Source organism: Thermobia domestica, chromosome 6 (genome assembly GCF_964235325.1).
Source record: "Thermobia domestica chromosome 6, izTheDome1.hap1.1, whole genome shotgun sequence".
Lineage (NCBI taxonomy): Eukaryota > Metazoa > Arthropoda > Insecta > Zygentoma > Lepismatidae > Thermobia > Thermobia domestica.
The window spans coordinates 105,851,750-105,995,928 of NC_137459.1; the positions used below are offsets into that span (position 1 = coordinate 105,851,750).

A 144,179-nucleotide genomic window follows, 5' to 3' on the forward strand; every position below is an offset into this window, starting at 1 on the left:
AAAAAGGTCTTGTGTCCATCTTAAACACAAATTAAACATACGTTTCTTACAAGGCTGTTTATATTCCTTATGATGAAGCACGTAGATGAAACAGGCCACGAAATAAACTGGGAAGGAGCAAAAATATTGGAATATGAAGGGGGACATCTGGTTAGGAAGTGGAAAGAAGCGAAGAGGATAAAAGAAGTGTATGTTAAAGCTATGAACTTGAATAGTGGTTTGAGTATTAATGAAGAATGGGAAGACATTTTGAAAAGAGAAGAAAAAAGAAAGAAGAAAAGTAGAATATAAGGACAATATAGAGTTAAATTTTATTTATATGTTTTTCAATATTCACGTAGTTAATTAGTAATCAATATTCGGGTAGAAAAGTTAGTATTCAATATTAGGTAGAAAATTTCTATATTTAGATAGTTAATTGGTATTTAATTTAGTTAATATATATTAAAAGAAATATAAAGATTAGTTAACAATGTATTATTTATGTTAAGAGTTTAAAATTGTCACAACAATGGGCATATATTTTGAATTTTAATGAAAAATGAAAAAAATGATTCTTGATTAATAGAGATAACAAATTATGTTATGTTATCTATGATTTCAGTTGAATTAGTAGTCTGAAGAAGGAAGTGATATACTTCCGAAACTGTAACAATTCTCGTTAATTTATAATAATAAAGAATATAAACAGCCTTGTAAGAAATTTATGTTTAATTTGTGTTTAATCATTTCTTTTTGAATAAATAATGGAAAATCTTAATAGAGTAGAAAATGCCTTTGTTACCCTCCTTAGAAGCCATATTTTCGTAGATTTTTATTTATTTATTATGATCACGCAGTGATACATAAAAATAGCATAAATTAAAGTGACTGTCTCACCGAGTTAATTAATGGAACCAATCCGTTAATATATTGACGGATAACTTCGACTTTAACAGTGACTATGTTTAGCCCATTTCCCATACATGTAAGCGCATTTTTGAATTGTCTTTTCCTGCAATATAGAGCTAGATCGATTATGTCGACCGAGTTCGATATTCAAGTGTATATGTTCACATCTTAATGGGTAACGGATACATTAATGATGATTATCTATAACCCGTATCCCATAAATATAAGCAAATTTAATTTTTAAATTAGGTCTTTTGAAACATAAAGCTAAATCGATTATCTTGACCGAGCTCGCTAAGGAGTCAATCTGTTAACATTTTTATAAGTAACTGTGACGGACAGTGTCCATGCATATCCCACACATGGAAATATTTCGTGTTATATTCACTGAGAAAAAATCGTATGTTTTGTACGTAAAAACGTATGTTACATGCATAAATCCTGTAGTTTTTTGCACTTAACGTACAACCAACGCTTAACTGAAAAAGTATATTTTGTATGTACTTGCCGCACGAACGAAAAAAAAATAAACTGTAGAACATATAGGCGGTCAGGATCTCACATACAGATGGGCGTATGTAACATAGAGCTGAGGTATGTAACATACATATAAGTATGCAGTATCCGGAAGACTGTTAGATGTGAGAACGGCAACGGCCTCCAGCAACGGTGTGGTGCAACATCTAAGGGCACTACATATGGAGGATATGAATTCCGTATGTTCCGTACTGATTTCTCTAGTAAACATAAGGATACCGTATATTTGCACAATATAGCGCTGTCCAGAAAACATATTTTTCTCAGTGTTATCTGCTATGTTCAGCATGTTTATTTTTATTTAACGAGCTTGCACACCTAATTTGACGTCTCTAGCTTAAATTAATCTCCACACGTGTCACTTTCTCAATAAACAAAGGGAAGTTCCATTATTATAAACAATGACAATCGTTACTCCCTATAAGTTTGTTTGCAGTATGCTGCTGATATTTATTCACTTCAAACAGCAAACATAAACATAACAGCCGCTTTCGTTCTGGGAATTTTGATCTCCGAGATGATTATCGCAGTGGGCAACAAATAACAGAAAAAACAGCATGATATTGTGACAAGAGTTGAGAAAGATAGGCATGCAAATATTCATGACATCACCAATGACCTTACCACCCATCAACATCTTTAAATCATTCGGATTAGAGAAAGCAGATTGACAAGTGTTCCCCTTGATTTACGCAACCCTACTTACATTGTTAAATTGATGGTTGCAACATGCTCTATGATATAGATTTCTCAAGCATTGGGGGAATTATTTGATTTTTAGAAAAGTATTATTATTATTATTATTATTATTATTATTATTATTATTATTATTATTATTATTATTATTATTATTATTATTATTATTTAAGTTTTGTATATGCATAAACTTTTCTTGGAAAACTACCTCGAGATATGATCAATGTTCCTCGAGACAGCCGTACATACAAGCATACCAACATACACAACCTCTTTCTTTTCTGAAGTCCATTTAGGAAAGGACAATAACCCAAGTTTTTTAGCTATTATATTCATATCAAAGCTTCGTAATATAGTGTGCAAATAATACAACTATAAATCTTAATGCAGTAGCGACTTTAGGATACTCAGAAAGCTAGATTGTCTTTATTTTCATTATTTTTTTGTTAATATTCTTTTGAACTCATCACCTGATGTATCATTCTATTTACCTAAGTTCATGGAAATGAAATGAAATATTTGAGTTTTACGTCCCACGGTTATGCCGGTTAGGCTAAAGGAGACGGTGATGATGAGTAATGAATGAAATGGTGGAATGAAGAAAGTGGGAGGAAACGGGAGAACCCCGAGGAAACCCACGCACACGGTTCGCTTGGCGGGGGCTGGGATCGAACCCGGGACCCCAAGCACCATAGGCGAACGCTCTACCACGTTATGCGGCCCCCCCTAAGTTCATGGCTATCTTTCAATATTTCGTAAGCAAGGATTGGCCGATGCTACATTTATGACAGATTTGGGTTATGGTATGTCGATTTACTAATTTGCAATACCTTGTCAAAAATCTACACAGCAACTTCATTGTAGTCAGTTCAACACACTGACCACCATCAACATAAAAGTCAACATTTTGGCAACAACAAAAAATGTGCTCCTCGTACAATATCATTAATCAGTAACTTAACAAAAGGAAAGAAAAACAAATTGATATGTTGTAGGTTTTATAATTGAAACTCTCCTGCATTTGGATAATTCGAATTATCATATTAAAGTGTTACGTAATGTTTATAGTTTAACGTCCCACATTTATTTATAGACGCTAAGGGAGACGGTGGCAATGGGATGGATTACAATAGAGAAGAAAGTGGGAGGAACCTGGAAAACTTCGAGCAAACTCACACACATGCTGTTTATCGATAACGTAGCCCACAAAGGCAGGGATAGAACCAGGAACCTCACACACCAAAGGTGAAAGCTGTATCATTGAACCACCTATCCTCCATATAGATATGCGTAGTATTGCTTATTAAGTGATTTTACAATTTTAGTGTCCAACCTGGTTGTATTGTGCACTATCAAGACCAAACGTAAGGGAGTGGAACGATGTTGGTCAGTCTATAGTACCATCCCGATAGTAGCATGATGGAACTGAGAAGTTATACTGGATGTGAATCCGAGACCACCTGATTGCCAAACAAGAATATTAATCACACCTCTAAATATTGATTTACCCGTGATAAAAGTTCCATTGCGCAATTTACATAAGACATGCTCCTACATTTATTCCAAATCATTACGAGAAATCCCAAAGAGCAGTGCTTATCCAACGAAGAAAAAGTCAAGTCACTGTGTAGATTAAATTATACACTGATGTATATTGTTTCTAGTAAATATTTTTACATATTACTAAACACAGAAACACTACCCATCGGGGTATTGTTAAAACTTGTAGAAAATTAAATGTAATTTGTTCTAGCAAATGAGGAGGGATAGACCATGCTGATTTTATGCAAGTTTTACAAACTGAAATATGTCGTTAAAAATATAAATTAATTGTTAACTTCAAAGTAGAAATCAATTGAAATAACGTACAACTATGTGTTTTGGACTAGTGGCGTGCGTAGAAATTTGTCTAGGAGGGGTTCAAGCTCTAAAGTTCATGCGTTTGTATGTATATCTTAATATGGAAAACATTTATTTTTGCACACTGTCTTATTCAAGAGGGAGGTTTGAAACTCTGAACCCATCTTGAGTACGCCAAAGTTTTGGACTTTCCCACTTTTGATTTCATATTTTATGGTCGTATTGGATTTTACCCTGTATGTCTTAATATAAGTAGATTCATACTTAAGAAATACTGCCACATTTAACATCTAGAAAATATTAACCTATTATTCTCTTTCTTTTCATTTTGCATACTGAAATTTATGGTAACGACTACAATAATATTATTTTCCTTACGCTCACTTTCAGTAACGAGAGTTTTATTTTACACACTACGCCTTATCGCAGCTCTCCCTGAAGCAGCATTTTATTTACTTGGCGAAGAATTCTAAATTGTGCATCAATCATAAGCCTACGACAACCGTTAAGATGAGTCTGAAGTCTCGACACTGGTTTCCTTTCCGGAGAACCTAGAGTCTCAACCCATAATTTAGTCCCACTCCTCTCTCTATCTGTTTTCCCCAACGTGGGAGAATCTCATAAAGTTCCTCATTTTGATATGAAGCACACACCCAGAAAATCTATTTTGACTTCAAATGACGCCACGGAGAAAACCTTGTCGGGTAAAATTTAACTCATCGCTTAGTGAACATCTTCCACGATACTGCGTTAAGTACAAAACAATTTATGACTGCACTCTTAAACTCCTGAGGTTCCTAAAAAAAAGAAAAAAAGAAGTTAAGAAATACACTTTTGGATATATTAATTACTCTATAAGAAATATGAAACATGACCACTGTTGATGTTAGAATAATCTCAAAATTCAATACTCTAGTTACTAGTATCATTGTAACCTTATCGTGAATACAAAGAAGGTACGATACAAAAAAAAAAATGTTAATAATAAAATATTAATTTTCAAATTATGTTAACATTCTTAAGGTTTCATCAATAATAGAATGTGAAGAATCTATCATTTTCAATTGGCATATATAATGCATTTGTCGCTTTATTCTTCGCTCTTCTCTATTGACACCACTATTGATAAATATTGATAAACATTATTGTCGCATACTCGCAATAGCAAGATGAATAAGGTATATGCTTTCAGTGTTTTGTCATCAACTTGGACTCAAATTGAATCGATGAGTGAAAAGAGGAGAGGGTACACTAAAACTAAACGAGAACATCCTTGGAGGGTAATTTCTACATAACTAAATATCCAACCTTTTTAATATTTGTAGTACGGCATTTTGGAAATCGAAAGGTATTAACTAACACGACAAATTTCCAATGTATGCTATGTATATGATTTTGTTCGGAGGGAGTTTTGCTAACTTTCGTCTTGGAAATGTGAAAATATGCTAGATATTTCATTTCGTATAGAATTTCTTCCTTTTTCCACTCATCAATTCAATTGTTGGCTCTTTGCTGAAACTACAGTGCTGAAGCACCTACGGGTTTGCTTTCAACACTGAGGCTATACGAGACATAGAATTACAGGTTAAGATGGAATCTAAACCACCACAATACATTTTAAAGTTCCTCCAATGGGAACGAACACGATACTAAGTGCATGAAAGGCGTGAGCAGTAACCAATAGATGAGGAGAAGAGTAAAACTAATCGTGTTAATTACGTTGATGGATGGTTGTTAATTACTCATGGCTAAGTTGTTAGCGTACATGCCTGCAGCCTGGAAGAACCGGGTTCGATTCCTGGAAGGACTTATGTGGTTAGGTAAGATGTAGGTCTACAAGCACGTTAAACTTAAAAAATCGAATAAAATAAAATCAACCAAATTACGAGGGTGGTTCCGAAAGCAATGCCTCATTTTTTCATGGAAACTAATGGGGATACATAAACAAGAACAGCACAGTTAAACAGAGCAATATTTCAGCTACAGACTGTCATTTTCCCACATTCTTCCCCCCATTCGTTATGCACTTTTGTCAACGATGAATCAGAGCCTGTATGCCGCGTTTTTAGAAATCGCAACCAGCTGAGGCTAACCACTGCCTTACAGCTTTGACAACAGCTTCCGTGTCTTGAAAATGTTCGCCGCATTCAGCTTTATACACAATTCTCTGGTCGTTATGCGGCGATCAGCACGGATGAGTTGATCAAGACGCTCTTCATTGCGAGGGATGACAGCTGTGCAAGTTCGACCGCGCGTGGATTGTCATGAACACTCTATACACCACCTTGAAAATGCCGTACCCATCGCCTCACGTTCCTCACGTCTATTGTATCGTCTTCATAAACCTTTACCAAGCGTCGATGGATTTCAAACAGCTTAGTTCCTTCAGCAGTGAGGAATTCAATCACACATCGTTGTTTTATATGCACGTCCATATCAGACTCCGTTTTGCAACACTCCAATGCTGGCACCAACTTCCGCAGAACAACGGGAACAGCTGCAAATTAAAAAAGGAAGGTTCAAGAATTAGAACTACACCAACGGCATCTGGCAATTACATACAAAGTCAACACAGAAACATAGGAGGCATTAAATTAGGAATGACCCGAGTACATTGGTATTCATTCATCATGTATCATCATGTATCAACATAACGTGCGAAATTGACTACAGAGAATATATAAAGGTAACCAAGGAAGTTATGTAGCTTTTTCAAAGACCACCACCTTCGAATAGCGATATGACACCTAAAACTATCTCGAAGATCAAAAATAGTCGCCATCAGCATCGACTATCTTCTGCCAGCTCTCTGGAAGACCATAGATTCCATCACGGCAGAACTTGGTGGGCCGTGAAGCGAAGAATGTATCAACAGCATTTTGCACCTCTACTAGAAATTTGAACTGGCGTCCTCGAAGGTGGTTGTCCAAGGAATAGAACAAGTGATAATGTCCGGGGAGTAATATCCGGGGAGTATGGCGGTTGCAACGTTGTTTCCCATCCAAGACCCATAATATTTCCTGGGTCATCCTACCCACGTAGGGCTTAGAGTTTCACTGTAACAGGAGGACCCCTTTGAAATTCAAAGAGCTGACAGCAGAGTTTTAAGTTTTTTTTTTCCTGAACACGGCTCAACTGCTGAGAGTACTCAGTTGCATTGATGTTCCCACCAGCACCAGTTCCCGATGCACGATGCCATTATCAGTCCAACAAAATAAACAGGATGACCTGCTTTTGATGTGGTGCTGATTTCGGCTCTTTTGGAACCGGTTCCTGGGATGCTAGCCAATGATGACGACTCGTGGAGCTTCATACAGGACTCACTTCTCATCACATGTCAACACCCTGTTCAGAAATGGTTCCTTCATCAGAGAAACACAGGTGTCTGCTCGGGTTGCCTTCTGGCCCGGAGTCAAATCACGTAGGACCCATTCACCCAACTTGTAGTGCTTCCCGAGTTGATAGGGACGATGCCGATTTTTTTCACTCACATTGAATTGCAGTAAAAGTTCATTACATGTCCGATCACTTTTCCCCTCAATTGCTGTTTGAAGATCTACATTTTTTACATGTGTTGGTATTTCGGCATATGGTGCACCTTCGAGTTTTTAGTCACTGTCCCTAAACTTGTTAAACCATCGCTGTACTTCCCGTGTAATCTCGACACCTTCACCAAAGTTCTGGCATACCTTCCGCCACGCTGCAGCGGCGTTTGACTCGAGTTTGAACTCGTACAGCATACACGACCTTCATGACAACATACATGACGCTTTGTGGAGGTCTCATGTTCACTCTGTCCTTACGCAAGTTCAAGGTGTAAGTGAACTGCTACAACTAGGCAGTATGTTGAATATATCCGCACCAACAACTGACCTTCGCCTTATCTCTATTAGCATTCAACTTGTCTGTGGAACACATACAAGAGCGTTCAAAAAGTTCTGCACAGTGGTATCTTTTTTTTTATTTGTTGCAGGAGGAGAATGAAATATTTTGTGAACATACTTGGAATATTTAACTATATACAGAGCCCACTCAATGTAGCCTCCATCAGCTGTGATGCATTTGGTCCAACGTTCCTTCCATGATGTAAATGCACTTTGGTAAAATTCTAGGGATTGACTTTTACACCATCGCTTGACACAGGAAATAAGGTCTTTCTCACTATCAAATGTTTTACCGCGCAGGTGGGCCTTCAGACATGTTTTGCTCTCAGGTTCGGGTATAAATAACCATGTTTCATCATGGGTAATGACGCCGTCTAAACACTGTTTCCACTCTTCAGTAAAGGTCGTCATGAGACCCTCGTACACATCCTTCCTATTTTTTTTTTTTCATTTCTCTTGTCACTGATCTAGGCACCCAACGTGCACAGATTCTTCTGTACCCTAGTGACTGTACCACTGATATCACACTAGCCAATGACAAACCAGTCATTTGAGCAAGCTGTCGTATCGTCACACAACTGTCATTTTGGATGATTTGATTAATGGTCTCCTTATTCACATCACTCACTACCGTCGATGGTCTACCGCATCGTGGATTGTCCAGTAGAGAGAAATCACCTTATTTAAACCTCTGCAACCAGCGCTGGATACTGCTGCGATCCAATGTCCCCCCATAAACAGGGAGCAACTTCCTGTGAATCGACGTGTCAGAGTCATCGCCAGTCTTGAAAAGGAACTCCATCACCGACCGTTCTCGCAACCTGACATCTACTTCACGGTCTGTTGTGGCTCACCTGTAAATAAAAGAAAATACTTTTATATATCAACTTATAGCTAAATGTTCCAAATATGTTCACAAAATATTCATTCTCCTCCTGCAATAAACAAACAAAATAGAGACCACTGTGCAAAACTTTTTGAAAACCCTTTTATTGTACCTCCACAAAAAGCTACAGAACTTTGTTGGTTGCTCTTATACAAAGTAAGCATTATCGGAAAATAATGACGTAAATGTGATTCGAATGACATGTCCGCAAGGCATCATCTGGAATAATTTTATGCAATAAAACAATATAAAGTACTACGAAAATCATAAATCAATACTCAAGCACACGCTCCTATTTTCTGCCGTAACCACACGCGGTGCAGCGTTCCCTCACCTCGAAAATCACTGCCCTTAGATTTTAAATTTAAACCTATTTTATTTGGAAATTTTTACTACAGTATAACCTATTTGTTGATTTGTTCAAAACATCAAGAAAGTTTCGTAACTATTTCTGTGCTAGCGCTAAGATATATATATATATATATATATATTTTTTTTTTTGCAAATATGTTGAAATCGAAAAGAAAAAAAAAAAACTTCCAATGCAGGGAATCCCCTCTAACGCTTGTGCTTAAGTGTTAAAGATGTATATTGCATTCTAATTAAAGGCTTTTACTATAGAATCGTGGGTAAAAAAATCTCATTAGCATCCAGAGAATTTCACGGAGAAGCATGATTAAAAGTTGTTGTATTTCCCGAGAAGTTCTTGACTTATCTCTGTAAACATTTCTTAAAAACAGTTTTATTTTTTTTTTTAATCTGAGACTTTCTTTCCCAGGTGGTCAGTCTAAAGACTCTTTTCAGCAAAGAAGCAATGTAAGGTTTAAATTTAAATCTATTGTTTAGCATGTAATTGAGGAGTTTGATGTAGTAAGGGCGTCCGTGTAACGTGGGTTCCTGTCACCACGGCATGGCGCGTCCTCAGGTTGCGGATCGAGGAGAAGGCCTCTAGATATAGAGGTTAGCTGCGAATACACTGAATAAGCAGTCGCGGACAGACGACTAGGAGTGGTCCTCCAGCTTGGGGGTTTGGGTAAGGCTAACACCCTCATCCTGTAAAAAAAAAGGTACTTGTTCAGAAACATTCACAAAAGCCTCGGACAAGGACTGATAACTTGGCACGACATCAGCAAAAGAAAATGGACATGAGATTTGGAATATTGAATATTAGGAGTCTTTATAGGGCAGGCGCTTTAAAATCCGTAACGAGGGAGTTAGAGAAATACAGGATGGACGTAGTAGGAGTTCAGGAAGTTAGGTGGGAAGGAAATGGATCTGAGAATTCCGGAAATTTTACGTTCTTTTACGGGTAAGGAAATAAAAATCACCAGTTAGGAACAGGGTTTTTCGTTCACAAACTAATATTACCAGCAATTAAACGGGTTGAATTTGTTACTGACAGACTTTCTTTTATTACTCTTAAGGGACGGTGGTGTGATATTATTGTTTTAAATGTACATGCTCCAACTGAAGATAAGGGTGACGATATAAAAGATAGTTTTTACGAAGAAGTGGAACGGATATTTGACCAACTCCCGCGATGAAGATTCTATTAGGGGATTTCAATGCGAATGTAGGACGAGAGGATATTTTCAAACCAATTATAGGGAACGAAAGTTTGCATAAGGAAAGTAATGCTAACGGTGTTAGACTCGTGAACTTTGCAACATCCAAAAAGCCTAATCGTGGAGAGTACAAAATTCCCACATCGCGACGTTCATAAATACACTTGGACATCACCAGACGAAAAAACACATAATCAAATTGATCACGTTTTAGTAGATAGAAGAAGACAATCTAGCATAATTGACGTACGGTCGTTTAGAGGGGCTGATTGTGACACTGATCACTACCTGGTAGCAGCGATAATACGAGAGAGATTATCGTTGAATAAAGGTAATACTCAATGTCCGAAAACGGAGAGATTTAATTTAAAGAAATTAGAAGAGAGCCAGGTAAGAGAGGAATACCAGATTGAAGTTTCGAATAGCTTCTCGGTTTTAGAAGACTCGGAGTGCACTAGTGTTGAGGATACTTGGATTGAAATTAGAGATAGCATTAAAAGTTCAGCAATAGAAAAATTGGGACACGCGGAAATACGTAGGAACAAACCATGGTTCGACCAAGAATGCATTAAACTAGCAGAGAACAGAAAACCGGCAAAATTACGGTGGCTACAAAATCCGAATGAAATGACTACACAAAATTTCGCAGATATCAGGCGGGAAACTTCCAAAACTTTTAGAACAAAGAAACGGGATTTTTTGAAAGCTAAAATTAAGGAACTTGAAGATAATAGTAAAAATAAAAATATTCGGGACATGTATAAGGGGATCAGCGAATTTAAGAAATGCTATCAACCTCGTGCTTATATATTAAAGAAATCTGACGGGACAGTTCTTACTGATACGGATAGCCTCTTAAATAGATGGAAAGATTTCTTTGACGATTTGCTGAACACGCAGCCAAAAACTAATGTGCGTGGAGAAAAGGAGATACACACCGCAGAACCGTATATTCCAGAACCCAATCGAATAGAAGTGGAAGCCGCTATAAAGAAATTAAAGAAACACAAATCTCCGGGTGTAGATGAAATTCCGGCTGAGTTAATTTTAGCTGGAGGCGAAAAATTGTGGAACAAGATACACAAACTCATTCTCCTTATCTGGAACAAGGAAGAATTGCCACAAGAGTGGAAAGAGTCAATCATTGTTCCAATTCACAAGAAAGGCGACAAAACTGACTGTAATAATTATCGAGGCATTTCTCTTCTGTCAACATCCTATAAAATCCTTTCAAATATTCTGTTAGCAAGATTGACCCCATACGCAGATGAAATTATTGGAGATTATCAGTGCGGATTTAGACGAAATCGATCAACTATCGACCAAATATTTACCATTCGCCAAATACTCGAAAAGAAGTGGGAATACAATACCCCGGTACGTCAACTATTTATTGATTTTAGAAAGGCTTACAACTTGGTTAGGAGAGAAACATTATACAACGTTCTTACAGAGCTTGGAATACCGAGAAAGCTAATTAGATTAATTAAGATATGTTTAAGTGAATCCCAAAGTAAAGTCCGGGTAGGAAAATTTTTGTCCACGAGCTTCCACGTCGAAAATGGCCTGAAACAAGGAGATGCGTTGTCGCCATTATTATTTAACTTTGTGCTGGTATACGCCATAAGGAAAATCAAAGATAGCAACCAGGGCCTAGAGTTGAACGGCATTCACCAGGTTATGGCATATGCCGATGGTGTAAATTTGATAGGGGATGATAGGAGAACAGTAGAAATAAATGCAGAGATATTATTAAACGCTTGCAGGGACATGGGTTTAGAAGTAAATGCAGAGAAAACTAAATATATGGAAGTGCGTCGGGACCGTAATACGGCAAATTGTGGAGGCGTTAAAATATTAAATAATACTTTTGATAAAGTGGAGGGGGCGCGGTGGCTCAGTGGTAGAGCGTTCACCTCTGGTGCTTGGGATCCCGGGTTTGATCCCAGCCCCCGCCAAGTGAACTTTGTGGTGGACAAACACCGTGCTCGTGGGTTTTCTCGGGGTTCTCCCGTTTCCTCCCACTTTCTTCATTCTACCCTTTCACTCATATCTCATAATCACCGTCTCCTTTAGCCTAGCCGGCATAACCGTGGGACGTAAAACTCAAAGATTTCATTTCATTTCATTTTTGATAAAGTGGATACTTTCAAATATTTAGGATTAATATTAACAGAGGAAAATCATATTCACGAAGAAATTAAATGTCGACTAAAAGCAGGGAATTTGTGTTACTATTCGGTTCAAAATCTCTTGTCGTCGCGAATTCTGTCGAGAAATTTGAAGCTTAAAATATATAAAACGATAATCATGCCTGTTGTTCTGTATGGTTGCGAAACATGGTCGCTTACTCTGAGGGAAGAACATAGACTGAAAGTATTTGAGAACAGGATCCTGAGAAGAATATTCGGACCCAAGAGGAACGAGAATGGGGAATGGCGAAAGCTTCATAACGAGGAACTACATAGTTTATACGGTTTACCCAACATTGTTAGGGTCGTCAATTCTAGGAGGCTTAGGTGGGCAGGTCATGTAGCTAGAATGGAAGAAAGTAGAAACGCTTTCAAAGTCTTGAGTGGTAGACCCATAGGAAAACGACTATTAGGAAGACCTAGACGCAGATGGGAGGATAATATTAAGATGGATCTCGCAGAGAGAGGAATACAAAGTAGAAACTGGATCCAATGAGCTAAGGATAGAAGTCAGTGGAGAGCTTTTGTGAACGCGGCACTGAACCTCCGGGTTCCATAGGCCATAGAGTTAGTTAGTTAGTGTTAGTTAGATGTAGTAAGGGCGTAAGCGAATTGACGCCCTTTTTGCATCAAATTCATTTGTGGCTTTTGCCATGCTTGTTTAGCCTCCTGGTAACGTTTTAATTCAATATCGGCATTGAATGCTGCATATTACATTGTTTTATGTAAGAAAAAAAAAAAAACACTACTTAAACTTTCAACATCGTTTTTCTCTAACTGCGTGTTTTAGACATACACCCTTATTGTATCAAACTCGTGAATTAACCAAAATTAACCCGAACAGGAAATCGAGTCTGTGTTCCTTGTATCAAATTGAGTCTTCTAGTTTCCCCTACTCAAGATTCTCCTAATGCCTTATAACTATGAAAATGTCAATAAAAATGATGACAAAGAGTTACTATTCGCAATAGGTGAAAGATTAATTTGAAACTAAAAAAAAAAAAAAAAAACTTATTTTAGCTCCTATATGTTGATAGTCCTGAGTCACGTTAAATAGAATTTAATGAATGGGAGTTTGAACATGGTCTTATAGAGTTTTACAGTTATACACAATGCATGGTGAATATTTATAAAAGTCTTTTTCCCTTATTTGCTGTGCTCTTCCTTTAAAGAGAGAATCAACTTACCATTATAAAAAATCTCCGTAATTCAAGACGTCATTAGTGAAAAATAAATTGTAATGAAATTCGCGAAAGGTTAGAATGGATTTTTTTTTTTTAAATGAGCTGTCAATTGTATTACATTTTCTTCTCAATGCAAGAAATCAAAGGATGCTCCTTTCACTATTTTCATAGTCTTTGTAGAAAGGTTCAGGGAATAGGATTAGTTCAACAACTTTGTGCATAAAGAAGATAGAAACGTCAGGAAACAGATCAAAAGAGCTGCAGCATTTTTTTTAATGTTTTAGAAGACAGAGTATACGATATTTTCTTTCATGCTATGGAAAACACACTGAACGTACCAAAGGCTATAGACCTGCATGACTATATGATTCTACTGGACGAGAATGAGGTAAATGGCATTACGTAAATATAATATTCTCTATTTTATTCCAGAAGTGCGATACTTAAAAAAGAGATCAGTGAAGAAACTTTGTATAATATTGCATTTCTATGTACTGAGTACAAAAAGTAAGATTACTTAGTCCAATCTTATATACATAATTTAGCATTATAATATCGAATATATACTGAAATGAATATGAGACTCCCGATTAAGGAACAAACAATCTTTCGTTTTGATGTTAACAAATCTTTATTATAACAGCATAATACATGTATAAAATTAACGTTTAATTATGTTTATTTTGTGTATTTCATTTGATTCTTATTCTAAGTAGATATGATTATTATTTTGTAAAAAAAAAAAAAAAAATACTAAGAAAAGTCCAACATTGATGGCTCATTACTCGGTAACCAAAAGTCTACTACCTTAATGAAAAAATTGATCAGGATTGAATGGGTCATGTGGATCACCTATGATATATACTATCCTTCTAATTATTTTCTTTAGGGAGAAAAATGAAGGATGATACGAGGATATTGAGAAAATTTTCTGGCCTAACGCTGAACGCGTCACTGGTAATAAGTCATTTATATGACATATAGTGTTATGTATGAAAATAATAACGCATCAGCTTAAACTGTCGAGCTGCATCAGTTTGTTGGAGGCATCCTTTGAGTCAGTCGCTGTGACAAAGCTGAGTCGTGGCGTTTTCATACTGTCTGAAAATGGTCCAGTCTATACGCCTGTTACTGCCAAAGACAGAGTGAAAGACTGTGGCTCCGAGGAGATTCAGCAGCCATTCTACAACTCAGATGTAACACCAAGTGATCGCAAAACTGAAGAAAGATCATCGAGGATTTTTTGTTTGTTTTTTGGACGACAATGAACTGAAAGACACAGTTATAAGCTATTTTGCAAACAGGAGTTATACATACGGGAATACACATGGCAATCAAAAGGTGCGAAAATTGTATTGAAGTCATGTGATATATTGAAGAGTGACTCTATTCTTTCCTTTATATCATTCCTTGAAGTTGGTTGGGCCAGAAACTTTTAGAAACCCTATCGTAGGTATGTAGGGCCTAGTATACTTCATATGTAGCAAAACTTCATCGTCCCCAAATTATGAATAGTGGTATTACCCTTGCATCTAGCATTGAGGTATTGTGATGGAAATAGCATAGCAGAACACCAACTTGTAATTTTGAAGTTCGAAAAATAAAACGGAATGAAATCTTTTAGTTTAACGTCCAATGGTTATGCCGGCTAGGCCAAAGGAGACGGTGATGATGAGAAACGAATACAATTGCGGAATGAATAAAGTGGGATGAAATGGAAGAAACCCGAGAAGGCCCACGTACGCAGCATTTGTCCACCACAAAGTCCACTTGGCGAGAGCTGGGATACAATCAGAAACTCCACGTACCAGAGGTGAATGCTGAGCCACCGCTGCAACTATTTTAAGGTTCGACTAGAACTATATTGGAATATTCATAAACCATTATAACATCCCAATGTGTTATTTTTGAACCATTATCTGAATAAATAAATAAATAAATAATCCATCAATTTATCGAAGATGATAATTTTTACATATGAATAGTAAATTTATTCCAGTGATTTTAAAAACACCATTACACAGTTTACAATGTTGAAAAATTGTGTATATGCTATGTTCCATCAGACTAATTATTCAATTATCACAATCGAGAGTGTAATCGTATCGTATATTCCGCAAGATAATGTAGCATGTATAAATAAAGTTCGATCAATACTGCTTGGTTTGGTAATTACTCTGTTCAGTTTTTAACAATACGTACGTGTATATTTTGTAATTGTTTTCACCTTTGATATTTTCTTATTGCTTGAAAATGCCTACTTTTTTAAAAGCTGCTCAACATTTGTTTCTTATATTTTACTTCTCTATTTCTTGTGTGTTTTACTCTAATTAAATTATAAACTCATCGCTGAGCAAAGCCAACTAATTTTATTTCTTTTTAAATAGTATATTGTGATACTTTCACTGACTAAACATGTGCTTTCCTCATACTCTATCAGTCCGATGAAGTGATAGTGTATATGGTAATATCAATGATAATGTCTATAGAGACCGCGACGACTCGTGAAGCCTGAACTGTACACAAATCATAGAACTGCTTTCCCTCATGTGCGATCCATCGGAATAATTCGGGACGATTCGTGGAGGTGCCTTCCGAACTCACAGTTGAGAAAAAAGTGAAACAGCAGAAGTGTACCAACGATGTTGCCAAACTTAAAATACATGGCAAACGAGCGGGAAAAAATAAAGAACTATAACATCGACCCTAACAATTATTCGAATTAAATGCTAGCAATACTAAAAACAAAAATACAACAATAACAACAATAACAACAATTACAACAATAACAACAAAAACAAACTTAGCGGCAATCCGACAACATTGTACCCTCAGGAGATGTTCTACATAAAGCGCGAGATAAAACACGACAAATTTAATGGGTCTTCGTTGACGACTGCGACATTCCCTCGGGTTCTATTGGGTGGTTAGATTGGTAAATCTACGTCAAGCTTCACTAGTCCTCGCAATGCCAAACATTTAGTAGGCGAAAATATCACATCATATTAGTTTTATCATAAAATAGATTTGCTTCGCTCAGTTATTAGTTTATTGTTTAATTGTAGTATATAATAGTCAAAGCTCCTATAATGTAAAATACTACAATTTTTTGCTACAGATTTTATTTGCAAGTGGTATTTATGTCACCTTTAGAAGACAAGTATCAAATAAAACAAATATGCAGCTTAACAGTTTATGTTTAAGACATACTGTACGCAAGTAAATATTGTTCCAGCAGACTGAAAAGAAAACTTTCAATTAGTATTAGTAATGAATTACATGCTCTCTTGGGTCTTAAAACATCAGTTTTTTTATAGATTTTCTCGAAAATCGCACATGGAGATTTACTCTCAACCATAAATATTTGTTTAATTCGATATGCTCTATTGATTGGTGATGTTCTGTCATTTATAGTGTTGATCTATGTCTCAATAAGTATGCTGTGTGCTGTCCACCTGCTATTATAATGAAAATTTTGAAGAAAGTAAACCACAGTATTAGTTGCAACTTAATATATGATGTGAGTATCATACAGCATACTTTTTACCCAAAAAAAAAAAAAAAAAAAAAAAAAAACGTATATTTTCAATTTTCTCGAAAACTATGCATGAAAATTTACTCATATCATTTTCTACAAGTAAATAATATTTAACGATTAGTAGGTTCATCATATATATATATATATATATATATATATATATATATATATATATGTGTGTGTGTGTGTGTGTGTGTGGTCGCGTAAGTATGCATGCGTGCGTGTGTATGTATAAATGCAATTGAAAAGTTTAGGAATTCCAGCAATTCAAAAGTGTCAATCTCACCTTGAATCAGCCAAGCAGACACAAACACATTTACTCAAATCTCGCTATTTAATCGAGTTGTAGAATAAAAGTCACCTTGACTAATGTTCAGGAACAAGTTCATTTTCAGGTTTGTTATTTGACACAAATATTGATTCCCTCTCCTTTTTTTCTTTCTTTTCTCCCCACCTTATCGTTCCGATCATTGGATATCAAAATTTTACACATATATGCTACTCTGTCAGCCTTCAACTTTTGCTCACATGAGCAATTTTTGCATGCGACCTCAAATAACTGGAATCTCCCCAGCCCAACCAATGGCGAGGGTAGAGAAGTGCGGGGAGTACTATGTTCCAGACTGTACAGCGTCTGCTCAAAGATGGATTGAATGCGGTATCGCTTCATCATTGAAGCCGCACGGCCACCAACTGCCAGTTTAAACGAGGTAATTAAAAAATAATGCTACCTATTCTAGCCACACGTGGAATTGAAAATGGATTCAGTTAACGAAAGTTCAAGAGTCTCTCAGCCGCGAAATAGGATTGTTGATGTGGTAGCAACTAAAAGCAAAATATATGTTATGATTCTGATTAATTGACAAAAATATTTCCAGCATAATTGGGCAACAATTACACGTCTGCTAATATACTGTACAATTGCATCGTAATGGAGACCACTAATTGTTTAATTCCAGACCTGGTCCAATTCCTCTGCATGTTTTCTTGTTGTAGGTTGTCAAATTCTCTGAATTACATTCAATAAGTTGTTCAACTCTGCAAGCATTACATTCAATAACAAAGTTTCAGTTATGATTAATATATAAAATAATACAGATTTTAATTTTAATATGTTAAACAAATTATTACACAATGTTATCAATACATTTTTTTTATTTTCATTTAAGTCAAGCATTTCAAAATAGGAAAGTTTTTTTTTTTTTTTTTTACGTTAATAAGTGAAAAGAAAGTTAAGTAAGTAAGTGTTTTCGTTTACACATGGTTACTTCGATTTTTGTGGTTATGTATGTCACTAAACACTGCAGTAATCGAATCCGTGGATATTGGTACAAAGTCATTGATCATCGCCAATCAACTTTTAAATCTACTAATTTAATGTATATGCTAATTTAATGTATAATTTAATATGTATCGTCGCTTCCATGACTGAGGGGCATAAGTTACATTTTTTTTTTGAAAATCCATTTTTTTTTCTCTAACTGAATCACTTGCGTTACATTCTTGCACCTGGCAAATTGATTTACGTTAATTCCCCCCCCCCCAAAAAAAAAACAGATTACAGTGCAAAGTTTCTAAAACACTAACATTATTTAAATTAAATAAAAAAAAATGTTATGTATGAAAATGTGCCTGACAAAATGCATAATAAATAACCTTTGACCTCGAAATATCAAAAAATAACTTTAGTTTGCTTATAATATGAGAGAGTAACGATAAATTCAAATCAAGCAAAATATTTTTGTCCACTCTCCTGTAAAATGTGCAAATGTAACTTACGCCCCTTTGTCATGGAAGCGACAATATATCTATATATCTATCTATCTATCTACCTACTGCCAGGTACTCATTATCAGCGACCTCAGTAGTCATTAGACGTCGTGAGGAAGCAGAATGGGGTGCTCCGCGGAACTCACGGACTTCGTACGTGGCCAGATGATTGGATGTCACTTGTGTCAGAAGTCTGTACGCGAGATTTCCACACTCCTAAACATCTCTAGGTCCACTGTGTTTGATGTGATAGTGAAGTGGAAACGTGATGGGACACATACAGCACAAAAGCCTACAGGCCGACCTCGTCTGTTGACTGACAGAGACCGCCGACAGTTGAAGAGAGCCGTAAAGTGTAATAGGCAGACATCTATCCAGACCATCACACAGAAATTACACACTACATCAGGATCCACTCCAAGTACTGTGACAATTAGGCGTGAGGTGAGAAAACTTGGATTTCATAGTCGAGTGGCTGCTCGTAAGCCACACATCACGCAGGAAAATGCTAAACAACGCCTCGCTTGGTGTAAGGAGCGTAAACATTGGACGACTGAACAGTGAAGAAAACGTTGTGTGGAGTGACGAATCACGGTACACAACGTGACGATCCGATGGCAGGGTGCGGGTATGGCGAATACCCGGTGAACGTCATCTGTCAGTGTGTGTAGTGCCAACAGTAAAATTTAGAGGTGGTGTTGTTTTGGTGTGGTCGTGTTTTTCTTGGAGAGGGCTTGAACCCCTTGATGTTTTTCGTGACACTCTCACAGCGCAGGCCTACATTGATGTTTGAAGCAACTTCGGGGATGTCGGGGATGGCGATTGCATCTTTCAACACGATCGCGCATTCTGCACGGCCTGTGGCGGAGTATTTACACGACCGTAATATCCCTGTAATGGACTGGCCTGCACAGAGTCCTGACCAGAATCCTATAAAACAACTTTGGGATGCTTTGAAACGCCGACTTCGTGCCAGGCCTCACCGACCTACATCGATACCTCTCCTCAGTTCAGCACTCCGTGAAGAATGGGCTGCCATTCCCCAAGAAACCTTCTAGTACCTTATTGAAAGTATGCCTGTGGGAGTGGAAGCTGTCATCAAAGCCAAGGGTGGGCCAACATCATATTGAATTCCAGCAGTACCGATGGAGGGCGCCACGAACTTGTAAGTCATTTTCAGCCAGGTGTCCGGATACTTTTGATCACATAGTATATATATATATATATATATATATATATATATATATATATATGACTTTATGGCCTATGCCGCGTTCAATACCGCGTTCACAAAAGTTCTCCACTGACTTCTGTCCTTAGCCAATTTCATCCAGTTTCTACTTTGTATTCCTATCTATGCGAGATCCATGCAAATATTGTCCTCCCATCTGCGCCTAGGTCTTCCTAATGGTCGTTTTCCGATTGGTCTTCCAGTCAAGACTTTGAAAGCGTTTCTACTTTCTTCCATTCTAGCTACATGAGCTGCTCACCTAAGCCTCCTAGACTTGATGGCCCTAACAATGTTAGGTAAACCTTATAAATTGTGTACTTCCTCGTTATAGCAAGTATATATATACCAAATACAATTTGTATATAGGAAGTAAAAACGGAAACGCGTTGAACGTATTAAGTATGCAAGTTTTAACGTAATGTAAAAATCGTTGGGAGGTTATTCCTGACACCGAGATAAGCAAAAAAGGTACTCTGAACATATAGCATATTTGACATATTGGCAGACTTAGTGAAGGCAGAAAGATTGGAACAGTAAATTCGAAGCTGTAGATATCGAAAACCAATAAGCTTAGAGGTGGCGGTCTAGAATAGCTAGATATGGGGGTTGTGTTTATTGCATAGTTCTCAGTTCACACACAGGTTGTGCTTGTATTCAAGATGCTACAGTACAGGAGTGCAGTAATTGCGCTGTAAGTGTTGAATAGGACAAACATCAGTGCTCGACCTAAACATTGTACGTTATATACTATAAACCGCGAATATATGCCCTCATGCTATTCATGTACGGTCGTGCAGGTGGCAGCACGGTTCAATCCGGAGCAGTTCGTAACAAACATCAACAATCATACAGCATTTATAGCAATTTATCGGAGTGTGTGTGAAACATGGACAGTATTACCTGTGCATATGATGCTGGTCAGCCCCGTCGTATACGAACACCTGTTAGAAACTATGGACAATGAGCCAGATACTAGCACGAGCGAACTAAGCATGAAATGCATGTTAGCAGCATGACTGCGTGGCTTGCGTTACATGAAAATGCCTTGTACTCCTACCATTTGCAAAGGGTACAAGGTTTGAAAGAAACGAATTTTCAACCACCTGATGTATTCTGTCAGTGGTTCAACAGATCACTACCACCATGCTGTTTCTGGTATCAATACTATTCACTGACGAGACCACATTTGGAAGAGATGATATCGTCAACACGTATAACACACACGTGCGCAGGGGCACATCCCCATGGTGCATTCGTCACTCATCGTTATCACCAACTCCAATTTGGACTAAATGTATGGTGTGATATTGTGTATGATCAACTGGTCGGCCCATACATGTTGTCCCGAAGACTGAATGGAGCACAGTACTTGAACCTCCTGCAGGATATACACTGCCAACATTACCGAAAAATTCCCCCTGCCGACTCTCCACAAGATGAGGTACATTAATGATGCCCCCTGTACTTTAGTGTGAATGTCCGGCGGCGCACAGTGGAGTATTTGACCCTAAAACCTGAGCAAAAGTCGAAGAAATAAAATTTTAAAAATGCCTGAAAGAAAGTTTATTTCTTATTCTTCGATAACTGGGGATTTTGTAAACATAAATTCCATTATTTAAATATGAAAGGAACGTAAATAATTATTGATAAAGTCATTCATTTTTTTCTGGCCATGCGAATATAAATTAGTGTGCCCGCGCGTACGATTATGGATGTATTAATTTTAGTAATTGTATTAAGGTCATTATCAACTAAAACTGTATCGTTCTTAAGGACATTGATAGAAGTCTTAATTATATGATATGTTAATATTTTAGCTCTCAGTCTTGGTGGTTAAATATGTAATGAGATGTCAAGAGCTTTTTGCAAGAAAACATATAAAGTTTTCAAGTTAAGAAGCGTTTCTGTTTATGTTCTGAATCTAGTTGATCAATGATTCTATTTGCATTCAAAAGTTCAATCTTTTGTTAACTTAGTTCAAGAATAAAATTTTGCCCAAAATTGCCCCATTAAGATAAACAAAAAATATATTTATAAATTCTATATAATTTGTTTTTTACGTGAGTTCAGGCGGCCTTACAGCAGTTTTCTGACATAAACCTATGAGTTCAATCTTTAGTTGGTTAAGTTTATGCAGAATAGTAGAATTAATTTATTCAAGTATGGTTTCATGCAATTAATTCTATAATAAATAACGTTTATTGAAACTTTTAAGTTCATAAACTGCACCATGAATTATGAAGCCTGAAATTTGTTGTCTGTCCTTGTTTGGATTGTCTGTCCTTCATAAAAACATTTTTTTTTTTGAATCAATATTACACTTAGCCTTCAAAATATATATTAAACAATGATAAGGGAAAACAAAAGAAGAGAGAACCATAGTTAAAGATGCGAAATAAATAAATGCAAACCAGTATCAGAGAAGAGATGGGTTTGTTAGTGGACAGACCCTAAGCAAGGCCATGGCAACAGGAACGATGAGAACAATTCAAGGAGGGTTTTTTTTCTGACCATGAAACTGCTGCCCGAATAACTGGTGTGGATTTAAACTTGATAAAAAAAAAAAATCAAGATTATTCTGTAGGCAATTTCTAGTCCCTGAAATATACGTGTAGAAATTTCAGAACTTCGCTACTGCCACTACCAAATTTTATGCAAAACTATATGATTGGTATCCGATGACTCCAGCCCTACATAAAGTTTTAATTCATGGCTTAGCAATCATAAAACATGCCATTTTGTTCATTAAGCAACTCTGAAAAGGGGACAGCTGAGGGTAGAAACAAACATTTTCGACTTAGAGGACACAGTTCAGCAATAATACCAGCCGTCTTCAATGCACGACATCCTAATCGTGTCCTGCAGCCTAAAAGATAATTTTGATTCTTTCCTATCGAGTTAAAATTCCATCCTACCTACAAGAGAGAAACAGAGACAGTCAGTTTCCGTTCATACAATGCTCCACACATAACAAAATTTAAGTCTGAAAGATAGCATAACCTATCTTGATGCATTTACAATTTCGAAACCGTTCAGATTTTGAAAAAAAAAATAATGTTACCGTTGGATTTCTCTTTGAACGAGGATGTTGTTTAATGTATCACATGACCATATTGCCGTTTAAAATAAACAAGCAGATTTCAATATGGCGGTCACAAAAATGACGGACGACAACCTCAATCAAGTCATAATGCTTCTTCATACCACCAGCATTGGCACCATTGACTTCGGATCGACTGCAGTTACAATTTCTTAAATATTTAACCCGTTCAAGACTTTTGGCCACACCCTGTACAGAATATATTAAAAAGTGTATTGCTGTTTCTATTTAATGTTTATGTTATTTTTTTTCGTTATTTGATGTAGCAAATGTTAATTAATTGCAAAACTAAAAATTTTCTCTTAAAATGTTTCAAAGTATTTACCGTAGACAGTTTAAAGCAATAATAATAATAATAATAATAATAATAATAATAATAATAATAATAATAATAATAATAATGCACAAGATAATATAATTTCTCTGATTTTCCTGACTGTTCAAAACTGCAGGACCAGGTTTGGGCTATAATGTATATTTAAAACTGTAGGTAAAAAAAAATAATAATAATAATAATATAATTTAATCGATTATTTTGTGATACAAAATGGTAAATATTTTTGTCTGGGTTTTAAGACTAAATACTCCACTGTGCGGCAGTTGAACAACTTCTCAAGTCATCGAATCGATCGTGGCGGTCCAGTGCATTGGCTTACCTGATCTCCGGACCTGAATTCACTGTATTTTTATCTGTGGGGACACATTAAAAGTGTAGTGTATGATATTCCTGTCAACGATGTCAATGACTTGGAACAGTGTATACGTAACACCAGTCCAACTGTTTGAAATGATCCAGATATCTTCGAATGCTATCTCCAATCCATGTTAAGACATTGTTATGTATGCGTTGCTGTCCATGGCAGACATTTTGAACATCTCCTCCTATGTGTCCGATGAATGTACGTTTGTGTCCCTTGGCACGTCTATATCTACCACTTTGACCTTACTGTTACATGCTTTTGTCCCTCACTAACTCTACCAATATTTTCAATGTCATATACGTTCATGTTTTTTTTTCTTTTGCTTTTCTCGGTGTCAGGAATCAGCTCACCACGTTTCTTACATTAATTATGTCACGCATACACTCATATATATATAAGTTTATGTTCGTCTCCAATCCTTTCGACGATGAGATCTCGAAAACCACAAGTGCTAGAAACGTGCCGTCGATTCCAAATTTTGTGCAAATTGTCCAGTTTTAATTGAATATTAAAAAAAAAGCATGGCCGTTATTTCTTTATTGCATTTTAAGGGGTACACTTGAAGTGTTGAAATTTTTAACAAGTGAAACCTATCCTATGAGTTATACACTCAAACACCACATATGTATATATAGGTATTGTATATCTCTCAGACGTTTGTATCATGGCCAAATGATAATGAAAAACGAAGGATAACTATTTCTCCAGTCTAAGATGAATCCTTCTTGTTTGGAGTGTTTTGCTCAAAGAACACCATACCTAGGTATAACACTGGCGTTATAATTAATTTTGTGTGTAATGTATTTGCTTAATACATATAACATGCAAGAAGAAAAAAAAAACACTGGTTATACATGAATTAGAAACTCCAATTGGAAGTAGCCTCAATCTTGCAAACGGTGCAAGAAGTTGAAAAATAATCGAATAAATCTCCCCTTTATGGTATCCCTTGTCGAATTTTATCAAGCAATCTTTCACTTGTGTCTGTAAAGAGACATGTACAAATGTTGTGAGGAATGGCAAGGAGATTCATGCTCATATGTGAATGATGCGTTATGTAGAGAGCACAGATTCAGCTAGTGTAACAATTAAAAGTATGTAGTTGTAAAACTTCCTTAAATTAGTCCCAGAAACATCAGCTAAAAATATAAAATACGGATGAAACACCGAAAGTTTAATTTACTGAATTTCAACAATATATTTCAATGCTTATTTTAGGGCCTAAAATATATGTATTCTTATATATTTATTTCCTAGCAGATTACTGGAAGACGTAAGTAAAAGCCACTTCGCAAGACAACAACTAATAGTGTTGTGAAAAGTAACAGCTGCAGTTTTTATACGTTTTCGTATTTACTGGTGCTAGTTGAAAATATGTGGCACTAACATATATAATAAAATTATTTTCAGGACTATTGAAACATTCTCAAATACGTTGATTTGATGTTGCACACCCGTGTTGAAAGAAAATCAACCCTGAATCAACCGTTCATTACTTATTGCTAATTGAAAAGTTCAGAAATTGTAATTTGAAATCTTTGCATTGTCTACCAGCTTCCTTCTGGTTGGAGGGAATCATTGTTATCTTTTCATATTTAAGGATTAAATCTTGGTCTCTCACTGATGCCAACGTCCAATTATAAACTACGCACAAAAGTTTCATTAGGAAGTTTTCTGCAACATGCATCCATGACATTATTTATTGTGTCTAATAAAGTATGCTCAAGACTTTTAAAAATAGTCTTAACTACCACCATAACAGAGTCATTAAAAGAACTAAATTACATTTAAATGCACAACAATAAATTAACAAAATTAACCTTAAAAGACAAAGATGAGAAAAGAAATTTCGTAATTTTTGTCACTTAAACGTAGCATCGGAGAAGAATATCGTTCTGACGTGACCTTTGTTCTCTGTTCAAATTTTAAAGAATTTCCGCGCGGCGAGAGAAGTGCATGGATTAATCATCTCCAGTGTAGCGGGGGCCATTAAGGCTTTAACCTCATTCAGAACTGTGGAAGCCTTATTTTTCGGTTGCCAGTTAAGTAGGAAATTCCTATACAAACGTTCTTTTCAACTCCAACCTTCCACTTCGCACAATGATCTCTTTTAAAATTGCATGTTGCCGGTGTAAAACAGAACCAAGGGATACCAGAAGTAACAGGAGATTATTTTGACATGCACGACCACATCAAAAAAAGATATAAGCAAACAAAATGATTTCGTAGAATTTGCCAAATGCTTATTTTGCATATTAGTTCTATTTATTTATTATTATTTTTTTTTTGTCAAGTTAGTAGTCTAAACCAAACACCTTGAGTCACTTCCGAAATGAATTTTATTACGTATTTAGATAATAAAAAAAGAAAACTAGTTAAATGCATGATGCAATATGTCAATTTCTTTTATACGTACTGTGGACACGAATATGATTTATGCACATTATTATTATTATTATTATTATTATTATTATTATTATTATTATTATTATTATTATTATTATTATTATTAATATTAATAATAATAACTTAATAATAATAACTTTATTTTAAGTGCTATGAACAGCTCACAAGCAAAAATACAGCACTATGTTAAAATCATTATATAATCATTTTAAACAGACCAGAAATTATGTAACATAAAATTACTATTAGAGCAGGATAAAGCCTTTGTCAGAAGAGTAATATATTAAAATTATAAGGTTCAAACTGATATATAAAACAAAAAATAAAAGAAAGCTGTCAGCCTCAAAATATACGATTAAAAGAACTATGCAAATTAAAGTCTCATTTAACTACCATTTAAAATAATGAAACGACCTTACTTAAAATTTGACCTTGACATGCAGAAATCTCTTTCACTTATTGTCATATTTTAACGTAAAAGACTGGTTCTTTGAGTAAAAGATTATAACATAAAAATACACTGAATATACACAATAACAATAAAATAAAGATAAGCAGCTAGAACCCTTGTCATATAGAACCCTTGTCATAAAGTTAAAACTGTTTAATTTTGTAAGAAATGCTCTGATATTTCTCCTAACATTTGTTCATTTTAAATTATAGGACATTGTCATCCTTCTTAGTATTTCACGTTTTAAGTTTAATGCAACCAATGTCGATTGATTCCTAACACTATAAGTCGGCACTCTTATTCCTATATTTTCTAAGCAATATTTGCTACTATATTTATTTTCCAACACCATTTGAATAAATAATTTATCAGTAACTTTCCTCCTTTCCGATAGTTCTTGAAGCCCCCAAAATGTTAATAATAATAATAATAATAATAATAATAATAATAATAATAATAATAATTTTACATGAATTAGTCTATTATTATTCATAAATTTCTCTTTGCCAGAAAACTTTGGAGAATTATAGAACTATTAGATCATGCTAAAGCAAGCACTGAAATTTAAAGTAATGAATATAATAACATTTTAGCAACTTAAAATTTTAAAAGTCTTTAAGTGCACTGTTTACCGTTTCTTCTCATTTCAAATTCGGTGAAATGGAATTGAAGCAAAGCATAATCTAATGGAAAATATTTGTGTTTGTAGTGAACAATGTTTATTTATTTTTATTATTTTTATTAGTTTTGATTTATTCACACATTTTGAAATTTTGGTGTCTTCTACATTTGATCTTTAGGTCTTCAGATTCTTCAGAAAGTTGATGAATGAGAATACAGAATTCAATAATATTGTAGCTCAAAGTCTTATACATACAAATTGCCAGACAAAGCTACTCATTTTTTTTTTTTTTATGACATGCTGATTTCTAGATCAACCTGCATACGTTTATTCATAAGTTTCGATGTAGTACCACTAAAAAATAAGTTTGCGAAGACGGATATGCAGACAATGCTGCAATTTATCATGTTTAAAACCGTAAATATCATAACTAATACTAAACATGTAGCCTTAATTCGAAAGTATTACAAATCAAAATTTATGAGGTTTTCAGAAGAGTGTTATGAAAATTGGCACTGGTGCGACTTAACACGGACAGACAAATGTCAAAATCCATTCCTAGAAGGAGGGGTTACTTTTCCCTCCATTTTTTAATGCAAAACTCTCATAGGCTTTAGGACAAAGTGCACGACATATGCCAATAATCGTCATTCTTGACTTGTGCCACTTTCTATTAAAGCTATAATATAGTACTAACATTGACCAAACGAAATTTAGCATCAACCTGGTAACACTGTACCCGCAGGATATGTTCTCCGCATATCACGAGGGACAGCACTAGTAAAATTTCATGGATGCAATTTGACGACCGGACACACCCTCACGTTCTATTAGGTGGTGCAATCGGTGGACCTAAGTCAAGCTTCACGACTCATTGTGATCACTTTAGCATATATTTGATCTATAGAAATCAAAGTCATATACTTCTATTTGCGTAATATCTATTGCATGGATATATTTATGTTGTGTCTACTGCTGCGGGTACTAACTGCACAGAGGCGTATAAGGTTGCAATGGTGACACAAAGGGCGTGTATGAAGAGAAAAATCCTGATTGTATCTGAAACTTCATGATGGCAGCCTTTGTCTCTGACGATGCTGTAGCAATATGTTAGGCGACGTTTGCATTCTGCATCATCACACAAGCGCAGGATCTAGCATTATGATATAACACGCCACAATAATTTGTGTTTCATGAATCTCTGACCAACCAACGATGTATTGATGAAGTACTTGCTCTTGTCGTGGTCTCTTTACTGTAGATCCTATGCGGGTCACTTTCCAACAGTATAACGCTTGACCGCATGCGAGAAGTAACGTTTTTTTACAACCTGGATGAACATTTTATTTTACTGACTCCTTGGTCGGTGCTCTCACATGATCTTCCGCCGGTTTAGTACGTATCTTATATGATTGTATTACGCCTTGTACACAATATACCTTCCCCAGCTACAATTTAGGAGCCTCGCAAGCGTATCTCATTTGTATACTTTTCCACATTCTAAGAGGACATCTGAAACCCCATATTTTCCATGTATTGTGGCACTTTTGGACGTCTATGGTTGGCCCATATCATACGGACAACATAATTTTCTGTCGTATTATTATGGTTGTCACAAATTGCAAAAAGCGGTAAGTGTAAAAAATCACATTTTCACCATAAGCTATATATCTATAATTTTGAGATTGCTACCTTTTACGCATCTTACGAGGGAACAGTGCGATGTCACTCAGAGTTAATCGCAACCAAATTTGGTGTCGGAGTATATAATGGGAGTAGAAGAAACGTGTTTAGGCATTCATTTCGCAGGCGTTCCGACTCAGAAATAATGGGCCCTACAGCTCAGGAGAAATATGTCCTGTAAATCAAATATTGATGGGACGGAGCCTTTGCTCCGAAGCTAAATAAAGTAGAATGAAAACAGAAAAGATGCTCCAATGTCCGCCCTCAGTCCCACCAGGCGAATGCCGGGATACTAAATCAACTGTCCTTATCTCTATAAAGAGGAATTGAAATATATATATTTCAAAAAGCAGTCTTATATGTGTTCGGACTGAAAGCGTGTTGCTTTTCAGCATATTCATTTTCTGATTAAAGTTCGTGGTACTACATGGTGTGTTTGTTATATTTTTGTTTCTATTAACAACTGTCTCAGTATGTTAGAAAAAGTATATAACTCACTGTACGGTATATTAAGGTTAACTATGGTATTTTGTAATTTTGTTGAGACTAATTTGGAAGCTAACTTTACGAGCTAACATGTGTGTAGACAGTGAAAATGGTCTATCTCATGTGTGCCAGGCAACAGAAGTGAAACGCTCATGTTCATTTTGTGTTCACGATATTAAGGTGCAGTGTTTGTGAAACATGCGTGAGTTATATTTGGAGACTTGAATGAGTTCTTACGAGACTGTTTTTGTACAATACATTTTGCTGCTTTCTAGTGATGAGTAGACCAAATTCAAATATTTCCTTTATCCTTTGCGTTAACATAGTTGTGTTAATGAAGAGTCTTGTATGTATTCAAACGATTATTTTTGTTATGGCCGTGCACACTCGTTCCCATTTTAAACATCACTAATTCCAAAATATATATTTGAATTCGCCTCACAAGCACACAATACTTTAATTATGGTGGGCGTCATGTCGTAGATATCAAACACCTTACAAACGAAATCAGTTAATATTGGTGGGTTCAAGCATATAATACTTGCTTTCTGACAACATCTTATAGTGTGAAGAAGTACAACAACTTCATTTCTACCCCTTCTTTGGAAACTTCTGGCGACTCCCATGATCAATTTATGTGTATATTTTCCTTATTTAAAAAAATAATTTCATTCAGCTAATTAGTAATGCATACCCAATTGGTATCGATAAGGACAGGGCAGTTGATATCTTTAGTATCCCGGCATTCGCCTGGTGGAACTGAGCGTTTACATTGGCGAATTTTCTGTTCAGCTTATTTTTTTCTGTTTTCATTCTACTTTAAGTTCTTCTGCATAGGCCGCAATAGCGAGCAAAGGCTCCGTCCCATCAATGCCTGATTGACAAGCCATACTCCTTCAGAACTATAGGGCCCATTATTTCTGATTCCGAACACCTGCGAAACGAATGTTTCTATACGTTATTTTTTTACTACCATAAATAATCGTACACCAAGTTTGGTGCAGTTATTTCTGAGTAACATCACACTCTTCCCTCATTACTGTTGTATTTATAAGATCTAGAAGTGTGTTTTCGTCTAGTCAGTACGAATTTAATAGAATCTGCCACGGTGTCTCTCCATAATATTTGTTCAACCTCAATTTCATTTGCTGACATAAGCTTTTCAAAAAGCTTTTTGGAATCTTAGTAAATGTCTTCAGGAAATATCACCTAGGAGAGTTTCTGTAATCATATTTATACATTTTGTCACTTACGAACCAAACATCGAAAATCACACTCAACGGGCGTAGTATAGATATTCTCAAAAGTATAAGACAAATATAAGAAATCATGTATACTCAACTAGATCTTATTTTATTTGTTTTCAAGCAACACGGATAGTAACAGATAATAATTTCGTGATCACAAGCTTACACGGCTTCATGAAATGAAGTTTGAGTATAAATGTAAATGTAAAACTGATGTCAATTAGTGCATAGAACACCATACTAAGAACATACCTCACAAATGACATGACTATAGACTATATTTTCTAAATAGCTACCAAAGATCATTTAGTTATTAATAATAAAACCTTGCGTATGCGCAGTTTGATTTCGATATTTTTTACACACCTTAATGTGCTGAAGTATATAATAATTAAATATGAACATAAATATTAAAATACTAATTGCATAAACACACTTGTCTTTTATTGAATCCGCCTAGATTGTTAAAATGGTACACTGAGTACCAGGTTTGTTTCTTAGAGGCCTTATAAATGTCAAGAATATAAACACCTAAAAGCATGTCTTATGCGTTTAAAAGAAAAGAAAAGAAAAAATAAACTTTAAATATATCTAATTTGGAAAAACATGCCAACGTTCTCTAATTACAAGTGAGTGAAAGGTCAACTGTTTGTTGTAATTAAGTAACAAGTTGCTACACTCTAAATAACTAAATAGGCTTTTATAACGCTCATAAATGCTGTCCGTTTTAGAACTTTAATGGAGTTTCCAAGTTTCGTCTACGAAGCGGAGCTTTCACCTTTGCGAGACTCATGTCAACTTGTCATAGAGTATGTAATCTGCCTTATCTTGACAGTAAAGAAAGGCTTGGAACACAATTAATCTCCCCACGAATGGTACGAAGCACGTCTTCTCGTTATCGGTTTGGTTCCAGCTGATGTTTTCGTATTGCGATCCCCTGGAGTCCTCCAATTGTCCAGTGAATCAAACAGTTTGTCATTCAAAATCCATCAGAGCTTTATATGTTGTCTGTTCATCCTTTCCAATCCTTTTGCTCTCCTTCGTTTATTATACGAGGTTTCGAAACAGTTGAATCTCTGCTTTATTCGAAGATTACCGACAGATCAGTGCATTTTGCTTTGTTCTTTTCAATCTTCTACTCATATAGAAAATGCCAAAATGAGAATTAGTATGCTTAAGTGCTTTAATATTCTTTGTTGTCCAACTTTTGCTCCTTGTTGCAATGCCTTTTCTATTCATTCCGAGTCAAAAGGCGAAAGGATTAAACTCAAAACATTTCCGTGAATATAAGGGTGATAAAGAAGAAGAAACAATAACTTGGACCTTATATTCAACAAATATAAGTAGCAAGAATTTTGACATTCGTTCTAGAATTCAACAAATTACGACGATACCATTTTTAACTAGGTAAACTCGTCTCTAGGGAACGAATCAGGTTCATTTAAAGTGAGAAATGATATCTTCCAGTTTGAAGTCCCAGATTATATCCTTTAGGATAAGAGAGAAGGGTGATTAAGGTAATTGGATGAGAATGGAAAAATCGATGGAATGAGAATGAGAGAAGAGACGGAAGAACACCGACAAAATCCATGGACGTGATGATGTCCATCACAAACTTACTTGTCTGTTGATCGAACCAGCAACTTGAGCTACTGTGTATTCTATTCATTTAACATGAAATTGAGTGTTGTTTCGCATTGTGAATTGAAGTAGATTTTCAAAATATGGGAATTTATTATGAAAATCGGAAGTAGTTTAAAATATATTCTTCAGAAAAGCCTTCTGTCTATTACTTCTCTTCCATTATGGTGTTCAATGTTGAAACTGGAAATTGTTATTTTTTATTTTTTCACTTTTGGACAAACAGCTAACGAACGAGATGGAACTTATTATTCAAACACTAAACCGTTTCAGCATAAATGTTATTGATATATCTTACCGCTTCTACTCTGGTATATGTCAACAGACGGACGGATGCAGCTGGTCTATGATTTTTCCAGAGTTACATAATATAGTTTAGAAGTCTAAAACCAACATTTAACCGTATCATGTTCACAATTTCAATTAAAATACAATTCTCTCTCTTACTATAGCTGAAAAAAAGCAAAAGGCACAATGAATTAGTCGAATATATCAAAGCTAATTATGACAAAATTGTGAAATCCGTAACTTTGCTCCTTTTATTGAGAATATACATAATTATAGTTCACTATTTAAGTAGATATTTTTTGCAACAGGAAACAGTCAATAATTATCTTCCCTTTATGACATAACTGTTTTCCTTCGACTTTTCTTACAATTAAAGCTCAGTGACGAATCCCTTCGAAAACCCGACGTTTTCATTTATGTCTGCTAGGTATCAAGAACATAGTTTACTACGGACGGTATACCAAATTACTAGATACCACCTGTGGAACTGAATACAGAGACCATATCAAGCAATTTATTTTATTTGCATAGAAAGTAGCTCCATGAATTCGCAAAATTCAAGACCCGACTTACTTTTCTGAAACTAGATTAGGATCGGGGAACACTCAGATGTGACTCGAACGTGTTCCCTCGTCTGACATTCGACTGTGTTTTCATGATGCAAGTTTTTTTTTTTTTTTTTTTTTTTTTTTTTTTGCCAGTGAGCCATAACGTGCTCATTTAATTACAATGTTTGTGGGCATAATGGCAGGGAAGTGGGACACGAAGTTAAGTAAGAAGCAGAAAAGAAAACATCGCAGCAATTAAGAAAATAAATAAAAAATATATGATGTACACGCTAGTTGAAAAGCACTAGGTATTATAAGAACTATTATAAATTATATAATATTGATTCTTATTGGTGACAAAAAAAAAAAATAAAATAAAATAAAATATGATATCCTTCGTTACATAAAAAAATAAGTGAAATCTCAACTTAGGCACTCGTGTTGTTAACCAGCTTCCCTAAATTGACAGGGATAGAATTGATGATTTTCTTAAGGAAGTCAATTTAGATGTTTGGTAATATCCTCTTGAATCCGTGCCTCTACAGTGAAATACTTTGATTTATACACTCCCTCCTTACTGTAGCTTGTATGTTCATGCCGTTCAAGCCATCATCCAGGAAACTTATGGTTCTACCACTCGCAAACGATTATCGCAAAGTGGAGTGCTGCACCATATTGCATTAAAATAAGGCCATCATTGTTTTCCCATTACAAGAATGTAGACGTCACGTAATATTGAAGCATCTGAAGGTAGAAGTTAGCATTCATGGTATCACGCAAAATATTTAGGCCAACGAGTCTTGTCGGAGTCAGTTTGCACCATACGGTCACTTTGGAATGAGTTTGCATCCTCTCAGCAGTCATTTGGGGATGGTTATCACGTGATGTTCAGTAATGATAGTTATGACAATTGACAAAATCCCCAGTATGACATATCTCGTCATTTTACAATATGTTTTCAACGAGATGTGGTCAATGTTCGTACCAAGCCATCATTAATTTCCCGAATCTCATTCTTTGGTTAGTCTTCAAATTTAACCATTCTACCCAATGGGGTTTCCATGGACAAAAAATTTAGTTATTTGTGCAAAATCACACGTGTTGCATTCCTTGATAATCAACTTTAACGAGCAGCTGCCTGTATATATGCATTATGACCACTAGTTGTTAACCCCAAGCTTTCGACCCGCTGAACACTAATAGGTGAAAATTGTGCTTAATTAAAGCTCTAATTGTTTACATTTAACAAATTTATACTTCCCATTATTATTATTATTATTATTATTATTATTATTATTATTATTATTATTATTATTATTATTATTATTAGTAGTAGTAGTAGTAGTAGTAGTAGTACTAGTAGTAGTAGTAGTGTTATTATAATTAATATTGATATCACTACCATGTTTTCTCACCAATTATTCCAAACTCTATGTAATATTTACACAATTATTCAAACATTTCTTTATATCCAATAATGTTTTGATTTGCATCAACTAACAAATCGACATCTATTAACGTAAAGCAGGCAAGATCGACGTCAATTATCGTGGCATCATTTACTATTATAGTGACACACAAATCGAGAGACCAAGACGTTACTGTTTCTTTAATTATGATATAACTCATAAACAACTTCTGGTATAACCGAAAAAAGACTAGTCTTGTCCTATATTGGTTACTTACATACTTTACTTTTTATATTTTTACTATAATAAATACGAGGGGTGACTGAAATGTTTTGAGCCTTGATTAAACTACAAGAAGTACAGATTTGGTAATACCTTTATTCTTCAGCATATAACCCTTGGACAGCAACAGACTTGCTCCAACGGTGCTGCAGTGCCCTTATCCCAGTAGGAACAAAAAATAATCCTTAGGTTGTGACCACAGAAACTTCTCCACGGTTGTCATGACGTCACTATCGCTTGCAAAATGTCGTCCTTCCAGAGCCTTCTTTACATTAGGAAACAAGTGGAAGTCTGAGGGGCCAGATCTGGAGAATAGAGTGTATGAGGAACGAGTGCAAAGCCGCATTCTTGAATAGTATCCATAACAGCTGCTGATGTGTGACCAGGAGCATTGTCGTGGTGGTAAAGAACGCCTCTGGACATCATTTGTGGCTTTTTTTTTCTTGAATTTGCACTCGAAGTTTTTTTTCAAAAGGTCACTACAGTATTGTCCTGTGATGGTATGACCCCTTTGCAGGTAATCAATGAATATCACACCTTGGGAATAATAATAAAAGAAACAGAGGTCATCACTTTGCCAGCGGAGGGGATCACCTTTGCCTTCTTTGAGGTAAGAGAAGGAGGGGTGCTTCCATATTTTGGATTGTTGTTTTGCTTCTGTCTGGTAAAGTTGTACCCAAAACTCGTCCATAGTGATGAATCGACAGACAAAATCGTCCACATCATGTTCGAACAGTTTCAAATTGCCCACGAATAGGAGGTACCGGGTGCGTTTTTGTTCGAGAGTCAGAAGACGTGGGATCCATCGAGCAGAAACTTTTGATAAACCGAGTTCATTCTTCAGAATATGATCTGCTCGTCCCTGTGATATGCCCAGCCTGTCTGCTATCTGTCGAGTTGATAATCGGCGATCTTCCGTGATCATATCAAGTACCAGACCATTGTTTTCCGTGGTGGTAGCACTTGATGGTCTACCATATTTCGGCTCATCTTCAACACTCTGACTATTACGCTTGAATTCCTGCACCCATCTTTTGATGGTGACATATAAAGGGGCAGATTTGCCTATGGTATCGAACATATCCTGGTGGATCTCAGACGCAGACATTCCTTTTAATTGCAGATACTTGATGACTGACCTGTAGTCGATTTTTTTTTTTATTTTCCCAGCTTCTGCCATCTCACTCACTGGAAAAGCCTTTAAAAGACAATAGAAATAACTTACAACGAAGAGCTTGATGCATATTAATATCAAAGGTTTTACTATTCTAATGAATATAATTATTATATTCTAGAATATCATTTTCTATGTTAGGCTCAATTTTTTTCAGTCACCCCACGTATGAAGTTATTTGCTAAGCCTTCCGTGGTTACTGGAGCCACGATGGCTCAGTGGTAGAGCATTCACATCTGGGGCTTGGGGTGCCTGGTTCGATCCCAGCTCGCGCAAAGTGAACTTTGTGGAAGATAAACGCCGTGTGCGTGGGCTATCTAGGGATTCTCCCACTTTCCTCATTCCACCATTTCAATCATTTCTCGTCATGACCGTCTCCTTTACCCTAGCTAACATATACGTGGGACGTAAAACTAAAAGATTTAATTTCCTGCCGTGGTTACTAGTCAAGGAAAATGAACTTGTCACTATTATGTTTGATTTTCCTTTCTAGCTTCATACATACATATATAAGAGCTTATAGTTTCACTCAAGCTGTGTGTATGCATGTCATACCTTGTTTCTCGGTAACTACTGGTCGGATCTGAATGAAATTTCGTGGGCAAGTAACCCATTGTCAAAATAAATAAAGATCATAATATTTGGCCGCGGGGTCAAACAGACCGTTCTTCATTATATATATATATATATATATATATATATATATATATATATATATATATATATATATATATATATTCTGCAGGATTTTTTTTTTTTTGAAGCAAATAAGCAGTTCAAAGTTTTAATGATTAGATGTCGAATAGGATGCACTACTGATCTGGAATTACTAGTGGGCTTACATCGAGAACTTAATGATATCAAGGGGAGCACGGTGTTTAGTGGTTCAGCGCTTACCTTTGGTGCGTGGGGTCCCTGGTTCGATCATCTACCAAGTAAGTTTATGGTGGATAGCATCGTATCCGTGTTTTTTTGGGGGGGGAGAGTTCTCCCGTTTCGTTCCACATTCTTATTCCACTAACTCTTTTCGATCATCATTCACTTGTTGCAATCATCATCCTCCTTAGCCTAACGTGGGCATGAATGTGGGAAGTTCATCTGCAAGATTTTATCTTATTTCATTTGATTTAATGATACCAACGCTAGATTGAAATGAAATACTCCAGTTTTAAGTCGCATGATTATGCCGGCTAAGCGAAATGAGACTGTGATGACAAGAAATGAATGCAATGGTGGAATGAACAAAGTGGAAAGAAACGGGAGAACCCCGACAAAATCCTCGAACAGGGTGTTTGTCCACCACTTTCAGTATTCGTATATCTACTTTTGGGCCATTATGTATTAATATATATTCTAGAGAAGCTTAACTTTTCAGAATTACGATACTGTCACTGAATACCATGCAATTATTTTGTTATCATCAGCAAGAAGCTTTTTTCGTTCTATTTATTCCAGTTGTTATTTTAAAGAAAACGAAACAATATATTCTATCGCATATGTGAGTCGTTTCAGAGAAGCATGATCGTTTAGGGTGTGTACTAAATGCTAATAATATGGAGGTAACGCAGGTTCGAGAGTGTTATTCTGTGTGATGAGATTTTCATTATTGAAACGTCAAACTAACTGATGTGCACTTGTCAACAACGACGTGATATCAACGAAACAATTGAAATCAAACATAGAATAAATTAGTAACAAACAAATGTACGTTAACCATTATGCAATGGTACAAACTCTGTAGAGATAAAATTACAAGGCACTTACTTTGATTTTACATCACTTGGTAAGCTTAGGAACTTCATTATCATCATGTAATTTTATTTTCTAGTATTTCTCATATATTAAATTCTCTTTCATGCTGTTTGTGGTGATCAGACCTTTATCAGTGTGGTTGGGAAATACCTTTCGAATGATGGTCTCTATACCAGCCAACTGCTCTGGACTCAATTCCCGGATATGGTCTGGGACCTACGTTAATATTAGGCCCTGTCGTTTATAACCTCCATATTGCATAAAGATGCAAAACACAATAACTCTAAAGTCATACTCTTTCAAAGGGCTATTCATTTCATTATACTGACGAAAACAGATGCGTAATACAGGGTGTGTCCAAAAAGTAATAAGACTGGACGCCGAGCAACGCTCCAGTCACCACCAGAGCGCTCTCAATGGGTAGCATCAGTAGTGGGGATCTTACCTAAGCATCTCAGCTGCTTCTGAGCAGTGAGAGGATAAGGGTAGATAGTTGTGCAAAGTGTTTTTTCTACATTCTGGTCATGGGATAAAAAGCGAAAAATGGGGTGGACGACAGGGCAGCGATTCGCCATCAAACTCTGCGTTGGCTTGGGTAAAACTGCTTCAGAGACTCTTGTCTTGATGGAGTAGGCCAAACAAGAAAACTCCATGTCGAAAGCCCAGATTTTTCGCTGGCATAAGTACTTCAACGACGGGCGGAAGACAGTTGATGACAAAGATCGATCTGAACGCCCTACTATGAATTCTTCAGATGAAAACGTATCAAAGGTGAAAAAACTCTTGGACTCTGACCATCGGTTGTGTCTGCGATTAATAACAGAAGAACTTAACATGTGCAAGTCGACGGTACACAGCATTGTAACCGAAAATTTGAACATGAGAAAAATGTGTGCAAAAATAGTACTAAAAGTGTTGAGTAATGAAGATAAACAACGAAGAGTTAAGGCTGTGTCCAACACTCGGAATGCGATAGGATTTCCCTCTGTAATAACATGGCATATTTCTTTCCAAAATTTTATGAAAACTATTTATTTTATATAGTTCAAAATTCGGGCAAATGTTTGTTAGTATTAATATTGCATGTTCACTTTTACTTTTTCTTGCTAAGGTAATATTAGAGCGCGCTAATTAAAAATTAATTTTGTTCCATTTAAAAGCTGTTTAAGACATTGGCTGCATTTTGCAACAGTGCAGAACAGCAGATAGGAAGCTAACCAGATAAATTTCTTTCATTCTCTGCCCCCGCTAGGTCACGTGCGTGAACTGAGGGTTGTCCGCGAGGAAAAAGAAACCGATGGAATGCAGATTGACAGCAGATAAGAGCAATATCTGTTTTCTCTCTCTTTATAGATCGTAAATATTTCCTTTCTACCTAAACATCTCTGCGAATTGTTATCTGTACCGGCATATTGCAGCTAACAACGTATGAAAGTTTCAGAAAATCTGTCTATTTTGTTTTCAAGTGAGGGAAGTATGGTCATCTTATAAAATTAGTTTCGAACTGTATAGCGTAGAGCAAATTCACTTATTTGTTGCATCAACTGACAAAAATGTACATATAGATAAAAAAAAAGTCTTAGGAAAAACGGACGATATACTAAATGCTGCTACTTACCGTCTGTTAGGTATATTCGTATCAAAATTAAAATTGTCTAATAAATCTAGAAATGAGTAAAAATAAAGAACGGTCCGTATGATTATTTTACTATGTATATATTTTGTTTACATATCTGCGCTTTGAATGACATCGAGAACCCAATTCTTTTCCTTTTTCTTAAAAAAAAAAAAAATCAAACTTGAAACTACTCGGGCCTACGTCTCAAAACTACTAGTCTTGTAATATAAGTGTGAAACTTCTCAAAATCAAATATTTTACACTTGTATATACTGTAAAAAAGCGGCAAATTAAAAATTTCAGCAATAGTACTTAGAAATGAATTTTACTAGTACAGAGTATTCTAGTATTTCTACTTCATGATATTTGATGGACTCTCAAAAAAAAAAAAAAAAAAAAAAAAAGACGAGTAGTTTTGAGAAATATACCGCTGCTGTGTTAGACACACACACACACAACTGACGAGTAAATTTAAATGCATTAATTAATATTTATTTTAGAAAACGAATTGTCAGATGGAGCCGAAAGGCCATTTTATACCGAGACATTAATAACAAAGGCAAGGAAATGTGGAAATGAGGCAGAGTATATGTGGGGAGTACATCATCCTGGTGATATTCGCCTGGTGGGACAGAAGAAAATCGTGGGTGAACATTAATAATAATAAAAAAAATGCTTGTTAATATCATTTATCGATTTTGCTCTGTGGAACTATGGATTTAGTTTTAGTTTGATTTCAGCTTAGCGTACCGTTCAGCAGTGAAGCTATATGAGACGTGGACCTAGAGCGAGGGAATACGAACCACACGAGTTTCCACCGGAAATCGAACCCGGGTCTCCCGCGCCAAAGACGCGTATGCTATCCACGTAGGCCCGAGGGAGCTCTATGGAGCTATAGGGATCAATATTGAAACTTGAAGAGCAAAATTGTTTTACCATTTCCAGTTTCAGTAGAGAGAGATAGGTAAAGATGGTATTTTTCTTGAGATGCTCTTGAGACGTTGTTTAAATTCTCAAAAACTTCTCGAGCTCTGACAGTTTTTGCTCTATGAAAATCAATATTGAAACCGGAAATAGTAGTAAATTTCTACCACTTCCCGTTTTAATAGTGAGATAGGGGTAGAGATGGTAAATTTTCTTGACGTTGAATCGATTTCCGAAATCCTATTGTCGCTAGTTATTTCAGTCTTTGATTTATGGTCATTAATGTTGAAACTGGTTGTGGTTGACTTTTTCCACTTACGGGCTAAATAGAAGGTTGCTGGAGGAGACGGACACGGCACCTATTCTTGGGGTGCTGAATGGCTTCCAGAAAACTGCTTGTCGATATATCTTATCGTCTTTGCTCTATGAAAATCAATATTGAAACTGGAAGTAGTAGTAAATTTATACCAGTTCCGGTTTTGATAGAAAGATAGGGGTAGAATTGGTACATTTCCGAGAGACGTTGAATCAATTCCCTAAACCAACTTACCGCTAGTTATTATAGTTTTTGATTTATGACCCGTAAGTGATCGATCTCTATCACTTCCGATTTATATAGAAGATTGACGGAGAAAATGGAACCTATTCTTATGACGCCAAATCTATTCCGGAAAATCCTTCTCAATATTTCTTACCGCTTTTGGTCTGATACCTGTGAACAGACAGAGCCGTTCTATTAGACTTCCGATACTTATGCATAACATAGTTTGGAAGTATATATTGCAGATTAAGAATATAGGAATTTCAAGAATTATTTTGCATCAGTTGTTATGCCCTGAAGAATAACGGGGACCACGGTTGCTCAGTTGTAGAGTGCTCACCTTTGGTGTATGGGGTCCAGGTTCGATTTCAGCTCGCGCCAAGTGAGCTTTGTGGTGGACAAACGTCATATGCGTGGGTTTTCTTGGGGTCCTCACGTTTCTCCCTTTCTTCATTACAGCATTTCGTTCATTCTCATCATCACAGTCTTCTTTAGCGTATCCGGTATAACCGTGGGACGTAAAACTGAAAGATTTCATTTCATTTCTAAATAATAATCTAATGCATTCTACAGCGTTCTATTGTTAGCTAATACCCAATAATAGCGTACAGATTGATGATATGCTTGGAGATTGATATGCCATAAAATTGATTATTCATGCAAAAAAAAAAAAATGCACCAACATCTGCCAGCTAGTCACTACAAGCAAGAATGATATCTGTTTCGTTCAAATAGTGTTCCTCATGAGACGAGAAAAAAGGTTTTCTCATCTCGTCTCCTAAGTTTAATAGGTCTCGTCTCGTCTCGATCCTTGAAGACTTCTTTCGCTCTTGTCTCGAAATTTTATTGCTCCTTTTTGTTAATGTATGTTAAAATATTTATGTCTTATTTTTTTTATTTCAACTAGAAGTTTTCACAACCGTTCCGCGCCACGATTGTTCCACAAATAGTGTGATATATGAACATTTAAACCACATTTATTATTGGAGTAAATTGTGTAATGACTTGGATATTTTAAACGTAGATAAATACTCTTCGTTGCTTTCGTACCATCATTTGTGTTGTACGTATGATGCGAAAAAGTAATAATGAAATTATTTCTGGGGATATTAGCCCGATAGCCTCTAAATACTCCACTGATCAAAACATATTTTTCATATTTTTTTTGGTCCGTAAATGCAAGTTACCCTCCATAATATTTACTAAATACGTATGTTTATTACATTGCTCATATAGAACAATATCATGGTGATGGAACAAACTTTTTAGTGCTGCATCTCAGTTACATGTGTTACAAGTTATCCGCCTACATAAATAAGTTCTTCGTTTCTGAGTTAACATGCTTTTTCAGTAAATTTTCCAAAAAAAGTGGCCACCTCATTCTTGTTTTGTCTCTATTTAATTAAATTATATAGTGAGCGTGAAATGTGAAGATCTATTTTCGACGCAAGTGTTAATAAGCCGGAAACTAACTACTTATCTATCATATTTTCCTCTTTTAGAAATTAATAAAATCACTTATGTTCTGTCTTGTAACTTATTTATAATAATTATTATTATTTTTCAAGTGTACAGTGAATATTTTAAATATATATTTTAAACATTCTATACAGAAGAAATCGCTACTGCAAGGTTTGGTCCCGCGAGATTTTAGATGGCTAAGTTTTATTCCGCGAGGATCTGGTCAGGCTAGATTTCGTCCTCCAAAATTTTATTTATGTGATATTTTGGTCCGCGAGGTTTCCGCCAGGCGAGATTGTGGGTCGTGAGATTTTGGCTACGATGTTTCATCCGCAAATCATCAACAAATCTGTTGTACTGGATGGCCAAGTACAAAATAGAAGTATGCACGAACGTGGATATATGGACCAATATAGCTTTCTGTGGATATATTTTTATTGATTCCGTGCAATTTGTGATCATTCCACTTTGCGAAAAGGTCATTACTTTTCATGTGTCGGCCAAATTTGATTGACAGTTTGATAAGACTCCTCAGCAGAAAATAATAATTCCAGTTTACGACCAACCGGTAATTGGTTCTTTATATAAATCAGGAGAGTAGAAGTGATACACATTCCCAGGTATTTTCTCTAAAATTATGAAGTGTTATGAACTACGTAGGGAAAACAAGAATAAACGTGTCTCTTGTTCAAAAGTGACGCAATTGTAGATTCCTAAGAAGTAACGTAAGGTTGGTCAGTAAACTGAGTCAAAATACTATATAACATACACACACACACACACACACACACACACACACACACACATATATATATATATATATATATATATATATATATATATATATATATGTATATATAATTCTATATCTTGTCCAAATGATCTAGATCCTCAAAAGTATTGTAATATTTATTTATTTATTTTGTATATTACTGTTACACACGCGTCTAAAATGTCTTCATTTGTTCTTTCATATTCCCAGATATTTCTTTTAAAGTTCTTTTACTTTTTAAAGTAAAATTCCTTATTTTGGAATGCAAAATATTGATAATAATGCTTTTACAATAATTTTGTGTTCCTTCTGTCGTGTCTCTTTTTTTCATCTCGCAAAAATCAAGATTTAGGATCAAAAATGGTTGAAATACAAAAATATTAAAAGTGCACCCTGTTTGGCAAGAAGGCTTGTTATAAAATACAAGTAAAAATATGTGTAGGTAGGTAACGTTGTCTCATTTCTGCCAGCAGCCAGTCTTGCCTCCCGGAATCCTTTCTTCTTCCGACCATATGATCAGGCTGTCAAATAACATAACTTCGAAGATACATTCTCCGCATTTTTAGATGAACAATCTTATCTCATTTCGTAACTTGTTTCTCCCCCCCCCCATCCAACGTTTTGAAGATCAGAGAGGAACAATGGTGTGAATGGATCAGGAGAGGTTGTATCTGCAACTTCACGAGCTGAAAAAGAAACCCTGCTGATTCTCAATACCTGAATTTGTGTTTATTTTTATATTATTTCCAGCATTGTCACATTACCTTGTAAAGAGTAATATTAATGAACTATAAGAGCTAGTTTTAAAGTAAAAAAAAAAAGTGAACATGTAGTATTGGGGTAGGTTAACATCTGAAGAAATTTCGAACTGCATAGGACAAATAGTTTTCATAATATTTTGGAAAGAAGTTAACCATGTTATTATATAGGGACTGATGATCTCAGGTCAAAACGTTAGACACGGCCTTAACGTGTGCCGTGAAGCGATGAGGCTGTGGAATAGGGTGGAGCGTTTTGCACTTTTGTTGGAAATTCGATGACGGGTAGTGGGGAAAAGGTGCTATCAGTGCACCGACCTTACTGATTTTTTTAAAATTTGTTTGAACAACCCCTTACCCTGCCCAAACTGACTTAAAGCTTTTTAAGTGTTTGGTTAGGCAACACACACAACACGAATGACAGAAAAGTTACTTGTGGTCATTTTTAGAGTTGCCTGATGGCTATAATACAATTATTTTAATAAAAAAAAACATGTAGCAATGCCAGTAATAATTTTAAAATGTTTATAAGTCAAAGTACAGACATATTAGCTCAGTTGTTGGAATTAATGTCCGGATTTTGTTTGGAATGCCACGTTAACGATGATTATATTCATAGCCCTTGATATAGCACGATTTTCTTTATGCAATTCTTCGCTTATTTTGCTCTGTACGCAAAATAACTCAGAACTCACCACAGGGAGGTGGTTGCACATAGAGTTCCGACCACCCACCCACCCATTATTCATACGTTGACATCTGATGTTAGGTCACGTAGTTCTTCTTAGTCTCGGGGCGGGGCATTCTTGTTCTAGACTTCAGTTTATTAGTTTCGTTGACAGATTAACGTAGATATATCTTGCGTTCTGGCCGCACTTTTTCGAGGCTGCCTCGGACACCAGTTTCACTGTGCGTTCCACAGCTTGACTATGGCAAGGGAATGTTGTTGTTAGAGTAGCTGAAGTTCGGATGTTTTCTTCAAGTTGCTGATCCGTTATGTTTCGTGTAATTGGCGGCTCCGTTAGACATTTAGGCCAATTAATTCATGTCGTAGTAATTTTCAGCTGCAAAGTTTAATTTCAGAACAATGAAGTCACGTGGGCAGCTTGATCTCGGATTCTTCTGGCTGCGGCACATTTTTTATCCTTCTCCAGTCTAACGTTCGAATACGTGGATTTTCATCTGCTGTCATCGCTATCAGTAGGTTTTCATGATGAGCGTAGTATCCGTTTGTTTGTAGAACAGAATGAACTATGCGTTGTAGATTTTCTGGCAGAAAACGTGGTAGCTTAACTATGCTAAACAGATGCATGGCGCCCACTTCACACGAAGGATTTCGCCGTATGAAAACCAGACGGAAGCGTATACTTAACAATGTACTGGCAAAGTAGACACAAACTTGAACTAGGTTTGTCAGTACTGATGTAGTGGCGAAGCATCCTACAGGCCAATGCAAGCCATCGTGAATGTGATAATGGTCCTGGTTTTCTGTTTGCTAGATCGGCAGTACATATTAGTGTAGCAACAGCCTTACAAATTTCAGAGATAATTCTGTTCGCTGCTTAAACCATCTGTTTTTTCCATTTCAGACACCCATTCAACATAAATATGTGTAAAGGGACGATAGGTGAACGTTCACAATTATTTAATTTCTTTCCGATGGGGCCGGAAAACGGGTTGGGTCCGGTCGTTCCAGCATCCAATTCGGTAACCAGGTGTTGATATGGCAACTCGTTGGTATGAAGAAGGCAAATGAGATACTGCAGTTCCTTTCCTAGGGATCTTTATATCTGACTTATCGCGCTGTTATCCCATCCTGTGTTCGTGGCTTCGCCATTGCTGTCGACTGTCTCAAGACTTGACACATCGTACTGGTTATTCTCTAAAAGCTCCAATATATAGTCGGCAACATCCTTGCCAGTGCCTGACTTAGGTGTGGCATGACCCAAATATTCTGAACCGGGCTCCGATAGAACTTTCATATGGTTTTCTGTAACCTCTCGTCTTCTTAGTTTGCCGTTGTTTTTTTTTTTCTTGCACAAGAGTTGCATAATTTTTCCGTCGAAGTAGATATTTGTAATCGCCCGGCCTAGGTGAGCCTTTTCTTTCTGGATCTTCTCACCCAGTTTATATTTTCCTCTTCGTACCTTGGATCTGTCAACAACAAGATTTTTGTCCTCTGGCGTTATGAGTCTCGCGTCCTGAAGCACGGCAGAAGCGACCAAAGTAACCTATCTGTCTTAAGCTCCAGTTCTAAACGCTGCCTCTGTTGTATTTTGAAGACAGATGAGTTTTAGGCTATGTTTCCTCCTTGGCCGCGCCGCGAAGTCAGTTTCCGATGTGCTTCTCGATTCAACAGCTTCACTGGACTCCCCTGACGACGCCAGTATCTTTGACCTGTGACTATGCCTAATCCCACTAGTTGATGGACTTGCTTCAACACTTCAAGCGTCTTTCTTGGTTTTCTGCCCCTTAAATCTGCTCACTTTACGGGAAAACATCTTTGACAGAGGCTTGCTTGTTCGGACGTCAATGTTACCAATGCTCATTTTCCGTGATGTTCTCTGGTCCAAAAGAAACTTGAATTCTCGTTTTGGAATCTTGCGTGCCCTCTCACAGTTTCAATCATCGGTGGTTTTACATTTGCAAGACGCAACATCAAAAGGAGACTTTTCCGTGTGTGCAACAAAACCTGTACGAAGTGTTGCTTCTTGTCCTTGTCGACTGAAATGTTTTTCCTTGTTGCGACACTTATTATAAAATGTTTTCAGCATGTCAAAAACTCTCTTTTCCGAAACCACAGGAACGCTTGCTTTACGCCAAATATGTACAACTCTTTGTCCAACTAATTTACAAATGTCAGTCACTTGTAATTTAATTACACTTTCGTCACCACTTACCACTTCGAAACGAATGATAATGTCGCATAACGTCAGCGTACGTGGGTAACTGCACTTCACTCATTTCACTTGGAGTGCCAAATAAGCCTCGTTTCACACTTTCCCGCGTTGGTCTCCTATAAGGCTTTTTCTTCATCTTGCTTTCCATTGCTTCCGAAAATGGAAACCAAAGTATAAAAATGTATCTGAATCGTATCGCACTAAGAAAACTGTAACTTTAGGTACAAACTCTCTGCTTTAACAGAAACCGTAGCGAACAAAAACCGTTAAACCTTAAGCTGCAATAAACTGGCCTGTTGGACTGGTTGGCCGAAGTACGCAATATTTATACCACCGCCGAACTTCGAGCGAGAATATTCTAGAAACATCGGAGTAGTTTCTGAAGCCAACGAGGAGAGTGGTAGGTGCGCGAGTCTTCTGGAGGGAGCCGGACGTTGTGACGACGCTCGAAGAGCGTGGCCAAAGTATGCAACCACGAAGTTGTGTAGCCTGCCGCTAGGTGGTATTTCCTGTCGAGGTACGTAACAAGCAAAGAGTTGCCAATAACAAATCGTGTTATATCAAGAGCTATGCCTATAATCATCACTAATGTGGCATTCCAAACAAAATTTGGACATTGATTCCAACAACTGAGCTAATGTGGCTGTACTTTGACTCATAAACGTTTTAAAATTATTTACTGGCATTGCTACAAGTTTCTTTTAATAAAATAACTGTATTATAACCATCAGGTAACTCTAAAATGACCACAAGTAGCCTTCCTGTTATTCGTGTTATATGTGTTGCCTTACCAAAAACTTAAAAGAGAAAAACAAAAAAACTTGAAGTTCTTTGGGGCAGGGTAAGGGGTTGTCCAAAAAATAAAAAAAAAACAGTAAGGTCGGTGCCACTAATGGCACCTCTTCCGCACTAGCCGTTATCGAATTTCCAACAAAAGTTCAAAACGCTCCACTTTACTGTGGAAGGTAAAGTAGACCTTTTCCTATTCCCCAAAGTGAAAACCACCCTGAAAGGTCGCCATTTTGATTACGTTACCGCCTTCCAGAAATCCGTCACCAAAACTTTAATAAACATTTCAGAAGCTGACTTACAGGCAGCGTATAAATCACGGAAATCGCGCTGGCAACGGTGCATCGACGCCCAAGGGGACTATTTTAAAGAATTTTGAAGAGTAGTTAAAATCGGATGAATAAATTCATGTTTATAGACTCAGTCTCATTACTTCTTGGACAAACTTTGTACTAGTTAGCTTCACAGTTCTAGTGAATAATACGAGGAGCTTTGGCGAAGAGTTTAAGGGTTCAATTGCCGGACAGAGCAAATCGAAATTTAAACGTGTTAGAATGGTTAGACTTCCACATTAATCAGAACTGTGGAACCCCTTATTCAAGTTTCCACTATATATATATGTTACTCTGGAACCCTTCCGACCACCAATATAGGATCACTGCTCTTTGCCTCCCTTTGGTGCAAATTTCAAATGGAGCGGCCATGATCTATCTGCAACAAACAGAAGACAAAGGGAGGAATTAGGATCAAACTTTCATAGCATGACACAACAATCTATTTTCTAATATAAATAAAATAAAGAGTTTGTGTGTTTGTCTCTCTGTCTGTCTCTGTGTGCGGCCTGGAGAACAGACGAGTGGACCGAGAGTTACCATTTTTTTTTTTTTTTGTCAGGGGTACCTTTGCCCAGTACTCTAAATCATATCCTTAACTTTAAGAGTTATCTGAGGATGTAGAAAACCAACTGAGAAAGGTGATACATTTCCTTCTATCGCTTGTTGAAATCGAGGAAAGCAAGATAACCTAGAATAGTCCCGAGAGGCACACGTAGAAGGCAAGTATATAGAATATTGACCATTTGCTAACATTATTTTAGTATGAGCAGTGATAGGAAAGCTACTTTTCAAAAGTAGCTGCTCTACAACTACATGGTAAAAATTGTAGCTCAAGCTAGTTTTCCAGAAAGGTATTCGCTACTTAAGCTCTTGTCATAAATACATATTACTTGGCATCATGCATCATATTATATGTCATGGCATGTACATGCGTAACTGAACTTAAAAGTTTGGTTAAAATACTACATAAAAGCTTCGTCTGCCAATTTGTATTTCACAATAAAGTATGCATTTTGTCTGTTAGTTTAAAAGCGAATATATATTATCCCTTTCGCTCAAAAAATGTATATGCTTTCGCTGCTAGAATGGCATGTAGATCTATTTTAAGAGTCACTACCAGGGCCCGGATTTTGTTGACAAGTCAACTTTTCTCTGTTACGCATAAGACAAAGCAACTTCTAATAAAAACGGTATCCATCAACTTTAAATTCTAAAAATTAGGGTCAACTTTTTGTCACTTTTTGCCGATTTGAAGCTTCACGTCATTTTTTAATATTTTAAGGTAAATTTTAGGTCACTTATGGACTTTTTATTCTTTTTCTTCTACATAAGTAAATCTTAAAATGAACACTGTTTACGGATGTGAAAAAGACGAAGTTAAATAATCTCTTTTCATGCTTTCTGACTATTCAGGTGGAAAAACTGCATTCTTAACAATCTAATGAAAACTATGCTGTAGCTGGTTGACGGAAGCTGGAGGTTGGTAGGTGGCCGAACGGATAGTTTTGGATTGTTGACCACAAAAGATGTGATCACATGAATAACTAAAAATGAATTAGAAGGCGTACAAAGATTTTAAACAGGGTTTTTGTCTATTATTCTCATGTAGTCTACACTTGCGAACTATTATTTTTTAAGAGTGCTTCCTAGTTTCAACTCGGGAGTGAATTGACGCTTTCAGTACGTACAATGCCGTACAATGGACTGATCAACGAACATAAATGATCAATGGAGTGCAACTAACTGAAACAAAACTTTTTGAATATGAGTGACAAACGTTAATTAAAATCCAATTGATATTTAAAAAGTTTCAATGTTTTACGAAATAAACATTTAAGAAAACGCAAGTTTTAAGGTAAATTTTTGTGATATTTAGGGGCATTTTACAGGAATTTTAGTGTCATTTTATAGGTCACTTTCTAGAAAATTTTAGGTCAACAAGATCCGGGCCCTGGTCATTACTATCCTCTTGACCGACTGTCAGCACGCAATTTATTTCAGAAAAAAATTCTTGTAATATTATTGCAAAATAATTGGAGACAAAAATCACAAAACAATCATATTTTCTCCCTATCATCATATAAAAATTTACTAAAAATTGTGATGAAATGTTAGAGTTACAAAATATTTTTGCGTCCTGGAAAAGATGTATTTGTAGCTTTAGTGCAAAATTATCTACAAACTATAAAAATATGTCTAAACAAGCTACATGTTTAGACTTGTAGCGCCGTTACAACTAGAGCTACAAAATTTGTAGCTAGCTATTGTAGCTTCGTTACAAATAGCGCGCTACTTCCGAACCGACTATGAGTTATATTAGTAACAACTATCACCAAGTAAAACTTGTGTCATATACTGTATATAAGGAAAAAGTTGATGACAAAGTAATGTGTTACATTTTAAAAGTAACTTAGCCAACATATTGAACTCCTGACAAGATATTTCACGTTTCAGTCAAATTATATTTCTATATCATCGTTTTGCTTTCAATGTTGTGTCTATATTAGGCCTATTCAAAATTACCCTATATATATATATATATATATATATATATATATATATATATATATATATATATATATATTTAAATCCCTCTACTAATTTGGAGACCGTCATAAAACGTATCCTTTTTGCAACCGGTAGAACGGCTGGAGTATGGAAATTTGTGTTTGGATATATCGTCTCTAGACATTGAGGATGACACCGTAGTCAACTTTTTTTCTTCAAAATTGGTGTATTTCTGCCTGTTCCCAAACTGGCGTTCTTCTGGAGACAATTCACTCAAGTACCTCTTCGGAGTCCAGTATAGATGTTTTTTTGCGTACAGTTTCAGGCAATTTCTGCGCCCATTCAAGCAGAAGTACCAACGTTTGCTTGGGCGTCCAATTAGCCTTACAATGAAGCGGACTTCCGGCGAAGCTGTGTATAGATGTTTTACGCACCTGTAGTTACGGTAACAAATATGTATGTATTTATCTGATGGAGCGACGAGCTCTTTATTCTGTTCCTTCGGCTTTTTACTATATACAAGGAGTATCAGGCCACCCGTCCCAGGCACTTTTCTCGCCTCGTAGTGCACGTTGACACTTGAAACAAAAAATGAACTACCAAATCGTAGGTGAAGAATCAAATAATGGTGCATCCGTATCCAGTGGCGTAGCGGGAATACTTCCACGGGGGATCAACCTAAAAATTTTAAATGGAATACTCCACGGAGGATCAACTGCAAAAAAAATTATTTGGAAAGTGGTATCAGTTTCGATTTCTTTGGAAGTATTATTGAAAAACAAGCAATTTTGCAGGAAACACTTTTCGTTAAATTCTACGGTTTGGCATCTGTGTGTGTTATTTGTTGTTGAATTGCTATTAGACCACCCGTCCCATGCATTTTTCTCAGTTCGTACTTCGTAGTGCAGGTAGACACTTCAAAAAACAAACAAACAAAAAAGGAATGACCAAATCGTATGTGAAGAATCAAACTGTGCTTCTTTCATATTCAGTGGCGTAGCGAGAATACTTCCGCGGGGGATCAACTCCAAAATTTTAAATGGAGAGTGGTACCAATTTCGATTTATTTGGAAGTATTATTGAAAAGGAAACAACTTTTACAAGAACATTTTTCGTTAAACTCTACGGTTTGGTATCTATGTATGATTTGCTGTTGAATTGCAACTAAGAACAACAGTTTTAGTTGGTAATGACTCCAAAAGAACATCAGATAGCACATGTTCTATTAAATAGTTGTTGAAAACTCTTTACAGCATTCAGTATCAAACGTTAAGGTATATCTCGTCTACTTATCAACAAACGAAAACAATATTACAGGACAATACTATTTTAAAATTCGGGATCTGAACCAATTAAAAAAAAAGCAGAGAAAAACACTCTTTGGTTTTAAACTACGTATGAAACAAATTTGGATGTAAAGTCCAACAACAACCCCTCCCCTCCAAAAAAAATCAAATTTAAGAAATTACTGCCACTCTCTTAGTCTTCTTAACTTATGTAAACATTTTAATAAATCACTTTTCGGAACTCTTTGCACAAACAATTGTTCAAGAATAGTATAAATAAACAAACTGAAGATAATAAATACAATAAATAACATGAACTGCAAGTTCTGAACATTCTTACCAAAATATCGTACTTCCCCCCCTCAAAAAAAATAAAACTCATAATAAATGTTCAAAGGATCGTCCAGCACGTGCGATCCACATTCGAATGCGCACCGGGACATTGTAGATTGCTCTTAACACTTCATTTCCCCTTAGTCCATGGCATACATTATAGATCTTGTTCATCATGTCTTCCCTTGTAGTAGGACGCTCTTGCTAAACCAGCTCCTTGACTCGTCCCCAAAAGAAAAATCGAGATGAGTCAGATCTGGAGAACGAGCTGACCAGGAAACGGCCTCCTCTTCCGATCCACCTGTTTGGAAATAAATGAGCAACAGTTTGTCCGGCAACTCTTGCAAAATGAGCAGAGTAACCGTCTTGTAATCACATTATTTCACGAGTTGCTAATGAGACCTCTTCCAAGAGCTCAGGAAGAACATCAGACAAAAAATTAGCCTATCCTACTTCTGTTAAAGTACCTTCGAAGAAGTAAGGACCAATTTGGCCTCCCACTATACCACACCAGACATTAGACTCCAGATATGTTGATTGTCAACTTCACGTACCCAGTGAGCATTCTCGCTGGACTAGTAGTGAGCATTGTGTACGTTGACCTACATTAATCTTGAAGGTCGCCTCATCCGTACACAGAATGTTCTGGTGAAGCATGAGTTCCTGGCGCTCACCCATTGACAAAACTCCAGATGGTTATGGAAATCTTGTTCTTGGAATTTTTGGTGCATATGAACATGATGAGGATTTAACGCATTATTGTGAAGAGTCCTCCAAATCATGATGTGGCTCATAGCAGCATCCCTAGCTAACCGTCCTGTTGAGATTTGAGGAACCATAAGGACTGCATCAAGGATGTCGGGAGACATGGCGCCTGATCTGCAGACGTTTGTTGTGGTGAGGATGGACGTGCACAATCCTTTGCACACAAAGTGCTGATCAGATACTCGTGTACATTTGCGGACAGATAGTCAGTGTCTGTGAATATATGAGGGTTCAGTGAATATATTCTGGTGAATTCAAATCGGTTGAGAGCTACGTCCATGTGATATACCTTTTGGTATGCCTCTGAAACAAGATGCGCTACATCGTATTCGGATATCTTTACTCCAGCATTCTTGCGCATCCACAGTGAACAAGCATCATTGTATGCGTCTTGAGATGGTTTCATAAAACACCTATCAATGAGTTGAGTCTTGTGAGTGATATGTGGAGGAGTACGGAGCAATGAATCCTGTGATCTCTCGCATATTTAATCACTTTCAGTTCTTTATGGCTGCCATGTTCATCAACAATTGGATGTGAGGGGATGACAGAATTTCACAAAGTGTTGCAACGAAGTTTTTTTTTTAAAAAAAAGTATCACTCGTTATCCAATCAGTACTTTGTGCTACAGCAATACTCTCAGGTGGAGCATCAACAAACAGTCCCTCACTCATTCTCTGGCGCGGAAATACGACTATGAAGAGGGGTAGTACAAACTGACCAGTAGCACTCACGCAGAATATCAATGTTATATTCCGACCTCTTTCAGCCGACGTAGGATTGCCAGATTTTGTAAGCGAAAAACAGGGGAAACCAATCTCACGCTATATAGCCATTAAGATCACGGTTCCTACTCATCTGGTAAGAATCGATTATACCTGTCTATTTTAGATTAGTAGCTACTTACAATTTTCCCGTTCATTCTTTTTATATACAGTTAGCACAAATGAAGCCCCACAAAGGATGTATAAAAAATGTGGAGAGGTAACGGGAGAGCTGCCTGGTGTCCCTTATTCCGAATTCCGAGCTTTTGTATTTAACAGGCCTTAAGTATTGCGCCAATTAGGACACACTCTCCCATTTATGATTGAAGAGATACTCTTTTCTTTGTTGCGTCATCACTTGAGTCAGAAATACTACCTTCCGTTTTCAGGTGAGACATACTAGTTCTTGCGGGCTGATTTCTTTTTCAATCTGAAGAGCGAAAACAGGCGTCCTGAAAGCCTTTTTCGGGACAGTTAATTCTTTCATTGAAAATCGGGACGTCTGGCAACCCTAGCCCGACGTCAACTTGCCCAGAACTCGTTTCCGTTTTTCACATATCACTTTGGGATTAACATTAACACATGATACACCAATCTCATGAGCGTCCAGTATTCGTGATGGTGGAAAAGAACATTTGCTCATCAGTGTGCATTAATTTGTATAGAACTTTGCAATTTTTTTCCTTATTGAAACTTGTTGTTCACGATATACTTACGGGTCGCTGTGGCTCAGTGGCAGAGCGTTCACCTCTGCTGCATAGAGTTCTTGGTTCGATCACAGCTCCGCCAAGTGATCTTTGTGGTGGACAAAAACCGTGTGTGTGAGTTTCCTCCGGGTTCTTCCGTTTTCTCCCACATTCTTGATTCCACCATTTCATTCATTTCTCATCATTGCCATCTCTATTAGCCTAGCCGGCATAAGCGTGGGAAATAAAACTCAAAGATTTCAATATACTTGTAGACACAGGTGTTCTAACAAATAAATTGGGAAGTCACTTCTTAAACTCGTATAAAAACCTTTCACAGCACTCTGTTTGTCTTTGTTGAACTTGTCATTGATATTTAGTTCTTCAGCTAAGTCAAACTAGCTTCAGGTATTTTTACCGTGATAATGACATTAAACGATCAGCTAACTGTTTCTCATCTCATTTCAGCTCTTTTCCGTGCATATCGGAGAAAGCATTTTCTCAACTCCTAACTTACGCGCAACAGGTAATTTTATTCCTTGCTTTCGCTGTGACAGTATGTGTTGCAGAGAAGTATTTGGGACACCAAATCTATGTATCAAATGCCATATGAAGCAGTTAGCTGATCGCTTAATGGCATTATCATAATAAGAATACCTGAAACTAGTTTGACTTAGTTGAAAAACCAAATATGAAAGCATCACCATTTGTTGTTTGAAGTGTATACGTGCACTACGAGCCGAAAAAAAAGCCTGGGACGGGTGATCTGATACACCTTGTATACATGTTACTTTAAAATTTCTGCAAAATTCCTGAAATGGGTTAAGTGAAATAACATCTGAGGTTTGAAAACATTTCTTTCAGTTTCAAACAGTGTTCAGTTCTTTTAAAATTAAACGTTTACTTTCCTTTAAATGGGTGAATATGCAACTGAGGTAAACTGTATGGCGTTTTTTTCTTCAAATGTAATTTTCGTTTATGTAAAAATAAAGCGTTGACTTTCATTTATATATCTACAGAATACTTCAAAAGCGCTGTAATATACAATAAATTGGTAAAACTGAATTTGCGGTGAAAATGTGTGAAAACAAAATTTTTACAATTTTAAACATTATGTTCACTTCTGTATATATTAAGTGTTTCCGATGTTCCCAACGTAGTTTCCTTGGAGTGAAAGTCCGTGGCCATAGGAAAAATTGTTGAATATGCATCTCAACTAAAAGTTCATAAGATTAAAAGTTTAGTAGTTTCAAGCGTAGTTTGCAATTAAAGCGGGCTGCAGGACATTTTAGATACCGTATTTACGCGAGTCTAAAACGCCCTCAAATGTGAGACGAAAAAAAAAAAAAAAAACTACTCGGCATTGACTTTTAAGAATGAAAAAGATAAATAAACATGTGAAAACACAATGAAAACTTTTCGTCTTCCGTTTTCAGTTTCCAATTTCCGGATAAAACAATTTCCCATTTTCGGAAAATGTGTGTGTTCCTAGTACACATTTTTCACAGAATCATGACTAACAAGATTAGCTATCTCCGGCAAAACTCAATCGTTTTCTGCTGTAAATTGGGCCTTACTGACAGTGCAAAATGTAGGCCTAAACTTGCAAACTCGAATGTAAGACACACCTCTTTCAGACTGTTGCTTCGTAATGAATAATTTAATTCAGTCTCAGTTTTCATTACAACCTTACGTGCTCATTGACGAGTGTCACATCAAGAGGCAAGTAAAAGTCTTGAAGCCTAAAATACCAATTAATCTATAAAGAAATCTTACTTCCAGTAGTGACAGCAAATGCAATAGTGTTGAATATCCGCATTAATTGAGACCGCGGTTACGCATCTAATTAAACATGCGTTTGTTTAGCAAAGAAAGACACTACAGTGCATGATTAATTTTCTTATAATACGTCAAGCTTGAAAAAGTGATGGCGGAATCTCAAGCAACCTTAATTAGTTTAAACTATCATGTTTACGTTGTTCCAAGGAAAATATATAAAGGAGAAAATGTCTGAACAGTGATCAAAAGGAATGATGCTTGCTTCAATTCGTTATTTCTGATCACTGTTCAGATGATGTAGTCAATGAAATATTGACCCAAAACCTATTGACCCACCACCCATCGTGACCATGACCCACTGTGATCCACCATCCACCATGAACCACTTCGACAAACCATGACCCAATATGTCCCACTACCTAACGTGACGCACTCTGACCCACTACCCATCAAAACCCATTGTAATCAACTTTAACCCATGATCCACGTCCTCCTGTCCACTGACTAAAGAGTTTACACTTGCAATTAAACAATGCTGTGAAATTATCACTAATCGGAGTTTGAATTTCCACTGTCAATCGCTCAAGCACCGCTCTGTTATAATAAGATGGATCTGACCTTTACAATATAAAATGGTAAAGTGGTTGTCATGGGTAAAATTACGATGAATTTGAAGTATTATATATAATTATTTCCTTGCTGAATTAGAGATACTTTTCAGTGGAAAAAATGATGAAATTTGAAAGTGGACCAAAGTAAATGTGAAAAAAGATGTAAAGTTTTCCATATAATTAAGTATACAGTGAAAACTTAAGACTTCCATGTAATTAAACTTACAGTACAAATTTTATATATATATATATTTCTCGCAACCTTATATCTTCAGTGCCTTGTGCTGAGAAGGCTCCATATAATAAACATAAGATTCAAAAAATATTATATTAGAAAGTAGTGGATATATGATACCATTGCTTTCTAATTATTACTGCTTTCTAATTAATTGAGACTGTATTTTTTGTGTCTCAATTAATAATTGTTTCTTATTTTTTTCTCAACTAATATCGATCGTTTTTGATTAGTTTTACAAATCAACCCACTACCAATTTCCCATATGTAGAAAGTCTCCCCCATAGAAGAGAAATTTAAAAACTGCTAGAACACGTTCTGTTTATTTTTAATAAAGAGTTAATATACTGAATTTCACTCCCTAAGTTGAACGACTTGTGAGATACTCAATTTTTCGTAAAAACTTGGACCTCCTCTCCCCCTTTAGTACATGTATTGTAATAAAAGTGATATGATAACATCCCAGTTGGGATTAGGGTCTATCTATCTACCAAAATTCATTTCATTTGGCTTTGCCATTTGTCCGTGATCATCACTTACACATAGTTACATTCGCTTTTATGTAATAACTCATGTATTACAGGTGATTCAAAAATGTATTTTTTTCAGTAGTTAGTTCCTCTAAAAACTCACAGGCTGTATCTCGAAAGCCAGGTAGTAAGTCCTATTGTTGTTACAACAGTTACAAATATCAATATCCAAAATACCTGAAGTTCTTTTTTCACATAGATATACTCATCTCACAAGGGAACCTTCCGAAAATGATAGTTGCAGTGAAAGATATGACCTATGCCAATTGAAAGAGCTGTAACAGAGATGAGCATTCCCAAAAAATTAGCTGCCCATAGCAATAGGTTCAAGAAATATAAGGGATGGAATTTCGGGAAATAGCAAGGTTGGACAATGGGGAAAAGTGCAAATTTCGCAAAAAAAAAAAGGGGGGGGCACGGCAAAATACAATGCTGGCAAGTGATCTATAGAAAGAGACTTGCCACAATAGGGAACAAATGAAGGCCACCAGTGGGGTTAACAGTGTTGCCAACTGCAATAAAAAGTACATGTTTTGTAAAGAGCACTATATGAATTGAGTGCAATATTCAGTGTCATGTAGAACATAAGATATGGCGTGTATAATCAGTGGTACAATCTAACAAAAGAAAATAGAAAAAACAGAAGTACGAACAATACGGAAAAGACGAAGTTGGCCATAATGCGCCACATTTGATCACGAGCTGTGCATATTAGAATAAACAAAACAAGAAGCTCCGACTATGCAGGAAACCGACGTACCTAGAGTCGAAAAGAAAAACGAGTTCCAAATCTGGCAGCACTGGCCATGAACATCCAGACAAGTCTAATATAATTAGGCCACTCGCTTCACAAAAAGAAAATTTCAGCAACAGGCATCACTCGGAATGCATCAATGCTAGAGTGATTGAGGCAATGCCAAGTCGGGGAACATGAAATGGTTGGGTTGAGCCAACAACCTATAATAGAAGTAAACAATATGTCATGGTTGGGTGGTATGTGGGAATATACAGGGTGTCCCACCAAACTTTGTGACCTGAAAGATTTGAGAAACGAACAAAAATGTGACGGTCCAGTTGTGCAGGAATGTACCAATGTCAGGGGATTATAAAAGTCTGTGAGAAGCAAGTGCCCCCAGGATGGCCATCATAGGGCCCCAGGAGCCAACTTCAAACTTTCAAGTGGCAACAGGGACCGAGTGGTACCTCTCTCGATAGATCATGGAATGTGCAACAACACATATAGGAAACATTTGCTATGTGAAGCATGTTTTTCAGAATGGCCGCCACAAATATATGTTGTCTTAACATGGCATCGAACATTGTGATCTCAAATTGCTGCGAGGCGAAAACAGATGTTGCAAATCCAATTGCACAGGAATGTACTCATGTCGAGAGCCAAGAAAACTTTGCAAGAAGCAAGTCCCCAGGGTCCCCATCATAAGGCTCGAGGGGTCAACCGCAACATTTCAAACGGGAACAGGGGGCGGATGATATTTCTCTGGATAGATACAATACAGCCTATAAGAAACATTTGCCATATGACGCACGGGTTTCAAAATGGCCACCAAAAATGCACGTTGTTCTTGTCACCGAGCAGATATTTTTGGCGGCCATTTTGAAATCCCATATAGTAAATATTTCTGATATGCGTTGTTGCATATTCCATGATTTATCGAAAGAAATATAACTCGACCGATGGTGCTATTTGAAAGTTTGAAGTTGGCTACTGGGACCCTATGATGGGGGACATGGGAGCACTTGCGTCTCACAGAAGTTTCTCGCCCGCTGACATGGGTACATTCCTGCACAACTGGATGTGTCACATTTTTTTTTCGATTTGAAACTATTTCAGTCGCAGAGTTAGGTGGGACACTCTGGATACATCATATAGGCGGTGATAGTACTGCAGACAGCAACACCCAGCAGGTCAAGCCTTTGATTATGTTTGCTTTCTACTGGTGTGGATATGTGGTAGAAAGACCACCAAAGGTTCCGACATCTCTAGAGTACTGTTTCGAGACATTCACAGGCGATCATTGTACCATGTATGACGGATTGGCAGTATTCCGCGGTGCTCACTGCAAATGTATCTTCTGTTTGGACCATTGTCTCTTCGAACAATTGCACGTACAATGTGGACGAGCATGTACAAATGATGCGAAGGCTAATGCCTCTTGCCGGAATTTTCTTTTTGTGAAGCGAGTAGCCTAACTATATTAAAATTGTCTGGATTTTCATGGCCAGTGCTGCCAACTTTGGAACTCGTTTTTCTTTTCGACTCTAGGTACGTCGATTTCCTGCATAGTTGGTGCTTCTTGTTTTGTTCATTCTAATATGCACAGCTCGTGATCAAATGTGGCGCATTATGGCCAACTTCGTCTTTTCCGTATTGTTCGTACTTCTGTTTTTTTTTCTATTTTCTTTTGTTAGATTGTACCACTGATTATACACGTCATATCTTATGTTCTACATGACACTGAATATTGCACTCAATTCATATAGTGCTCTTTACAAAACATGTACTTTTTATTGCAGTTGGCAACACTGTTAACCCCACTGGCGGCCTTCATTTGTTCCCTATTGTGGCAAGTCTCTTTCTATACATCACTTGCCAGCATTGTATTTTGCTGTGCCCCCCCTTTTTTTTTTTGCGAAATTTGCACTTTTCCCCATTGTCCAACCTTGCTGTTTCCCGAAATTCCACCCCTTATATTTCTTGAACCTATTGCTATGGGCAGCTAATTTTTTGGGAATGCTCATCTCTGTTACAGCTCTTTCAATTGGCATAGGTCATATCTTTCACTGCAACTATCATTTTCGGAAGGTTCCCTTGTCAGATAAGTAAACAGAAAAAAATGAAAAAGGAATAAAATGGAGGCCTTGAAAGTGAAACACAGGCACATTCACCAGTGTTCAGAAGCTGATGTCTACTATAGACTGAATAGAGTGAGTCAGTCGGTCTGAGAGTGTCAGTGGGTCACGGTGGGTGGTAGGTAGCAGTGGGTCACGGTGGGTGGTAGGTAGCAGTGGGTCACGTCCTGCTGACCACGACCCACTGACCCACTCACAAATCTTGACCCACTAACCTATTCCATCTCTGTTGCAGACATTATATCCTTTGGGGACTTTCCTTGAAAAAAAAAAAATTCATCATAGTCCTAGTCTTCCAAAGTGTGAAGGCTGATTAAGATTCAGATATCACTTCAACAAACGAGAAAACAAGATACAGTAATTACAAGAATTTTCATTGAATTTGCGTAGTGAGGACAACATAATTAAAATTTCGTACTCATCAAGATTACTCGAGAAAAGTATAAATAAGTCATGAGAGCGGAACAACTCTTTTCTTCGGTCGGGGTAAAATAGGACTAGTTTATCAAATTGAATGTGAATGTTCAACTTTCTAAATTCTGATTCAACATTCTGATTTGCTCAGTGATGATATTAATCTATATTAAGTAAGCAAAGCTTGTTAACATGTAAAATGTCACAAACATTATCACAAAGACATTCTGGAAGTGAAAATACAAGCTTTGCTGTATGGATAAATTACTTTCTTATTGGAAAAAGTTTCTTCAATTTACACACAGTATGAAATATTATAAGTTACTTTGAATAAAACCGTCAGTAATAGAACTTAATTACTTGACCAATAATTATGTAGTAATGTTTGCACTAAATTGTTTTGAGAACCAACTTACATCATTTACTTCAATTAACACATGGGCTGAAAAGTCCCGGGCCTAACACATAGATGGCGCTAGTTGTATTGCAGTCACCTTGTTTTCAGTGAATACTAACCTTCACAAGACAGCTGTGAGAATTTCATGATATTCTATTCATTCGTCTGTGAGTTATTGTGCTAAGAGTGACCCTACTTGTGTTAGTTTCAAAACAATTTCGTGTTTTAATTTTACACTGCTTCTTGATGGGAAAAAATACCGTTCAAGCGAAGCAATGGCTTGAAAAGTGTTATGGGGACTCCGCTCCATCAGAAACAACAATAAAACGTTGGTTTGCTGACTTCAAACGTGGTCGTAGAGACACCGATGATGCAGAACGCAGTGGACGTCCAAATGAGGCAGTAACATCATAAAACATAAAAAAAAATCCACAAACTTGTTTTGAATGATCGAAAAGTGAAGGTGCGTGAGTTAGCTGACATCGTAAAGATATCAAAAGAACGTGTTGGCTTTATATTGCATGAGCATTTGACTATGAGAAAGCTCTGTTCAAAGTGGGTGCCGCGTTTGCTCACTGTTGACCAAAAACAAGAACGTGTTGATGCTTCTGAGCAGTGTTTGGCCATGTTTAAACGTAACAAACCGGACTTTTTGCGTCGATATGTGACCATGGATGAAACATGGATCCATCACTTCACTCCGGAATCAAAACGATCGGCATCTGAGTGGACAGCAACTGGTGAACCTCGTCCAAAGCGCCCGAAAGCACAACAATCGGCTGGCAAGGTTATGGCCTCGGTATTTTGGGAAGTGCGTGGTGTAATATTCATCGACTATCTTGAGAAAGGACATACCATTAACAGTGACTATTATATAGCGTTATTGGAGCGTTTGAAGGCCGAAATTGCAAAGAAACGACCGCATATGGCAAAGAAAAAACTTTTGTATCATCAAGGCAACGCACCGTGTCACAAGTCAATCAAAACAATGGCAAAACTACATGAATTGAACTTCGAATTGCTCCCACATCCACCGTATTCGCCAGATTTGGCTCCCAGCGACTACTGGCTGTTCGCAGACCTGAAAAAAATGCTCGCCGGTAAGAAATTTCGCACGAATGAAGAGGTTATCGCTGCAACTGAGGCCTATTTTGAGGCAAAAGATAAATCGTTCTACAAAAGTGGTATTGAAATGTTAGAGCGGCGCTGGACTGATTGCGTTGCTCTTCATGGAGATTACGTTGATGAATAAAGCTAATTTTGAACCAAAAAAACCGGTGTTTTCTTTGTTAGGCCCGGGACTTTTCAGCCCATGTGTTATTTTAACCCCAGCCAAAAACGAAGAACAATTAAGGAAAAAATGAGTGATTGAACAACAAGGAAGAGTTGTATCTAAACACATGAAATTACTCGTACTTTTAAAGAAACTCGAAAGCAGTTGGCTGTACCAGTAAATATATCAGTACAATCTTCCTGTCTTTACCCAACAATGAAAAATTAAAAATTACCCTTACCAATTTCAACCTAGAGATTACAAATGTTCAGAAAAGGAAGTTCGTATCTCATTTAAGGGCTTGATTGTGCCGACGTTTTAAAGTTATTTGCCTTTCTCATTGTTAAAGCATGCCATACACCAGGCACGTAGCACGGACCCCCCCCCCTTCCCTTCAGAACCAGAAATGTGAACATTAAGGAAGGATGAAACAAAAAGAAACGAGAAAAAGAAGAATCATCGGTAAAAATATAAAGCTACAGCAAGAGTTTGGCTACTTTTTCTTATGAGGAATTTTGTGTAGAGGAAACAGGGGGAGGTAAAGTTGAAAATGGATATTATTGTAACGGAGCATTCCGAATTTCATCTAGCTCCATGCTAATTCTATGGACTACAAATGACGATCGATGAACAGGTTCGATTAGATAGATTCTCAGAAGAACTTAAGAAATGCCCACAATCACGAATAACATGAGATTGGTAACATATATTCCAGTTACACTTTTTAAAGAAATTTTCAATTTTCAATTTCATGTCATTCCCCTTCCCCCATTACGAAATCCTGGCTAAACGAACCCATATAGGTTTTCAGTTGAATGATCGAGCCTCTGTTGTAATAACCACAGTATTTCGTCACGGACCCCCCCTATTACGAAATCCTGGCTACGTGCCTGCATACACCATGAATGAGCTCGGTGTTCCGTTTTGTAGGTACTCCGTTCGAACTTTTTACATGTCAACAGAGTTTTTTTTAATACCATCTATCAGAGCCGTAACTAGAGCGCCCGGGGTGAAGTAGAATTCGGCACCCAGTCAGGGGCGTCATTTAGGGAGGGCAGGAGGGGGCAATTGCCCCCCCAAGAGTTTGAGGATTACATATACTTTAATCGAGTGTCTACTAACATACTAGTACAAAACGTGAAAGTCTTATGTCGGTGGTATCTTGCCCCCCCCAAGTGAAATCTGAAATGACGCCCCTGCACCCAGTACAGACACCTTACCAAGCTTTCTGTTTTTTAAATATGAAAAGCAGCTTTTGTTATTATGCTACACTGAATTTTTATTAAGCTGCTTAAAAGAGCATTACAACAGCCAAGAGCGATCATTATGTATTCTTTTACAAATAAGAGCTGCTTTCAAGAGGTTTATTTTGGAATTTTTGTTAAACTTGACAAAACTCCCTTTGGTTCTATACAAATCCACTTGGAGAATAGTTATGGAAACTTACAGTACAACTATTTGCAATATTGCATACAATTGTATTCTGTAGGTAAATTGGATTTTAATTTCAATTCTTTTACGATAAAAAAATATTTTGTGAAATGTAATGGACATTTAGAAGAAGCCTTCTTTGCGAATTTCTCAATATTGATCTATGGAGCTAAAGAATATGTTTAATGCTGTATTTCAAATCCAAAATATAGTTCGCTACAACATTTTGAAATAATAGTAATTACTAAATCTCTTAATGAATAGAAGTTGTGAATTTAAAGTTGCTTATTATCAGGGTTGGCTGGTTTAAACCAAGGTGGTTTAAAGCAGCTGTTTTTTTTATAAAAAAAAAAAAAACTGGTTTAAACCAAACAAAAAACGAAAGAAAAATGCTTTAAATCGTGTGAACTTCATGGTGACGTCTCCACATATCAAACCATCTGCATTACGTTTATCTACTTTTCACCTTTTAATCAAGGGGTCCCGTGTTCAATTCTCGATCGAACCACAACCCATCTCTCAAGTGTAAACCAAGTAGCGATTCGAGGTGTCCCTTTAAGCGAAAGTCTTCTCCGTGATAACTTTGGTATTTCATAAGGATTTTAAGCCTAAACATACGAAATGAAACCAAATTACATATTTCTACTGTAATGAATGCCTGTTGCTTTATAAAGAGGCCAAGGTTGCTTAAACATATTTATAGAAATTGGCAAATTTTATCAACTGCCTACGTGTTTTCCAACATCAGCTTGGATTTGACTGTTTTAATTTTATTGAATGATACCTACATACCAAATTTGTAATTTAATACCTCAGTTTTAGCGTAGTGATTATGATACATTGACCTTAAAATTTTATATGCAAATACACTTAAAGTAATAACAGGATTTTTCCAATGGCTAAGGCGGGAGTTTTCCGATTTATTTATAATTGTATAATGTTTTTACTTGTGTAACTGTTTATCTTTTTGTCCTTCTGAAATGACTCTTGACAATTATATTAACAAGTAGGCCTATGTAAAGATCAGTACAACGTATTTTTATCAGGAGTCCAGTCGGCAATCGTATTTGTGACCAATTAGTCCCGGTTTCGTGTCGAAATGGACAATTTTTCTTGGATGAAGCCGAGAAGAAGCTTGGATTCCGCTTCAAGCTTATGTGACCCCTTCCAGTATAACATTGTTGTTCCATAATAACACCAAGGTGAAACAAACTCATTTCTGTCCATATCTAATATAAATACATAGAGTAAATTATTTAAACAAAAAAAAACCTGGTTTAAACCAAAAAAACCGGGTTTAAACCAAAAAACCTGTTTTTTTGTTGTTTTTTTTAATAAAAACCATGGTTTTTGCCAACCCTGCTTATTATTAATTAACATTAAAAATACACTAACAGACATACACACATATATATTATATATGTGTATACGTTTGGTATGTATGCTGATAGAAAAACTACAAAAGTAGATACGTATGCACAAAAGAAAATATCCTGGTGATACAAGTGGTTGATGAAGAAATGATTCCAACAAATTCCTTCAAATTGGAAGCATTTCATATAGCCTATCAAAGGAATAAAAAAATACACTGGTAGTGATCAGTCTTTGAGAAAGAGAAAATTCGCTGACTCCTTTTTTACAACTGCTTGTAGTTCGAAAGTGTTAATATTCCTCTTGTTTTCCTACACTTTTAATATTCCCGCGCAAACAGTAACTTGCATGTCCTCTCGTGTCTCTTCACTATTTTCATTTTTGTATCTTCATTCTCACAGAAATATTAATCCCATTGGGTAGAAAAGCATGATTAAGTAAGCAAGCTCATCACCGTCAACGTATTTCACACCCAGACTTTGACTGTTTCTAATTTTGAAAACGCTCTTGAGTACATTATAAATCATTACTTAGCACCTTATATATCACATCGTCATTAAAAATCATATACAGCAATAACTTTCTTTAAGTACTAACATGTAACACTTCCCAAGTGTAACACTCCGATTTTGATAAAATTTGGCAGGTAGATATTACACATGAAATAAATGAATACGTATTTTCTTTTTACGGAAAAACGGTTTTAGGGTGCAGAAGCCCCAACCCAAAATTTTGAAAGTTGGCACTCGGAAAGCAAGAACAAGTGGACCGAAGTAAATGAAATTATGCATAGATACCGTACAATTAAATCGAAGGAATACGTATTTCGTATTTTCTTAAAACAAAAAAACATAAAACAGGTGGGTGGGGCACAGACCATTCCAAACCTTTGATTACGAAATATCAAAAGTGCGAATAAATATATATTAGAAGTGCCTAAAGGATAAGGTGAATTACTACATCGCTTTGTGTAGGGACAATAGGCAAAAAAAAAAAAAAAAAAAAAAAAGCGAACACTTGTTTTTAGTTTCTGCGGAAATGTAGTGTTGGGGCCAAGGCCCCTCTGAAGAAAGTAATTATTACAGCAGAAGCGCAAGAAGGAATGGACCGAAGCGAATGAAATTGTGTGTAGATATTGTATATGTGAAATAAAGCAATTCCTGTTTCCCAAGTGTCCCGTACTGATTTGCTTCAAATTTGCACATCAACAGTAAACAGAAAATAAATCGACACGTGTTTTTATTTATGTGAAAAACACTGTAAGGGTGAAAGGCGCACCTCGAAATACTATAAAATACGCTATAGGTAGAAAAAACTAGTGTGAAAATGGTGAAATTTTAACAATAGATAGATAACCTAAAAGTAGGAATCAATACAGTGAATTTCGAGTGTTTCGTGTTTCTGCCCTCAAAAGTTCAATTTCAAAGACTGAAGTTAGCGCCCCCTAGCTACTTGCGAAACACGTATTGCCTTATTTTACATATACAAGATCTATGTATAATTTCATTCGCTTCGGTCCACTCCTTCCTGCGCTTCTGCTTTATTATGTACCTTTTTAGGAGAGGACCTTGGTATCCACTCAGTTTTCCCGCACAAACTACAAAACACGGGTTAGCTTATTTTTGTGTATTGTTTCTTAACACACTTTCGTTGTGATTCTCTATGTAATTTAGGCACTTCGAAAGTATACTCATTAGCACTTTTCATATTTCGTAATCAAATATTTGGAAGGGTCTTTGCCCGACCCATTTATTTCTTTGTTTCAGGAAAATACGAAACAAGTATTCCCTCATTTTACATCTATTAGGTACAATATCTGTGCACAATTTCATTCACTTCGGTTCACTTCATACTGCGTTCGGGCGTCAACTTTCGAAATATTGGGTAGGGGCTTTGGTCCCCAATAATTGTTTATCCGCAGAAAATTTTAAAAAAAGCACGTATTCGTGTATTTTATGTGTAGTATCTAACTGCAAAATTTTATCAAAATCGGAGTGTTACAGTTGTATCAAATTGTATCAAAACCGACAACAACATTGATTTAACAGGGCGTCAATACTTTTTTTTTAACATTTCTTTCTGTTTGCTCGTTCAGCGCTTTCTAGCCATCAGCGCCTGGGACGACCGCCCCGCGCGACCCCTTCTAGCTACGGCTCTGCGGGAAACGGATCCGAGATTTAAGGAAACTAGTATAAAACGATTGACAATTTTCTTATAAATGGATATAAAACATTTTTAAACTTCCGCCAGTAACTTTCGGCTTTCGTTATGTGAAGGTGGCCCAAAGACACCCAACACTGCTTGTAAAAGTATTTGACATCCCACACAATCAATATGTATGATAATAGTTGAAACAACGTATTATAATAATTATTTGTAGATAGTCACATGTGTTCTATGTACAATCTAAAAAACACTGTTACTTTTTCTTGTTTCAGTTACTTTTTAATCATTGTTTGATTCCTTCATTCATGTTGTTTCTTCTAGCTTCCGAAAACGTGAGAAATCTATCTGCAAACAGAACAAAGTACATGCACGAGCCAATGGTGAGCACAGCTGCCAACTGCGAAATGAGAACTTCCGGTGGTCCAACGCGCCTTGATGTATACAGAACTATACGATCGACAAGCTATACGCTCGCGACTGTCGCGCACCTGCCGATGAAACCCTGAACTGCAGTTATACAAAAAAAAGTTATCTCAGCACCGTTGGGACCACCAACGTCAATTTTCAAAGTTGATTTCTACGCACTAGTGGTGGTGAGAGGAGACCATCTAACACGGTTTCCCACTGGACGACCATATAGTGTCGCCTGATCGACCAGGTCGCCTGATGGAATGCAAAACGCCAATGTATGGTCGTTCCATCGGTATCAGGATATATATATATATATATATATATATATATATATATATATATATATATATATATATATATATATATATATATATATATATATATATATTCAAAAGTTTGGACTGCCTTTTACAAAATTCATTTCCGATAATTCATGAATTTTCACTCTTACGCTGCGAAGTAAGAAGGAACGTCAGGTTGTCCTTCTTGCCCAAATTGATACTCATTAAACAATTTTACTGATATCTTCAACAGAACAGCGGAGTGCATTAACAGTAAAGAAAATGTGAATTAATTGTCACTTGAATATCTTTTCTCAAATGAAAATCCTGCGGTGCTGTATGGATGCAAAACATAGTGTTGTTAACAGAACCTGTGAAGTTTTATGTTCAATAATAATAGAAAACCGTTCTTTTAGTGTTTTTTCTTCAAGTGTCTAATGAAAACAAGTGGTTTTCATGGCCCTCCAAACCTGAACCGATGAAAGCTACTGAACGCTGCGTAAATCCATTAATTCTTCAAGATAGCTATACAAAAAAAAGTAGGAACTTTACACATGACTTTACAATAACTTTGTTTTGTAACAATCCTCTTCACAGCCGAACCAAGGATTTTCTTTAAGAAGAGATCAGATACAAGAAGACTCACTAGGCGGGACATACAGTCACTTCCATAAAAGCGACAACCGATCAAACATCTAGTGAACAAACTCGGTTTATTTAAATGTGTTAAATGAAACATGCCGACCCTAATTGTGCAATTTGTTTAAATTGGTCGGCTCGCGGCTTGTTTACCACAGAGCCAAGCTCAGAAAGACCGCTCATATATCACGTCTACTGAGCCGACTCGAGAGGATGGTTCATCTGATCCAAGTCGAACAGAGCCGATAGCTCATCGCAACATAACCGGCTCTGTGGTGCGCATTACCGAGCTTTTATTGGGTACCTCTACTAGAAGGATATCACCTCAAAAATCCATCTAGATATGTTTCAATTGTTGTGAAACTTATAATGCTACTGTGAGAAGTTGAGTTGCAGATTTCTAAAAAAGTCAATGATTCTTTGTTAATGAACTTCGCTGCAGTGCACCTTCAATAATACTGATCCAGAAAACATTGATGATATCCACGACAGTATTACAAAATCAAAACCTTAGGTGTGCTATAGAAATTATAGGCATTTTGTATCATAATTTACATCCTCTAATGAGGCTTTAAAGATACAAATGTGTGGCAGAGCATGAGGAAAATATTGATGAGACAGGTTGCCAAATCTGAATGCTGAACACAGTCGGCAGCGAGTTCAGTGTTTTTTTTTTTTCTAGGTGTACGTTTCCCCTCCAAGTTGAAACATCGCCCTGCGTAGGATCTAAGATATACTAAATAGTGTCCCACTATGGCCTCAACTCATTTTGATTTCTATTCAGACAAGTTTTTCTATAGGAAAGTGTGAAAGATATCTCACTTTTGAGCATATCATTTATCTTTAAAAAGAGGATACAACCATGTTTTTTTTTTTTTTTAAAAAAAAATCATATTTCAATGTACGGTTTTCATCTACTACTTCGAACCTGAGACAAAACCGATTTGAAAACAGTAGAGAACACACCTCATTTTTTTTCTCGTAAATTACTCAGTGAGAGTGTTCGAGGTAAGGTGATGCCTAATGTCTTATGAAACTGAGTGCATTCTTGTGAGATAGACTGTAGCAAGCGGTGATACTATTGAGAGCTATTAAGACTTTTAAGTGAAAAAAAATGTGAGGTTGTCGTGAAATCTTATCTAAAAAGGTTCTGATACACCAAGACAACAATAAAGTACATACTAGGAATAAATAAAATGCCTCACCAAATTTAGTACCCTCAAACCTTTTTTTATATTCCCTACTTAATAATAATAATAATAATAATAATAATAATAATAATAATAATAATAATAATAATAATAATAATAATAATAATAATAATATTGAGTTTAGCGTCCTTTTCAGCAGTTAGGCTATATGAGAGGTAAACCTACAACTTAACGTAGGCTCCGAACCACATGAGCTCCCGCCGGGATCGAACACGGGCCTCCGACAACAAAAATGCATTTAATAATAATAATAATAATAATAATAGATTTGGTTTTGAGTTTAGAGCCACTTTCAGAAGTGAGGCGGGATAAGAAATAGTAAACAGCAGTCGGGTAGTGAGCAAAATGACTCAAGCGTAGATCTGAAGGTATTGTTTTGAAAGAGCACTGTAGTCTAAGAATGTACATTGCTTGTGTCAGCAGCTCATTTTCGGTAAGGAGTATAGCCCTTGTGTGAATAGTTAACCACACTATAATATTGAGTTTACGGCGTAGAAGGTATTTAAAATCAGGCAAAAGAAAAAAAACGGCTCACTATTAATAAACTGTGAATCAACACGAACTGTACGTACTATAATATGTTTCTAGCTACGCCACAAATGCTGGGTGGATGGACAAGTTTGCAAGCGATGGATGAGTGTGTCAGCTTGTCCACATCGGATACATTGAGCATCTGGTCGAAAACCGATTTCCCATGCTCGATGGTTAGTAAGAAATACATTGTGCACTAACCTATGCCATAACTCTCTCATTCCAGGTGGTAAAAAAGAGGAATTAATATTATGCCATATTTGCGCCCAAGATCAATTGGGATGGCGAGTGACACATTTAGGGGGGTATAAAGATAATTTGCATAATATGTATACCATTTCTTTACAGTCATATCTTCAATATCTGTGTGACAGAGAAGAGCATAAGAAATATCTAGAATGACGGTGCGAAGGTAATGGTAAGGTTGAGACCAGTTCTGAATAGAAACATGGGAGCTGAGAGTCACGTGTCAAAAGGCAACGCATAACATGGCACACGGAGAAAGACTCAGAAAAGGAAATTAAAAGCTGGCATGTGCGGTACAATAGTAGACAACGACCTTGAAGATCAACGTCTTTAATACATATCTCTCCTACTTGATTGCCCGTACACACAGTTCTACAATGAACTTGTAGTGTCGATTGATACAACAAAAAGGCAAACAGATGTTTGTTAAGTCTATTGGCGTGTATTACAGAAAGCTGAAAAATCTGCATTGTATAGTACAATAAACTAAAGGCAAACATGTTTAAGAAGGTCGCTCGATCATGTGATGTAAGACTTCGAGCTTTGTGTTTATAAAGCAAGTTAATGACCTTAGGAACAGCCACTCCATAGGTTGCCTGAATAGATATTTTTATATTGGTATGCCAAGTAATGCCAAGAATTTTATTAGTGTTAACTACAGGGAAGGAGGAGACAAAAGTGCGAGAAGACGTATCATTCAAACAAGTAGTATTGTTTTCGTAATATGTAATCCCGCACCGGACAGCTGACTAAATAACTGAATATTATTAAGGATATTATCTAAATCGCGCTGGGAATGAAAGAAGAAGCATATATGATCTACTTAACTCTGAAGTTTAATAGTAGCCGAAGGAACACACAACCCCGTCATTGCATTCCGGTGTTACGCAGAACCAGCATAACGTCACTAAAGAGAGCATCAAGCTCTGCTTGGAGTTCAACTGGTAGAGGGTTCATGGTATCGAAAACACCGTCATCACTAGCTGGAGCGTCATGGTTGCGATAAATCGGCAAAATAGCGCACAAAATATGGAATAATATTAGTTCCTACGCACTGTTTCTTCATTAGCAACTTTTTATAAGACTTTAATAGCGCCCAAGATCGAATACTGCTCTCCCATATGGGCCATGGCAGCACCTACACATCTCTCCAGACTTGATTCTGTTCTCAGTTTCTTAATCGCTATAGTCCGTTTTCGTGTTCCTGCACTTCGAATATTATCTAAGAAGGAACTCTTGAGACATCTTAATATTCAGACTCCTGAAGTACGCAGAATTATCTCTGAACTGAAATATCTACACACTAGTTAATGGAAGCTTAAGATCGGAAATATTACTTCAAGAACTATCCTTACATGTCCCTTCCCGCATCACCCGGAATACCCACCTATTCCATCTTGCCCGTCCTAGGTTGGCTGTTATACAGAGGTCTCTTTTTTATAGAATACCAAACTGTTATAATCAAGTAACAACTGATGTGGACATTTTTTCGAGCTACTCAGTGTTTGAAAGAGCAATTAAACGAGCTTTGACGGAATAGTTTTACCTTTACACTCTTTTTTTCTATGTTGTTGTGATTGTTGTCTTGTTTTTTTTTCTTTCTTTTGTTAGCATGTCCCTGTTTAAAATGGCAAAGTTATGCTGTATCTGGGAATTTGTTCAGTAAATAAATAAATAAATAAATAAATAAAATACCTTCGTCATCTACTACATTATGAATAATCTGTTGCTTGCCTCTGCGACGTTCAGCACTGATATGTACAAGAATCGGAGGCTCTGTGGAGACGCTGATGAGACTTTACAGCGGACAGTAAGACCGTAGACTCTTTGGCGGTGTAATGTTAACAAAGAATCTTTACCTGTTCAATTTGTGGAAGTACAGGTTCACCGTTAAGGAATACCGTACGATAGTCGCGTAGAAGCTGAGAGTAGTAATTATATTGTTCATGGAATCGATGTGACCGTTCTCTGCTGTATTCTTTATAGATTTGTTTCAAAGCTGGTTTGCCCCGTTGTTCCCACCATTGGATAATATTGTTCCGTCGCAAAAGTTGCTGATTAATTTCTCCCCAGCGAGGGCGTAGCAACTGCTGGAATTCTGGCTTAGAATGGATGCCGGTATTTAGGTGCCATAAGCAATTATGTTTCAGGAACTTTTGAAGTGGTAACTGGATAGTCATAACTAGCCCCATGTGATCCGAAAAACAAACTGGAATCCTTTCCACAGATTGCACATGTGGAAGTAATGACCGTGAGATCTAAAAAAAGAATCGACGCGTGAAGATCCAGTGGCGTAGAAAAACGTGTGTCTAGGATTGTGGGTATGAAAATGACGCCAAACATCACATAAATTAAATTGGTTAATCACATGTAATAAAGTAGTGCAGAAGTTCGAAGTAGAAGTGGAATCTTGAGCGGAAACTATACTGTTATGATATTCGCCCCATGTAATCAAACGAGAACTGTCATGTAAGGCAGAGGTTACCTCGAAATTAAAGAAATTGTGACGTTCGCGCCGCCTGTGTGAACCTGCAGGGGCATATGAGTTACAAAACCGGGCATTGGCCACATTTCCAATAATAATCCGGCCGGTGGGATGCTTGTATAACTGTTCAAAATCTAAATCATTGCGAAATATAAGTGTTGTATACGGTTTCGTTAGAAAAAAAGTGTACTTATAAAGGCCTTGAAGTTCGGTCAAGGTCACTTAATGGGCAAACAGATATCAAGAGAATAACATTTAATAAAATCCAAAACAGCACTTTGCTTGGTAGAAGATGTGAGACCATTAAAATTGACCGTTCCTGTTTTAAAAAAAAGTAAATTGAGAGCAGGAGGAAGGCGCGGTGTGGAGTTTAAGACACACACAAAAAATACCAGAAGGCCCAAGGAAAACAGCAAAAAGATGCAATATGAACAAAAACAAAAGTCCCAAACAGACCACTAGCATATTCTCACTGCGTAGTGCGGGTGTTCAAAGTCTCGGCGACAACCTCCCCATCATTATTACCTGAAGTAGCATCTAACTGAGACATCTGTCGTAACCTAGTATGGGTTACTCTACTGGTCGAATCATATGTCTTTCCGGTCATTTTCAGAACTTTCCTGGCATTAACCTCGTGACTGGAACGTTTCTTCTCTTTCAGTTGTTCACTAATAGGGGGTTCAGTAATGTCATCAACACTTGATGTAGGGATAACTGGGGACCACTACCTGTCGAGTCAAGCACATCGGAGAGAAGAGGCACCGTGTCAAGGAAATCACTAATTACAGGTTCAGGCCGAGTAGTTTCTGAATTACCGATTGCCATTGGCTGGGGTCCGTGACACTCAGTCTTATCAGATAAGTCACCTACCTTATTTGCGTCGGGGTTAACCTCAGGAAGAAAATGGCTAGCCATGCCATTGTCATGAAGAAGAACTTGCGAGGATGTATCACTTGGTCGGGACACAGAAGCTGCCTCGCAGGGGGATGTCGGGGTAGAGTCATCCAGAATTGTCGGGCCGATACTAGGACCTGATCCGCTCTTTGTCGGCAAAACCGGGAACACACTGTAGTTATGAATAGCAGGCGCATCCTTCAATTGTAAGATAGGTCGAGCAATTCGGATATCCAAAGTAGAAATTCGAGAAGGGTTACTGGACCGATGATCTAAACGGGCGCTAAATGTTCGGCGATCACACTGGGACACCAAATGAGTTTCGCTGTCACACCTCGCACAAGTTTTTATCTGTCCGGGATACGTCACTCAACAGCGAAGAAAACTGAGAGTAATATAGGAAGGGATATTCTTTTTAAAATAATTTTCACAACTTTGAGGCCAGTACGCACTTTATAATAATGACCATCAGTATAAAGTTCGTCAGCAACACTAAGAATTTTACCATAAACTTAGAGCACTTGTTTCACTTGGTTGTCAATGATTTCCATAGGTACCGCGTGGATACGTACCAATTAAATTGTAGGAGAAGCCGAGTCAAGCGGAAGGTTGTAAGTACCTTCTGCAACTACATACGTCACTTAATTGTCAAATTTATTAATGATCTGTTCACATAGATGTTGAGTAATTAATTTGATACATAAAAGTTTACATGGAAAGTATAGTTCGATATATAATACTGAATCTTGTGCAAGTTCAAAAGTGATTCGAATCCACTCGTGGAGCAAAATCTAATGGAGAACTTTGAAAACACTTTAAAAACTAAGGCGAAGAGTGTTAAACCTAATATTGGCCATCGTATTCAGTCGTAATCTTGCACTGTACTTAACGAAAGCGGGGAGAAATCACCCAAATCAAGTGGTAAGCTCACTCTGCTGAAGTCCAGAAAGCACAACAAAAACTAGCACAAAAAATACTTCCACCACTGGCAGAATCAGCACCAAAGCACGAACAACGCAGGACGTGTTGCCTCTACGAAAACTAAGGTGCAACTTTGCATGGCTATTGCAACAACTAGAGAACGCTCCTTCAGTTGCATTGATAGAGAACGAATTCCTTAACTACCCTTGCTTTTATGATGATCTTTCTTTTTCGTTGAGAAGTGTGTGTGTTTTCTTTTTTTTAAAAAGTAAAAAAAGTTTACTGCATTAATGCTAAGGTACTGTTTTCTACTAGAAGTTTCGTTATTAGAAGTAACAAAAGAGGCAGTGAGAATTTCAAACAGCAAAAGTCCTATGTCTTTTTTCATTCCTTCCTCTCCTCTCTCTCAGAATGCGTTGTTGCCAAACTTACAATTTAAAGGGACTTAGATAAATTCGGGCATGGAATTACATTTTGGAGAAGTGTACAAATGTGTCTGAAACATTTGTATCCTTGTCCAAAGCCCGAACATATTGTTTCATAACTACCAACGTCATATGTAAATGTTGAGGAGTGATTCAGTCCTTGTCAACTTAGAGCTCGTTAATAATGTTTCCTGCACCTACTGATATATTTTCTCTTAATGGCCATGTGTTCTGCTCCCAATGCAGATGTTTAGCTCGACTATCCCACATGCAGATAGATCAAGTGTATTTGGTGTACTCACTTTGCTGTCCTAACTATAAATTTACCATTTTAAGGTCTACATAGATATACCGCTGGTGTTCATGATAACGTAGCATATGTAAGATCTGCTTAATATTTGGATAATGTTCTTTAAGTTTGGCGAGTATCCAACAGGAACATGCATTGCGGCTGCCATTGTGCACTAACACACATTTGAAGCTTCTTGAGGAACTGTCTATGAAGAGCCATCAACCTTCTGGTCGATATTCTGGCAATTTTAATTGAAGAAGCTGCGGAATGCTATCACAGTGCACTACCTCTTCATTGTTTTTGAAATATGGGAGAAAATCTGCTCCTCTTGTTCGATAAATTGTTATTTTAGTTTCAGAACTCTGGCAGTTCTTTTTCTCCAGCCTAGATGCAAGATGTTCTGATTGTTGTTTTGGTAGACTGAGTTATCGCATATGATTATTCAGTTCATTTTGAGAGACCTACCAAATTACCGTCGTCAAATTTACTTTCACTGGTGTCACGTACTGACTGGTATGACCGTCAGGTCGGCCGTAACGACTCACTTCTTGGACAAACTGTATATTTCCACAACAATTTTTATATAGGGAGTTTGACTGCGGGCCTATGATAGAAAGTACTTTCCAACTACCTCCATGAAAATTGTTGTGTGAGCACCTTAGGATTCTAAAACATACACGTTTGGATGGAGCACATACTAGTTCCTAAGTGAAGTCTTGAGCCGACTACAATAGGTCCCATAGTTTTGGAGCTCTGGACCTTTAGAATTCATTTTTTCATGTTTTCGGCAGCCTATAACACGTAAACGATGGGGGTTTTGCCCTGTGTTTATATGAACTTTTTTTGTTTGTTTTACTCTCAAGAATCACTTCTCTGCTTTTTTACAACCAATTTAGCGCCATACTGTATATACGCATACATTTAATAAATTGGAATTCGTTTAAGGTAATTTTCTCTTTTCTATTTGTGTGTGTACAAATACTTATGAAATCATCTGCTTACCAGTCGTATATAGGCATACGTGTGTACACAAGTAAAATACAGTTAAACCTCAATTTCCGAAGCACTGAGGCTACCCATGTCGTATCACTTATTATTATTTTTTAAAAATTTGTTGTTGCTAATTTGCGCTTGAACAGGACATGGGCTATGAACTAGGTTGTTATCATCTGTCTATTTAGGTACTTTTCTAGGAGCCAGCGCCCAAGGGAGATGGTACGTAGCACTGGCTTTGGTCAACATCGGACAATACAAGTAGAGGGAGGTAAACACGGGCACTGAAATGTCCTCACTGTGATCGTATCACTGGTCTTCTTGTTGATTCTGAGTCAGGATATGTTCATTTGTGTATTTGTAACGATTGAGGCCATTCACGTTTAGGGCACAAAAATGACAATCATCATGGTGATTCTTCTGTTCTCTTCATACCATAAGCACACCTAATTTCAAGCCTGTTCTTTCACCTTTTGTTCAATATCGTAATTACTTGACACAAGTCTTTCAAACCTTATGGGGAGACCAACTTTTGTTTGGTTTCCAACTTTTGTACCGAAATGTGCACAATGTGCTTGCTTGGCGAAGTCAGTGATTTTTCTCCTTTGTTTCGGATGACAGTATTCATCACATATATACCAAAAAATATCTGGGTCGTTTCTACAGCCTCTTTGTGAAGCACTCATCTTTCACTGAAAGAAATGAAGAAACAAACATCATTTTAATGACAGAAATGGAAGCATTTTCAAACTAAGGCAAATGCTTTTAATGATAAATCAAATTATGTTTACAACTCCACAACTTTTATAGCGACAGGCATGCCATATTTCATTCATGATTCATTTATATTGATGCCCATTATCTCAACACCTAGAGCTAATTTGCAAAACTAACATTATTTTTGGATTCAGTGTGCACAATATACGTAGAATCGATTAAAATATTACCGGCCACAGACATTTCTCATTGTTTGTTGACCAGCGTAATTGTACAAATCATTCTAGGTAGTAAGGGAATACTGAAATCAATAACTTTGTCCTAGCTAGTTCAAGGTATTATCTATCGTTAAATAATTTGAATACAGATTCTCAATTATATTATTCGGTTAAAGTTCATCATGAAGCATAAAGAATAAATCAATTAATGAGTAATTTCCTATCTACGGAAGACCTCCACATTGCATGAACTTCTAATTTCAATAATTTGCACAGCTTAATAAAAGGTACAACCTACAAGGAGTGAGTTGCAGAACCATGACGGTTGAAGTCCATTTCTATTCCAGACTATCGATGTCCTGACGAGGCTAACATCTATTGGATTTACCAGCTGCTCTATCTATACTAGCTTCCTTTGTTTATTTTGTAGGTCGTTTTTATACTTAACTACCTGCATTTTCTTACTTTAAGTTTCTTATTTTCAGCACGTTCAGTTTCATTTTTGATTTTGCCATGTAGGAAGCAAAGATTGAATTTTTTTTTTTTATTTTTCGAAATAAAAGGACTTCCTTTCCTATAACTATTGCAAGTGTATACTAAGTTAATGCACCAAAATAATTATAGCACAACAAGTGATGAAAAAGTTTGTGTATCTAAAGGTATTGAACAGGGGAATGTGATTCATATTTGATTTCTTAACTTCTGATTATGGTAAGAGCATAAATGTTTTAAAATGAACTTTAATATATATTTTTATGCCACTATACATATGTTACATGCAAGTCAGAGTTATTATCTTAGTTGAATATGGCATATTTCATTTATTTTATCTTTTCTAGAGGTGCAGTGTTTCTAGCAACATGCCGATTAGGAGAATAAACTTTGTACGCTTATAAATTCAAGTATTTATACTCCACTCAGATTTCCAACATGTCCATCAAGGAACGAAGCAATTTGTCTCAATGCTTGGGTGACATTTATTGTATCTGTGGGTCTGGTCCTATTCGGAGAGCTTTGACTTGTCTCCTATCTCTTAACGTCTCTTTTTGCCTCGTCCCATGAGAAACACTATGCATGTGTGTGAAATGAAATCTATACTGCATATTCGTCACATGACTGTAAGGACATTATTACAGTATAATTCCTCTGACCTTGATAAATTATTATTGTTTGATCCTCTACAAGCATCAATCACAGTCGTTTTGTGTTGTGGTATTAACTCAGGCAGTCATTGAATGTGTTCCTGAGGAACAACCTCCCATAGTCCTTGTGCAGTCATTTTAACGTTCAGTAGATGTTGTCTAACCTTTCATGCAGGCAAGTTTGCTGTCGTACTCCAATATAGAGTTAATACTGTAAATAACGCTGAAGAATATGACAATGCCATGCAGGCAAAATGTCTGTCACGTCATAGTTTAGTCACATTATGCAGACCATTGAATGGTTGTCGCTGCAAACGGTTTCCTTTTATCCATTGGTTTTATACACGCACGCATACACACGTACGACAGTGTGTTCTGTGCGTAAATTTTGCTTTAAGAAAAACCTTACTTGTGTAAGCCAACGATGCAGTTCCATTCGAACGCAGTAGTTTATTTATATTACACGTTGTGAGGTCGACGTGACATAACGAGAATTCGACAATATTTCTTGTATGTCTTTGGGCGATGCACTGCTTGAATGCTGAAAAAACAATCGCATGTGGTAGCACCGAACCAAGGATGGTGCTGAGTCCAAACAGACACAATTTCGCTAAAATTGTAATTGTTTGTACATCACACTCAGTCGTGCAAATCTTGTACGTCTGGATGCATTCCTATTTGATGTTGGAAATTCCACAAACAGCAGTGTGGTTATAAATGTTTTTTTTAATTAATTTTGTAATTTGTGGAAGAAATTACATTTCATTTCTAGATAACTAGTATCTTTATATTATAAACGTTTTACTACAACTGTATTATTTATTAATAGAAGATACTAACATATGCTAAATTTAAACTACAATATACAGAAGCAAGCAGTTTGAGCTAGTTACAACCATAATAAGTTTAGGGAACAGTTTATGCCATGCAATAGTAAAAAAAATAAAAAAAAATAAAGAAAACATAAAATTATATTAAAACAACGATAACAAATAGTACAGGAAAAGAAATTTCTAACACAATTTATTTATGAAAATTTACATATTTTATTGTCATTAATTTTCTAATAGTTGGGATTTTGCTCACCTTCAACGTCTGTGTGTTCCTGCGTTAGTGTATGAAAATATAATAAACACTCCAATTCTTTATAAATACATTTTAACTTCGAACATTGTTATCCAAGTATCGAAGCGATAATTTTCAAAATTTTGAATGTGTCAAAACAGGAATGCAAAGCAAATATATACAACTAGATTTAAAAGAATGCTTGAGCGATTGATATGAAAGAAAAAAAATGTTCGTGTTTGAAAGATATTCTATTCGCATTCTACTAATGTCAGTTCCATTACATTACTTTGTAAATCCATCTGTGATCATAACACAAAATGTAAGTACAAAGTGCTAGAATAAGCTTCGTATGTTATGACACTGTAAAGCACAATTGCCAACGAAACAACACTTTCCTTGTGTGTAGATGCACAAATGTACTGTTCGGTTTTATACGTATATACATGCATTCCGCTTTGGTAGGTTTCAGAGCATTTCTTTAGTTAAGACCACTGTTACGAGGAGGAACGTACCTTCCATTGTCTCTTGCTGGTCGTTGTACTGTAGAAAACAGCGTTGGTAGGGCTCCCAAGCGGCCCTTCACTCCCCCTACTGCAAGCAAGTGAATTGCCTGTCAACTGACAGTAACACACAGAGACGGGAACGCCGTGCTTGACTGGGGAAGACTAGTTATCAACGCGACACACTAGCTTGATAACACCACCAGGATCCATGCGTGACCTAATCTTGCATGCATTACCTTTATATACTTTTCCAGGAAAGAAGTTCAGAATAGTTGACACATACAATTGAATCCAGAGATTGTTTTCCTTTCTTTCTTCCTTTCACTCCCCTATACATTAACTTCTCCTGTCTCAGCGTGCTCATTTCCTTAGATAATTACGGCCATCTAGCTTTGACGATGTGATTTTTATCAGGCTTAGATGTAGTTTTAATTAAGATAATATATAACGTAATTTACTGCGTTGACGTTTATGTATGATTACTGGTAATTTTAGAAGCTCGTGACTTTTTTTAACAATACTTTTATTAGGTTACTTTTATGTTTGTTAGGCCAAATGTTGAAACTTAAATTTCGCCCGCTTCTATACTAACTAGAACTTTTAAATTTTTGTGCGTTTACCTAAACCCGATAACAATTATAAAATTTTCAAGTACCTCCTTCCCTAACTTATCATTTTACTGTAAATATCATTTAGCATTAATTATCGGGCACCTTCTGCTTATGCAACCAAACGCATAGAGAAGCATGGTTGGTTGCTGGCGACTAGGCGTAATGTGTACTTCACATCTACCACTGTGAACTTTTCAATTTGTGTTTGTTTCTTATTTTGCAAAAAAAAAAAAAAAAAAAAAAAAAAAGCGTTTAACCGAATTTCGCTTCACGGAATTTCGGGGTTAACTTAATCGCTAAGAAAGGATTTTACAAATATTAAAAGGCAAAACAAAATATCTAAATATCTTTACATGCTTCATTGTTTTAGTCGTATAGCTGTAATTTAGCAATGCTCATTTTCGAATGTTGCCAGCAATGTAGACATATATTAAAATATGTTAAGCATTCATATATATCAAAAACCTTTTATTAAGATTTAACCAAATTTTCGTTCAGCCACAGCACATCAGTCCTACCAAATTCTATAAATGGGATACAGTGCATAAATAAGATATTGGTTTCGTTTCGTGGAAAGCAAATTTGACGAAGTACAGAAGAGCATAAGTTTATTATCACACAACTAATGCTTTGTTTGAAATCTAATGGTTAAAATAAATAGATATCCAATAGCTTTAAGAAATCGTAAATACAATGAACATCTTTCTCTGATAAACTAAAGATTAAAAAAATGTTTCTGGATGAATTGTTTTCCTTCGGAGATCCTTCTCACTTCCGTCAGAATAATTATCTGTTAGGATAGAAAATATGTTCGTTTTTACAGATACATACGAGAAGAAACATGCTTTGTAGAATTCTACAGATGATCCTGAGATGTTTTTAAGATGGGCCTCGTTCTTGTTTAGTTCAAATTATGGATTTGTAAACCAATGAAATCATGATTTAATTGAAGTTTTATTCATTCAGAGTGGGGGACGTATAGATAATACTACTTATCTAATTACATAGAGAAGATTTAGGATTAGTTTTTACTTTCGCATCAAAATGTGACATGTGAACACCACCGGATAACACCACACAACGATGCCGCAAACAGGGACATAGCCATATTAGGAGTGTCTATTGGGTCCAGACATTTCCTAAAATTGCTGTGAAACGAAAACAAAATACTACCTACAGAAGACTATATAAGAATTTTCACATTCACTTTTAAAAATGGCAAGATCTGGGCCTCTGAAGTGAAATATCTGACTCCGAGCCTAGATACTAAACGTATGTAAGCTTTGTCAATGGAAATACCTGTATAATGCATATGTTTGTGTATGTACAAGATTTCTACAAGCTTTACTATACACACGTACACACACACACACACTCTCTCTCTCTCTCTCTCTCTCTCTCTCTCTCACACACACACACACACACACACACACACACATATATATATATATATATATATATATATATATATATATATATGTATATATATATATATACATATATATATATATATATATATATATATATATATATATATATATATATATATATATATATATATATATATATATATATATATATATATATCCGTTCAACTGATTTACAGGTTTCATACTCCATATGTAACGAGAAAGTGATTTTTGGAATTCGTCTGTCTGTTTGGCCGCCCGTCTCGTTCATTCGCTTAGATAAAATAATATTAAATATATCGATATCGTATTCTAGATTTAAGGTTTTATGTGATTCCTCAGAGGGGGATTTCAAATTGTCTTTCTACCCTTAAAAATAAGAGTACTTTACTGAAGGATGAAAATCGAAATTTGCAATTTTCTCATAAACATCTTTAACGATTATGTTTATATTTCGTATATCAACTTTTCAATAACAACCCCATACAGTATTACAAGTCGTTTCTCTGGGAAAGAAAATGTGTAGTATTCTCTTGGGCTGTTTTTATCGGACGACCTTCTCAAAAACTGCTCAGATTATTTTGTTCATATTTCATAATTAACTATTTCATTAATAACCTAACAGTATGACATAATTAATTAGTCCTAAGAGGTGTACGGGGAGTTATTTGTTTTAAGGGTGAATTTTCTGCGATTTTCTGAAAAACGACTCCGGTGTTTTTGTTCATATTTCGAAAATAAATATGTCATTAATATTCCTGTAATGTTGAGTAGGTAACTTCCATGGGAATATCTACAAGGGGTAGATTACTTTTGGGGTGAGTTTTCTTTACAACTGAACTTTTGGGGTGAGTATCCGAAACACCCTTGTTTTTAAGTGCAATTTCATTCTCAACATGGGCGGGCTGCAAAATGTAACGCCTTCTCTGGGGCATGAACATTCATTTATTGGTAGTTTCATTTGGAGATGAATATCAGGATTTATTTATTTATTGATGTATTTATCAGGTTATTCATATAGATGAAGGTGAACTGAGCATGGCATGTAATATATATATATGATGTAATGAAGTGCAGGTAAGAGAACACAAGGATATAAATGATGTTAGTTCAGATGATGTCGTTAATTTTCTGATCTGGGTCTAGCCAGAGCAGGTTAGGCTTTTGGAGCCCTGTAAGTTAAAAAACTAAGGAGTGCATTCATGAAATTATGTGCAATGGATGAATGGATGGCGACAATATATATGACGACTGTGATTATAGTGATGAGCGGCCTGATCATGTTTATGGGTAGTTAAAGGATGATCTAACGACGAATATGTCGTAACGTAGTAGATCTGGAGTCTTATCTATGCGTTCATGAAAATCGGATGAGTGTTCGCTATGCGGCAAAGACTGTACACATGTGGTGAGAGTTTTGGTATTGATGTGTGATGGCAGACCTCTTGTGTTGGTGTCCGTGGTTGTAAGGAATAAGCAATGCATAAGACATGGCGCTCCAGGACTTGTAGCTTATCATAAAGCTTCTGTGGTGCCGTTAACGAGGCAACATGTCCATGAGTAAGAGCAGAATGAACAGAATGAACAGTACATTTTTATGTACAAAGAATAAGTTTGATGTTGAGATCCCAGATTGTGCCATTCAAACTGCGTAACAACTTGATCCCACGTCGAATATTAACTTGCAAATTGGAAAGGTGAGCATTCCAAGAGAGATGTTTGTCCACAGTGACACCAGGGTACTTCACACTATTTTATAGTGGTAAAGGTGAACCTGGTAATGTAAGATGCAAACGGTCTGGATTTCGTGCTAAGCAACTGATGTGCATAAATTGGTGGTTTTGATATTGGCATATCAGTAGCATATAGGATCTTTAATAGTATTGACAAAATGAAACCTTGAGGAACTCTGGCCTGTAAGATTAAGTGATGGGATGTGCCTGATTTATTTGTATAAAAGCTGAGCAATTATGAATAAAGTTGTTTATAAGCTTAATGTACGATAATGGTAGAATGCGGAGTAATTTTAAGAGAAGTCCTTGGTGCCAGACTATGCCAAATGTACTCTCAATATCGAAGAAAATAAGGACAAATGGCAGTCGTTTATTGAAGTGGTTAACAAAATAGCTCAACAATTTTAAGAGTTGATCAGTAGTTTTGAATGACGATCTTAAGCATGCTTGTATTGAAGATAGAGTAGAGTTAGCAAGGAGGTAAGAATTGGGTCACTTCACCAAAATTTGTTTTAATGTTTTGCAGAATATATTGGTAAGACTGATAATATTGCTCGTATTTTAGAATAAAATGTTTTATTAATACCTGCAACATAATATGAATTAGTTTAAGGAATTGGAACAAGAAATGTTAGTGCTGTGGTCCGTACCTTTTATTGTTTTTTTTTTCCTTTCTCTTCATATTGTGAAATTGATCTAGGAAGCATAATGTACGGATCACTTTTCCCCGAATATGTTAGTGTCGTTCAATTATGTTCTCTTCCCTTACAAAATATTATTTTTCATATAAGAAGTGTTTATTTTTATTTATTTATTTATTTATTTTTTTGTTTGTTCTATTTACAATTTACAATGAAAGACAGTGCTTCAGGTAATGCAATAATTTGTGTTATGGGTCGAGAATTGTATATTTCCTTTTAACGTCAGTAAATTAATGCCAAAAATGGTTCAACATAACGCGGCATCATTGCAATTGATTTTGTAAGCTCTTTTTTTTTTAAATTTTATATTATTATTTTTTATCCCACTTGTAATTTTGGAAATGTTCTTATACAATACAATATGTAAGTTACAGATTGAAATCAAGTTAAGGAAGTTAGAAGTATATAATCGATTGCGAGGTCACAAATAGCATAGAAGTTTTGGCCCAACGTTGAATTTTCTACAACGTGAACCATTTCTCAACTGTTCGATCAACGTTGGCAACCCGATATCTGCATTTTCGCCCATTTTTCAACCATTCATTTTCCAACGATCTTCGAACGTCGGGCCAACGATGCAAAGAAATCATTTGTCACAATACTACCTACTCCTAGAGCCACTAACTAGTCAAAGTCTTTAGACTAAAAAAAAATCAACCACTATTTAAAGAAATACCAAGACTACGTACGCACCATTCATGAAATCAATATCCAACCCTGGCACAGTGGAATTTTTCGGTCGAAAGTAATCCGAAATTCGAAACTAAATATTATGATAGTAAATTAAACCTTTTTAGTTTCTAGATCGGCTGTAATATGACGTAGCAGGCATCCTATCAAAACTTTATTCAGCAGGGAAGCTATATTACTAATGATAACTCAGTGTAGATCAGTGGCGTTTCCTGAGGAAAGTAGTTGAGTTGAGTTGAGTTGATTTAAGTTTAACGTCCCGTTCAGCAACGAGGCTATATGAGCCGTGGACCTACTGATTAACGTGGAATCCGAACCACATGAGCTACCGCCGGGAATCGAACCCTCGTTTCCCACGCCAAAGGCCCGAACGCTAACCACTTAGCCACGGAGAAGCTCTTAAGGAAAGTAGCATTGGTAAAAATATACACTGTATTGCTAAAAAAAAAAAAAAAAAAAAAAAAACATCATAAATCCACCATTTGATCAGCTCTCTTCTCTTAGATTATAATGATGAAATTTAAATATTAACTGGTATGACTTCCCCGAAAAGCCACCACTGTTGTACACGACAAGATAATCACTACTAACATAATTTCGGATAACATTCGTAAGATCTAAATGGTACAAGACCTAAACGGCATAACACTTAAATATGAGAACTAGACCTTCTGTTGTTTAGGTCTAATGCTGTTTAGGCGTTGTGCTATTTAGGTCTTGTGCCACCAAATCATTTCTAGTTCTTATCTCGCTTAGGTGTTGAGCTATTTAAGTCTTGTGCCGCCAAATGGCTTTCAGGTCTTGTGCCGCTAAATGATTTCTTTTAGTTCTTGTGCCTTGAAAAGATTTTTAAAGGCCATTTGCCGCCAAATTACTTTTTAAGGGCTTGTGCCGCTAAGTCTTGTACCGCCAAATTATTTTTAGGTCCTGTGCCGTTTAGCTCTTATGCCATTTAGGTTTTGGGCCGCGGAATGTGTTTAGGTCTTATGTCATTTAGTTTTTTTTTGCCGCGTCCCCAAGCTATCGAACCAGGTAGCTAGCCCACTCACCAGAAATAGTGCTCTTTCACTAAGCTAACGTGATCCAAAATATGCACTATTTAATTTAAGTCAGTTCTATTCATCGAACAAGATGAGTGGGTCTTTGTTCCTAGTATCTACCTATCGGAAGAAGCATTAAGAAATAATGCTTTGCGCAGAAAGTAACCTGGCATTACGTTTCATTGATTTGCCATGTGTTAAAACTGAAATTTCTGAAATTTTATTCAGCTGAAAAAATAAAATAAAATAAAATAAAAAGTTGTAAGCTGTTTCTATGGTTACAATCTACCTTTAATTAGTAACAAGAAAATGGAAGATATAGTTCTAATGAAAATCTTGAGTAATTAAAAGAGATTCTTACATTTAAAAAAAGGGGGGGAAAGGCATTAGGCCAACTCTGGTCAAAATTCAGACTGTAGTGTTTTTGAGCTGGTTTGCCAAGGTTTTTAATCACCAGGTACTACAAGGTTTGCATATATTTGCATAATGATTAGTTAATAAGAAAGCTTTCAAGAAATTAATATTATCGTCTTCGTTTCATTACGTTTAGTCTAAATGGGTTTTTCCCTGAACTCCAATACCTTCGTGCAACAAACCTGGGTGAAAAATCATAACAATTGAAATTAGTTTCTCTCCCTCTCTCTCTCTCTCTCTCTCTCTCTCTCTCTGTGTGTGTGTGTGTGTGTGTGTGTACGTGTGTGTGTGATTATGAAGCACACTGAAGTGTCTAAAAATATATTTACACACAAATATATCAATATCCGTTAATTGCGTATGGAATACTTGTTAATTACCTGTATATTACTATAATAAATTTCCAAATTTTAAAACATATTATAACTTTATTTTATCCCCAAAGTAAGCTAGAATCAGGGAAGGAGAATTTTCTTCCAAAAAACTAAGAAGGGTAATTTCCTCAAGGGCTAGGATTTTACACCCTGTTTTTAATGAATTGGTGAAAGAAATTATTTTTAAAAAATGAAGTCGAATTAAAATGCTAAATTTGTTAAATGAACTTTTAATGGCGTAAAGTGTGTATATAAGATAAAACATACAATAATACATGAATGATTAACAATATCATCATTAAACATTGTATATAAGCTAATGCATGTAGTGTACTATGACCATATATGTAGATGGACTCTTCCTATATAAAGAAGTTTAATAAAGTAATTCTGGTCTATTGGCCCTCCTGCAGCATGTATTGCGTGGAACTCCATTGATTATTGTCCTCTACATTGGAGAATGATAGCAGAGTTTCTAAGACCATTTGCCGGTAAGTGGATCATGCTGAAAGAAACTGGAATTACTGGTTTTTTTTTTTTTAAATGCATGAACTGCATGTTCAAATCACACTTCAAATGCCGGAAACGATGTAACATTAGTACCGAAAAGAAACGTAGGTTAATGGTTCCCAATCCTGGGCACTAGTGGGAAATAAAGCTTTTTCTGGAAAATTTTAAATCTTAATATACGATAATAAACATAGTGAAGCACAATGGTATACCACACTGTTTTACTACACTGTGTAGCCAGAAACTATGAACAAAGAGGTGCAACACACTTGACGTTAAATGCGAGATAGTGTCTCGAATTCGAAGCTGGGGAGGTAACACCGGACACTTTACTTTATTGTTTGTTTCTACCCATATGTCTGAATACATACATCAGAACTGTGGTAGTGATTGCTTTGATCAATTTCTGCACATGTCTTATGAGCCCAGTCCTTCAGATTGAATACTGAATCCAATCTTCCATGAGGTTCCTGTAGAAATGATTTTCTACAGTCTTCTGCTCTTTATTTAATATGTGCTCAAATTTGAGTTCTTAAGCTGGGTCATATGCAAGCTAAAAAAATATTTACGTGTGAGATGCATCAAACGATTGTCAAGCTCTTCGACGTATCGAACAAGTTCGACAGGCAGACTTCTGTCCCATTTCTGATCAATTTAACCCTATCATGCAGGTAACTTCTGGGAATACCAAAGCTGGAACCTACGTCTCTGGTTCCTAGCTTTGCACTAATTATCTGATCAAGAACATTCTTCATAGACCCTTCACCCCAGACACCTCCCCATAGACCCTTCGCCCCAGGCGCCTTACCTGTAAATAATTTAAAACAATTTTAATATTTGTTTATATGTTTATTTGATATTATACAAATAATAATTAATTACATAGGTCACTATATTTCATATTTAAGAACATTCAGTGGTGTCCGGGACTAGGAGCCAAACATTTGTCCGGGGCTAGGAGCAACATATATGACCATAAACAATGCTCTAAACCTACTCGGATTGAAGGCTAAACGCTTCTTATTATGACATCTGCGCGATCAGTTTATACTATCGATAACAGATACCTTCTGTTATTTTTCGTGACTAGTTAAAACTACTTAGTGTCCGCGGCTGAGAGCCGCTCGAGGCTTGGGATCCTTCCCAAAATATTAAAAACAAATAAAGTGCACACAATTAAGACTCTGTATGTCGGCATGAATCATATAATACAATTTAACGGTCTACTTTTAGTTTTACTGAATCAGTGAAGCAATCGATGCAACTTAGGGCACTATTGTTTACTACATAAATCTTGTAGAACTGATCTTGAAATGCCTGCTAAGTCGTAATGTGAAATACACTAGTACCAACGGTGTTCAATAAATATTCTCACAGATTATTCTCTAGGCCTTATCAAATATGAATTGAAGTTGCCTTTGTTATTTTTCTATGCACTATCCTATCACTACATGCTTGCCATCTGGCTATGGACATCTTTACTTATTTATCTTTACTTATTTATTTATTTATTTACTTATTTCTTATTTAAAATGGCGGAGTTAAGGCATAACCTTTTCTTCCACTCAACCATTTAGTCATTGTAGAACTATAAAGTTAACCAAGAAAGTTATGTCGCTTTATGTTGAGGTATGTGTTCAAAGGGCCATCGCACCGTGAGTTGAATGCGAATGGAGAAAAGGCGAATGTTAGTTGTTAGTGTGGGTATATACAACATACTACCTGGTTGTGGCAGTTCAGTTACACCGTGAACTTGCGTAAGGTCAGAGTGAACATGGAACCTCCACAGAGCGATATAAGAGCGTGCATGCTGTACGAGTTCAAACTGGGGTCAAACGCCGCTGTAGCGGGCGGAAGATATGCCAGGCCTTTGGTGAGGGTATCGTGAATACGCAGACAGTGCAGCGGTGGTTTAACAAGTTTTTAAGGAAGGTGACGAAAAACTCGAAGACTCATTACGTGCCGGAAGAAGAGCACATGTATGAAATGGAGATCTTCAGGCAGCAATTGAGGCGAACAGTGCCCAACCATGTGAGGAACTGGAACTGCAGTTCAGTGTGAACGGAAAAAACATTCAGCAGGAACTGCATCAACTTGGGAAGCATTACAAGTTGGGCCGATGGGTCCCATATGATTTGAATCCGGACTGGAAGGCAACGGGAGCACACAACTGTGTTTCTTTGCTGTCTCGTCTGAGGAAGGAGCTATTTCTGGACAGAGTGTTGACATGTTACGAGAAGTGGGTCCTGTACGAAGCTCCACAGCGCTATATTATTGGTTAGTATTTCATGAACCGGTTTCAAAGGACCTAAAACCAGCACTGCACCAAAAGAAGGTTCTCCCTCGCTTCATGGCCCACCAAGTTCTACTGCGATGGATTATTTGGCCTTCCAGAACTTTGCCAGAACGTTGCCGATGCTGATGGAGACTTTTTTATCTTCCAGGTACGTCTTAGGTGATATATCGATGCTCGAGAGTGGTGGTTGAAAAAGCGAAAGAACTTTCTTGGTCACCTTTATATTCTCTCCACCCCTACATCAATATAAGTTTGCCTGAACCATTTGTTCTCCACATTACGACTAATAATGCCAAAAGACTCAAAAATAAAATCTGGTTCGTGCCCTTAGCATTTCTTACAATCAACGGACAACATATGCTCTCAGCATTTTAAAGGATTTGATCCTCACTTTCCAAGCTCCATATCACCTCTTCTTCCTTGCATATAACCCTTTTAAATTTTTTGGCCCGTATACAGGTCATGGTGTCGACCTTCGGAATTTGCTTTATAAATCTCTAGTAAAGCTTTTTCACACCGGGTTTTTTGCATTTATTCAAATATGTAAGCATCAAAGAGCATGTTTTATGGGTATTTTGCAGTCACATGTGCGATGCCTGGGGCCAGTGACGTCAGAAACTACGAAGGCGGCTTTAAAAAAGGGTAAATTTTAGAGCTTTTAAAAAAATCGTGACGCATACTTATTAATCTTAGAAACATAGCTTGTACCTCGTTGGTTTTGTTATAAAGCAGAGTTTCCAAATGTAGCACTCAAATTTCCCTATTATGTACCAGAAGCGGGAAAATCCCGTCCAAATCGAAAAAAAAGGATTTTCAGGGGAAAATTCCTTCCTTTTTTTTTTTTTTTTTGCTCCCTTCAGGGACATATAGACATATTAGAAGTGGTACCGTTGGAAACCTACTCTTGTTTGAAAAAAAAAAACGAGATAAAATTGATGATCCTAGAGTAAATAGGAATGTGCCAGGAAATTTTCCAATGTTTGAATTCTTGCCTTATTTACACATTTTTAGTCAATTAGTTTAGTAAAGTATCTACAGTATTATCACTATTTATTCTAAAATTATAAATCGTACTCCGTTCTCTTTGGCGTGAATCGGCCTTTCGAACGGTATAACTTGCATATCCGTATCGTGCACCTGAGGGAATAACACTCGGGGCGCACAGAGGGGCCCAAAATTAAAAAAAAAAGATTTTTTTTTTTACAAATCCCTTTTGGGAGAATTTTCTCCCCTCAGGTGTACGATACGGATATGCAAGTTATACCGTTCAAAAGGCCAGTCCATGCTAAACAAGGCGAGGTACGATTCATGTTCCTACAATGATTAGTCTTTATGCTGTAGCGGATTGGATAGAAATTGACTGAAAATGTATTATCAAGGGAAAATTAGTAAATCGGCTATAGCGTCAATACTATTTTTTCCCGTACGTTCTTCGATCCTCATTATTTTTACAATAAAGTAGATTTTCCTTGGTACCATTCGCATGTGTGTGTCATATTCCTGAGCGGAGAAATTTGCAATAAACGGGGATTTTTTTTTCAAAAAAATTCCTTTTTCCCACTTTGAGCAGAAATTTCTCGCATTTAGTGCGTAATAAGGAAATTTCACTGATGTAGTTGGAAACTCTGCTTCATTACAAAAAAAAAAAAAAAAAAAAAAAAACACGAGGTAAGAACCGTGATCCTAACGTGAATAGTATTTGTATTGTAGCTGCTTGACTGAGAGACTAAAAATCACCTTAAAAAAATAATAATGCCAAAAGACAAAAATAGAATCTAGTTCGTACCCTTAGCATTTCTTACAATCAACGAACAATAGAAGTTCTCAGCATTTTAAAGAACCTCACTTTACAAGTTCCATACGACCCCTTCTTCCTTACATATAATAGCAACAATAATACCATGGACCAACTTTAACTAGTGACCCATTGACGAACTGTAAGCAAAAACACCTGGGATGTGAAATGAAATATTTCAGTTTACCGTTCCACTATTATGCACTTTAGGCTAAGGGACACCGTGACTAAAGCAAGTGAATGATGATGGAATAATTCATGGAATGAAAATGTGGGTGGAAATCGTAGTACTCTTAGAAAACTCATAAACACGATGGTGTCCTCCACAAACTTACTTGGCAGGCAATAGAACCAGCGGCCTCATGTACACTCATGTCCAAAATGATTGTCACATATCTACAACTGTCTTCTTGTAAGTATATAATTTGATAATGATTTTCTAGGGTACTTATAATACCGATACTACGTGTATAATCGGTAAATGTATATTTGTAGTAAATTTCATAATAAAATAATTATAAATACGAAAATTAGAATGAGTAAAACAAAATGTTCCTAAATCGAAAAGAAACTTTTATTTTCGATTTATTGTTACATCTGTAAGACTCATGGTTCTTCCTCAAAAGTGGGGACACGCTGGCTTAGTGATAAAGCGCTCGCTTGTGGTGCGGAGGAAACCTCGTTTGATCCCAGGCCAACAAAATTTCGTGCTGGGCAATATAATACCTATTCGTTTCTCTGGATTATCATTGTTTCCTCTACATTCTCATTTCACGTATATTTTCGCAATAACTACCTTCCATATGTTATATATCTCCACTATTGGGTCAGATTTGAGTTTGGCATCCCTTCCGTAGCGATTCTATATGAGAGGTGGAGCTACGGCTTAACGTGGGATCCGAACCACATACACTCCGGCCGGGAATGGAAGTATGGTCCCCTATGCCAAAGTCGAGTACCCTACCTGAAACAGCGGTGGATCAGTGGTAGAGCGTTCACCTCTAGTGTGCGGGGTCCCTGGTTCGAACCCAGCTCGCGAAAGTGAACTTTCTGGTGGACAAACACCGTGTGCGTTTGTTTTATCAATGTTCTCGCGTTTCCTTTTACATTAGTAATAATATCATTTGGTACATGTGTCATCATCACTGTCTCCTTCAGCCTAGCCGATATATACGTGGGACATAAAACTTTCAAATTTCATTTTTGTGTACGTTATCTACAAAACGACGAGTGATCTCTCTGTCTTTAGGCTACATGACATAAAGTTAAACGTTCTGGACTTCATGTCATTTCAATTATTCCTACGTTAGCTAATTATGTACTGATACAAAGTAAATAAATCTAACGTTTGTTCATCTCCTTTTTTTTTTGTTTTGTTTTGCTTTGCTTTTTTTTAAATTATAACGATGATATTCTAACTTAGACGATATGCTGCTACTCTAATTTGTTGAAATATCATATTTAATTGTAGTTAATTTTCCTCAGGCAATATTTTGCAAAATATTCCAGGAATCCTTCAGTTTATTTGGGACCATCCTTGCGCTACCCCTGCACCACAACAAATTGTGTGTTAATGGAACCTACGTTTAAAAATAATGGACGTTCCCTTACACCCGACTTCAATCAGGTATTTTGTTCTCAAGTTGCCGTTTTTGGATTTTTCGACTACTTTTTGGCTGGTCATAGCGCCGAAAGAAAGCATTTATGCAACCAGGTTGGTATATATTTTTGTGTCTCCTCTTGGTGTGAGGAATCATCTCCCAAATATTATCTGTGTTGTTTTGAATCATCCTGTATATACTGGGCAACAGTAGTAATATGCACTAGAGGAATATCAAATTTAACTATAAAGCGTATTGTAAAGGGTGCAGTAAGTATAATAGGTAATATTAAATAAATAAGTAAATAAATAAACCAATTATTTGCAGAAAAATTGTATTATGTGTGACTGAGGGAATTGTTAGAAGCATTGTGGAATCGAAAAAAGAAAGATGGGAAAAGTATTACAATTGACAAGAGATTAGGAAACGCCTGTAAATCATGGAAATTTTCAATTTGTATCAAGTGACCTGTCAGTAGGCTGATTAGACAATCATACCTCAGTTTCTTGAGTACCTGAGTTATTTCATTCCCAGTTTTCAAACTTATTTAACTACACAGAGATACAAACTAATTCATTCATATCGAGGGCAGTTTAAAACGACCATGCTTTTCAGTAGAGCTCGAACCTCGAAACATGCAAACACCTCACTCCGTCCAATTACCCAGTATCAGCCACTAGTGATGAATGATTACTTAAAATAATGAAGTTTCTTCTTTTTGATGTAGCTCGTCAAAAGATACACGCTATAGATCAATCCTGAAGAAATATCTAACTAGTAACTTAGGTAAAACAATTTAATTCTTTTGTGTCTAAATCAATCACTATATTAGCTATTTCGACCACTAAAAATAATAGCATGCTATCCAGAGCACCCGCAAAGGGATTTAGGATTTAGATTTCTGGACTTTCGACATCGATGGCCATGTTAGCCAGTTGCGTATGAGTAGGGTGACCAAATCGCCAAATAGAAAAAACGGGACACCTTTTATTTCTGGATAGGTTTCTCCCCTAAATATACTTTTTAGCCTCTCCGTTCTCCCTCCCTTTCTATTCTTTTCTTTTCTTTTCTCTTTTTAGTATTTCTCACAAAAAAGACAAAATTTACACTTTTTCGTTTTAAAACCTATTGAAAAGTTTGTGGAACTAATTAGATAACAAGTAACTAACAAAAAAAATGAAACATTTGAAAACATTACTAAAAATATATGAGCGCTCAGATCTCTCACCAACATGATTTATAATTACTCTCAGCATCGGATTCCAACTCCTTTTATTTGCATTTTGTTACTATTAAACATTATTTCACTTACAACTATTTTTGTTTTTACTTTCACTTTTATAGTTCTGTACCTTTATTCCCCTTTCGTAGTGTGTTACATCTTAGTCAAATCACTGAAACACTGTACTGTACTGATAACAGCACCTCAATCTTCCACTGCTCGAAACAGAGAGTAAAAACAGATTACGTTTGTTCTTCATAAGACTTTCAGCCCCTTGCACTGTCGTCTGCGAAGTGGGGAGGCCTAAGAGGGAAATCAATGGAACCTCCACATCCAATACCGCAAGCGTCGTAATGACATTGCTCAGTAATTAGACATATTCCAATATAATCACATACCTTAGAAAATAATCATATAAATTAGGAAATTGTAGCGATTTGAAAGGTTTTTGTACCCAATGTACGTAAATACGGGACATTTTGGCGTCCCGGGAGAATTTTTCGGGACACAGGGAATGCTAGTCAAAAAAAGGGACAATCCTGTTTTTACGGGACGGTTGGTCACCCTACGTATGAGGGATGAGATTCCTCGGTGAGTACGCTATCCGAGGAAAGAGAAGGAAGGAAGCGGCCTGAGATATATAAGTTGGGTACCACCCCAACATTTGTCTACTGTGAATGAAGAAAACTTCATTCAGGATGACTGGCCTGAAAAAATTTTTTACACTTTTTCGTCTGAGTTTTCTCACCAGGAATCGAACCTGGGACGCACCAGCAAAGAGTTTCCGGGGGAAACTTTGCCATTGAAATATTAGCAGACAAATAACAAAATAAACTTTTAAAGCAATTAGAAAATAAAATGTGTGTGTAAATATCATAAATTATGCATAAGCAATATATTTTAATCAACACCGTATGCAAACAAGAGAGAGGATTATGCATGTCAGAATAATTCAGTTACTTTAAAGAAAGTATTTCTGGTGAGGACATACCAATAAAATTTACGTGGAGCGTGATGTGCAACATTGTGAGACGAGCACCCACGTCTTATTCAATCATATTTGAAGTATGTTCACAACAATGTTGAAATTATAACATATTTTAAAAGAAGAAAAAAAGTAACTTCCTCTAAACAAGCTATTACTTTCCTTGAGTGTGCATTTATCTGTTACGTCGTTCATAACAGTTCGTGTGAGGCAAACCGAATATATAGAAAGAAATACTAGAACTGTTTTGAACCCTGGATTGAGTTTCTTTCGTAAAGGTCCCAAGGAAACTACGAGCTGTCGTTGTGTGGGATAAAGCTCTGACTAGTCTCCAAGCTGAAGTTTCTTAAGTGCAAAGCAGTCCAGAGTTTACGATCTTGGAGGTGATCACAAGATCTCCAGAGACCTCGGAAAGCGTCCTCTAGCGTGGCAACGCCAAACTACATGACCTCCGAAAGACTGCTGACAGAGCTTCAGCTATCGTCACACTCGGCTTTCAAGACTTACAAACCTGGCAGGGTCTCATATTTCATCTTGCAGTGGTTCTTTGTTACCAGTTGATCGTTTCTTTTGATTATCGAGAGTATAGGAAGAAGCAGTATGTCAGCTGGATTTAACGATAGACAAGAAGTAGAAATGAAACGAAAAGGGGGAAAATATTGCATTGTTTCACAAGAGAAAATATAAGAGGTCATTTAGACTTTAATACTTTCAGATATGTATTCCACAATTTTCAAAATCTAGACAAGTCTCATATTTAAAACATTACCATGTACATAATATTTACTTTTACTTAACGTTGAATACCACTAACAAGTAGTTACATTTGGCTGATCATAAATCAAAAGTAATTTTACCCTTATATACAATATGAAACATTTGTCACAAGTACAGAGATATAATCTAGAAATCTCAATTTCTAAAACAGAATGTAGTTAATAAAAACACTTCAAGGAAATTTCTACTTAAAATGTGTAGCTTCAAGTACTACGTGTTATAAGTATCCACTATATACACACGAACAACACATTTTACGTGAATATTACACATTGTTTAAACAACACATATGTCACACAATAGAGATCCTTATCAATTTTGGGGAAATTCCTAGACTTGAAAACGAATCAAGTGTCTAGGTTGGCAACGATCAGGTGGCGACCATAGCTCCGGGCTTTTGGTAGTGATGTGTTGCGACAAACCCCCCTACTAACTGAGGATCAGTAGAATGCCAGTGGCAATGAACTGAGCAGACAACGATAGTATAAACTGTGCAACTTCTATAATTTCCGAAGAGGGCAATTGTTAGCGCTTGGCTAGGTGGTACGAGCACGACGAAAGTGACAAATGTGTCGCAAAGTACAGTGCTCAAGGTGATGGCGGCCTACAAAACTCAAGGCAAAAGAGGTGAAGGGAAGCAGTGCCGGAAGAAAGTTATCAGGAGCTACTTCGTACGCGCTTTTGACACGGGAGGCTAGGGTTCGATTCCCGATGGGAACTCATGTGTTTCGGATTCCACGTTAATCAGTAGGTCCACGTCTCATATAGCTTCGCTGCTGAACGGGACGCTAAACACAAAATCAACCCAACTCTGTGCCAGAAAATAATCTGTGCCAGGTCAAGCTAAGCTTTAAAGTGGAGTGTTACTCACAATCGTCGTGTGAATAGGGTGGAAGAGACGGATAAGCTCAACTAGCAGCTCTCACAGCCCTTACCGACAATCACAGACCGCTGCGAGCTACATAATATAGACATATGGGGTTGGGTTGCACGGGCGAAACCACCAATGAAGGGCCATAATGCTTTAGCACGACGCCAATGATGCCGCGAGCATACAACATGGACCACTGATGATTGAATACATATGATGTGGTTGGATGAGTCATCGCTAACCTTATTTCAAATTACCATTCGTGTTTATGTGAGGAGGGTGCGCAAAGATGCGTATGACCTACAGTGTCTCCGTCTTACCGTGAAACCCAGTGGTGGCTCTGTGATGTTGTGGGTAGCAATATCCTGGTTTCCAGTGGGTCCTATGCTGACACTTACTAGTGACGTCGCTGTCCATGATTATGTTTCCATTTAAGGGCTAATGCGCGTCTTATAGTACAAATGTTGTTTCCTAGCAATAGTGACACATTTTAGAATGATAACGAGCCCATCACATAGCTGAGGCTTTTGGAAGTTGGTTTGAGGAATGTCACGATATGGTTCTATGCCTCCTCTGACCCGCCTAATCTCTAGATATAAACTTATTTGAACATATGAGAGGCTTTGTGAAGACATCAATATGGTGCAGATCTACGCCTCTATCTATTCTCACACAACTGAGTGAAGCACTGCACGCAAAATTGTGTATTATTTCACTTGCTACCACTCATGATATCTTTGACTTCCTTTAACGTCACATCAGAGCTGTTCTTCGGGCGAAAAATGGTCGACAGACTTGGCGACAGGATCACTTGACGGACTGGGTGGAGTGGAGACTTGCCTAGTTTCTAGGTGAGCAGGTATGTAGTAGTTGGTGGATAGGACGAGAGGACTAAATTCTTTAAATCCTCACCTCCCCTTTTCCAAGGAGTCTTTCCTTCGCTACAAGTATGCATATGGATAAATATAAATAACAGTAGGTTGAACCAACAACATCTGATGGATTATGTTCTGTTGTTCGTTAGCAGATACGTACGCAGGGGGTGAGTCCTAACCTTTCCTCCGAAATTACTTTTCTGTAAATGTAGTCTAGGGATAACTTCTACAAATTTTAATATAATATATCGTCATATTGGATTTGGATCTCCTCAAAAGTTTGAGATTCATACCGATAAAAATTTCTGCTTGCGTGCGGCTTCGTTAATAACATGCATTGCAAAGAATATGATTTGTGGTGTACGGTCCCACTAAGGAAGGATTTTAGGAAATTCGATGTGTAAATGGGGAAAGGAGGAGTGACAATTACTATTTTGAAATATCCACATCTCGGAATCTCTGAATGTTAGAGACATGACATTTGGTATATGAGCTTCTCATTAGACATATATTTCATTTTTTCCCCTTTTTTTGACGTTTCACTTAGAAGGGAGAAAAAGAGGATGAGAAAGCAAAGGGATGATAATTACAATCATTACATGTCCACATCTCGAAATTTCTTAAGGTTAGATACATTAAATTTTGTGTTTGGACTTTCCATTTGCAATAATTAGATACATGTTTTACCGTATTCGATATTTACTCAGGAAATGTAGAAAAAAAGTTTGAAAGAAAAAAAAAAGATAATTGGATGTCCATATATCGAAATATGTTGAAATTTGGAATATTAAATTTGGTATTTAGTTTTTTTTTCATTTAAAATAATTAAAGATGCTTATGTTTCAGTGCATCAAAAGTGTGTTAAGGATCTGTCTACATTATGCAATTCCTGAAAACAATGAAAAAGAAACTTTAAAATTGTCCCGATAAAACTTTTACTTACATGCACCCGGAAACACTGGTATTCATTGAATCGAAACGGGGGCACTTCCAGAATCTGCCGTAGAACTGACAATTCAGTTCGTGATGAATAGCAATGTTGCCGGGTGCATGTGAGTGTAAGTTTTATCATGATAATTCCAAAGTTTCTTTTTCATTGTTCTCAGGAATTGCATAATATAGACAGATGCTTAACACACCTTTTGATGCACTGAAACATCAGCACTGTTGCCAATTCAGAACGTCAATTTATGAAAACCACTTTTTCCCTAGTAACTCCTTAAAAAGGCCTCCTCCGATTAGTTATCGGTGGAAATTAAAAATTATTTTTTTTTCATTCCATAGTTTCCAAGCTACTCCAACTATACAAACTGAAAATTGACGACAGAACATAAATACGTATGAGTTATGAATCCATTTACGTGACTTATAAAAAAAATGATTTACACCTTCGCTTACATCTGGTAAAACTGTGTGGTTCCTATTGTACTTCAATTGATGTTTCCTAGTTTAAAAATATATGCATGAACAAGGCTTCATTTTGGTATAACCATTATTTGTGTACCGCTTCGGGTTCGAAAGTTCTATTATTCCAAACTCCGGATTGCATTGTATATTGGACACCCTGTATAAATCGGGTGTTGCAAAATAAGTGTTACAACTCTTGGTAGATGACTCCTGCCACTGAGGCAAGAAAAAAGTTATCTTGAACTTTCCGCTATCGGACGTAGTTTCGGATTTACAAGGTGCCGAAAACGTGGGAAAATGAGTTTCGGACGCCAATAGTTCGGAAACTATTCAACGTAAAGAGGGCGGGTAAAAAATTCACTGAAGAAGTCATACCTGCTGTATTGAATTTTGCGTGTTTCACAATCCTAAAATGCACGCGCAAGGGATTCCCCAAAGGAACGTAGGGAGTCCCGGATAATCTGCTAAATGAAAATTGCTCTAAATGATACGAATTGATAGGATATCTACCAGGTAACAATAATTCGTTTGTATGAAGTCGATATCTTAAACAAATACAAAATGGCGGACAACTTTATGCCCGTTTTGTGTGCTTGCATAATCACCAGGTACGGATGCTAGTCAACAGTAACGTTATGAGTATTAAGTGTAGCGAATTTGTAGTCAAATGCTCTAGAAAGACATTTGGAGTGTCGGTAGAGCATACCAGATGAAGCAGAGTGATTCATATGTGTGGAAACACGTAAGGAAAAATGCCCAGAAATGCACTCATACTCAGTAAACGTGAATTCAAAGCGTCGGAAATGTAGGGAATACAACAAGAACATGAAAACCATTGCCAATTCACCAATAATATTCCCTCAAACGGATGCAATATGTCCACGGTTGCATATGTCCACGGACTCACAAAGAAACTGGGGAAACTAAAGGAATGCCACTAGTTGTTTCGCATAATCGATATTGAAATGTGGCCAATGTGTATGTTGATATCTACATGTAGCTAATGGAAAAATGTTAACATGTCCCACTACAGCTGAGATATCGCACCACGTGGAAAAAAAAAACTAACTTTGTACATTCTCCTATTACACTCTGTTCGTATTGTAGTGCAACATAAAAAGAACATAATTATATTCATGTCCCACCTATACTACAACACTGTCTCACATTTGAAACATAGAAGAATAACTGAATTTGTTCTAGTACACATAAGTCACATTCTGGTACAACGTAAATAGAACACAATTGAATCCATGACCCCCTTCGTCTGGAAAATTGCTCCACACTCGAAACATTGAAAAAAAAAAAACTCTCTAAAAGACATGGTTCAAATTCTGATACAACTTAAAAGTAATATGTTTGCACGTCCCACTTCTTCTGGGACAATATTACGCACCCACAATATAGGAAAATAAAGCCGCAAATTTGTACAGTGCACATTCCGACGAAGAATAAATAAAACAAATCGGCACAGGTCCCACTACCGCTAGAATAGCATCAGAAAGAAAAGAAAATGACCTGAAGAAAGGGGGACACACAGGACTATTAACAATTAGAAAACAATTAACAATAAGCTTCAGGATTTGCACTATTTGTAGCATGTACCAAGCACTTAAAGAAACTATGCAGTGCGGAGAAAGCCTCACAAACACTATAATACAATGATGACACCGGCGAAACACAGCTTGTCTCGTAGGCGCAAATCCACGTGGCATATCACTAATGGTCCCAGCAGCGGCACTGATGCGAGCAACGAGGTCCTCAGCATTTTCCACAGGAATGTCATACACAAGCCGTTTCATTTTCCCCCACAAAAAGAAATCCACCGGTGTGAGGTCGGGTGACTGAGATGGCCACGGATGAGGTCCACCCCTGCCAATCCAGGGATCGCCAAAAATGTTGTTGAGTACGATCCAGGTTTCCCGGTCAAAATGTGCGGAGGTACCGTCGTGCTGAAACCAAATACGTTGTCTATTTGCGAGCGGCACGTTTTCTAAAAGTTCTGGCAATACGTCCTGAAGAAACACACGCTAATTCCCACCATTCAAGGTAGTAAGCAAAATGTACGGACCTATCAAATGCTCACCTACGATTCCACACCACACATTCACTGCGAACCTGTGTTGATGATGGCGCACAAGTATTGCGTGGGGATTGTCCATATCCTAGACGTGACTGTTGTGGATATTGAGGATGCCATCTCTAGTAAACATGGACTCATCCGCCCACAACACTGTTGTTGGAAAATCTGGAATGGTATGTGTTTGTTGCATTGGCAAAAATCCATCCGCTGGGGAAAGTCCGTAGGTAGTATGTGCTGCACCTTCTGCAATTAGTATGGGTACAAACCCTCTTCCTGAAGAACGCGGAATACATTAGTATGATGAGCTTGTCTCGGCTGAGCAATAGCACGTGTGCTAGTGTCAGGATCGTCCCATATCGCATCCAACACCTCATCTTCAAATTGCACAGTGTACGCAGTGCGAGGTCTTCCACAATCCCACTTACGAGGTAGTAGCGAACCAGTTTCACGCAGTCGAGCATCAAGTCGTGCAGAAGGTGTATGTGCTGGTAGCTGCCTATTTGGAAAGTGTTCCTGATACATACGACGTGCTTGACGGCTGTTTTGGTATGCCTCCTCGTAATTGAGATGCATATCGGCAAGCTCGTGGGTAGAGTATTCCGCCATTATCCCGTTCTAGAGCTGATGAACACGGGAGGGGAAAATTTACGTCCCAGTGACAGATTACGACTATTTTGATTCACACCCACGTAATGTCACATAAGTGTTCACGCACAAACCCAAAAGGAACACCGAAATAAGAACTGAAGGTAACATACTCCTTGGCGCAATTCAACGAACAGACACAAACCAGACTAAACTCAGAACAGCAAAACGAAGGACATAAAAGACGATCAACTGTCGACTAAAGAACAGTTGCTGGGTGTATTCACCAACGCTAATACGTCACAGCAGACATAGGTACACTTCTCATGCCTCTAGTGGCGCTTTCTGTATTACATAGCTGGAATCGTTATCAACCTTTTCTGACTACATAGCGTCATTTTCAGATGTAGTTCTTGAAACATCCTATTATGATTATTATGATTATGTTTATTTTATTATTATTATTATTATTATTATTATTATTATTATTATTATTATTATTATTATTATTATTATTATTATTATTATTATTATTATCATTTGCCTTTGTGGTCGTTACTTTCATGGTAGCAATTTCACACCAAGCTGTCACTGAGTCGTACGGGACCATCAGAAAGGATGGCTTTTATTATTTCACTTGTTTGTGGAATGACTTCCCTCGACAATCACAACAGATGGTCCTAAAGCTGATGTGGAGTTCTGGATGGTTCGATTCGAATATTTCTGGGCAAGGTGAAGCTGATTGTTTGCCATTGCCTTCCACGGGATGATCATGACTTTTTACAGTTTACCATAGGATCCGAACCACTTGTGTCACAACCCCGGACTACTTGATTACAAGCAAGAAATATCCCTGAACATGCCTGGACGCGTTACCAGTCGTCGTGCGTGTTCACTGCACTTTCTTCGTTTCCCTAAGTTAGGGCGTTTAGTATCTCTTTCAGCGACAGGGCTAGGCACAGATGGAAACTACAGTTTAAAGTGGGATCCGAACCACTACGCGGGTTTTGAATCTGAGACCGTGGGCTCCCAGCAGGATTTGAAACTGCGACTACGCGCGCGAAAGCTAGCTCTCAAGCCCTGAGGCTACGAGGGAGCCTCACTTTCTTTGAATTCATTTGTTTGAGTAGTACCCACTTTCTTTGGCAAGCGCTCTTGTTAGCTTTCCGATATGCTTGTGTGTTTCATTTTTTAAAATTCCTACTGCACAGTTGTAAACAATCAGAGCTTTCAGACGTTTTTTTTTTCTGTTTCTCATCTCGTTTTATTTTTCATTTGTATGGTGTTCAAGCACTAGTGTTACATGTGTCAAATTGGTTCATTTACCTGTTTGTCCTGGCATGTGCACTGTGTGCAAGATTCGAATTTCTGGAGGTATTTGCCTATATTTCGAGTACGTCATATTACCCAGAAGACAGAGGACACAATACAAGTTTCCTCCTTTCACGTTATATCAGAATTTGAACCATGAATTAGGAGGTTTTTTTCGTATGTGTCGAGTGTGGGACAACGTCTCAGAAAAGAGGAGACATTGATACATTCGTGTTCTAGTTACGGTCTACCAGAAAGTGCACCAGATGTAATAGCAGAATTTAGAACGTTAGCTTCCTATTTTTCCCACGTGGGACGGTTTCTCAGCGGTAGTGGGACATGTTAACATTTCTCCATTAGTTACATGTCGATATCAACATACACATTCACCACATTTCAATATCGATCATGCGCTCCCACTAGTGACATTCCTTTAGTTTCCCCAGTTTCTTTGTGAGTCCCCTTGCAAAATTTCAACTTGGCCTCAGTTGTTACATCTTTATTAGTATGCAACCGTGGACATATTGCATCGGTTTGAGGGAATATTATTGGTGAATTGGCAATGGTTTTCATGTTCTTGTTGGATTCCTTACATTTCCGACGCTTTGAATTCACGTTTACTGAGTATGAGTGCATTTCTGGGCATTTTTCCTTACGTGTTTCCACACATATGAATCACTCTGCTTCATCTGTTGTGCTCTACCGACACTCCAAATGTCTTTCTAGTGCATTTGACTACAAATTCGCTACACTTAATACTCAGAACGTTACTGTTGGCCAGCATCCGTACCTGGTGATTATGCAACCACTCACAGCAGGAATGAAGGTGTTCGCCATTTTGTATTTGTTCCAGTTATCGACTTATTGCTACCTGGTAGAAACCCTATCAATTCATATCCATTTAGAGCAATTTTCATTTAGCAGATTATCCGGGACTCCTTACGTTTCTTTAGGGAATCCCTTGCGCGTGCATGGTAGGATTGTGAAACATGCAAAATTCAATACAGCAAGTATGACTTCTTCAGTAAATTGTTTACCCGCCTTCTTTACGTTGGATAGTTTCCGAACTATTGGCGTCCGAAAGTTATTTTACCACGCTTTCGGCACCTTGTAGATCCGAAACTATGTCCGATAGCCGAAAGTTCAAGAAAACTTTTTCTTGTCTCAGTGGCAGGAGTCACCTCCCAAGAGTTGTAACACTTATTTTGAAACACCCGACACCGTGCTCGTGGATTTTCTCGGGGCTCTCCCGTTTCCTCCCATTTTCTTAATTCCACCATTCACTCATCTCTCATCATCACCGTCTCTTTTAGCCTAACCGGCATAACCGTAGGACGTAAAACTTAAATATTTAATTTCATTTTCATTTGCAACACTCGATATTATATATATATATATACAGTGGCGAATCCAGGATATGATCAAGGGAGGGGCTAAACCATATATCTCTAAATTCTTTAAGGTCAGATAAATGGAATTTGATATTTACACTTTTCATTTAAAACAATTAGAACCGTGTTTCAGTGTTTGTCGTTATTCCCTCTACAAGGGAAGAAAATAACGGAGAAAGAGTCAATTTGCAATTGTTAAAATTCGATGGTCATATCTTGAAATTCCTTAAGTTTAAAGGCATGAAAATTGATATTTAGTCTTTTAATTTAAAGTAGTTAAAGACGCGTTTTGGTATTTTTATGTTTCAATTAAAATGGAAGAAAAAGGCGGGAATTAGAAAATGTTCTGGGAGAAAAAAAATCAGCTAACCGAAGACTAACCATAAATAATTTATTCCATTTTCTTAATATGCAGTCATTGGATTTTGAAAGTAATCTCCACATACGACACCTACCTATGTCTTTAAAATAATAGAGAAATGCGACAACCATTAAGAGCTTAAAAGTAGAGACAGAAATCTTTGACACTGATTCTCAAAATGGGAACAAAAGACAAAAAACGAAAACTATTAGACACTATAAATTGAATTAAAATATACAGTAATGACGAAATTATATCATAGAAACAACAATATATTTTAGAATATTAAGATTTGAAATTATCTGAAATAACAAAATAAGCTTACAATCAACTTTCACAACTGAAGTGCAATGTGTTGCTTCTTATGTCCGGCATCGAATGCGTTCACCACATCCAGGAAGGTAATATCAATTACAATTTTTATTTATACTTAAAGGAAACAACTATCTCTTTGGAGATTGTATGCCATTCGAATCCTTAGATATACTTTAACGCGTCTAAGGAACTAGAAAGAACTTTCCTATGGTTAACTAGACACAGGAATGTTGAAAATTTTCCTGTGTCCAAGTGACTACTAATTTGTGAGTTTCGTGGAAAGCAGTTTTGAAATGATCCATCTCTTCAGTAAACTGACGTATTTTTGCAATATAACCCTCCCTCATTGGATTTAAAAATTTTCGGGAAAGTTTCAGTTAAACCTCGATGCTGTTGGTATTACACTCATAATGACATTCATATATCTCATTTTTTTAAAACTAAAGAAAGTATAAATATTCACTTTTTTTAGATGAAGACTACTTCTTCCTTATTAAATATATGTGTTTACTGTAAAATGACTGTTAATTCTACACCTGAGAGTGTGAAGTGAAGTCCAATTTCGGCGAAAATGAGTTAGAGCAACTTTTGTATATCTTTCCGAAGGCTCCAACGAATGGTTGGTTGTATTTTGTTATATGATGACATAATTAACCAAGTGTATAGTGTAGTATGTCCAATATGAGCTAAAGTGCTTAAGTAAGTGTCTTTTTTTTCTGTTTCCTGGAAAACAAAGATTTGTGACTTACGCACTTCATGCTCTCAGGTACAGAATTTCTGAATGTATTCTGTCAATTACAGGAATAAATATTTTAAGTGTACAGTTTATACACTATATATATATTAAAATGCTACAATAGCAACAAAAACGCCTGAGTTCCAACCTATAACTTTGGATTTCAAACCTTTGATTTACGGTTATTTGTGATTTCACGTTTAACAAAGGCAAATATTTTAAAGTATGTGTACTTTAAATAAATTATTTAAATATACCTTTTTCATAAAGTTTATTTAAAAAAAAATAAGGGATATACTAGCCAACGAAATTTTACTTTCTTCTGTAACTGATATGGGAACAGCTAATCTTTATGTTTTCGGGTGTGCTGGTAACGAAAATGTTAATAAAAATGCAAGATTAGCTATCATTTTGAAGTTATGATAATTTTACGTTATTGCCTATATAAGCTTCTCCATGTATTTACCTTGTTGTTATCCCTCGGAGGAAGGTCACTGAAGGCGCAACCGCTTTGCCTGGCTTTTGTAGTTTTCTGCTGTTGATTCCATGATTAGTGTCCAACAATATTCGGCCAACATTGATGCATTCCACTTTCCCTGGTATCTCATTTCCATGTCCGAAATTTGCTGGTGGAAGCGTTCCCCGTGCTCGTCGCTTACAGCACCACAGTTGTCAGGAAAGAAGTCCAAGTAGGAATCTAAGAAATGTAACTTTAAGGACATGTTACACCCCAGTCTATCGTAGCAATGCAGAAGATGTTCCACAAGATCCTTATAGTTTTCTGTCCTCTTGTTTCCTAAAAGGTTTGTTGATACTTGAACAAAGGCATCCCAAGCTAACTTTCATCACCTGTCAGGATGGTGTTGAAATGCTCATCCTTGTACGGTTTACATATCTGAGGACCCACAAAAATCCCCTTTTTTATTTTCACCTCACTAAGACGTGGAAATTTCTGGCGCAAATAGAGAAATGCTTCCCCAGTTTTGTTCATGTCCTTAACAAAGTTTTTTATTAGGCCCAGTTGTACATGAAGAGCAGGGAGAATTATGTTCTTGGAGTCGATAAGTGCTTCGTGCGTAACATTGTAAGGCCCAGGTTCAAATGATTGACTCTTAGGCCAATCTTTCTTTTTATAATGAAGTGCTTTGGCGCGGTTATCCCAGAGGCACAGGAAGCAACAGTGTTTGGTATAGCTCTGTTGTAGCCCAAGTAATATGCCTATAACTTTCAGATCCCCGGAAATCTGCCATTTAAACTTGTCATAGTTCAATCGCAATAGCAATTGTTTCATGTTATCATGTGTTTCTTTCATGTAAGGTGCATACTCAATAGGAATCGATGGTAGTGCATTGCCATTATGCAGGATGACACATTTGAGACTTATTTTGGAGGAGTCGATTAACAACCTCCACTCATCACTTTTATAGTCAATGCCCATAGCTGCCATTAGTCCCTCTACATCACTACAAAATACCAAGTTCTTTTTCACTTTCGAAAAATGGAAAGAATGGCATATGGAGGTTACGGAATGCAGTCACATTTATCGTCTTATCAAAGCAATTCCACTGTTGTAGTCTTGACGCCAACAGTTCAGCTTTATCTTTCAGCAATTCTAGATCTCTCACTAGGTCATTAAGTTCACATTGTGTTATTTTGTGGTTCTCTGTACGCTCATCGTTACACACAAAATCAGGATTTTTCGAAGGACTGCGTTTTGAAGGTGATGGTGCAGCACTAGTTTCACTACCGCCCTCGTCACTATCACAATCAGGTGGAACAGGAACAGGCAATCCATCTCCGTGAGGCACTGGTCGCATGGCCAACGGTATGTTAAGATATATCAAGGAAGACTTTTTCTTCTTGGAAATACCACATATATATGCATAATCCTATGCATAATTCCAAGAATACGTGAAAAGAAAATACTTCTATCCTAAACTAACTTATATACTCTTAATTAACATATAAATATGTAAATTATTCTAATATTATGCAAAAATTTCGGGTGAAATTAACATAAAATTTCTAAATAGAACATAGCTATATATGTGCCTCCTATAGCGTTCACCTTTTCTTCCAGCAGAAGCGTGTCAAAGAGCAGCTTGCTTTTGGATAAGGATCGAATGTTTAGAAATAAGAACACAATACCCATGATAAGAAGTATGCGGAGGTAGTTAGAAGTCGGACGGAAGTTTTGTTGTGTGAAAACATACATCGGTTTTTAGAGTATGTAGCATTGAAGGAAGTATGGAAGATGATTCGGTTGGCATGAGTAATTTGTTGTAAGATATGTAGGCGGATAAAAGAATGAATATTTTGCAAGACGAGAATAGCGAAAGCCAGGAGTTTATCGATAGTGACTGGTGTGGATCCCACAGGAAAATCTGTGATGGTGGATGAATCGTGTGTTCGTAATAGAGCTACTAATTCAGGATAGAAAGTTTCTGGTGGAGGTTTCCCTTTGCACTTGTAGCTATAAGCGAGATGTTGGTCATTGTAAGTAGCGCACCGAGGTGGTACATGAACGAGTAGGAAGATTGCCACTACAGTAGCCACAGACGGCAGTATTACGACAGTTTGTAGTTGTATGTTGGTTGTAAACATGGCATTTCTCGCAACGAATTGATAACGGGCGTGAAGAACGAGAGGGTTCGACTCGATGCCGTTGCTTATAGATGAAAGCACCATTTGCAAGTAAGGTATCGATTGTTTCTTGAGATGAATTAATATCCGCACCATATATATGGGTCCTTGATCATTGCGAATGCGAAGCGCTTTCGTGATGGTAAGTCCCTCTACCCGTAACTCTGCTGACATTTCCTTGTCTGTGTACGATGGATCAACTCCCCTTATAACCACGTACAGAAAGGGAGGCTTCTTAGGCGGTGGAGGTTGTTTGCGTTGAGATGAACTAAGAGTTTCTATTGTGGCGTTCTTGCCAAAGATTTCAAATGAGGCTTTGTTGCGTACAGTGATGGCAAACTTTGGATCAGTCGATTTCTGGATGATTCTCTTGCGAGTCTTACCGACTTTAGTGAGGTTGATGCTTTGAAGATATTTGCGTAGCTGTAGAACTACAAACTTAACATTGTTGAATGCCGGGTCAAAATTCTACAGTGAAAATGAATGTAGCTGATTTTCGGATCTTGGAGTGATCAGAGGTGATTGTGAAGATGTATGTAGCTTCTATAGCCATGGCATTGGATGCTGACACTGATGTTTCTGACAAATGCTGTCTCTTAGCCGGCGGTGAATTTCATACACGCTCAGCGTAATTCTCAGTGTGATGTGGCGACGTTGATCGGCTGGAGGCGTTCCAGATGGTGAAGGCATTGGAGCGCTCTGAGGCTCTACGATGTCTATTGTTCTCCTTCCGCTTTTCCACCTTCGTGGCATGATCCGGTGGAGCGAGAAAGACTGGGGGCAATCCTTCCTGACGACCATCTATCAAAGCCCCAGTGATCTGAGGAGGATCCGCCATGGAGATTAACAGTTGCGTCGAAGCCCGAACTTGAGGTACAAAAGAAGGGTACAATGATGAGATGAGAGATGATGAAGGTTAGATGACCCGTTTCGATAGCCATCAAGGTAGGAGGAAGTTTCCAGACAGACCCGTAGGACTGCATACCCTTGGTTTGATCAGTCTGGAGAGTAGGGTTCATAGGAATGGCACACAAAATCTCCAGGATATGGAGTAGCAAGGTTTCCAAAAGACACAATATTCACGCTATTGCGTTTGTCGCTAGCAAAGACGCTTGCGACCGAAAGTGGTGTTAGAAACGAGTAAGCTCCAACCTATAACTTTGGCTTTCAAATCTTTCATTTACGGTTATATGTGATTTCACGTTTAACAAAGACAAACATTTAAAGTGTGTGTACTTTAAGTAAATTATTTAAATACACTTTATTTTTTTTAAGTAAAGTTTATGTTTTAAAACTATTGTTCAAAGTATTTGTGTTTTAATAAGCCTTCTCTAAAATCAATGCAAATGAATTGTGCTGCCATCCTTGAAGTTCTTTTAGACTATATGTTTGTGGAAGCTTATATGTTTGTGGCGAATCCTTTCACAATGGGATCTCTTAAACTGCAGGCTCTAGAAAAAAGATGTTTTCACTGATTGATTGCAAATTTTGCATAGATTGTCCAGTTCTAATTGAATATTAAAAAAAAAACATGGCCATTATTGCTTTATTACATTATTACGTGTACACTGGCAGTGTTAAAATTAAAAAAAAAAAAGATCTAAACCATCATATCCTACCTGTTATACATTCCAACACCACATAATTGTATACAGTGGTTGCATACCTCTCAGGCGTTTGTTTCATGGCCAAATTATAATGAAACACGAAGGATAGCCATTTCTCCACTCTAACAGTAAGTTAAATCTTTATTGTTGGAAGTGTTTTGCCCAATTAACACCATATATCACGCAATTTATATCGGGAAAGTGTGGATGTGCACTGGTAGATTTATTAAACTTTATTTCAACATTTTATTTTACATTATCATAAATATAATCTGGTATTCACTGATCAACATAGTAGTATATCATATAATATGAGAAGGGTTGGACATTATGGCTGTTATCCATAATCACAGTTGAAGGTGGATGGGAATGAATGGTAATGAGGTGCACAAGACGTCACTGCAACGTTTTTTTTTTTTAGCAAGACAGATGTGTGTTATCTTCTGATCCGGAGGCAACTCCGGATCTGATGGAGACAGGGGAAGCCCAGTTAAACAAGAGGACTACTATGCATAAGGTGGAATAATGCAAGGTGATGCCGTGCCAGTGATGTAGTGTGTGATGAAAAGATGGTCAGGACTGTCAGGTGGTATGGAGAAGTGGTACAGGGTAAAGGGGAGCGAAAGAGGGACATGACCGAGAAGGACATCTGTCGGGTGTAAAGCAAAGTGATGCATCGTGTCTAGAAGTAAGGGATGATGAGTTTCAAAGCGAGTTGAAATGTAGCGGAGGCGTAGGGTTTCAAGGTGATAGAGTATGTGGGGAAATGGGGTGCGATCAGAGAGTTCATGATTTGGGCTGGGAAGGTAAAGCTAAATGGAGGGCGTGCCGTTCAAGAATTTGAAGTCTGGTATAAAATGAGGGAGCTGCGACTATCCAGGCTGTAAAACCGAAGGTGAGAACTGGGCGGATAAAAACTTTGTATGTGGTTAAGAGGGTGTGGTGTTCAATTCCCAGGTAGTACCAGCGATACGGCGTAAAGGTTGAGCCGATTATATGCTTTGGTGCAGATGGATTTGAGATGAGTAGTCCATTTAAGATGTCTGTCAGAAACTATCCCTAAATAAGTGACGGTGTTTTGAGGCTGAAGAGGAAATGGAATATAGCAGGGTTGCGATCAGGGTTGAAAAAAAACGTTTTTTTTTAAAAAAAATCATAAAAAACGTTTTTTATGTTTAAAACATGTTTTTTTTGTTTAAAACGTTTTTAACGTTTAAAACAAAGTACTTTGTTTTAAACAAGAAAAAAACATGTTTAAAACGTTTATTTTGTTTAAAACAATAATCTACATAAGCATATAAATTACATTTTTACACTCTTAGGTACTGCTTGCCATCTATATTCAACCGCTAGATCAAATTTCGGGAACTTCCCTAATCTCGATCCGCCCAAATGTTCAATTCCGGAGAAAAAATCGGGATTTTCCCGATCTCCGTTCACAGAATATGTAGTTTAGTTTCTTTGTGTTACGTTCTACTGGTCGTCTGCATTCTTCATCTTTAAACTCCCATTGACGCAACTGCTGTGTCAGGGCTTTAAACCTCAATGGCTCAGTCTTAAACCTCAAATTAAGGCTGGAAGATGGTTTTGGTACTAATTTATTCCTCAAAGATGCAACTTTCCTGGTGTGCACTTTATGTATGTGGGAGGAGGGTAAATATCGTGTTTTTTTGTTTTGTTTTCAACAGTTTTTTGGGGGCCGTTCCCCCTCTTGGGGGATAGATTCATAAAAATTGTTACATGAAGCAATGAAGTAGGTTACTACATGGTAATATCGTGTATTTGTACCAGGGTTGGCTGGTTTAAACCAAAAAACGAAAAATGTTCCTAAAAGTGTAAGTGTTTGTAAAATCTTGATGAAGACACGTTTGTGGGTTATCACATTTCACTCCCGTATATTATTCGTATTATATTCAGACCTAAATTCCCCATTCATTACTCAAAAAGATTATACTGCATAAGCAAAGTTTATAAATGTTTGTTTTGTGATTTTTTTGTAGTTGTTATTATTGTTTTTATTTAATTGCAATCAAAGAAAAATTCTAAATATTGTTTCGTTTCAATGTTTACTATTGATAAAATACATCGAAATGCCGTATTTTTTGTGTTTGGGGGGAGGGGGGTCAGGCCCCACGAGAGACATTTAGTGAAATGAGAAGTCTCTTTGGTATTTATTTATGTATAAATGAGTCTGAGCCAAAGTGGACTCAAATAATTCGTATCTTTATTCACTTTTCTTACTAATATGCAAATTAAGTCGTCGTATTTCTTTAATTTGGACCAATAAAAGTTGTTGTTAACTAACTCGAACTAAATTAGTTCTTCTGTACTCCGTAGTACTTTGAAATTGTCCATATGTAATTCTGTATAATGGTTTCACTTGTGCAACTGTTTATCTTTTTGTCCTTCTCAAATGACTCTTGACAGTTATATTAAGAAGCATGTAAAGATCAGTACAACGTATTTTTTATCAAGATTCCTTCGTGAGTGAGTCGGCAGACGTATCGCATTTGTGGCCAATTAGTCCTGGTTCCGAGTTCAAATGGAGGACAATTTCTCTCGGATGTAACTCGAGAAGCAGTCTTTATTCCGCATTAAGCTTATGTGATCCCTTCCAGCATAACCCGGTAGTTGCATAATAACATCAAGGCGAAACAAACTTATTTCTGACCATATATGATATGAATATATAGAGCAAATTATTTAAACCAAAAGAACCTGGTTTAAACCAAAAAAACGGTTTTTTGTTTTTTCAATAAAAACCATGGTTTTTGCCAACCCTGATTTGTACTTCTTGCTTATTATGGGGAGCAGGGAGGGGACAAAGTTAGCCAATTTTTGGAGTTTCAGTTTTTTGACGTAAATTACATTTATTTTTACAACAAACATCAATAGCTCAGTCCTTAATTAAGCTAGAAAGGTGATTTGGTACCAAAGTATTTTTGAGAGATAAAGCTTTCCGTCACTTGCATTTTATGTATATACGGGGTACGTATGTACGGCCGAGAGAGGGAGGATGAAGTTTTTTTTTTTATCAATTTTTTTTTCATCAGGTTTTGGCGGGTATTCCTCCCCTCTGTGTGGTACATCCATAAAAATTGGTATGTGAAGCAATGAAGTAGTCCCCTACATGATAGTAACCTGTATGTGTACTTGTTTATAGAGGAAGAGGGGGTCAAAATTTGGTTAATTTACATTTATTTTCGGGACGGTCCCGTATAACACAAGATATATTTCACTGAAGTGGTCTAGAAGCATAATTCTTGTTCGTATACATGATGTGTGCAGCAAAAATGATTTGCATATGGACGTGGTACTATAGTGGGGGAGGGGAGAGAATGTCTAATTCAATGAATGTTTTTCTACGCATATTTTTTTTAAAATATTTCCTACATAAAACGAATTCATTACGCAATGGCAGCAATGGCTACCATTTCTTATATTATTGTCACAAGTATGTGGCCTACACATTAGCATCATTTTGTCAGCGCAGGTAACTGCAAGGGTTGCCAGGGCCCCGCAAAGTCAATATTTTCATATTTTTAATGATTTTTATGTCTGTTCTTTTTCTGCGAATACGGCGGGAATTTCACGCATATTATCTCGTTGGAATTTGTGGTCTATAAGCTTTTCAATGATGTATATCTCATGAAATGTTCAAATACTTCACTTGAACTTCTGTTGGTTTAGTTATAAGCACACTGATGTGCAGAATTTCGTTCAGTAATTGCTGTTATAATAAGAATATAACTCTGCTTGTAATTTACTCCATGCACAAACCCTGCGGAGGATGGGTTGTTTATTAGAAAATTAAATTAGCTTCTTCAATCTGATATTTTAGTTGTTTTAAACATGTCCAACCAGCATCGAAAAAAAACACGTTTAAAACAATTTGTTTAAAACGTTTAAAACAAACTGAATAAAACAACAGCCCTCGTTTTAAACATGTTTTAAACACTTGTTTTAAACATTTTGTTTTAAACATATCAACCCTGGTTGCGATACACGCGAGAGCGTTTGTTTGGAGGAAGAAGTATGATGGTTTGTGTTTTAGCAGCATTTAGGGTAAGTCGCCAGTGTTTGCACCATGAGAAAAATGTGTCAATAGCAATCTGCAGAGTTCGATTTATCTCTTGGATAGTGTTGGGTATGGCGAGAAAGGCTGTGTTATCTGCGAATTGATATAAACTGATATTTCTAGGCAAAATAGGAAAGTCGGCCACATATAACAGATATAATAGCGGACATAATTAGGAACCTTGAGGGACACCAGAATGCAGAAATATAGGGTGCGACAGGTGGTTGTTGATAGATATATAACTAAGGCGGCAAGAAAGAAAGTGGAACAGTTTGTACACAAGACCAATATGCCACACCTTACCAAAAGCTTTTTCCAAATCGAATAAGACAAGGCAGGAAGGTTTGGATGTGTTGAACTGCATTGTGATATGGGTAGTAAGGCGCATAAACTGATCATTGATACTATAAGAAGGTCGAAAGCCTGCTTGCGGAAGAGGAAGAAGATTATGAGTGGAAACATGACGACGTAGACGTGTGACAAGGATGCGTTCCAGAATTTTGCTGAACACAAGAGTGAGCTGAGTAGGCAGAGACAGCATGCGGAGGTTTGTTTGGTTTGGGAAACATTAGAGTGGTCGAGGGTTTCCAGTGAGTCGGAATGTAGGCTGTGCGCAAAATAAATGTGTAAATAACTGCAAATAAATGGAGAATGACATAGGGAGCCTCTTCGATATATCGGTAAGAAATACGATCAGCGCCTGGAGCTGAGTAACGTTTTCTGGGGACTATACTGCGGATATCTTTGACCGTAATAGGAGCAGTAAGATAACTATTTGCAGGTAAATGGTGGTTTTAATTGGGTTGAAGATCGGGTGAAGAAAAATTGCGATTTTCTGCTGGATGACGGCGTATTGATGGATCAGGTGCAAGAGGAGTAAAAATGCCTTGAAGATAATCAGCAAAGCCTTTGCTTTAGTAGTATCGTCAGCGACAGCTTCGTCTCCAGCTAAGAGAGGGTACGATGTACGAGATGAGCGAGTTGGTGGAATCGCTTCCACTACCTGGTAGGATTGGTGTATATGGAAAGATCATTGCAGCTAGCGATCCAACGACGACGTTTATAAGCAACAAGGTAGTTATGAACAGTACGTTGATACTGACGGTGGAAAAGGAGACATGGCCATATTTATTTATTACATTTTTGCGGATAAACTGGAAGTGTTGAAAATTAAAAAAAAAAAAACTAAATCATCATATCCTACCTATTATACATTCGAACACCATATAATTGTATATAGGGGCTGCATATCTCTCAGATGTTTCTTTCGTGGCCAAATTATAATGAAAAATGAAGGATAGCCATTTCTCCAGTCTAAATTGAATCTTTATTGTTTGGAGTGTTTTGCCCAATGAAACCATATATCACTGACATTATAATTGATTGTATGCGTAATGTATTAGCTTATTTTAAAATGTATAAAACGATAATCATACCTGTTGTTCTGTGTGGTTGCGAAATATGGTCTCTTACTCGGAATGAAGAAAATAGATTGAAAGTATTTGAGAACAAGATCCTGAGATGAATATTCGAACCCAAGGGAAACGGGAATATGAAATAGCGGAATCTTCATAACGAGGAACTTCATAATTTATACGGTTTATCAAACATTTTTAGGGTCATCAAATCTAGGAGGCTCAAATGGGCAGGTCATGTAGCCAGGATGGAAGAAAGAACGAACGTTATCAAAATTTTAATTGGAAGAACAGCCGGAAAACAACCATTAGGAAGACGTAGGCGCAGATGGGAGGACAATATTAAGATGGATCTCTCAGAAATAGGAATAAAAGTACAAACTGGATCTAATTGGCTAAGGATAGAAGTCAGTGGAGAGCTTTTGTGAACGCGGCATTGAACCTTCGGGTTCCACAGGCCATAGAGTTACTTACGAGGAAACGGTCTTAAGTGTAAACAACCGATTTGGCTGGGGTCGGAATATGTGTTACGGGAGACCAAAGTAAGAGACACGTATTTTGGCGTTTGGGCCCATACGCAAAAATTTCCGAAATACGGGGCCCCAAAGTGGCCCTACATGCTATAACTAAGAAGCGAATGACGTTACTTGTACACAACCGATGTGGCTGGGGTTCGGATATATGTTACAGGAGACCAAAGTAGGAGACACGTATTTTGGCGTTTGTTCTCATACGCAGAAATTTCCGAAATACGGGGCCCCAAAGTGGTCCTACATGCTATAACTAGGAAGCGAATGACGGTACTTGTACGCAACCGATTTGGCTGAGGTCCGCATATGGCTATTATATGCCCAAGTCGAAGACATGTAGTTTTTCTTCTGACCAAACCTGACAGGGCGGCAAACTTTACTTCCGCCACTGTGCCCGGTTTCCTGACAACACATGCCGTACCGATAAAATATTAATTTTCACTCTTTTCCACAAAAGTTTACTGCCCGGTTTCCACACATCCTAGCCATAGAAATACAAGCGAAAAACGCAAACATTCCTTCGCTCCGTTGACACCCTCGTGGTCAGCAGATTCCCCTCGACGGCTCGTGTCAGCTGAACATCTGCTCAGAATTGCATGGGTACCACATACGCCGACTTTATGGCCTTATTGGAAATCCAGGAATATCGGACCCTGTATATTCGTCATTCCTTTCTGTGGCACCTAACAACAAACACAAGTATCATACTTTTGGATATGTTATAACATATTCCAACCGAAGCCCACATTCTGTACCAGTAACGTCATTCGCTTCCTAGTTATGGCATGTAGGGCCACATCCGGGCCCCGTATTTTGGAAATTTCTGCGTATGGGCCCAAACGCCAAAATACGTGTCTCCTACTTTGGTCTACTGTAACATATATCCGGACCCCAGCCAAATCGGTTGTGTACAAGTAACGTCATTTGCTTCCTAGTTATGGCATGTAGGGCCACTTTGGGGCCCCGTATTTCGGAAATTTCTGCGTATGGGCCAAAACGCCAAAATACGTGTCTCCTACTTTGGTATTCCGTAACACATATCCGGACCCCAGCCAAATCGGTTGTGTACAAGTATCGTCATTCGCTTCCTAGCTATAGCATGTAGGGTCACTTTGGGGCCCCGTATTTCGGAAATATCTGCGTATTGGCCCAAACGCCAAAATACGTGTCTCCTACTTTGATCTCTTGTAACACATATCCCGACCCCAGCAAAATCGGTTGTTTACACTTAAGACCGTTTCCTCGTTAGTTTATGTATTTGCTTATTACATACTGCATGCAAGAAGAAAGAAAACACAGATCATACTTGAATTAAAAACTGCAACCGGAAGTAGGCTCAAATTTTGCAAACGGTGCGAGATATTGAAAAAGTAATCGGTAAAAATATCCCCTTTACGGTATCTCTTGCCGATTTTTACCAAGACTTCTTTCGCTTGTGTCTGCAAAGGGACATGTACAGATGTGACGAATAAGGAGATTCATGCTCATATATGAATGGTGCGCTGTATAAAGAGAGCAGGTTCAGCTAGTGTATATTAAAATGCTAGATTTATATGTTTGTCCCCAATCTTATCGACAATGAGATCTAGAAAACCACAAATGCCAGAAACGTGACGTTTACACTGGTCAATTCCAAATTTTGCGTACATTGTCCAGTTCTAATTGGATGTTTGAAAAACATGGACGATATTTCTTCCATTGCATTCTTAGGTGTGCACTGAAAGTTTTGAAATAAATAAAAAAAATCATATCATACGAGTTATACATTCCAACAAAAACACTGTTGCATACTTGGGTTTATATCAGTCAGGGGTTTGTTTCAAGACCAAGTGATAATGAAAAACGAAGGATAACCATTTCTCCAGGCTGAGATGAATCTTTATTTTTTTTTTCGAGTGTTTTGCCCAATAAACACCATATATCACTGACATTATAATTAATTTTGTATGTAATGCATTGGCTTATTACATACTGAATGCAAGAAGAAGGAGAAAACTGATCATACATGTTTTAGAAACTCCAACAGGAAGTAGGCTTAATCTTGTAAACGATAGGAGATATTGAAAAAAAAATAATTTAAAAAAATTCCCCTTTATGGTAATTTTTGCCGATTTTTATCACGACGTCTTTCACTTGTGTCTGTAAAGAGACATGTAGAGATGCGAATAATAACAAGGAGGTTCATGCTCATATGTGAATGATCCGCTGTGTAAAGAGCACATTTTCAGCTAGTGTTATTAAATAAAATTCAAACTTCTGCTCATGTACGGAAAACAGTCAGTTAGTTTTACACAATATAAAAAAGTAATTAAATAGATTTTTTTATAAAATTATAATTACGTTACAATTGAAAGCCAAATAATTTATTTTAAAGTATGGTATATTGCATACTTATGCTATTTGTGTTGGGATGGGCGACGGAACTCACTGGATGGACAATCGCCTACCCTCACATATCGTAGGCGCGTTGTTTGGTGGTCGAATGTTATATTAATCTGAAAAGTTACACTTTATCATATATTTTCATTAAATTGATAAGAACCTGTATGTATGTACAGTCTTGTTTTAAAAAAAATCTGCAACCTGCATCTGTCTTTAGAAGCTTAAATTTATAATGATAAGCAGAAGTAAATGAAACAAACGTGAATCGTCTTTAGCTACAAAATATATTTAATTTTTCTCAAGTAGAAATTTGTTCTACGTACATCTGTGGGACTACATCCTTTTAAATATATGGTCAGGTCAGATGGGTTGTAAGGAAAACAAGATTGTATATACATGTTATGCTTGTATAAATAGTATGATTATCCTTACAAGATCTTTCATTTCCGCCTATATGAATTGGGAAATTTTCATCTGTAACTTGCAATTTGTGCGTTTTAATGACGTAAATGTAATATTGCAGCAATCTAACCCTATTTCATTAAATATACAAATGAATCCACTTAATATAGTCGGCATAGAACAGCAATGCTAAATATAGTAACATTTAGTAAAAGAAAAGGAAATAGTAAACTTTATTTTCCACCTCATCGACTGTTTCACAAGTACCCCACCAGACAATGGACGTAAGTGTGGTGTAAAATATTTGCAGCTCACCTTCCACGATAGTTGATGTCCGCTTGCTGTGCAGTGGTGAATGACACTGTGGATACCTGTCCTAAACAAAAATGCTTAAAACTTAGCGACAGCGCCTTCTGTGTTAAGTGTGGCCTTGCAGATTATTTGGTTCATCGATTGACTCGTTGCTGTAAAACACATCTCATTTGGACTCAGTTTCAACAGGCGCTTAGCACTATCTGCTGAACAGCATCAACTTCTGCTACTAGTGACCTCCTACAAACCCGTGATTTCCATTACTTTTTTTCAAATTCAGTTATTCATTAGTAGCAACTATTGTATACTATATTATTAGTTTTAAGTTGAGGAGCACGGTGTTTGCTACTTACAAGATATACACATTTTCCACCTACCAGAAGAAAAGCATTATTTGCGAATTTCCTCGACGTATTCTTTTATCGTATCTGCCCCTAATAATATGTATCCTGGAAGTCCTACCAGTGTGTCATCGTTATCTCTCTGACATTTTAAACTATGTTGACACAATATATGAATTGTTACTTGATTTTTAATCATGTAATTTAAATGTGTTTTATATAAATATACTGCAATAAAAATGAAAAGGGGTAAGGTGTTTCTGGTCATGGGGTTGATGGTTCAAACCCTGCTCACGTTATTCTATTCTGGATTATTCTACATTACGGTATGATATGTTACGCTACGTTGCTGTTTGGTTCTTCGCCCTATTTTCACTACTTTACTCTACCATGCGCTATCTATAGCCTCAATTTTCTTTTTGGTGGTTGGCATATTATTGCTGTTGATGATCTAAATATAACATCTTAGGCATTTCTTTTCACCTAAACGCAGAGAATGATGCGGTCAACGAATCGAACAAGTAACAAATAGAGGGAAAAAGAAAATGAAATTAATTTTTTGAGTTTTGCGTTCCACGGTTATGCCGGCTAGGCTATGGGAGACTGTGATGATGAGAAATGAATGAAATGGTGAAATGAATAAAATGGGAGGAAACGGAAGAACCTCAAGGAAACCTATGCATACGGGGTTTGTCCACCACAAAGTTCACTTGGCAGGAGTCGGGATCGAACCCGGGACCCCATGCACCAGAGATGAACGCTCAACCACTAAACCTCCGCAGCCCAAATAGAGGGAAGATAATAATTAAACATAATGGGCCCTATGCAGAGTCGTTATGAAACATGATTAATACCATACTAAAGAGTTCGACTAACATATATTTCCTGCAGTAGTCAGGTTTTTAGTATAATGTTAATCATGTCAAAACGACTCTGCATAAGGCGGAATGATTTCAAATTATGATTTGTTCTATATTGTTTTTATGTTGGTGCTGTTGCAATAACGACATTGATTGCGAAACCAAAAAGAAATGGCTAGTAAATGCAATAAAAAAAACTTCTCTTAAAAAATAGCACATTGTAATTCTATATAAACAACTGATATTATTACACACGCATTCATTCATTCAAAATCAATTTTGTGGCCAAAGATCGCCTCATTAAGCAATATAAGGTTGGCGATTTGCATTGGTTTCGAAATATTTATCCCTCTAAACTTAAAACATTATAGGTTCCAGTGCAATGCTTTGTCCCTAAATTAATGAATATTCTCGTTCTTTAGCTAAAAAGATAAAGGCATGTAAGCTGGTGCATTCATTAAAGAGTTTACTTATGTATTCATTCTAAATGAATATTCAACTAAATCAATAGCTAAGGTAGGAATACATAAAGCATATAATAGCAATGTTCTATCATTAGTAAAAACGAAAATTAATCCTGAGCATTAATTTATATGCAACATGTGTGAATATTAATATGCTTTACTTAATATGTGATGTTTCTGACAAGCTTACATATTTTATACTTTACATTCTCTAATTGTGAGAGATACGTATAATTAGCTGTAATCAACGTAAGATAAATGCTCACTCTGGAACTAGCGATTGAAGAAAAATTTTATTGATATTAAGTACAAGAAAGACAAAACGGTGTTGTATTAGTGCTAAGATAATTTGGACATGAAACAGGGTTCATAATGTACGCGAGACCTGAAACCAATCTATCTCACCACTTTCCCCCAGCTAGAATCTAGCATTAAAAATCTTCAATTTTCATCACCCATGGACCCATCATATCCATTTTATATGCTTCGGTTGTCCTTAAAGTTCCCAACCAAACGAACTCTGAAGTTCGTTTAGAAACCCATCCCTAAAGTTCGTTGTTTTCCGTTAAGCAGATTTACCTGTACGAGACCTGCCATTACCTGCTAATCCTAACTCTACAAAATTTACATTAGGTTCGACAAGAAACTATCGAAGCTTTATAACTGCTTTATGATATTTTTTTTAAATAAAAAAACAAACGTTCGGATTAGAGGAAGATATTCGTCCCCTCAGCTTTTCCATGCACGAGGAAATATCTAAAGCACGAGGAACGTCACACCTCCAACATCGAGACTTCGTTCGCTATATGAAATGAAAAATTCTATTAAACATGAGTCGAGAAACACGGCCTAAAAGCTATAAGCTGCTGCAAATGTTAAAAAGTACCTCAAGAGACTTAACACTATATATATATATATATATATATATATATATATATATATATATATATATACAGTAAATAATATATGTGTTAAAAGACTATTGAAATCATATTAAACACACTAACACTAACGCTACCAGACACCAATCAACTATCGTTATTTAGTTTATTTATTTGCACTTAAGTTATGTCACGGTCGGCGCTATTAAATAATACTGAAGATAGTATTGCTAAATATGACATACTACTTCAACTGTAAATTAAATTTATAAAGAAACAGACATGAGTGATGTTCTTCGCATGGGAACATATAAGATACATGGATAATATATAAGGGCATCCATACTTCTGTTTATTGCTCTACGCTTTTTCCCGAACTCATTCTCAGTGTGAGCACTTCTCTTGGTTAAGAAACTCGAGTAGGGACTCTAGTATCACTGTAGGTAGAATGTTCTGTACCCAGGAGCTGACAATAGCTGTTAAGCGTCAAAGGCGTTTGCAGTTTCGGAATACACATTAGATTTTTTCATGAACTCCTAAGAAAGTTACTCGTGGTTGACCGTTTCTAAATTCTAACATCTAGGTTTAGCAAGTTAATTTCTCGTACATGAAAATTACAAGTTTTCCTCATTACATAGAAATCGTGATCATTGAGGCTCAGGATATGATTTTTTCCTAACTCGACACTAAAAAAAAAATAAACAGATTTTAAATCATAAAACCTTGTTGAATCAGTTTCCACGTACTCGAGGAAATAACATTTACTATACAAAATCCTAGGATCCTCGTAAGTTAATTTTCCTGAAATCAACCCTAAATTAATTTTTACCCTGTCGAAACTTACTAAATTACTTCATCGTAGCCGAAAACAGAGGACTCGTGGACTCATTTTATTCCTTGGAAGTCTGAAGAAAATTTTCCTGATTTCGCTTTGAAACAGTTTCGGATATTTACAGATCTGTGTAAATCGTTTTTCTTATCTCAAAATTGTTGCTGCGTATCGTTTGATAGTATTTTTTAGAAAAAAAAGATGTTTGTTTCCCCCGAAATGAATTTTAACAAAGTGGTATCTAATCAAGTTTCCTTTTACTTGTGAACATAAGAAATAAGAGTTTCTGAATTTCCTTGCAACTGAAAGGAAAAATAAATTATTTGCATATTTATTTGTTACCAATTATTTTAATATACTTGAATAACTAAGCAAAAAGTTAGTATACTAATTTGTATTATTAAACAAACAAGTGTCTAATATATATTATTACTCAGTAATAAAGTAAATGATTGAATCTATCAAACACTTAAATGTGTGACTAGTGTAACTTTCGTTAGCAGCACAGAACAATTAGTGCTTATGAACATGCGTACTCATACAGTAACTATAAAAGCTGTACTATGCTAGCTACACGTAAAAGCACACGAAAGCTATTATGATAGTAATGGGCAATGTTTCAAGCCTGAGTTAATATATTAATTAATGCCATCATGTTTGGGACACCGACCGACCATACGAAACGAAATTTTATTTATAGTAATATATATATATATATATATATATATATATATATATATATATATATATATATATACAAGGGCGGATCTAAGGGGGGGGGGCTACGGGGCTATAGCCCCCCCCCCCCTTGACGCTCAGGTTTACACTAAATAAAATGGGCTTCAATTCAGCTTTACACTGGATAAAACGGCAAATTATGGTTTAGCCCCTCCCTTGATCATATCCTGGATCCGCCAGTATATATATATATATATATATATATATATATATATATATATATATATATATATATATATGCAGCAGCAACGGTGATTTGACAGTAGGATGTTAATTTATGATATGCAAGTTGGTCGTAGATCCTATAAGAATACATTTGGAGAATAGCCTTAGGAAATTTACCCCAGAGAAAACATTTCCCCAAGCAAAAACTTACATAAATTTTATACTGAATTCGATACTAGCACGTATAAACTTAAAATAATCATAAAGTCTTGCGCTTCCTGTTAATTTTCTAGTGCTATTATCGAACTACGTTATAAAATAACAATATCATTTCACCGCCGTTTTATTTATCAAATGAAGCATATTGATTATACAGGTTGTATTAAAATAACAACGATTACGTTTCGGAGGTGACTCCGGACACCAAGATGATAAAAAATGTTCACACGAACTTATAGGAAAAAATGTTTCCTATGTTTCTTTCCAGATTGAAAGCGATCGCACTGTTGTTTGTGATTGTATCACAAGAAAATGTTTGATAACTACGAAATTAATTTTAAATAATACTTGGGGTCTTGAGATTGGTTGCAATTATAACTTTTATTAGACGTATATCATAAGGGAGTGTGAGAGGTTGAAAATTAATGTAAAAAAAATGGATATTCCACATATCCTTCAAACTAGGAAGATAAAATTGGGTACATAAATATTTCACTACAAATAAGCAGATAAGCAGCCAGGCACATTACAAAATTTTGATTTTACGGAGGGACAAAATAGCTATTTCTGTATTTCTTTTGGTTACACTGGAATTGACGTTGTATCCATGGCCGCATCATGGGAAACAGCTGGCCTCTTTGAAATTAATTTCTGAACATAGCATCTACCTCAAGTAGTATATATATATATATATATATATATATATATATATATATATATATATATATATATATATTGTTTATTAGTGTTTTGTGTGTTGAAATGTTTTCTTTTTTTTATGTAAAAGTAGAATGCTTTCTTTTCGTACAATTATGAAGCGCTTAAGTATATTTGAAACTAAGAAATTAAATGTAATGACGTTAGCTTAAACAGCAACTTTCAGAAAAGGTCAATAAGTTACTTTTATTTTTATTTTTATTTTTAAGTTTCATGGTTCAGCTAAGATAAAATGACATTCTCTTCTGTATTGAACACTTTTGTGAGAGTTAAATTAAATACTCTTTTCTGTTCCTAAATTTACGAAATCATTAACATTTGAACACAAGTTTCGAGTAGCATTGAGTATATTCATAAAATAATACAGGTACTTTACACGACATTGCAAATTCTTCCTACAAGATGCACTCAGCTGTAACGTTCCTTTAGCGAAGCGTTATTATAGGTGTTTATTTGAGTATTAATTGTTTAATGTATTCTGCTAATTTGCTATATAATAATTTTACAAGTTAATCGACTTTTGATTATTTCTTAGATTTGCATGTACCGTAGTGAAGATCAGCGACGTCTTATAATAAAATAATCAGTGTCAATAAATAAATAAATAAATAAATAAATAAATAAATAAAAAAGTTGAAATATTTAATTTTCCAGTTTCAGGTTTCAAACTGCACGATTTATGTTGAAAAGGAATTTATCGTTTCTTGCTATATATGAAATTTATAAATTATATTTTATTTAAATGATAGTCCTGTAAAATCATCCAGGATATATATATATATATATATATATATATATAATTCGATGCACATTTTTATAACTTGACCCATTTAAAGTTTCCATTTTCATTAGCAAAATCAATATGTATTTCTAACTTGCTTTTGTGAGGATAATCGAAAAAAGAAGAGATGACTTCAGAATCGATTTCAACGAAACAATCATTGCATAATTCACATGATTCAAGTAAAATAGAAACGTTAGTTATCTGATGAAATTATTGTTAGGAGATGTTTTAAAGTGTCCCGTTGTATCTTGTGACGTCATGAATTTTATGCAGAAGGACCAAGATAGGATTAAAGACACAAGAATATGCTTGCTCGGGGTTGGCTTTGGTACTGGACCTCAGTAATTACATGTCGTGGTCTCAGAATTATGCGTCTAATGGTCGCTAAATGGTGTGTTGTGGTAGTGGGAGGATGCAAGAGAATTTCTCTGGGCAACAGGGTCCATTAGCTCTCTCGGGCAACAAGAACTTACTGATCTGTTGGGTTCCTGTAGCTCGAATGCCAAGAGGCATTTTCAGCTTGTAAATGACATTCACATACACTCTGCTTACCTTGCAAATTCTCCCTCACGTTCTCTAGAAGGAACACGACCATACGAGTATTACCCACCAGTAAGATTTATATTTCATTTTCTCCAGAAACATGTATAAGCAGGGTTTATGCAAACAACGTGCATACAAAGGTGAGCTGAGTGCTGATAGCCCACGAAATCATAATCAATTCTGATATTCTCTTCTTTGTTTACTCGTGTTATGAGCTCTATCTCGAAACGTTGTTTCCTCTATCACCTAACGCATTGAATATGTAAGACTTGTACTTTTAGTATTTGCTTTATTAAATTACTATCAATCTTTACTCTCTTTCTTCTCTTGTTGCGCAGAAATGTTCATATAACACTGCAATATTGAAACGTTAAATAAAAGCAAATTTATATTTGCCTATATGCACATGAGCATAATATATTATGGGTAAAAGTAATAATAGTCTTATTGGTACACTATCTATAATTTCTAGTTAAGAATTATAGAAAAGGAGATACAATATTTCGTAATTGGATCCGTTTAAAGAAGTGCATCGGCAATTAGCATATAACACGTACAGAAATGTTCTTTCCTTTCTTAACAGACCATTAAAATCTTACTTCACGAATTTGAGCAATACGATCAATTATTTTATAAATACTTCTCTAATTCTTCTTTCTTCAAATCATTCTTCGCACTAATTTGATTCCAAAGCTTTGTGCCCCCCTCTGCCCCCACCGTTACTTAGTTCACTGGACGATCACATTTACCAGGTGGAGGGAAATGTTAAGGAGGAAGAAAAAATCTTTCGCATCTTATTTTCAAGTGGGCTAATTAACTAGTTGCTGATTTTAAAGAAAGAAAAGGGAGAACAAAAATCTCTCAAAATGTTGTTCAGAAAGTTGACTGAAGAACGACTCGGAAGGGAAAAGAAGGATGAACCTGTCTTTCTTGTTTTCTCCTTCTCAGGCAAAGTTTCAGTAATTCGTGAAACTCTTCTCAACTTGAATGAGTCCGATAAATTTCGTTTCTTGTGACGTAGGATGTTAAATTAGGCATAAATAATCAAAGTTCTTGGATGAAGAGAAGAGATTCTGGTGGACAAGTTCTCCCATCTCTCTCTCAAACTCACTCACGACACATCATTTTGTAAATAGATAAATGGATTCTGATATTATGGTGAAAGAAGTAGCATCAGCTCATTCCGCCTCTAAAAAGCATTACACATCAAGGAAATTTATCTGGGAATATTAAAACTAGTAGCACTTTTTTTCTCTTTCTTGTTTCATATGGAGTGGTAAAATATGTGAGAAAATCAAGTTGAAAGGGAAGTCTCGTTCTCAAGAGAGTCTATTATAAAATGTATTGTTCAAATTGGCTTTATTTCAAAATAATCTAGAAAAGATATATTACGGAATATTGTTGTTTCAAGGATAATTCTTAACTTTCAGAAATCTTGAAGAAAAAGTGCTCTAACAAGGTTAAATTTAAAACAACGAATCACAAAACGTATTTATTGTTCCGGGTAATAAGGGAGAAATCAAGTGTATCATATCATATATATATCATCCCAATCCACCATTTGTAACCATAGACACACGCTACAATTTTTTTTCTGGATTCAAGACTTTCACTTCTGATATATTCTGTTTGTATTGTTTATCTCCCCAATATCTATGTAGATGTCCCATTGGTATACAGGAAACTATTTCAATTTTTAAACTTATTTCACTGTCAGGAATGAAAGCATGATAATCTATTGTTCCAGATATTGTTTTCACATGGATAAACCTAGAGTTTTGACTCGTGCAATGCTGCTGAACATCTTTATTGATGCATATATGTATATATATATATATCCCTTGGATTCAAGTACCCAAAACCAAATTTGGTTCACACGAAATATAGGTATTTCTTAACCTTGTGCTAAAATTTCACACACTTACAACTTTCACCACATGCTCATTCCGAAACACAAACTTGGGACTATAAATGTGCTAAAACTCTACTCCTGAACAATATTCATTAGTTCTGATTGCAGATTTGAAATCTACAGGCAAAATCACATGCAGATGCAAATTTTTTAGCTTCATTGGTATCATGACTATTGAAATAAACAATAAAACGCAAAATCAGCTGTTTCTGGGTCGTGACCCTGAAGGTGATTGCGTAATCAATTACTAATTAACGATAAAGGTTGGAAAAGTTTCTATTTTCTGAAATAACTATTCGCAATCAAGTTCTTAAATGTACAAAAATTAACAAAATCTGAGACAATGAATTTTCATCTTTGGCTGACTTGAAATAGAGTGACCCTACGTCGTATTCCCCATAGTTACCTAGAATTATACCATATCGAAAGCATAAATTTGTATACGAAACAAACAAATAAGCATCCAGTTGTACACAGGGTGTTTCAAAACAACATCAGCAACGCTTGGGAGGTGATTCCTGACAACAAGATAAAACAGAAATTATAGACCAACCTGGGTGCAAAAATGCTTCTTTTCGGAGTTATAAGCTGCCGAAAATATGAAAAAATGAACTTGAAATTTTCATAGCTCCATAACTATGGGGCATACCATAGTCAGGTCAAAACTTCACTTAGGAACCAATATGTGCTCTATCCAAAAAATCATGTTTCAGAATCCTAAGATACTCACGTAACAACTTTTATAAAGGGAGTTTGGCTACGGGCATATAATTTGAAGTACTCACTAACAACCTCTGTAAAAAAAAAAAAATGTTGCAGAAGTACGACAGGATTCTAAAACATGGATATTTGGTTAGCGCACATGTTAGTTCCTAAGTGAAGTCTTGATCCGACTGCGATAGGTCCCATAGTTTGGAGCTATGGACCTTTATTTTTTTTCATGTTTTCGGCATCTTATAAGTCCGAAAGGAAGTATTTGTGCGCCAAGGTTGGTCTACACTTTTGGTGTTATTTTTCTGTCAGGAATTACCTCTCAAATGTTGTCGGTGTTGTTTTGAAACACCATGTATATGACTAGCCTTTGGCTAGAAGAGGGCTCCCGCCATACCCCTTCGTTTACTCGGCCTATGGTCTCTCACCTCTTAAGAAAACAATTCTGCCAAATTTCAAGTTTATTTTTTTCCTATTTCAACTATCTAAAATATAATATTGTGTGTTCCGAGAAAAGACCCATTTAAATAACATGGTAATTTCTTCATTCCTTCTTTAGACCCCTTAAAATTTATAAAGAAAAATAAATCACTTTTGGCAATTTTCCTGTGCGTTAGTCCCAAGAGGCTATAATCATGCCAAATTTTATCATTCTAGCCATGGCCGAAGTCTAGAAGATGTTTCGTATACGTAACATGGGAAAGGGTTTTCAGTTCTCCATAAAACCACTCTTCATTTGGAAATTTTAATATTGGTGATTTCCTTACAAGGAACGAATATGGACGTGTCAACCAGACATCAGGATCACACTTAATCTATTCAATAAACACAACAAAGGTATGTTCATGCACACACACACACACACACACACACACACACAAGTGCCATGGAAAACTGAGTAAGTCCCTGAAACCCATTAACCCTGTTAGTATAAAGAAAATCGAAGACTCAGAAAAATAGATATTGCATCAATACTGTTCATTGGGAAGGCATAGTCTATAGTTCATTCTCTTCAGCATGGAACAAGCTTCAGCATGGAACAGTATTGGGTCTCATAATGTACTTGGAAAAGGAACACTAGGAGAATGTCAGGAAATCTCCCTCCCATCAACTTTGGACCTCTCTGGAGTGACTCTGGGTGAAAGCGCACAATCCGAATGCACCTCGAGAAATACTATGGGAGATAAGGAATGTGTGTACCAAGTTTAGTATTGATAGACAGAATAAGTATGACGTGAAAGAGTGTATTGGTATACAAGCTCTTCCCTCATATCTATTCCGTCTATCAATACAAAGCTTGGTACACACATTCCTTATCCCCTAAATTATTTTTCGAAATACATTTGGGTTGTGTGCTTTTACCCGTGGCTACTCCAGAGGGGTCAAAATTGATGGGAGGGAATTTCCCTGACATTCTCCTAGTTTTTTCCTGTTCAAGTACGTAATTGGCTCCAATACATAGCACGTCTGGAAAGCTTGTTCCGTGCTGAAGAGAATGAACTGCCAACCATACCTTTCCAATGAACAGTGTTGATGCAATAGCTATTTCACTGCGAGTCTACGATTTTCTTTATACTGGCAGGGTTAATGGGTCCCAGGGACTTATTCCATTGTCCGTGGCAGCTAATCCTTTTGTGCATTAACATATCTTTATTATGCTTATTGAGTGGACTAGGTTTGATCCTGATGTCCGGTTGACACATTCATGTCCATTCCTTGTTAGGTAACACTAACGAGAACGTACAGCGGGGGACGCTTCTAAATGGTACATCTTAGCCGTAAATCTCCATATGGCTGTACCATTTAGAAGTGTCCCCCGCTGTACAAACATACCGAATTTCAAGTTTTTGTTCCAATTTCAAGGAACTAAAATATGATATTATAGATCCTAAATAAGGATCCTTTAAATAACATGGATAATTTCTTCATCCCATTTTAGACCACTAAAAATTAAAAATATTCACTTTTGGCAACTTTTCTATGGGTTCGTCCCGAAAAGCTAAATGCCAAATTTAAACTTTTCACGTCAAACGGAAGTACCCGTTATTTTATGTGAGTGAGTGAGTCCATGTAGTTTTATATTTAGCTAGGATTAGGAATAATAAGATAATGATTCCAAACTTCTTACAATCTTATATTCATAATCTCACACTGGTAAAACAAACGTGAAAGAACAAACAAAATTGAGAGGCACAAGAAAGTAGTAAATGTATTTTCGGTATCGCATTTAGATAATTCGCTACAGATTTGAAATTCGATTTTTATTGTACTTTTCTTGTGGTTTAGATTTCACTTTAAAACAGTTCAATCCCGCAAATTACTACATCTTCAGACAAGTGCGCCAATCATTTTTTTTTTTTAATGAAAGGAAAGAGGTTCCCTGCTGATTGAACGCGTTGCGTGTTACTTGCCACGGTGTTACTTGCCACTATTGGAATTTCGTGTTACTTGCCACGGTTACCTTATCGCATATTTATCTGTCTATGGCAGCGTGTCCGTTGCCACGCACCTGCATCTAGATTTCACCTTGAGGGAATGGGAGTAATTTCCCTGTGTTGTTTTTTTCTTGGCTGGAAAACTCATTCTAGTTTCTTATAACAGCGAAACACACTTTCTTCCACAAATTCTTCTTTATATATATTTCTTCTTTAATGCTGGGCGTTTCTCTATTTCCTCAATTAATTTTTCATAGTTTTTATTACTAATTAAAGACATGCTAGTCACTAATCAAAGAATATATTAGTTTCCATTGCGAACACTTCTTTTCACGCGCTACACACGGAACGAACTGTTACGTGAAAAAACTTGTAGAAAACATTTATTTTTTACCTTTCTATTTGGAGATATCTCGGCAACTTTTCTGTTGCCGTCTTCTCAGTGAGCGGACTCCCAAAAGATTCAATGCATTTGTAGATGTTGCGCAACTGTTCCGTCGCCAAACTGTTGCCCTGCTGTCGCCCTGCTTAGTGACACCTCAGCAACTATTCTGTCGCCGTCGCCTCAGTGAGCGAACTCCCATAAGACTCAATGCATTTAGCCAGAGCAACAAGATAGTTGTCCGACAAAATGTTGACAGTGAACAGTAGACCTAAGGCAACAGCTTGGCGACGGAACAGTTGGACAACATCTAAAAATGCATTGAGTCTTATGGGAGTCCGCTCACTGCGGCGACGGCGACAGAAAAGTTGCCGAGGTACGTCCAAGCAGAGAGAGAGAGAGAGAGAAAAAAAAATAGATGCTTTCTACAAGTTTTCACATAACAGTTCGCTTCGTGTGTAGAATATGAAAAAAGTGTTCGCAATGAAAGCTAATACATGTATGTCTTTAATTAGTGATAAAGACATTTTGAAAAATTGATGAAATAGAGAAACATCCAGCGTTATATATATATATATATATATATATATATATATATATATATATATATATATATATATAAGTTATCAAGAATATTCAGATATACACTAAATTGAAAGAAGAAATTGCAGCAGGAAGTGTGTTTCGCTATTGTAAAAAACTGGAATGAACTTCCCAGCCAAAAAAAAAAGATATTTACACAGGAGTCTATTAAATTTTGAAATGAAAATGAAATGAAACCTTGGAGTTTTGTTCCACGATTATGCCGGGTAGGCTAAAGGAGACGGCGATGATGAGAATGAATGAAATGGCAAGATGAAGAAAATGGGAGGAAATGGCAAAACTCATCCACACGGTTTTTGTCCACCACAAACCCCACTTAGCGCGAGCTGTGATCGAACCAGGGATTCTATGAACTAGAAGTGAACGCTTTACCACCGAAACCTATTAGATTTTGAATTTGATATCACAGTACAAGTAAATGGACCAATGTCAATAGGCATCTAATTATTATTAATGCTTATATTACAGGTAAATCATTCTAATACACGCATAGTCCATGCTTACCTTAATGTCACTATTAGCCTTTCTTCAGGTGGTACAGCTAGTCTGAAGTTTGTGCTTATCTTTGTTAAAGGTGCTGAAGGAAGACGCTAAATTTAGTTTACATGCCTTTATGAGACAGCAAGTGCAAGGTATACCGCAAAAGAGAAGAAAAGTATCTTCTATAAAGCTTGACGAGAGAATACAACGAATTCTCGAGAATCTGAGAAGAGGCTGTGATTAAAAAATAAAAAAAAAAATAAAATAAAATAAAAAAGAGTGTCAGAAGTTTGAGTTACGTACAAAAGTTGGAATAGTTGATTACGAAGAAAGGGAACATGCTGTTGGATTTTGTAAATAATTAATGTTTAAAATCATAATCATTATGACGTGCGACGCGCAAGTGACAAGGTTCCTTGTGATGTAAAGATAAATCATTGCGTTTCTTCCATGCTTTCAGACGGCAAAATGAGCGCTCGAATTACTGAAGAATTTCAATTGTTGTGTAGATTTGCAAGAATACTCCTTTCATCAGAATCTTGTTTTGTTTCTTGTATTTCGCGCGAGTTTTGTGAGTTTTGTGACACGCATAAATGTAACAAGGTTCCTATTTCTTAAATCAGAAATTTGCTTTGTTTCTTGTGTTTCAGGTGATTGCCTTTCTTTGAAAATTTCTTGGGAAATTACTCCCACCCCCTCAAGGTCAAATCTAGATGCAGGTGCGTGGCAACGGACACGCTGCCATAGACAGATTAATATGCGATAAGGTAACCGTGGCAAGTAACACGAAATTCCAATAGTGGCAAGTAACACCGTGGCAAGTAACACGCAAACGATTGAACGATGTAACATGCGGTTATGAGTCTTTGCATTGCAGACGTCAAACTTCATCGCAGACTTGAAATCCAATCGTTGGCTGAAGGATGTTAAATGTATCTAGTTGCAGACGGTGGATTATTTCAATTAACAAATTATTGTAATTTTCATTTTCTTTGTTGTTTCCTGTTTAATGAAATGAGTATTTCGTTAGCTCCAACTTAATAATTATATATATATGTTTAAGCATTCTGCCTGTTGGCAGATCATGGGAGGTTTTTATTTATTATTATTATTATTATTTAATTTTAGTATTTGGTCTGGATATGTTTCTTCCACGTTTCTCGATTTTCAGTTTCCTCTTTTAACTCCCGATATTTTCTTCTATTTTCCCAATCGTCGATCACTTGTATTCTTCTTTTCCCTATTCCTCGCTTTCCTTCTATGGAGGTATGAAGAATATAATTTTTTCGCAAGGTGTCCAATCCAACTGGCCTTCTTACAAAGGATGCTGGCTAGAAGCGTCCTCTTCTCTCTTATCTGTTTTAAAACATCTTCTTTTGTTACTGTCTCTGTCCATTTTGTCTTGTCCATCTTCTTCCAACACAACATTTCGAAGCTCTCTAAACATTTTTTCTCTAACTTCCATAATGTCCAAGTTTCTGAAACATACAGTCCAATACTCCATATATAGCACTAGGTCAACTTTTATCTTAGTCCAATATTAAGCCTGATAGTTAAGAGTGGTCTTTTCTTGTTGAATAGTTCTTTGACTATGGTAATTTTGATCTGATCTCTTTGATGCAGTAAGCGTCTCTCGCCAAAATAGTATCCAGATACTTGAAATTATCGACTGATTGAAGTTCGCTTTGTTTTACTCTGACCCGCAAGAGCTCGTTTCCACGAGATATTCTCATGACTTTCGATTTTTCGATGTTGATTTCCATTCCGTACAGTTTTCCAGTAACAGCTAATTTATCAATAATGTTTTTCTTCGGTTCTAGCTATAATAGCCCTATCATCTGTGCATCTGATCTTGTTAATGATCTATCTTCCAACATTGAAATCTCTCTCTCTCTCTCTCTCTCTCTCTCTATATATATATATATATATATATATATATATATATATATATATATATATATATATATATATATATATATATAGGGTAAGAACTCCTAATATGAACATAGGCACTTAAATTGAGACCCATACTTATAGCTGCAAACTAGTGGAAGCGAGCTAAAACAAAAGGAAATAGTCCACTACAGCACCGGAAGTCACATGAGCTCGTTATGTGGAGAGTTGTTAGTATAGTGGAGGCTGGAAGAAATTGCGCCCCTACAAAGTTTTCTTAACGTGCAAACATCAGGTGCTGAAAATGGAGAAGGAAAGTTGATATTCATTCTATCTTCACTTTCTGTTATACCAGTGAATATGCGTATTGTAACATTTAATGAGTTACCTGATTTCTTCCATTTACATTTGAGATGGCGTTAGTCATTTGTTTATCGGTCGAATATCTTATTGTGAGATCCTGTGCGTGCATTACATGCAGTTTATGTACACAGAAAGTTTCACGTTTTAAATGTTTGTGTCATCACAGAATTTGGCTTAAAGACAGTATTGAATGGTGAATTAATAAAAGAACTCTTTTAAGAGTACACAAAAAGCCGTGGTCAGGTACGCCTCATAAAAATTGCAGTGTAGCAATTTTGGTCACATTTTTCAATATAGTTTTTGTTCAATATTGTTATATTTTTAGGTATTCCAATAGTTTATATCGTAAATTAGACATTCCACAGGATATATTAAAGTAACAACAGTATTTGTTTATGCTGTAATTAAACAGAATATAGCATAAACATATATAAGCATATAGTTTAAACATCACATATATGTATATATACTTAATGTGATATCGGAGCCTTGGTCTGACTTAAATTAAGGTGTCTAGCCTACCATATCTGACGAAAGTCTAATCATACTAGATCATCGGTATGCACAAAGTTTCAGACTTTTTTTTCTGGTTTATATTATAGAAGTAAAATCAAATTCAGTTGAGGGAGATTTTATTTAGGAATGACTGACATAATAACTTAGGTACGTTGTGAAACTGCTGCTAGTGGAGGAGTTAACTTTACCCATATGTTGTCTTTATTTAAGATCACTAACGAACTCCAAACATTACCTACTCTAGACAAAGAAAAAATAATCTTTAAAATATTTAATGTTTTGTTTGTTATTCATTGCCTACATCATAAACAATAAAAGTACAATATCAGAAAAGAGAATACGGTTTATTTTTTTTAAGATAAAAATATATATTTAAAATAAAATAACAAGAGAAGATTCATAATGAGTCAAATTGGGCGTTTCACTACAGGCAGTTTATGTACTTGTTTTATTTCTCTTGTATATCGCTGTTGGCTATTTTCGTGTTGTTTTTTCTTTATTTTCTTTAATTTCTAAATTGACAAAAGTCGTCCTCTGCTTACAGCACAATCTCTAGAACTTATTATGCTTAATTTATGGTAAAGCTGTGCATTTATATTTTCATTTCTCAAGTGCAATAGGACTTTCTAGAAGTTCGTTAAATGAAGTAGGATTGCTTACAATAAATAATCGTAAAAAAAAAAAAAAAAAACACAATAGGTAGTTTAATGTTGTGCCAGTGTGTATGAAACAGACCTAGATCGAACATTCACACACCAACGCAGTATTAAAGTGAATGAAGCATGTCTACGTAGTGCCAGCTCCCCGTTTACATAATAGAAGAATTAATAAGAATGGAAATGTATACGTAGTATCTGTTCCCCTTTTATATAAGAAAAAGTGAATTAGAATGGAACATGTCTACGTAGTGCCTGTTCCCCGTCTGCATAATAGAAAAACAAATAAAAACGGAACCTGCATACGTAGTGTCTGCTCCCCGTTTTCAAAATAAATAAAACAAGCGAAATTCGTTTCACATTTTGGTAGCACGGTAGACTTCCAAGATTGTGAATTCAGTACTGAAACCTAACGCAGTAGATCTATAACCATCAGTGGTAATGCGGGGATAAAGTAAGAGATTAAACTCATTCTTGGCACTGTGAATTCAAATCATTTATTGTTATATATTGTTTTCTGCAGTATAAATAGTGATTTTCAACATTGTAGTGTAGTAGAATTATATAACTTCCAGTTACACTAGAGATATATAGTCGGAAATGGAATGTATTCCTGTGGTACTGAATTCATATCAGCAAATTGCTTTCTTTCTCTATGGCGACTACTATATAGATGACAAAAAATGTAGATTATCAATATTTTTGTTTTCAAAACTTTCTGCTTGAAACGCTGAATGGACTCCAAAATAAATGAAAATCCTTCTTTCCATCTCCTACCGTTCTATTTGCACTACGGAAGTTGATGTTGAAGCCGGAAGTTCTATTGAATTGCTACTATTTGCATTTTTAGTAGATACATTAGGGTGAAAAGGATTATATTATTTCTGATCTGATATTTGTCGACATACATACATAGCCGATATACAAACGGGCACGGGAATAGTAGTATTATATTTCCAATACTTGCATATAGCATTGTTTGGATGTCTAGAATCTCATGCAAACCGTTCAGGGACTAATGAATCGCCTTTACAAACTATGTGTCAACGTTGCATGTTTTCTGCATTCATCATAGGTCCGAGAACACTTTATCAATAACTTATATTAAAGTAATTAGTAATTTTTCGTTCTTTCAGCAATTAGAACTTGTAAATTGACGTTTAATTAGGCCAGTTGCAAAACTTCCCTACATAATAATAATAATAATAATAATAATAATAATAATAATAATAATAATAATAATAATAATAATAATAATAATAATAATAAAATAGATATTATACTCCTTTGAATAATGCTTATTAGTTTCATAGTGAACTTATCTTTAGATTTCCAAGCTATACTATGTATGACATAACTATAGGAAGACCTATAGAACGGATATATCTGTAAGTGGGTTCGTCTCTCTGTCTGTCGACAAACCGCAAAAACCGTAAGGGATACAGAGAAACAGCTTCCGAAGAATATTCCGTCTCTTCCATTAACGCCTTATTCAGACCCAGAAGTGATAGAAAGAAATTTCAGTTTCCATGTTGGTCACCATAGAACAAAATATGTAAGATATTGGGGGGGAAATCATTTGGATAATAATTCAGCACCCCAACAATATGTCTCGTCTCGACTTTGGTCCCTCTATTCAAACCAAAAGTGGTAAAAAAAATCTACGATTTCCGGTATCGACAGTTATCAGCACACTGAGAAAACGATAATAGATAGCGAGAAGTAGTTGCACACGCTTCAGTTCTATAACGCATTGCAAACATAGTACGTCAAAGGAAAATATTTTCTAACACATTCATTTTGCATATCCACTTGTTTATTTTCACAGTCGTCTAGCACTACGCTAGCAACCACTGTACTTGTGAACATAAAATACAGCTATATTATTTACTATTTAAATAAGTTGACTGCAGAAATCGTTCCTTAGAAATATACTTTTACACTATGTGATCAAAAGTATCCGGACACCCCCAGGAACATACGTTTTTCATATTAGTTGCATTGTGCTGCCACCTACTGCCAGGTACTCATTATCAGCAACTTCAGTAGTCATTAGACGTCGTGAGAAAGCAGAATGGGCCCTCCGCGGAACTCACGGACTTCGAACGTGGTCAGGTGATTGGGTGTCACTTGTGTCAGAAGTCTGTATGCGAGATTTCCACACGTCTAAACACCACTAGGTCCATTGTGTCTGATATGACAGTGAAGTGGAAACGTGAAGGAACAAAAAAAAAAAAGAATGAAATGAAATCCTTAAGTTTTACGTCCCACGGTTATGCCGGTTATCACGATCGGTGATGATGAGAGATGAGTGAAAATGGTGGAATGAAGAAAGTGGGAGGAAACGGGAGAACCCCGAGAAAACCCACGAGCACGGTGTTTGTCCACCACAAAGTTCACTTGGCGGGGGCTGGGATCGAACCCGGGACCCAAGCACCAGAGGTGAACGCTCTAACACTGAGCCACCCCGCCCCCGTGAAGGAACACGTACAGCACAAAAGCGTACAGGCCGACCTCGTCTGTTGACTGACAGAGACCGCAGACAGTTGAAGAGGGTCGTAAAGTGTGATAGGCAGACACCTATCCAGACCATCACAGGAATTTCAAACTGCATCAGTATCTACTCCAAGTACTATGACAGTTAGGAATGAGGTGAGAAAACTTGGAGTTCATGGCCAAGCGGATGCTCATAAGCCACATATCACGCCGGTAAATGCCAAACAACGCCTCGCTTGGTGTAAGGAGCGTAAACATTGGACGATTGAACAGTGGAAAAACATTGTGTGCAGTGACGAATCATGGTACACAATGTAGCGATCCGATGGCAGGGTGCCCGGTGAACGTCATCAGTCAGTGTGTGTAGTGCCAACAGTAAAATTCGGAGGTGGTGGTGTTATGTTGTGGTCCTGTTTTTCTTGGAGGGGGCTTGAACCCCTTGTTTTGCGTTGCACTCTCACAGCGCAAGCCTACATTGATGTTTTAAGCACCTTCTTGCTTCCCACTGTTGCAGAGCAATTCGGGGATGGCGATTGCATCTTTCAACACTATCGTGCACCTGTTCATACTGCACGGCCTGTGGCGGAGTGGTTACACGACCATAACATCCCTGTGGCCTGCACAGAGTCTTGACTTGATTCTTATAGAACACATTTGGGATGTTTTGGAACGCCGACTTCGTGCCAGGCCTCACCGACCTACATCGATATCTCTCCTTAGTTCAGCACTCCGTGAAGAATGGGCTCCATCCCCCAAGAAACGTTCCAGCACCTGATTGAAAGTATGCCTGCGAGAGTGGAAGCTGTCATCAAGGCTAAGGATGGGCCAACACCATATTGAATTCCAGCAGTACTGATGGAAGGCGCCACGAACTTGTAAGTCATTTTCAGCCAGGAGTCCAGATATTTTTGATCACATAGTGTATATACATGTGTTTGAGTTTGCTTGTAAATTTTGCATAAGGTAGTGTTTTTAAATGTAACGTGCATCATTAAATTTCATTGGTCACAACTTTGTTGCATGTACCGAGTTAAATTATTGGATAAGTAATAGTGTTATATATATATATATATATATATATATATATATATATATATATATATATATATATATATAGGGTGTTTCTACGATAACGTTTGTAAGGTGATTCCCGACACCAATATAAGGCGAAAAGTATAAACAAACCTAGGTGCACCAATACCTCCTTTCGGAGCTATATACTTCCAAAGACACAAGAATGTGAACTTTAAAGGTCCATAGTAGAGTGGAGCGAAAAAAATAAAATTTTCGAGTATCGAATTCTAATAGGGCTCAAACGTTGCGTATTCGCATGCTAATCAAAGGGAAAACAACCAACAAATTCACACATTGGATCTTCAGTTCGCGCAAACGGCTCAAGATTTGAAAAAAAAATGACAAAAAACACCAAAATTTTCCTTTACACAAGAAATATATCCTACATATTACTTTTCTTTTTTTTCATTTCTATAGCGTCCAAGTGCGTTATTTTAGTTGTTTGGGGTCATGTTTGTTAATAATTCGTTAATGTAAGTGATTTTATACATTTCATTTTCATAATGATTTTGTAGCTCTTCGCCCATTTCTCAACGTCTTTTTCTCTTGAAATGATCCAAAATTCAACACGAGGAGGTGGCTGCAATTCGAGTTTTGCCCACACCTTATCCAACCATCCTATCAATTAAGATGTGCTAAATTATGTTGATTTAGTCAATGACGTTGTCTTAAATTCAGATTTTTTAAAAATCAAATTTAGACAATGCGAATCTTGAAAGCAAAGTTGCTCTAATGTAGCCATCTCTGTTTTCTTTTCCGCACACTTTTCCTGCATACTCTGTGACAAGTTTGACACATCTTTCAACTTCCTGAGTATGGCATGGAAAAATTAAGAAGTCAAACCCATGACCAGATTTGTCATTCATAAGCGATATGATAGTTTCTGTTGCCAAGCTTTCGAGCACTAGAGGGGATGCAGCTTACATTTTGTCCAATCTGTCAGCTCACTGTAGGCCGTGACATCAAAATTTATTGAAGGTGCTATAAAAGTTCTAAAGAGCAATTCAGACTGGGCAGTGTGCTCCAGATGTGGCTAGAAGAGATCTTGGACCTCTCAGTTACTTCCGATGGCTGACATTTGCAAACCGAGTTTTACGGTTGTACGTTTCCCAAACAAATCCTGCAAAGGAACTCAAAGTGCTTGTAAACTACATTATAAAGATATGCTTCTGTCTAGTTCGACATAAAGAGATACCAATCAGTAAAATATGGACCTAAATATATTTTGAAGGTAGTTCAAACAATTAGACATTTGTCAAACAACATTAAAAGAATCATTGAACCTATGATTGAGAGAAACGCGTTCTTTTGTCATCCAGAAATCATATTGTTGGCTATGACAGTGGATGAGGACAAGGGGTTTCAAGATGGCGGACGTTAAGTAGTTGGTGCGTGAAGCTCCCAGTTCCTATCAGTTTATGAAGCGCTCTCAGGAAAAAAACAACTGATTTTTTTAAAGAAATAAAAATCTTAAATTAGTGAAGTGCTGTTACTAAGGTTTTTTTCCTTGTTGTTATTAATACCTATTATTACGTACAAAATGCCACCTAAAGGCACAACAACTCTACACGATAGAAGGGCGTCAAGTTCATCGAAAGAACACTTTATGAAACAAATTTGTAGTGAAGTGAAGGCAGCAGTACAGACACCTGAAGTTACAAATGTGATTGTAGAAGCTATTATTGACACAGCAAAGAAAGTTGTGGTGCAGAAATTAAAAGAAACTATTGGTTTCAATACAAAAGTAGTAGAAAATGAAGGCTTCAGTGTCAGAGCTGAAATCCAAGTTGAAGGAAAGAGAAAATAGAATAGCTTCTCTGGAAGAAAGTGTAGTTGAACTTAAATAATACCAAAGGAGAAATAGTATAAAAATTTTCGGAGTACCTGCAAAAAGAACAAGAAAATACATATATCATTTTCTTGTCGGTCTTCGAGACTAAATTATTAATTAAACTTAAGTCAACGGATATCTGCAGATCTCATAGAATTGGTCCTAAAGTTTGTGGCAAAACAAGGCCTATTATTGTTAAGTTCACGAGCTACAGAAGCATAGCTTTGGTCTTCTGAAACAAAAGTAAACTAAAATCCAGCGGAATCACCATAAGAGAAGACCTGTTACTCCGATCGGAGTTTCACCATTGATTTCAGCGACCACGAAAACTATAGATTTGATACTAATATATGACATTTTGGGCTATTTTTTTACATGTCTTGGTAACCCCCAAGCCGAACCACGGCCCGCATACAATTGTACCTGAATTTGCAAGTCATCGCTAATGGAAGTGTAACCATTGGTCTCAGCGACCGCCAAAACTGTGGTTTTGACACTAATATCGATCATTTTTGATTACTATTACATGTCGCTGTATCCCCCCTGGTGACCCCCGGCCCGGAGCCGAATAGCGTGAATTTGGAAGTTAATGCGATCCAAGTTTCGCCATTGATTTCAGCGAAAACTATGAATTCGACACTAATATCGGTCATTTTCCACTACTTTTAAATGCCCCGGTAAACGCCCCCTGAGAACCCCTGGTTCGAGTTTTGAGAAAAATACGTTTAACTCTGGTCTGGAGCCTGGACCAATGTATTTGTGACTAAAGTTTGGTAACTCTCGGTCAATTTGTCTGGTTTCCAAGCCGGTTCCGGTAAACGCCCCCCTGAGAACTCCCTGGATCGAAATTTAAAAAGGGCTTCGTCTTGATCTGGGGCCTGGGCCAAGGTACCCCTGACCAAAATGTTGTAACTCGCGGTCCACTCGTCTAGTCCCCTGGCCGCACACAGACAGACAGACACACACACAAACAAACTCTTTATTTTAGTTATGTTAGATTAGATTTACATTGTTGACCTCATAGATTCCATTAAATGCTCTACTGTGCATGGCTACGCGAATGACAAACAACTTTGCATCATGTCATCACCACAAAATATTGAACAAACTGTAGAACTTGTTAATAGAGATTTGACCTCTATATCTGAATGGTGTACCGATAACGGTCTTGTCATCAACCCCAGTAAGTGTACATTTACTGTTATAGGAACCTCACAACAGTTGAGTAAAATGAATGCAACGGATCTAAAAATAAAAATTATGGACACTTATATTTCTTACTCTACCCATGTGAAAAGCTTAGGGCTCATGTTAGATAAGGAATAAAAGTATAATAATCATATATCTACTTAGTGTAATAAAGCTATTATTTTATTACGTCAATTTTACAAAGCCAAATACTTTCTATCTCAGTCTATGAAATTATATCTCATACAGAGATTTTGTTTTACCGTTATTAGACTACTGTGATGCCATCTCTCTCCGTTTAGAATTCTAAAACTATACAGAAAATACAGAACTCGTGCATTAGGTTTACCTTTAGCTTAAAGAAATCGGAACATATCCTACCAGTGCTTAACAGAAACGATATTTTAACAATGTTGAGAAGAAGATACCTGCGCTATAGTTGTTTGATGTATAAAATCCTTAAAACTCAATCCCCACAATATTTATATTGAAAATTTACAAAGCGGTCACAAATTAACTCTTACGTTACGCGCAACAGTGAGAAATTCAATGTACAAAAACTTAAACTGAAGACAGTGCAAGGATCATTTTCTAGAGCAGGTCCGAGAGTTTTATGTAACAACTTAGCTAAATCCAATAATATCGATACCTTTTTATTGCATATGTGACTTGTTAATTTTCTGATTTATTCTTATACTTATTTTTTTTTATTTTATTTCTTTTTCGTTCATTTTGATATGTAATGTTTAATATTGTATTCTATGGACAAGGGTTAGGTGGTACAGCAACCTTGGCTGAACTTCGCTCGCTTCAATAAAGGCATTTTCATTCATTCATTCATTCACAACAGGTGCGAAAGTTGGGTTACATGAGAGTGCTAGAGGAAAGAAATCATGATCCGAAGTGGATATCTGTTAGAACTTTTATGGCACCTTAAATTAATTTTGATATCACGGACAGATTGGAGAAAATTTAAGCTGTCGCCCCCTCCAGTGCTCGAAAGCTTGACAACAGAAATCTTGACAAAAGCTTGACAAATGAAATATCTCATCACTTATGAATGATAAATTTACTCATGAGCTTTACTTTTTAAATTTTTCATGCTATACTCAGGAAG

The 144,179-nt window shown here is 36.6% G+C and overlaps 1 long non-coding RNA gene across 1 annotated transcript; it reads right to left on the bottom strand.

Moving 5' to 3' along the window:
- Nucleotides 1-6,377: 6,377 nt before the first annotated feature.
- On the bottom strand, nucleotides 6,378-74,638 carry LOC145687714 (uncharacterized). The gene is made up of 2 exons (XR_014131720.1): nucleotides 74,217-74,638; nucleotides 6,378-6,481 (listed from the first exon to the last, which is right to left on the bottom strand). It is a non-coding gene; the product is annotated as an uncharacterized LOC145687714 (long non-coding RNA).
- Nucleotides 74,639-144,179: the final 69,541 nt, after the last annotated feature.